The sequence below is a fragment of the Tripterygium wilfordii genome, chromosome 2, assembly GCF_013401445.1.
Source record: "Tripterygium wilfordii isolate XIE 37 chromosome 2, ASM1340144v1, whole genome shotgun sequence".
Lineage (NCBI taxonomy): Eukaryota > Viridiplantae > Streptophyta > Magnoliopsida > Celastrales > Celastraceae > Tripterygium > Tripterygium wilfordii.
In genome coordinates this window covers 10,728,800-10,844,978 of record NC_052233.1, presented here as the reverse complement: position 1 = coordinate 10,844,978, position 116,179 = coordinate 10,728,800, and the positions used below count along the sequence as shown (strand labels likewise).

The 116,179-nt window shown below is 38.4% G+C and overlaps 20 protein-coding genes, 2 long non-coding RNA genes, 1 other non-coding gene and 1 pseudogene across 38 annotated transcripts; 13 read left to right on the top strand and 11 right to left on the bottom strand.

Annotated features, from left to right (window-relative positions):
* Positions 1–2,847: 2,847 nt before the first annotated feature.
* LOC120016877 (transcription factor MYB62-like) lies at positions 2,848–4,438 on the top strand. Its single transcript, XM_038869845.1, has 3 exons — positions 2,848–3,230; positions 3,321–3,450; positions 3,552–4,438. Exons 1-3 carry the CDS (start codon positions 3,062–3,064, stop codon positions 4,207–4,209), a joined length of 957 nt encoding a protein of 318 aa, XP_038725773.1. The 5' UTR covers positions 2,848–3,061; the 3' UTR covers positions 4,210–4,438.
* Positions 4,439–10,397: 5,959 nt separating this feature from the next.
* Positions 10,398–14,429, bottom strand: LOC120005458 (alpha-1,3/1,6-mannosyltransferase ALG2-like). The gene is made up of 8 exons (XM_038855097.1): positions 14,045–14,429; positions 13,135–13,251; positions 12,262–12,455; positions 12,066–12,171; positions 11,805–11,952; positions 11,543–11,682; positions 11,111–11,277; positions 10,398–11,020 (listed from the first exon to the last, which is right to left on the bottom strand). Exons 1-8 carry the CDS (start codon positions 14,103–14,105, stop codon positions 10,727–10,729), a joined length of 1,227 nt encoding a protein of 408 aa, XP_038711025.1. The 5' UTR covers positions 14,106–14,429; the 3' UTR covers positions 10,398–10,726.
* A 1,296-nt stretch (positions 14,430–15,725) lies between these two features.
* On the bottom strand, positions 15,726–17,457 carry LOC119980273. Its single transcript, XM_038822912.1, has 3 exons — positions 16,372–17,457; positions 16,191–16,268; positions 15,726–16,066 (listed from the first exon to the last, which is right to left on the bottom strand). Exons 1-3 carry the CDS (start codon positions 17,092–17,094, stop codon positions 16,061–16,063), a joined length of 807 nt encoding a protein of 268 aa, XP_038678840.1. The 5' UTR covers positions 17,095–17,457; the 3' UTR covers positions 15,726–16,060.
* A 670-nt stretch (positions 17,458–18,127) lies between these two features.
* Positions 18,128–19,013, top strand: LOC119981503. Its single transcript, XM_038824656.1, has one exon. The coding sequence runs from the start codon at positions 18,192–18,194 to the stop codon at positions 18,675–18,677; it is 486 nt and encodes a 161-aa protein (XP_038680584.1). The 5' UTR covers positions 18,128–18,191; the 3' UTR covers positions 18,678–19,013.
* Positions 19,014–19,363: 350 nt separating this feature from the next.
* On the top strand, positions 19,364–27,668 carry LOC120007626 (cysteine--tRNA ligase 2, cytoplasmic-like). 6 transcript variants are annotated; one of them, XR_005470208.1, is made up of 12 exons: positions 19,364–19,583; positions 19,999–20,227; positions 21,313–21,376; positions 21,863–22,024; positions 22,751–22,921; positions 22,999–23,280; positions 23,380–23,505; positions 24,218–24,448; positions 24,548–24,664; positions 25,022–25,293; positions 25,699–25,785; positions 27,470–27,668. XR_005470208.1 is itself a non-coding variant. In XM_038858017.1 (11 exons), exons 2-10 carry the CDS (start codon positions 20,052–20,054, stop codon positions 25,262–25,264), a joined length of 1,572 nt encoding a protein of 523 aa, XP_038713945.1. In that variant the 5' UTR covers positions 19,364–19,583; positions 19,999–20,051; the 3' UTR covers positions 25,265–25,293; positions 27,470–27,668. The 6 variants fall into 6 exon arrangements, 4 of the variants coding, with proteins under 4 accessions (XP_038713945.1, XP_038713928.1, XP_038713921.1 ...); XR_005470207.1 differs by having other exon boundaries at positions 25,699–25,789; XM_038858017.1 differs by lacking the exon at positions 25,699–25,785.
* Positions 27,669–27,808: 140 nt separating this feature from the next.
* LOC120007650 lies at positions 27,809–31,067 on the bottom strand. Of its 5 annotated transcripts, none has more exons than XR_005470216.1 (8): positions 30,898–31,062; positions 29,987–30,071; positions 29,799–29,897; positions 29,406–29,512; positions 28,953–29,125; positions 28,801–28,856; positions 28,198–28,255; positions 27,809–28,090 (listed from the first exon to the last, which is right to left on the bottom strand). It is a non-coding gene; the product is annotated as an uncharacterized LOC120007650 (long non-coding RNA). The 5 variants fall into 5 exon arrangements; XR_005470215.1 differs by having other exon boundaries at positions 28,953–29,152; positions 30,898–31,061; XR_005470211.1 differs by having other exon boundaries at positions 28,953–29,512; positions 29,987–30,400; positions 30,898–31,067.
* A 1,053-nt stretch (positions 31,068–32,120) lies between these two features.
* On the bottom strand, positions 32,121–33,080 carry LOC120015659 (zinc finger protein GIS3). Its single transcript, XM_038868186.1, has one exon. It carries the CDS (start codon positions 32,989–32,991, stop codon positions 32,299–32,301), a length of 693 nt encoding a protein of 230 aa, XP_038724114.1. The 5' UTR covers positions 32,992–33,080; the 3' UTR covers positions 32,121–32,298.
* A 5,914-nt stretch (positions 33,081–38,994) lies between these two features.
* On the bottom strand, positions 38,995–45,130 carry LOC120012505 (chaperone protein dnaJ 15-like). 2 transcript variants are annotated; one of them, XM_038863938.1, is made up of 13 exons: positions 44,976–45,130; positions 44,473–44,745; positions 43,563–43,686; positions 43,204–43,286; positions 43,023–43,134; positions 42,842–42,946; positions 42,657–42,707; positions 42,332–42,373; positions 40,660–40,749; positions 40,446–40,554; positions 40,199–40,347; positions 40,062–40,115; positions 38,995–39,600 (listed from the first exon to the last, which is right to left on the bottom strand). In XM_038863938.1, exons 2-13 carry the CDS (start codon positions 44,598–44,600, stop codon positions 39,370–39,372), a joined length of 1,278 nt encoding a protein of 425 aa, XP_038719866.1. In that variant the 5' UTR covers positions 44,601–44,745; positions 44,976–45,130; the 3' UTR covers positions 38,995–39,369. The 2 variants fall into 2 exon arrangements, with proteins under 2 accessions (XP_038719866.1, XP_038719873.1); XM_038863945.1 differs by lacking the exon at positions 42,332–42,373 and having other exon boundaries at positions 44,976–45,129.
* A 26-nt stretch (positions 45,131–45,156) lies between these two features.
* On the top strand, positions 45,157–53,017 carry LOC120012485. Of its 5 annotated transcripts, XM_038863910.1 has the most exons (13): positions 45,226–45,546; positions 45,646–45,793; positions 46,286–46,440; positions 47,213–47,395; positions 48,462–48,537; positions 48,886–48,963; positions 49,475–49,560; positions 50,079–50,152; positions 51,065–51,110; positions 51,213–51,322; positions 51,730–51,904; positions 52,596–52,807; positions 52,886–53,017. In XM_038863910.1, the coding sequence occupies exons 1-12, from the start codon at positions 45,286–45,288 to the stop codon at positions 52,770–52,772; spliced, it is 1,569 nt and encodes a 522-aa protein (XP_038719838.1). In that variant the 5' UTR covers positions 45,226–45,285; the 3' UTR covers positions 52,773–52,807; positions 52,886–53,017. The 5 variants fall into 5 exon arrangements, with proteins under 5 accessions (XP_038719858.1, XP_038719838.1, XP_038719835.1 ...); XM_038863907.1 differs by having other exon boundaries at positions 52,596–53,011; XM_038863926.1 differs by lacking the exons at positions 52,596–52,807; positions 52,886–53,017 and adding an exon at positions 52,296–52,588 and having other exon boundaries at positions 45,233–45,546.
* A 399-nt stretch (positions 53,018–53,416) lies between these two features.
* LOC120012479 lies at positions 53,417–54,781 on the top strand. The gene has a single exon (XM_038863904.1). The coding sequence runs from the start codon at positions 53,454–53,456 to the stop codon at positions 54,006–54,008; it is 555 nt and encodes a 184-aa protein (XP_038719832.1). The 5' UTR covers positions 53,417–53,453; the 3' UTR covers positions 54,009–54,781.
* LOC120012474 lies at positions 54,088–54,781 on the top strand (annotated as a pseudogene).
* A 1,299-nt stretch (positions 54,782–56,080) lies between these two features.
* LOC119980909 (glycosyltransferase BC10-like) lies at positions 56,081–57,538 on the top strand. Its single transcript, XM_038823748.1, has 2 exons — positions 56,081–56,692; positions 56,784–57,538. Exons 1-2 carry the CDS (start codon positions 56,177–56,179, stop codon positions 57,456–57,458), a joined length of 1,191 nt encoding a protein of 396 aa, XP_038679676.1. The 5' UTR covers positions 56,081–56,176; the 3' UTR covers positions 57,459–57,538.
* Positions 57,539–58,475: 937 nt separating this feature from the next.
* Positions 58,476–59,782, top strand: LOC120011238 (glycosyltransferase BC10-like). Its single transcript, XM_038862309.1, has 2 exons — positions 58,476–58,976; positions 59,138–59,782. Exons 1-2 carry the CDS (start codon positions 58,476–58,478, stop codon positions 59,780–59,782), a joined length of 1,146 nt encoding a protein of 381 aa, XP_038718237.1.
* A 2,186-nt stretch (positions 59,783–61,968) lies between these two features.
* Positions 61,969–64,309, top strand: LOC120005799 (glycosyltransferase BC10-like). The gene is made up of 2 exons (XM_038855631.1): positions 61,969–62,787; positions 63,490–64,309. Exons 1-2 carry the CDS (start codon positions 62,272–62,274, stop codon positions 64,135–64,137), a joined length of 1,164 nt encoding a protein of 387 aa, XP_038711559.1. The 5' UTR covers positions 61,969–62,271; the 3' UTR covers positions 64,138–64,309.
* Positions 64,310–64,719: 410 nt separating this feature from the next.
* Positions 64,720–67,624, bottom strand: LOC120005792 (probable leucine-rich repeat receptor-like protein kinase At1g68400). Its single transcript, XM_038855618.1, has 2 exons — positions 66,206–67,624; positions 64,720–65,585 (listed from the first exon to the last, which is right to left on the bottom strand). The coding sequence occupies exons 1-2, from the start codon at positions 67,620–67,622 to the stop codon at positions 64,918–64,920; spliced, it is 2,085 nt and encodes a 694-aa protein (XP_038711546.1). The 5' UTR covers positions 67,623–67,624; the 3' UTR covers positions 64,720–64,917.
* Positions 67,625–69,407: 1,783 nt separating this feature from the next.
* On the top strand, positions 69,408–73,720 carry LOC120006189 (nicotinamide adenine dinucleotide transporter 1, chloroplastic-like). The gene is made up of 9 exons (XM_038856131.1): positions 69,408–69,853; positions 70,042–70,137; positions 70,531–70,637; positions 71,272–71,320; positions 71,440–71,552; positions 72,402–72,496; positions 72,687–72,775; positions 72,876–72,970; positions 73,078–73,720. The coding sequence occupies exons 1-9, from the start codon at positions 69,775–69,777 to the stop codon at positions 73,471–73,473; spliced, it is 1,119 nt and encodes a 372-aa protein (XP_038712059.1). The 5' UTR covers positions 69,408–69,774; the 3' UTR covers positions 73,474–73,720.
* A 1,146-nt stretch (positions 73,721–74,866) lies between these two features.
* On the bottom strand, positions 74,867–75,739 carry LOC119979987. Its single transcript, XM_038822624.1, has one exon. It carries the CDS (start codon positions 75,502–75,504, stop codon positions 75,019–75,021), a length of 486 nt encoding a protein of 161 aa, XP_038678552.1. The 5' UTR covers positions 75,505–75,739; the 3' UTR covers positions 74,867–75,018.
* Positions 75,740–79,312: 3,573 nt separating this feature from the next.
* LOC120011223 lies at positions 79,313–80,814 on the bottom strand. The gene is made up of 2 exons (XM_038862289.1): positions 79,662–80,814; positions 79,313–79,350 (listed from the first exon to the last, which is right to left on the bottom strand). Exons 1-2 carry the CDS (start codon positions 80,812–80,814, stop codon positions 79,313–79,315), a joined length of 1,191 nt encoding a protein of 396 aa, XP_038718217.1.
* Positions 80,815–81,170: 356 nt separating this feature from the next.
* Positions 81,171–83,892, top strand: LOC119982936. The gene is made up of 3 exons (XR_005464533.1): positions 81,171–81,747; positions 83,112–83,218; positions 83,393–83,892. It is a non-coding gene; the product is annotated as an uncharacterized LOC119982936 (long non-coding RNA).
* A 182-nt stretch (positions 83,893–84,074) lies between these two features.
* LOC120011213 lies at positions 84,075–97,100 on the bottom strand. The gene is made up of 4 exons (XM_038862280.1): positions 96,295–97,100; positions 86,916–88,236; positions 85,865–86,818; positions 84,075–85,616 (listed from the first exon to the last, which is right to left on the bottom strand). Exons 1-4 carry the CDS (start codon positions 97,098–97,100, stop codon positions 84,075–84,077), a joined length of 4,623 nt encoding a protein of 1,540 aa, XP_038718208.1.
* LOC119983909 lies at positions 93,909–94,015 on the top strand. Its single transcript, XR_005464787.1, has one exon. It is a non-coding gene; the product is annotated as a small nucleolar RNA R71 (small nucleolar RNA).
* Positions 97,101–97,900: 800 nt separating the features above from the next.
* On the bottom strand, positions 97,901–103,818 carry LOC120007300 (LEAF RUST 10 DISEASE-RESISTANCE LOCUS RECEPTOR-LIKE PROTEIN KINASE-like 1.1). Of its 2 annotated transcripts, XM_038857507.1 has the most exons (5): positions 102,958–103,128; positions 99,884–100,595; positions 99,663–99,695; positions 99,297–99,554; positions 97,901–99,180 (listed from the first exon to the last, which is right to left on the bottom strand). In XM_038857507.1, exons 1-5 carry the CDS (start codon positions 102,979–102,981, stop codon positions 98,207–98,209), a joined length of 2,001 nt encoding a protein of 666 aa, XP_038713435.1. In that variant the 5' UTR covers positions 102,982–103,128; the 3' UTR covers positions 97,901–98,206. The 2 variants fall into 2 exon arrangements, with proteins under 2 accessions (XP_038713435.1, XP_038713431.1); XM_038857503.1 differs by lacking the exon at positions 99,884–100,595 and having other exon boundaries at positions 102,958–103,818.
* Positions 103,819–107,516: 3,698 nt separating this feature from the next.
* LOC119980901 lies at positions 107,517–111,635 on the top strand. Its single transcript, XM_038823739.1, has 6 exons — positions 107,517–108,207; positions 108,400–108,611; positions 109,649–109,931; positions 110,214–110,299; positions 110,379–110,470; positions 110,873–111,635. Exons 1-6 carry the CDS (start codon positions 107,884–107,886, stop codon positions 111,103–111,105), a joined length of 1,230 nt encoding a protein of 409 aa, XP_038679667.1. The 5' UTR covers positions 107,517–107,883; the 3' UTR covers positions 111,106–111,635.
* Positions 111,636–111,830: 195 nt separating this feature from the next.
* LOC119980431 (putative glutamine amidotransferase GAT1_2.1) lies at positions 111,831–114,202 on the bottom strand. The gene is made up of 4 exons (XM_038823129.1): positions 113,890–114,202; positions 112,661–113,391; positions 112,369–112,572; positions 111,831–112,274 (listed from the first exon to the last, which is right to left on the bottom strand). Exons 1-4 carry the CDS (start codon positions 113,978–113,980, stop codon positions 112,026–112,028), a joined length of 1,275 nt encoding a protein of 424 aa, XP_038679057.1. The 5' UTR covers positions 113,981–114,202; the 3' UTR covers positions 111,831–112,025.
* Between the last annotated feature and the right edge of the window lie 1,977 nt (positions 114,203–116,179).

Below are 116,179 nucleotides of genomic sequence, written 5' to 3'. Positions count from 1 at the left end.
CCAGTCATGTCATGGATCAATTCACAAGTCAAAATGATGACTTACAAAATTTAACTTAGCTAGCTAGATTTCACACCCTCCGGTCAACATTAAGAGAGCTGTAGAGCTTTTGAAAAATGTATAAATTATCAACCACATTTACAATATGCATGCATGTGACAACAAATAGTGACTTGTCATGACTCTTGGCTTTAGAATTTAGATACCCAGGAGGAGAGTTTGTTATAATGCTGTAATGTGTGTACTTTAGATTTCTTGTTTTTCTTCCCACTTCAAACCCCCTCAAATTCATACATATTGCTTGCATGGCATCACTTTCTTAGGAACCGATGTTTTGGAATAAGACAGGCAATCGGATCGGAGATTATGTTTGAAAACAAAGAGAGATCGATCTTGATCCTATAGCGTTTACTTTAATCTCGTCATCTTTTTCGGCCCTAGTTTATTTCCATATCAGATATCCAAATGACAACTCGTATGGTGTCATTCTCGATTACTTAAAAAAAAATTATCCTATTCCCTCTTCTCACATGAATATATGGTGGGTTCCACTCAAAATCTGATGCAATGAAATGCACATATTGTGACAAGAGGAGATAGAAAACCGGATGATATCAAACGGGATTCTAGCCACGAACTACGGAGTAATAACTCAACTGGTTATATCTTTGGACTTAAGGTGGATGACGCCAAGGTCGAGAGTTCGAATCAGTTGCAAGTATTTTTCTCTAGGGTTTTCCTGGTTCGATGGACATGTCCACTTCCGACCTTAGCCACGCCCTGATACAACACATGCAACACAAACTTAAGGCAAGGAGTTCACCACGTACGCGTGCGCTCGCATACATTATGACAATCTTCTCATGTTCATCTCATCCTATTTAGTTACAATTATTGTAGGCAAGTATCTAGTGAATGAGAACTTTCAATTTATGCTCTTTTCTCAACTAAGATCACATGAAGTGCCTTAGCTTTTATATTCAAAAATGGTAGTAGAGGATAAAAGCACATGACCCACTAATATAACACCATTGGCCAAATATGGTATGCTTTGATGGGTTAGGTCTCTTCATGCAAAGTACAAAAGCCTATCCTCCTCTCCAATAATTGATTCTTATACTTTCTCCATTTCCAATCTATTCACACCTTCAAAACCACCCAGAAACCCCACCACCCTTCTTTTTTTTTCCTTCCCTTTTCCTGCTGCATTTAAAGCTTTCAAATCACTTTTTCTCTTCAGTCCTTTGTATGGTTCTGCTAGCTTGAAAACAATCTTTTTTACCATCAAAGTTTAATCCATGTATGATAGAATAATTGTTTAATCCACGTTTAAGGGCATGCTTGGGAGTTCTTAACTCATATTTTCATGGGTTTTTGGGGATTGGGTTATCATGGGTTGAAGAAGAAGAAAATAAACTTAACTGGCAATTTTTATGATAGATTAATTCGAAATTTTATGAATTTTCTTAGAACCCTAAAATCCTAATTGATGGAATATTATTCGAAAATCCTTCTTAACCCACTTCTGATCGAACCCATACCTTCAAAAACATCTATAAACCATATTTTAAAAAAATATTTTTTTAATAATCGAGAATAACATCATACAAACTTATCATTTGACATTCGATATGGGTTTAAATCATATTTAAAAACACCCAAAATACATGTACTAAAAGTTGACCCCAAGTGGTGTAGATTGCAAATGCATTGCTTGATAAATCAGTGTACTGTGTACATATGCTCTTTCGCAGATCCCACCATCACTATACAAGTCTTTGCGTACAAAAAAAAGACTTTAAAATGAAGAAAACAGGTGTTCACTTACCCATATTGTGTGCACTGATTATTTCACTTACCCAATAAAACAGTGGTATGCAAATGAACAGGAACACTTAGTCCAATTTATCTGCACTAAAGTTAGTTAATCAAACCTTTTTTTTTTCCTCTTTAGACAAATTTGTAAGTTAATGGATTCTTTGATTCTGTCCATGTAATATCTGACTCGAGTGGGTGGGGCCATAAACTTCTACAATGTCAAATTTAATGTTGATGGGTGAGTTATCGAGTGGTGATAAAACTTAATGCTCTAAATCTTGCATCACCCATTAGAAGAAGTGAAGTATATAATATAATCGGTCAAACTTCCTAATCAATACCAAACGCTTTTCCTAACCTCAAACTAATGTGGATTGATATAGACAAAATGTTACTAATACGGAGGAGCAGACTTTTTCGGTCCAAGTCACTATCTCAATAGCTTCAATATAGGTTAGGATAAACATAAACTAAATAGGAAAAATCGTTTTACAGGTTGGAGCATCTATAGAAGAATTGCAGCTGATGCATAACTTTTATATTCCATTCCAAAGGCCAGAACAAATCTATCACTTCACTTGCCACATAATTTCTTACATGCTTCAATGCCGCCCTACTTTCACACCCCATTTTTCCACGTTTTCGAATACCATAAACTATATTTTGTCCAGTCAATCACGTTTCTTTGAGAATAGGATCCAGAAATTAACAGGAATCCTGGTGTTCTGTCCATGAGAGACGCCACAAATTACTTCACAAAATACTGTGCATATAATAAGTGAACTATTTTGGGTTATTTTTAAATAAGAACAGGACCCACTCTGTAGTTATTCGGTGATCTTAATGAGTTTGCTTCTATTGACTGAAGATTGAAAAACAAATACTTTGAATGTTCCAAGTTTTAGTCTTTCATTGTTGTTATTTATCTACGCTGTTATGAAAATGACCCAAATTTAGTGGGGTCTTCCTCTGTATTTGCCTTCTTTTGTGGACTATAAATTCATCACCCATTGTAGGATAGATGACAAATAACATCTCAAAGAAGAATCCTAAGTTTCTATAAAAGCAAGCTTTTTTAAAGAGAAAATCCAATTGGGTGTTTGATTTCTTTCTTTCTAGTCATCTAGACGTGGTGGGTTTTGAAATTTGAAGATTGAACCCTGCTCTTGACTATAATCTATAAATCACTGTTTCTTCCCACTTTAATTTGCATTTGTCTTTTCTCTACTTCTAACAAGCCACAATGAGAGGTGGTACAAGGCCCAGCGGCACAAAGAGGGTAAGTAATTGTGGTGAAGAAGAAAGTCGAGAACTAAGAAGAGGGCCATGGACTCTTGAAGAAGACACAATGCTCTCTCACTATATTGCAAAACATGGGGAAGGTCGATGGAATATGTTAGCAAAATGTGCAGGTAAGAGACCAATTTAGTGGGATAAATTATAAGATTTCCAGTTTTTCAATTGTAAGTTTTTCATTAACCTTCTCTTTTAACTTTTGTCAGGACTGATGAGAACTGGAAAGAGTTGCAGATTGAGATGGTTGAATTACTTAAAACCCGATATCAAGCGCGGAAATCTAACTCCACAAGAACAGCTTTTGATCCTTGATCTCCATTCCAAATGGGGGAATAGGTGTGAAAAATCTTGAGCATATTTTACATCTACAAAAATTAATCACAATTGGGATCATAATAAGTGTTACTGTTATATATCTATCTATCTATCTATCTTAGGTGGTCAAAGATTGCCGAGCATTTGCCTGGAAGAACAGACAATGAAATCAAGAACTATTGGAGGACAAGAGTGCAAAAGCAGGCTCGCCAAATGAACATTGAGTCTAACAGCAAGAGGTTCTTTGATGCTGTCAGGTGCTTTTGGGTCCCAAGATTGCTTCAAAAGATGGAACAAACTTCAACTTCTTCTTCTTCTTCATCTTCTCTGACAACCCAAAACCAGATGGATATTTCTCCATCACCAAACTATCCAGCAGCCCCTATGGTCCAAAATCCAAATCTTATCAGCTCAGAAAATTCAATGCCTGCAGTGACTAGTCCAAATACCACTATTTCCGCAGATTCCATGGCAATAATCTCACAGCAGCCTCAAATTCCTGAAAACTCAAAAAACCCACTTTCACCAAGCAATAATTACAGTGTCCACAACAATATCAACCCAATTCTAGATGATAATTGTTACTATGTGGGTAACAGTAACTTTGACATGGAGGGCTTCAATGGGGAATATCCCATTTCATCTGATATGGGTAGTTTTTACAATTTACCGTCACAAAGCCAGGAAGGTAATTGGACAAGTTATGACATGACAGATACATTATGGACCAATTTGGATGACATATGGCAGCTCAGGGACTTAGAAGAGATGGGCATCTAGAGTACTGAACCAGAGTGGAGTGGAGTGGCCCTGTTATTATTATGCCAAGGGTCCACTGACTGATAATCTTTACACACACTGTGCTAATCCTCTGTTTTTGGCTTTTATGGTACTTTGAGTTTGATTTTATGAGCTCAGCGTTTATAGGAGAAGCAGTTATGTACTATACTTGTTAATTGTTATGGACTATGGATTATGGAGTTTAGTGGATATTGATGAAGATTATGTATTGCTTTTACCTGAAATCAGCCTCCAAAGAAATCAATCGACTTCACACATGAATCACAAGTAATGTTGCAGACAAAACTAGAATATATAAAATATGCGCAAATAAAAGAGAGAAACAAGACGTAAGATTTAACGAAGCGAGACATACTTTACTTACATTCTCAGACGAAGAATAACGAATAATTTCACTAATATGAAAAATATTTACAAAAGAGATGAACCCTTAAAACTCAAGAATTAACCCAAAATCCATTTTCTCTTGACTCTCACACTCTCAAACAGTCAAACCCCTCTCCTTATTCTAGACGGCACCCCACAGCGTTTTAAATATGACACACCAAGAAAATTAGGTTTAGTTTCTATTTAAACTAACCTAAAATCGTGTTAGACAAGATTCCGCTCGAACGGGCATTCGAAGAAGGCCTCTCTGATCTGATTGAAAATTCAACTTTCAGTCAAAAACTTTACAAATAACAACCCCCTCTTAACCTCAAAACTGATAAACCTAACCAATTCGTGTGTAAAATTCCAACCAACCGCAAGAGCAACTTCTTACGGCCAACCCATTTGGGGAAAGAAATCGGCAGTTATTCCCTAGTGGTAACTTAAAGGGAGGAAAATGTCAAAGGTGGGTGTAGTCGACTCAAGAAATGATGGAGTGAGATATGACTACACGTTGATCAAAAAGTGGGGTCATTTCGATTTAACACTAAGATAGAGGTACGATGTTCGTTGGTACATGGAAAGAAGAAGGTTGAGAATTGAGAGTAATCCACATCGCCCTAAAATAAGATCCCTATTTTATCTACAAATTTATGTTACACATGAAATCATTATTGATTATAAACATATATGTAAGACTCGCTTAACATTTAACACTCCACATTAATTGTGAGTGAAATGAGAGTCATATTTTGGGTGAATGAAACATTTAGTGTGTGAGAGAATAAAAACGTATGCTTGCGGGATTTCCATGGTTCAATTTCCAATGAACTTTATTACTGTTCGGTTTTGCGCTGGCCATGTTAGCAAATTGTGCACGCAGCTCGTTCGACTTAAAGTTAAGCCCTACTCAAACTTGAGTTTAGCTCAGTTTGACTATCCAAAATAAATAAGTCCGATGATATCGTTCTCGATTAGAAAAAAGAAAAAAAAAAAAAACACACCAATATCTGAATATGACAACCCCTCAATAATCCTACTACTCCTCATTTTAAGAAAATTAATGTCTCACTCCCGACAATGTCAAATAGTCAGAGACATTTGGTTATATGCGTGTGTGCATTAGTGAATGATAATTTGTCCGCCTTGAATACATTCTCATTGGAGGAGGATTCTAACATGCCATGTGCCTCATTGCTATCATTTGATTCATTAAGGTCACGTTCCTACTTGATGGCATCTGCACTTGTATCCTACAATACTTTCCATTGGCCATTCTAAGGGTTTTGCTTCGATAATTTACCAGATTCAGATGTTGTAATCAATGCTACCTTGATTAACGTATTATATATCTATCTACTAGCTAAGATACTTATCTACTAGGTATATAAGATGCGACTAAAATGTTATTCAAATGCCACTTTTATTAAGGACAATGCTTGAGACCCCCAAAATTTGACCCCTAAAAATTGCTCAAATCTATGTGACATTAAAATAATCATTTATTAAAAACACACATGTAAGGCTCATTTCACATCCAACACTTCATATTAAATGAGGGAGGATCACTTTTGGGGGTCTCAAGCATTGTCCTTTTATCAATGACAAGCAGGCGCAATAAAATACCCGCACCGCCGCACTGGTTGGGGTTTCTGAGCCATTGAAGCTTTCTAGAGTGAGCGGTTTAGGAAACCTTACGAGGAAGTGTGAACTCATCTATATATACAGATATACTTGTAAGCACGCCCTTTTTCCTTTTCAACAATTTATTTCTCATTTAAAGGTCTTAAACGACAATATACTCTAACATTGTCTTTCATATCTGAAATTGATTCAAAGAATGCGAGCATGTTATAATAAAGAAGAGTGAATTCTCCAAGTTGGCATAAGTTGATTCTCCTACTTGGCAACGAAGAAAGCATAACTTGTTCTTTCTTGTAAAGTGCTTCTAACTCAGCAAGCTGAGCCCCTTGCATCTTCAAGATGGCAACAGTTTGCTCATTCTTCTATTAAATTTTACTCATTCTTTCTATCAATATCCTAAATTATGTGAGAACTCATTATGTTAAATATAAAAAAATCTAGGACATTAACATGAGAAGAGTACATACTGAATGTAGAGACAAGTACAAATGTACAATATCAAACCTCTTTCATTTCTGATACTTGAGGGCTTTGCATTCTTGTATACAATTCGGGGAACTTGACTTTTATCAATATCCCGAATGCCAAATTGTTTTAAACACAAATCAGGACGATTGCATACAACTCTTAACAAATAGCAATTGTTACAAAAAGTGTGTCAATTTAACTTGTCCTCTCAAATGTTCCGGGTCAATCTCCTTCAGGCTTTTGTATGGTTCCCATACAATCTAAAATTAATACAAAAATTCAAATTAATCAATTAAAAAAAAAGAAGAGAAACACATTATTTTAAATTTAAATACTAAACAAACTTACACTATGGAGCGGGTTAATATGGAACGATTCAAATGGAAATCCATTGGTCTGAGAAATTGTTCTTCTTATGGAAATCATTTCAAAATGAAGCTTACCAGTAGTCCAAGAAGACATTTCTTGTATTGACATTTTAACAAACAGCTTGTATGCACCAAATTGAGGAACCATTTTCACAAACATTCCAAGTGCACTAGTAAGCAACTCAAATGGTACCCGTAAGTTTTTGAACTCTGACTGCTTTTCAACCTCTTTATTAGGAGTTGTTAATCTGTCCGTATGCAATTTTTCTAGCTTATGATCATCTACGAACTCATCAAGGTCAATCTCGTGGTTGTTAGAACTTACCGTTTGGGTTTCTTGTGAGGAATCATTGCCTTTTGATAAACGTGAGCGGCAGTGACCAATACAGTTCCGACAAATTTGATTTGCCTGAATCAACATTCGTCTCGGCTTCCGATACATTATCGACCATAAAGCGCTGGAATTCAACCTTTTGTGAGGGAGATCGTTCATCATCATCCACAAGTTTATGATCTCTCAGTCTAATCAAATCACAGCGACTTTCAAAACCAACTGCTAATGCCGGTATCGATCTTTGATTCAAAAGAAGTTGTGGAATTTGTGGAAAAATTATGAAGATTTTGGGAAAGCTTCTCAACTTTTTCTTCAAGAACGAAAACTCTCTTTTGAAGAATTGATTATTGATTATTCATGGCAGTAGGGCAATGAACAATTGTGTTGGTGAGATTTGCGCAGGAAGGGGGTTCAATGACAGGATCAAGGACCTCCGATACCAGTGTTAGAACCCCTTTCAAACCTAAACCTAACACAAGAAATAGAGATGGCAGAAGAAGGAATTGCCGAGTAAATGAACAACAAATTCTGTATATTTCATCAAGACTGAAGTCAAACAAGATACAAGGGTGTTTTTATACTAAATGTCTTAACCAACTTAACACCTAACAAGAGTACACGTGACAATGTTAATTGGGTTCATAACACTATCGGTGAAGAAGCATTAATATCTATAGGCATATCTCTTAATAGGAATTGCTTTCTAATGAGTCAAATCTCATTATACTATTGATATAGACCATAAATTCTATAATCTCTCCCATTTTACTATTTCGACGCACAATATCCAGTATACGGGTTTGGGGACTTGGATTATATCAATGTCCCGAATGCCAAATTGCTTTAAACACAAATCGGGATGATTGTATACGACTTTATCGTAATAAATAACAATTGTTAAAATTGTTTACTCAAAGTGCCAGTTTTGGGAGCGGGTCAATATGGAGCGGGTCAATTTAATGTAGGTGAGACTGAATTAAATTATTTAAAAGTTAAAAACTTATTTTATCTCTTCACGTATTATGTCTTCTTGTAAATGCCTAAGCATTTATTTTGTTCATGTAATTTTTTTTCTTTGCAATGCCACATGTCCTTCATGCTCTACCTCAACTTTGTTATCCTTCGCAAGTACAACAACCATTTCATGAGATTCTACTGTTGTCTTTTATTTACTATTCTATAATAATATCACTCAACTTTATTTTCACACACTGCTCAACTTCTTCTCTTTAGTTTTAAATTTTATTATTTTTTATTGTATTTAATTGGTCAGTTCTCTTTTCATTCTTAAATACATGTGATCCTTATAAACTTTCTATTTTGTCTCATATATGAGTTAATACTTTATTTGTCAAATAGTCGAGAAAGACATTTGTCACGTTAAATGCTTACACACGGGCAGCTTGAGTAATCCTACACGTGCACAATATTTTAATGGCGTACTTGATAAATTTTTTGGGTGTTATAATATAATGACTTGTTTCCGAGGGAGTCTGCGAAATTATCAAAACATCATCAAATACATAAATTCGATACAAAATTCTCCAAAATTTAATTATTGAAATTATAAATAAATTTAACTCCTCTAAAAACTAAGACGTATTAAATAAGTCTTTACGATTTAAATAATGTCCCAAACTTTTCATACGGGGCTAATTGAAATTGAAATAGGAATGTTTGGGGAAAGGCTAACCTAAGGTAAATAAAGAGGTAAATTTAGAATATTGGAGAATACCTAAAACCTAGTAACTTAGTAGTCGTCGGAAACCTGTCAATTTGTCACACCGACAGCTAATCTTATATCCTTTCTCTTCACGAATAGTAACTTAGCAGTCGTCGAAAACCTGCCGATTTGTCTCACCGGCAGATAATCTTAGATCCCCTCTCTTCACAAATAGTAACTAATACTAACTATGGCAATCTTTTGGATGAACAATTACGTGAATGAGGATTAAGGAGGACGTGAGTCATGGATCTTAATCAAAGGGGCGTCACTATCAATGGAACCGAGAGGGTGAGTCGTTTCTCTCTCTATAAAACTGTAACGAATGAGGCGTTGGGTCACCAATGGTGAGCTTGAAAATTGGACCCACCCTAGTACATGGTCGAGGTGATCGGAGGATGATTGGCCCCACCAGAGTCGGCGGCTCTCCCTAGTCGCTGGTGTGCACCCAACCCGAGTTGCACTCATCGCATGTAGCATGGTTTTGCCTTGTCATGTGAACCAGACATGATAACATGTCTGGGCTTGATTTGGGGTGAGGGACTGGGCCCGTGACGTCTATGTCCATAATAGAAATATTGGGCTTTAGTTTAAATGGATATATAATTGTTCAGGCCATGTTTAATGCCTGAGACCAATTACAAAAGTTAGCAGCTTTAATGGGTTTTATTTATAAAATTAGAAATGATTTGTGGTCCTTTCATGGTCTCTTTGTTATTGGAGAAAAGCACCTCGCTTTCTAGGTGAAGTGGTCTGCTGCATTTGATGTTAGCGGGTTGTCTTCTAGGAAAATTGAGAAGAAAAACCAGTCAATGCATGGTGAAACACAACGTTGAGATAACAAGGCAGAGAGAGAAAGAGAGACAATGCTGCCGCAAAGAACCACCACAACCAAGTTTTTGACATCTCCATTGATGTGCTTCCTCAAAATGACTCCAAATGCTTTGACAACGATGGCTGTCTCAAACGAACTGGTAATCTTCATCACAACCCCTGTTTTTCCTCTGTTTTTTATGCAACATTTAGTGAAGGAAAAGAAAACTCTGTTTACACTTCATATTTTCTTTACATATTAATCAGGGACCATATGACCCCAACAAACTATGACCATTGCAAATGCTCAAACAGCTGTGATTGGAACTGGAGTGCTCTCCGTAGCATGGACAATTGCTCAGTTGGGATGGATTGCTTGTGCATAATACATGGTTAATCGGCTCTCATTATCAAGGGAACCATTATGCTAACTGCACTGTATCAAACGATCGAGCAATCAACTGCACTCCATTTAGCAAATTCGATTTTTCATTTTTACATTTTGTTGTTCACAGAGAATAATTTGAAAATTTCAACAACTAGAAGGTTTAACTATAGTAAATAATAATAATAAAAAAAAGAGTAGAACCAGTGTCAAGTAGATTAACCTCCTTCTGGAGTTAGAACTACAACCTCTGGATTGAGCATAATTGTCCAAGTTAACCCTCTATTCTTTACTAGACGACCCTTTCCAGTGAACAACTGTCTCTTCCTATCATCTCTTGCAAGGCCACAAACCCAATTCGGTCATCAGTTTCACTGTTGTCTTCTCCAGTGTCAGTCCCGCTTACTCCTCACAACGTCAACAAGAAATCGATTCAAATGCTGGCCGAAAGTCTTTGTGGAAAATGTGTCTGCGACGTGCTGCCGGGCCAATCCACCCATACTTTTTGCCATTTCAGGATCCTGAAGGATTTTAGCCATAGCTAAACAGAACTCATGTGGAGTAGGGTCGCATAAAAATCCTGTGACACCATCTTTGACTGTTTCAACAGGGCCACCACTGTTGCATGCAATAACAGGTTTGTAAGCCGCCATAGCCTCCAGCGGAACAATACCAAAGTGCTCATCCTACATTAATTGAACAATGTGTGAAAAAAAAATCCTCTTCTAGAATTCAAAATCTGATCAATTCCATAAGAGTTCCGGATGCAACCAGACCTTTGGTGTATAGAGGACACATAAACACTGGGAGAGAAGTGCGTTTCTTTCAGCTGTTGAGCAGGATGTAATGAATTTAATGCGATCAGATACACCTTCACTTTCTGCTAAGCTCCTAAGTTCCTCCAAGTACTCAACATTTTCTCTTAACCGCTTATCATAACCTCCTGAAACAATCAATGAAAAAAATATTTTTTTATGGAATGCAAAAGCCAATAAGCTTTTACTACGAGAAACAGGAACCAAGAGTAATGTAGCATATAGTGAAAGGAGGATGAGGACGACCTCTAAAATGAGTATCAGTATACCATAGAAATCAGGTGCATTTCCTCTCATCGCACATATCAAATAAAAGTATCTTCTATGGAGAACCTCAAAGTTAGAGTAAGATGTCAAATATGGCAATTATGCAGAAAATTGGCGGGGACTTGCCTGCAATTGTCAAGGTAGCATCAGCCAAGTTATGCATTTGATGGACATCTTTCTCAAGTTTCTGAAGAATAGAAAATGCTGAAACTGCCAAATCTATGTTCTTTTTCCATTCAAAGCGATTGATTGAGAGAAAATTTAACCTGCAAGAAGTAGTTCAAAGTCAACTTTTAAAAAAAATCAATCAGAAAATAATTACACATGGCCTTGTTACTTGTGAGAGTGCGACTAGATCTACAAGATGCTATACAAACGTGTTCATTACTTGTAAGAATGAGGTTCATTAAACTGATCCACATTGACAGCAGGATAAAGAACAGCTGGTCTAATTCCCCGTGCATGAAGGTGTTTGAATGTATTCGCAAATGTAGATGCAGTAAATTTGCTATTAACAAGTATCATATCTGCCATTCCTGCAGTCCCAACATCATTTTTAAGAGAAACCAGTAAGTTTACATGGCACAAGAAATTTTAAGCCTCAAAATATACTGCAATGCACATCACAACCACAATATGAAAAGCAGACCAGTTGTTAGTTCTTCTATAAAGTCAATGGGCCTCCGGTACAACTTCCTGAGAACCGTCGTATGTTTTGCTAGAAGCAGATCCGGAAAATGACAGTAAAATACCACCTGGATCAGAATATATCAACCATGAAGAAGTCATGTTGCTGCAACGGTGCAACCTCCAATAAACAATTTCATTACTATATTTATTAATACCTTTGATGACTTTCTAAGTTTCAACAATGGGATGACAACAGAGACCTGATCCGCTAGTATAACATCAAATGATGGCCACATAAACAGCAAACAGATAGCAACAAAGATGCATCGTATATATGCACATACAGCATGAAGACGATAGAATATGTGTCGAGGCAGGAAAGCACCATAAACTGTCACGGGAAAGATACCTGAACGTATAGCAATTAACCATGAATAAGACAAAAAATTTCTTCAGAGAGCCAAATATAGTTCCCGTGAACAAGGTGAAAGCATTGTGAAAATACGAAGGATACAAAGAGAATTTAAATAAATTGAAAAGGAATAGCATATGAGTCGTGTTATAACATAGGTAAACCAACTCCTATATGAATGCATGAGATTGCATTCAAGTGTATTTCCAAGAAACATATTGTTGCTTCAGTAAGGCTATAACGACCACAACACAATAAGCCACAGTAAAGATAATAGGAAAAGCATCTCATTCTATTGTCCTTCATTCCAATACAAATAAAATTTTTGATACTTAAAAGCTTAGACAGTGAGCATAGCTAAGAAATCACTTATATTAAATGTGTGAGACTAGAACTGTCCATTGTGAGAAATTGCCTATTTTAGAATAGACCCTTTAAGTCTTACTATTCATCCTTCAAGTCTGGATCTTGGGCTGGTAATTGGAATATCATCTTTTTTCAAATGAATACCAAGTTTATTCTCTACTTGACTTCTAATTATTTATAAGGCCTATATACCAGCAGCATTTTAATTTGGACTAACAAGATAAGACAAACGTGAAAGCTGAAACTGATTATAAAATTATGACACAAATGATAAAACAACAACACAATTGAAAGGAAAATAACGACTGACCAGAAAGTGTTTCCTCAAAACATCGGCTTTTATCATGGTGAGATGTAAAAATATGAACATTGTGTCCATGAGATGCAAGTTCAACAGCGGCATCAACAATTAATCTCTCTGCCCCACCTACAGCACAAAAAAAGGGAGAGATAAAATAAGAGCACATAAAAGAATAGCATTAGGAGCTAGGTACAACAATATAGAATAGGCCACAAAGCCTTTGTGCAAACATTTTTTAAGATGGATGACATATCAATAGAAAAGCTGAAAACTTTCCTTGATTAATACAAAACACAAGTTACAGAACCATGAACATCATAACACCAGCAAAACATAATAGTACTACTAGTAATTACAAAGCCCGCAGATGCAAAACACAATAAGTTGAAATACAATTGTACTTGCACTTTCTGCAAATGTGCTCACAACTTTTTTTTATCTTTCTGCAAAAGCGTCAAAAAATAATCTGCTAATTTCTTGACACTCGAAGCAAAATATAAACAATGATAATAAGTTAATGTGATGCACTTCATATTGAGTTATCAATGACATGCATCCCTCATTGTGAAAATAATTCCGTCCATCAGATAACAAGTATGTCATACCACTGTTTCTGTGTTCAAACACAATCCACTAGGGCATAATTTTTTTAATTTTTTTCCCACTTGCGGAGTCAGAAAATCCAAATAAAATCCCTTCAACATAAAACACAATTGATGAAAGAGATGGACGATTCCTATATATCACAAACTAAAAGTATGAAAGAGATGGGCGATTCCTATATATCACAAACTAAAAGTATAAATACCTGGATATTCAATGTCTAAGATCAAACCCTTGAACAAAATTGATGAGAAAAGAATAAGCAAAAAAAAAAAATTCAACATCAATCGAAATGGTGTGACAATAACAAAATTACCTATTCCAAGATCGGGGTGTACGATCGCAATCTTAAGCTTTGCGCTTCCTCCTCCCTCCATTCAGTAGCAATTGATTCAAAGATCCTACCTTCGTAGAGTATATGACTGGACAAGCTAAGCTCGGGTCGGCTCTGCTCTGCTCGGGTTGCACACTTGCCGTTCGGATCCTACCCAAGCAAATCAGACCCGTTGTGTCGTTGAAGAAGTCGACTTCTTAGTCCTAATCTCAATTTGCAGGAGCAAGTTCAACATCCACTCCCAGTCCTACTCCTAACGTACGGTAAGACCATTTCCACGAAATCGACGGCGAGCCCATCAACACACAAAGCCACTTTATTGGACTCGTGCAAGGGCTGCGTAGTGATCCAAGAAGCGGCCTTGGGGAAGGGGAACAGAGAACTGAGGTAATCTGGGCCAGGCCCACAATATTGAATTTTTAGAGAGCCTTTACATGCCTGTTTAAAGGGGGGACAATCTTTGGGTACGTAGCATTGCTCAGTTCAGATTCTTCTTAAACGCGTATCATGGTCAAACCCAAAGGGGGCCGAAGCTTATATATGGGCACCCTTGAACCTCTAATAAGTCAAAATATTCCAGCGCCTTGGACTGGATGGATGAAAACGACCGAACCTTATCCACCTCCAACAATAAGGAAAACAAAAATTCCAAATAGAGGACTTCGAGGCTCAAGCATCTTGCAAGGGTGCCAAACCAGAGGGATTATGAAGGAAAAATGTGTAGATGTATTTGAAGTAAACAGTAAAAGCACAAAATTTTCCGCGACAGTGAGGACAAAAACAAAAGTTGGCAATAGCTTCCAAGATTTGGATTCAATTTCACAGCACTGATCAAACAAAAACATAAATTAGAGGGGAAAAAAGGAACCATAAGAAACAAGATATACTATGTTTCTGTTCACAACAGGGAAGCTAACTCGAGCTCAAGATACTTCATTAGCATTTGCGGAAAAACCTAAGAGGCCAATGCAGAAGACACTCCCTTTTAGGCTTTTGCCATTCAACCTAATCACCTTCGTCTAAGTGCAATAATTTCACGTTTCAGAGATAGCGCACACACAAGACACAAACACTCCCATCAGTATACACCCTACTACAGTATAATTCTGGCAGGTATATAGTTTCAAACATAAACTATTTAGTTAAACTGAACATGGATTCATCAACAATCAAGATAACGAATTATTCAGCTAAAACAAAATATCTATGGACAACTGCAAGAAGAATCGGTATCAAAACAAGCAGCCACAGCCACCTTTCAACGTAATGGCAGTAGCTGGAAGAAATAACTAAAAAAAGCAGCTGCCCAGGAAGTGATGCATGCTAAATAATTCAGCTAAGACAAAATATCTAAGGCTTAAGAATATAACGTTGCCATTCTAGAAGCTGATCATGGCAGGTGATTCGTGGTCAAGGATAAGCAGATGTGCCGTGCTTTGCTCATCCGTTCTCAAAGCAACCTCGACATGCAAATAAAGATTAGGTATTGCCTGATGCAGAGCTGTTATACTCCATAAGAAAAGGCAATATCGGAAAAGTATTAAACTCAAATAGAAATTTTAGTTCGAATTGAAAAGGAAAACACCTTCATGGCATGTACTCGACCAAGTGTACCTGAATTAATACTTGCTCTAGCTTAAACGGCATCAAACATCACAACAACTAAAAATCAAGAAATTGATTCATTTAAATTCAAGAGAGTTTATTAAAGGTTCTCTTACTATTGAGCTCATAGAACTCCATTTCTTTGCACAAATTATTCTCTAGTAAATATAAAGAACAATGAAACAATTATTAATTAACAAAATCTGTATTTCAAAGCAAGTGAACTTACAACACATAATGACAACAGGGAATTCAAAACTTGCATCAAATTCCCATTTCAAAAAGATTGTGCAGAACTTCAGTGTACAACTAATTAGTTCCACCAGAAGTCCCACATGAGTCGGCTAATCCTTGAAAATCTAATGTCCCTCGGAAAGGCACCCATCTCCATGACTACCTCTGTAAAGATATAAATAAGTATGGGGTTAGACTAATAGACTTCATGAATTAGACCAAAAAGGGGGGGGGGGGGGGATCAATGCACAAAAGAACCAGGAAACTAACTAGGAATTTTGTTACGTACCTTCCCGCTTTCTGGAAATTCCTCTACTTTGTACATATCAGCCGTTACTTCCTTCAACCACACACCCGGAAAGAGCGACTGCACCATGAATACAAGATATCAGAAACCCAAAAACTCTCTGTCTGCAACATAAAAAGGAAGAGACCAATGAATTTGGGGGAAAAAAAAGTATTGGACTTACGTCCAAATCTTTCTGTACGGTCTTCGGACGTTTCTTAGGCCTCCTTGCCGGCCGGTGGCCCACTAACGCCTTGAAATCATTTTCGATCTCCTTCCTCGTGAGCTGAATCGTCAACTTAGCCCTCTCCGTCTCCTTCTCTCCAGTGCCGCCAAGCCTCGGCGACTTGGCGCTTTCACTCCTCAAGGGCGATTCATAATTCTGCTTCATCTCGATTCTTAATCCGTTTCCAGCAGCAACGGGATTGATCGGAGACTTACAGGCGGACCTCTGGTCCACAAAAACCTGCGCCACCACTGCAGGAGCTTTCCTGGGCCCATTCACCTCCTTGGATGCACCGTTTTGACCCTCTTCCACAGAGTACTGTTCAAAATCGGTCAAGACGTTCACCAGATCAATCATGCCATTCTCCCCAGCGACCCCATTCGCATCCTCCTTGCCATCGCCGCCAATCGGCTGTGGAAAATTGAGACGACGGCCATTCGATTCGCGAGGATAATCGGCGGAGGAATTCGATGGTGGAGATCTTCGTTTACGGTCGCGGGAGGCAGCCGCGGCTGTTTGATTGTTTGATTCGTCGAATTTTTGGCACCGAAGATGCTTCTGGATGCCCCACTTCAAGCAAGGCATCGTGAAATTGTGAAGCGGCCTTGTTCTTTCGTAGCCCATGGCCATCGCCTCGGGCACTCGCTGACGCTGACCCTCCCTCGCTCCTAAGCACACCATTCCCACTCCGGGACTCGTAGCGAGAGCTCTGATCGAAAGCTCTCCCTGTAATTTCAGTCTGTTTGCAGAGAATTTCAAATTCGCCAGGATAATCTGTGATTTCTGATTTCTAATTTCCGTTGGTGTTTGTCAAATCACCGGGAAAAACAGAGTTTATATATGAGTGGGCACAAAAGGCAGGGGAAAGAGAAGGAAACGTGGGATTTAGGAACGAAGCACCGCTAAAATACACCGCAAGCGAAATGTGTTCGCCGCCAACTGGGTTTTCCCGGGTGATGCGTCGGTTTTTTGAGTATGGTTGGCTTAACTACCGTTAGATGTATCTTTTAATCGTTCTTTATGGCCGTAGATTCCTAAACCCCAGATTTACTTTTTCTTTCTTTTTTTAATAGCGTTAATTTATTTATTTGAAAACTTTTTTTTCTTAAGTATAACATTTGAAAACTTATAAATAAAGCTTCATAATTCAATATATCATACCATAAGAACCAAATTAAAAAAATAATCCTAACATTTTTTTTATCAAAAATTAACGTTAATTGTAGCCATACTCTAGATAAATTCAAATTATAAATGATTCAATGACTAATCGATCATCACGTTAAAAAAAAAAGGTTGAGAATATACGCCCATCATGTAATGATCGGGATTTTGAGAAATTCATTATTAAGGAAATAAAATTGATTGTGCTATATTCATAGCAATGAGATTTAGAGTTTTGAAATAATTCAAATTATTACCCAATAATATTGTTTTATTCTATAAAATGACATAATGGTGCAAATGAAATATTATAGCACCCCAAATTTGAATAATCCAATTATTTTTATGAATTAAATTAATACAAATCATTGATAAAAACACAAGACCAAAAGTACAGAGGAAACCCACTTGGATTCTAACGGCTACTTCTCCAATTCCTTAATAATTCCAAAGCACAACCGACCACACCCTTTTTACAGCTTGGCACACCACACCCACCCACCCAACAGGCCAACAACATGGATCAATCTAACTTTCTGTACACTTAAAAAGGCTACGATTAACAAAAACATATCACACTTTCTTCTCAAATCTCAACGCAAACCCAAAACACAATGCCCCAGAAAAGGCCACATATCTTTCACAAGGTCTTAAACAGAGTCTCCATTTTCATTTCCAGAGTGAGAAGAAGAAGACCCAGAATCCCAAAACTTGTGATTTCTCTCAATAAAGCAAGAAAGCTCAAGAGGTTTAAGCTTCTTAAGCATGAGCACAACTTTCTTGAAGACTATGAGTTTTCTGCTTCAAGCACTCCTCTTATTCGTTACAATGAAAGACAGCTCCGGAATGGAATTCGCCGCGGCGGCCGCAATCTGTATTCGATGTTGGTTCTCTGTAGGTGTTTGGGTGGCTTGAAGGATGAGGGGGAAGCGGTGGACTGGAGGCTGTCATTGGAGGCTCTGCCTGCAGCCATTGCTGATATATGTTCTGAGACGTTGGATTTATGGGAGGAAGATCAAGATTCGGTTGATAGGAGGGCTGAGAGGTTCATTGAGAGGTTCTATCAAGATATGCGATTGCAGAGGCAGGGATCGACTTAATTGATAATTTTAATGTTGGACATTTTTATTTTTTGAGAGTTTTGTTGGGATTTTTTTTTGGGTTTCTTGAAAGATTATTTATTTTGTTCCCAATCTCCAAATGATTTTATTTTTTTTAAAGATTGTGGAGATGTAATTTGACTTTTTTTGGCCAATTGCGATTTTTGGGTTCGAAAATGATAAAAATTATAATAATTTGTATCATAGTTATTACAGTTAATGAGTTAGACATATTTGATTCAAGTGAATTCACGAGTTCCACATGTTTTAGGTAATGCATATAAAATCCTGTGCGTATACATCAATAGCTGGGATACCTGGAATACTAATTGTTGGAATCCCGATTATATTGTTTTGGGTTTATAACATAAGAATAAAAATAAAAATAATATATAGTAATACTAATAAAATGAGATTTGTATATTCAATTTTGTGAAGAAATTAACAGGCCCTGTTAAGATGGACGAGGCCTAAATCTAACAGCCCAAATCAAAATTCAAAATCTTTAATACAGCTTTTGCCTATTTTGGGTTACCGACTCAATTAAACTTTATAAACTAAGCGGTCTAAGCTCATGTCTCAAAGGCTTTTCAAATCTGAGCCCATAACCCAAGCCCAAACCGTAGGATAAACAGTGGGTTTTCGGGTCTTAAAAAGGGTTAAACCCGACTCAAAATCGAAACGCACACCATTGCTTCTTCTCAACGCCAATTGTTGTCCTAATTGTCCTCCAAAACCCAATCCTAAAGCACGGGGTCGGCTCACATCCATTCTACCCTAGTCAAAGGATTTAGACTTGGACCTCGGTCGAGTAATTACCACGGTTGCAATACCCCGGCGTCGGTACGAGATCGGAAAAGTCCCCAACGATCATCGACGACTCCGGTCAGATTTACTACGTCTCAGGTAAGGCCTGAAGGGATTTCTCGTGTGATTTTGTTTGTGCTGCGCATTATTGTTTGTGTAATTTGAAGAGTTAGATTGGATTTTTTTTTTCCAGACATGTTTGTGAACATTGGATTATTGGGAACTAATTTGTCAGTTTTGGATTTTTTTTTTGGTTGCATTGTTCTTCTTTGTGAACTTCGTTTATTCCTTTTGTTTTCTTTGCAAATTATGTTCATTAATTATGTAATTGAACACGGAGAAGTTTGAATTTGATTGTGGTTTCTGACGTTTGTTGGAAATTAGAATCCAATTAATTTGCCACAAATAAGGGAGAAGTTAGATTCATGTCTAGCTAGTGAATCCCATGAAGAAATCAAATAACTTAATTCTCGTGTATATTATAAATTAACTGGATTATAATGGTTTGACTCAGGTTTCTGTTTGAGAGAGTGAGCAACGTGTATGTGTCTTTGTCTATATTGAGAAATGGCGACAATAGATGAATATGTTCTCAAGGTTTACAGCTCAATGACACAACAGAAGGAGGTGTTTGAGCCTAAAGTAGCGGGAAAGGTGGGCATGTATGTCTGTGGTGTCACTGCCTATGACCTCAGCCACCTTGGCCATGCTCGAGCAGCCGTGTCCTTTGACATTCTCTACAGGTCTGTATCTTTGTAGTTACTTGTGCAGTTGTGCCAATACCTTCTTGAACATACACTATCAGATGAATATAATGGTTTACCTATACACAGTTGGTGGATTGAAATTGTATGGTCCTCAGGCTTGTTTAAGTAATCTAGAATTGATTAGTAATTGGTGGTTCTTTTAGTACTTGTTGTCTAGTCTCGAAGGAAAGGAATTGCAGAACCTTTAATGATCAAGAATCTTCTCTCAATCAGTTTATGGATATTTGGCTTAGCTGTGATAAGTTTTTTAGGCCAGATATGTGTGCTGATTTTCATGAGAGTGCTAGCTCTTAGCTTTGTAATACTTTCTCTGTGGATTGCACCTTCTTGGTGCATCTCTTCAAAAGAATCTCTTTTGCATTAAAAAAAGGTTTCTATAATTGTTTCTTTGTCTAATATTTGTGAAAAGGAAAGGAGAAAATGTAAATGCTGATACTATGACCATGTTTTAGAGGTCAGAGGGAGAAGAGGGTGATTGCAAGAGGAAAAGTGGGATCTATGAGAGGAAAAAGAAGAGAAGAAAGGAAGTAGAAGGTTGGTACTCTCCGGTATTGGATAGAGGGAGAAATCATAACATGTATCTAGTTACTCTATGTTCTTTGTTGTTGAAACAAAAGGATGATATAATAATAATGGAGGGAAAACTTTGGCACATTTTTCTGATGTGAATTTTCTAAAATCAAGAGTTGGTTTGGAGGGAACTGGCCATACTTGAGAACTCTATAAATCCACTTTTCTTCCCTATATAATATACCATGACACTTTGATTCATAAGTTGGCAAAAATGGTAAGATGAGTGGGCAGAGCAGGCATCTACTATTGTTTGAAATTATAAAACATAACGGAGGCATGTAACCCTCCAATACCCTATTTTTTGGGCCCGAGAGAGATGATGCGTCATTAATCTTTCTGCATTGACAAACTTACTGCTTGAAACTCTAAACAACTTTTAAATGTGTTTAACTTATTGGTAGCATTGATTTGTATATTTCAGCTAGCTAAAGGATAAATTCTTGTTTTGTAGAATGTTGTCCTACTGATTATGATTCCAAGTTTTGCAGATATCTCCTACACTTGGGCTATGAAGTGACTTATGTTCGGAATTTCACAGATATTGATGACAAGGTTAGATTTTTTAATTGAAATGCTGAGAATATTTGTACATCATGGTTATCTTGTACAATTTTAAGTAGAAATGTAGAATCTTGCAATGCTATTTTTTTATCTTAGAATACTTTAACTGAGCATCGGTTCAACTAGGTTTTCATTAATGCCAAATTGGAGGCAATTCATAAATTTAAGAAAGTTGAGTTTGCTGTTTATATATTTAGAAAGGTTCTGAGCTTCTGTGCCATTATTTATGATCCCCATATTTATTTTATCTTCAATTTGGTTGATTCTGCTGTTATAGATGAATGTTTAATTACTTGACTTCTTATTTAACGACGGAATCATTATCCATGATGAGTTCCAGCTTATATGAGCTGAACTTAGTGTATTGGCCTTAGGTGATCTTGTGAGGTTTGATTGTTCACTCCTAAATTCTTTAAGCTTCCCCACCTTGGAAGCTAGCGCTCGTTGTAGAAAATACTGATTTCTTAATATCTGCAGATAATCAATCGAGCAAAAGAGCTTAAGGAAGATCCATTAGCATTAAGTGACCGATTTTGCGATGAATATCTTGTCGACATGGATGACCTTCATTGCCTCCATCCTACACATCAGCCACGTGTGACTGAACATATGGAACAAATTATAAAAATGACAGACCAGGTTTTCTTCTTATCATTATGTCATTTGATGGACCGGGTTATCTTCTTATCATTATGTCATTTTGTATGGGAACAAGGATTCTACATTTTCAAATATATAGAAATGCATTGCTCAATGTCAGGAGGATTCTTCTGTGACATTAAATATTCGAGTTCAATGTTTGCTACATGCGCTTCCATAATCACACGCCTACTGTATTTTTATTTAGTCATTTTATTGTTCCTGCATTAGTTGGAAGTACTTTATGGAATTTCAAGAAATTTCATATTGACACTTTTTTATTTTCTTTTCAAATATTTTCGCATTTAAAAAAGAAGAAAGACAGAAAAATATTGGCATTAACTTCCAACAAGACTTAAGTTTGCAGATAATTTGGCATTTCTCTGTAGAAAGCCATTAGTTTCATCTCCTTTCACTGTGTAGTGGTGATGCATTTTTAGTGCGGAAGAGGGTGTGTACACCAATGATCCATAATCATAAGTAATTAGTTGAGCTGAATTGCAAACCTGTGAGAAAATTGGTTTGAATCTTTCCTTGGTTTTGTAGCTTGCCAGCATGGTTCAAAACCAACCAAAACTGAAGAAAAGATGCTTGATGGGTTGTTCAAAAAATTTTAGATGGGATAATTAGAACGATGATGATAGAGAGATAGAGATATGAAATTGTTTGCTGATTTGTTGAATGAAAATGAATTTCTTGTATTTAAAGATTTCAATTTTTTGGCAGATTATCAAAAAAGATTTTGCTTACGTGGTTGATGGAGATGTATTCTTTGCTGTTGATAAATCTCCAAATTATGGCCAGTTATCTGGTCAGAGGCTTGAAAACAACAGAGCTGGAGAACGTGTCGCCGTTGACTCTAGGAAGCGCAATCCTGCTGACTTTGCATTGTGGAAGGTGTGGAAAACTTGTAAATTTCCTTATGTATTTTTAAAAAATATTGCATTGTACCTAATAGAATTCAAGTCTTACAGGCAGCAAAGCCTGGTGAGCCAAGTTGGCAAAGCCCTTGGGGTCCTGGAAGACCTGGTTGGCACATTGAATGCAGTGCAATGAGTGCTTATTATTTGACCCACACCTTTGACATTCATGGTGGCGGAATTGATTTGATTTTTCCGCATCATGAGAATGAGATAGCCCAGAGCGGTGCTGCTTGCCAGGAAAGCAATGTGAGTTACTGGATGCATAATGGTCATGTCACAAATAACAATGAGAAAATGTCAAAATCATTGGGTAACTTCTTTACAATTCGTCAGGTAAATTGATAGCCAACTTTTGTGTTTATTTTGCAAGAGATTTAGTATGGTGGCTGTCTCATGAGCATTGATTTTTTTTGGATAATTTTTTTTTTGTAGATTACTGAAATGTACCATCCCCTGGCTTTGAGATACTTCTTGATAAGTGTACACTATCGTTCTCCTCTCAATTACTCGGTTCTACAACTTGAAAGTGCATCTGAGGCTGTTTTCTACATTTATCAGGTTTTCAGCCTATCTTGATTTCTTATGACTGATATATAAAATTGTCTTGCGATTGCAATTCAAGTAGGATGCACCATTCTCAGATCCTCATTGTTTCAGAATTTGTCGTTGTGTTATTCAAATGTCCAACTCGGAGTCTTAGAATGTCTGCTTGCATGTTAGTTTTGATGTACAATCACTGTAAATGTGTGTAAGTTGAACTTTAATTGGTTTTGAAAGGATCTTGCAATTATGATATGAAGCAAGAGGGAAAAAAGAAACAGGGGAAATTCTGTTCAGATGGAGATTTGATTATTCAAAATGGCAAACCATGGTGTAGTAATAAATTCGCTTAATCGTAATGTAGGCATTACATGTCCAAACCATGGAAACAGTTTTTCCGAAATGCAGGATTAAACAATGTACTGCTGTCTTTCCTAGACCCCACCTTCACTGAAGGGGCCCTGTACCCCCAACCCCGGGAGGAAAAAGAAGTATATGCTGATTTAGCAATTCATTTTGAAGAAGCATGATACAGTGATCTACCATAGCTATTTGATGCTAATAATTGAATTGTTTGTCTTGTTTTTTCTGTCTCATATGTGATAACTTATTTAATTACTGTAGTTAATTCGCTTTTATCACTAAAATGTTGTTACAGATGCTGATAATGTCAATTTTGGAATTATATTTCAGTCTCTCAAGAATGAGCTGCCTTTTCTTTTATTCTTAGACTCTGCAAGATTGCGAAGATGGCTTATTACCGTTTAAAGAAGAGTTGAAGGAGAGTGCGGAACAGAAGGGAAAAACGGCCAAGGCTAATGATGATGCCCAAAAAAGCATTAATAAGCTACGGAAGGAGTTCCAGACTAAGATGTCAGATGATTTGAACACTTCCCCTATACTGACTGGTGCTTTTCAAGATGCCTTGAAGTGCGTAAACATCTGTTTAAATATGCTCAAGGTACATCTTTGGCCTCCGTTGCAACATATGTTTTTTGCGGTTACTCAACCTGCATAACTGAGTATATTAACATATGTAAGCTTTATAACTTTTTTTCAGAAGAAGCTACAGAAGCAACAAAAATCAGTGTATATTCAATCCCTTATTGAATTAGAGAAGGAAGTGAAGGAAGTTCTGAAAATTCTGGGAATGCTGTCACCTTGCACCTATGCTCAGGTGAGGTATCCATAACCTTTTTTGTGCTGTTCAAGAATGAATATGATAGAAACCCAAATGGGAAACTACCTAAATCTTCACTGAAGAAGAAAATGGATTAACAAAATTATCCTCGTAAGGCATAACCTAGCTTACTGTGATATATATGCGCTTATAGCCTTATATGATGGAAGAAAAACTAATAAAATAAACAAAAAAATAATACAATAGCAGTTCTTCTCGGGCCACTCATGAGGCTTACATGGCTAATCTGATGGATCCCAGTCTTGAGGCTGACAAGGCAACTCTAATGGAGTAGTTCGTATCAGAATGTTGTTATCTTCGCTAAAATTCACTGGCAAAATGGTGTTTTATCAGGTTTTGATGCAGTTTAAAGACAAGGCATTGAAGAGGGCAGGGTTAGCAGAAGAAGATGTATCTCGCGCAATAGAAGAGAGAGCTGTTGCTAGGAAAAATAAAGATTTTTCAAAGAGTGATCAAATTCGGGCTGATTTGACTGTTCAGGGTATTGCCCTCATGGACCTTGGAAACGAAACAGTTTGGAGACCATGTGTACCTGTTCAACAGGATCAGGAGGAACCACATGTAGCAGACAGCTGATGATAATTATCTGAACGTTTCACACAAAGGTAATGAGAAAATTTCTAAACCTGGATTGATGACTCCCCCAGAATTTCTTTTTCAAGATTGTCTTTTATAAATTATATTCCCTTTCTTAACCTAAGTTTCGCTTACGGGTTTGTCATGTTATCAATGTTGGTTTGTTCAATCCTTTCAGTGCCGGCCCGATTAATGGACTGTTCATGCAAATTTTAGTCAAAATTCTCATTTTGGAGTTTAGACCCATTGAAGAATCCTCTGTTTTCTGTTAATTTCGTGAAAGAAATCTAAATGTAATTTTGAACCAGTAATGTTTTAACATCAGTTCTATACCAGTTCTTTGAAGTCAGATTATGTTAGAACCATCTTAGATTATATAATCATATTCAGTGTGTAATATGTTGGTAGTTATGTGGATTTTCCAACTAAACCAGGGCTATGTTGCTGTGATTAACTGGAGAACACAGACAGCGAGTGCACAATGGTTTATCTTCCAGTTGGTTGTCTCCAACATAATGCAAGTAGGTACGAATGTATAAATACACACATATATACAGCAATAACTAGTAGTACAGGTGGTTCTATAAAATAATTTATATGCTCCTGTAAACATGCTCCATCATTCCAATACTAAACTATTTCAAGAAACTTGTTTGGATTATGTAAACCAAGAAATGAAAAAACTAATACGTAGAAAATCTAATTGGATCATGGTGACTAAGGACTCTGGACATCCCTGGAAGGTGACCCCCACTAATGAAAAAGTTTAAATAGAGAAATTAACAATAGACCTAATTGGCTAAAAGAGCAGGTGCATGTCCACATCATATATATATAACAAGAAGCCATGTGTCTTGGACCCATGTAAAGCTCCGATACTTGGATTGTCCCACTACCTGAATGCCCAATCCCAGCTACTACATATTATTGTGTTTTAGGGCAAAGTTGTGGGACTGAATTTGATTTTCTTTATAGACTTCCTCCGCCTCACCAACCACTAAGAGTTGTGCTTTTCTTATTGTTCCCCAGATGTCAAAAAGGTCTTAAAGGAGATAAAAAGAAAACTTGTTCCAAGGGCACAAGTTTCAGGTTCATGATCATTATGCTTGGCTATGTACACCTTTTCTTTATATGGATATCCCAATTCCCAACATTTTTGGCCCCAAAGAATGAACCCAAAAATGACCAATCCATCTATCTCTACTACTTGAGGACTCGTACTGTGTGTGTGACCATATATATCATCATTAATTAGAGGCACCTAAAAGCACCGACCAATTGGAGATGAAAGAACTTCTCTTTCTGGTTTTATAAGCTTCATTTTGCACTTAACCATTCAAGGGTGGCCAAGTTAGCTGGAGTTTAATCCTTCTAGCTGAGAGATCCAAGCTCAACGATCTCCATTTTAAACTCTAAACATTCTGTAATTTATTAGATACTTGACGAGAATGAGCCAATTCATTCAAGTATCCGAGATTTAAATGGGTCAAAGACCCATGATTACTCATCATAGAAGGTTTTTTTTTTTTTTCCATTTTGCATGCAACCTATGAAAGGCACTATTTTTAGTGGGTGCCTTCCACTTACCCTTTTGAAAACATATTTAATCTTCTCTAAACACTAAAATGATGCACTAATTATCTTGTTTGGATGGTTACACGTAAGTTAGCTAGCTTTATGATATTCACAAGTCTCTAGGAGTTGTAAAATCCACATTCTTATGAAGCTAGTCATTGTTATCTGATGAGGATTTAAAAAAGTAAGGACATTTGCTTGTTGAATTTGACCTTATTAGTGTGTCTAAACTCTAAATTGTATTTTTGGCAAGTAAAAGTTGGACAATTGTGAATCACTAAACCCTAAACTCTAATTTCCAATTTTTCACTATCAATGGATCAAATCCAACAACTTAAAAGAAAAAGGTTAGCAAATTTTAAAAAGTAAGTCGTATTCATAGGAGAATTTAGAGAATGTCGGGCATGCATATGTGTAGGTGAATTCCTAATATTTTAGTCCTGCATGAGTTTGCTACTTTGCTCCCACTTTACATATCATTTCATGGTCAAGATGTTGAGGCTCACAAGAAGTCCCAACAAACCATATTGGTATGGTGGGTAGGAGTTTTAGAGACTAGAATATAGTCCTTATAAGCTATATATATATCTACAAAATCATTAACAAAAGTAATGATCTCTCTTCTTTCAGGTTCCTTGAAGGAGTGACATTATGGAAGAAATAATACCATGAAGAGTGTATGGACATAGTAGAATATATTGTACTAGTGTGGGGCCCGGGCGTTGCCCCGGTTAGTTAAAAAGATATGTGTTGTGATTGTTCCTCGGTGTTAAGTGTAAGAAAGAAGAGAATAATAGGCAATGTATATCGAAGATAGATATTTTTGCGATGTTTTGTTTGTTACCTTTGTTTGTCTTTAGTAAAGAACATGCATGCTTTTCGCCTGCCAGCCTTTAAAAACAATTTTTTTGTTCAACAAATATAGATACGACCATAAATTTGAAACTTCGAAAATCTGCACAACGGTAATTCAAATGTGAAAGCATGTCCCCAGTTTATTTCTTGTCAACTTCTTCCCGTTGCATAATATTTAAAATTGCATCAGTAAACAAAATCTACATGGTAAATCAGTATAATTTCTCCAACCAAAAATAATGAAGCAGTTACTACAATTGGTTCTATATTAGTGTGTAAATAATAAATGGAGATCAGATAACCTACCATCGGATGAAGATTCAGAGAGGTATTTAGCAAGTCGATATCTCTGGATAGATAATTGATGCTCAGCAGAGTAATTCCAAAGTGGAAGCACTGGTTCGTGAAGGAGGCAGTCCATGAATTAGAAATTTAAAGTTCAAAGTATTGTAGTAATTGATAAAATATGGAACTGAATGAAGCAAAGAAACATGATGCAATACCAAGTAAGCTACCTGCCAGTGGACTCATAAGGGAAGCTGCATATCCATCCAAATTCACCTATGAAAAATAAGACAGACAATAGCATTGATCTTAGTTTAGATTGACAGTATGTAAAGTGCCATGAGGTTGAAGAACTTTGATTAATGAACTCAACTTCAGCAAAAATGTCACTCAAAGAAAACGAATCGATATGCTGAAATTATGAATAAGAATTGTTTCTTATCATTTTAAATCCAGAAAAATAAAAAATGGAATAAATGATATTTGAAGTAAAGCATGAACAATCATAAGAGTTAAAACTTAAAACAGTTAGCAAAAGCTAAGGATTAGAGAATGGGAAACCTAGCAACGGAAGAGTTGCAAATTCCTCCTGTTAAAAATTCATATAACAAAGGGGGAGGGAGAACATGCTCTCGAATAATAATTTAAAGCAATTGTTAATGAATGGATGTACATTATGTTTGTTTGTCATGGAGCTTCATTACAATGGAAACACAATGGAAACACATATCAATGTGACAGCTCCTTTCTCCATTCTTAATATTCACTGGCTGTATTTTTAGACAACTAAAGCTTTTGACACTAAAACACACCCAGCTTACCTGTTTTTAGCCTGGGCGCATGCCCGGCTCGACTGCCCCTGGTCTGAGGCATGCACCTAAAACCAATAATTAGTATAAACATTAACGATAAGTAATAGATAAAAACTTCAAACCAATACACCTAATAAAAGAGGAAAATATTTGAGACATACCTGTGTGGTTCTACTTAGAACAGACATAACAAAATTTCCCTACAAAACCAATTGAAAACCCCACCATCAAAGAGCAGTGTATATCTGAGAAAAAAAAAACTTGGAAAACAAATATACCATAGCATTTGGCTTTTGCTTGGCAGAGGTCCATGGTCAGTTCCCCTTTTTGCATCCTGTGATTGTGTGTGGAAATGGTAGTGCTGGATGAAGGATAATTGATTACCTTATTCTTACAATATTAGAATCATTAGCCAATCTATAAAAATTCATAATAAATGATACCAATTGAAAGCCCCACCATCAAAGCAAGTGTGAGAAATCCAACATTGGATACTAAGAGCATGTTTTATAAGTTCGATCTTATTAAGATGAAGACTCATTAGATGCTAACAAAAGTAATATTTTTGCTATAAGACAATCAGATACTGTAAGAAGTGAATACGGAATATGAACCTCATTGAGATGATGTCTTCCATCCATGGACAAAATTTGATGCAATCTTGTCCGAGTCCAATAGTCTACTTTCCTTTGCTTGCACCATTTTGAGGTCTACCAGTTTGCTGTTCTTACAAAAAACAAAAAAAAGAGTTTCTACATGAGCAAGCAGGACACCTATATAAGCCAAGGTTGTCGACTTATTTCAAATTCAGCATACATGACTATGAAAAATGAAGTAACCTAACTAAAGCATGTTACCCTCCAGAAGTCCAGAACTAATCTGTTAACGCTTATTAAATTATTAAAATATTGTCCATGGACTATATTGTCTTGGTACAGTGAAAATAAATTGTTATTGGTATACTATTGAAGGAGCTCAAGTTTAGTATACGAAACAAAAGTACTAACCAGTTTAATGCCATCATTCGGACCTTTTAAGTGAACCACTCTAATAAATGCATCATATAATTATGTATGGGTTGATGGTTGCAATCCAAGGTTTTGCATCTACACAGGAAAGTCCCCCTAGTCAGAATGTGTCAAATAGTAACCCAAAATTAGTGAAAATGAATCACACAATCAGTTGTGCGACTCACCTCTCCTGAGAGCAAATATGAGCGACAACGTAATTTCGAGCCTGAACAGCAAGCACCACAGGCAACCCAGTGCGCATAGAACAACCTGAGGTAATCGAGAGAAGGATTATAACACAATATATCATCAACCCCTTAACGAATGGTTTAAAGATACAGAAGATCAATAGGGTACCAACAATAAAAAAAACCAACATCCAAAGTGATTGATCAAGTAATATGCACAATACAGAAGGATTTTGATGCATACCAATGCGACCTCGACATGAATCCCCTGCATTGCCCTCAAAAAAATTACAAAAGTCCAGGAGCAAATAAGACAATTTAATATATGGTGACTTTTCATTCGATTGATGCTTCGCTCAGAAACAAACAAAGAAATAGGAAGAAAAACGCATCAAGGAAGCCGCGAGGTACCTGGATCACATAGGCAATAGGAGTCCTTATAACATGAGAAACCAATTAGAGAAGAAGGTAAGGATTACAACACATGGAGGCAGTGAAAAGGGAAAAACAACCTTCAACTTCACTAAAAAATCATCACATATTGAATAAATAAAAAATGGCAAACCTAATTATCCGTAATATTGTCTTCAGTAGTTACTCGCTTATACCGCGAACCCAAAAATTGAATTGCAAGACAGAACAGTCAAGTAAAAGGCAATAAATACAAACAACAGCAAATCACAGTCACCGAAAACCCAGAAATTCAATCGCAAGACAGAGTAGCAATGCAAAATCGACCAAGAGGTGAAAACAATGCACCCACACAATGGCTGAGAAACCCCAATGACCCGTGGGAAGAACAGGCTCGAACAACACAAAACCGTAAAAGAGAATGAAATTTGGGAGTGATGGGAGTTTAGAGAGATCATGAATCTACCCAAAAACCCATGCGATGTAGAGAAACTTACTTGTAAGAGGAAAGATGCGAGCCGACGGGTGCTTGCACCGATTGAGAGATTGTTTTGGTGCATATGAAGTGCAAACGTATTTGTACTGCACCTTGTACTGCATCGGGAGAGTGGGTACAAAAGAAAACGTCTACAGCTTGTACTGAAGTTTTCGTCGTTTTTCGTCTTTCGTCGTTAATCGGAAGGAAGAGGCTTGCAGAGATAAACTCAAACTAAATTTAGGTCAGAGATGCATGAATCATTTTGACGGCCACGATGAAACCAAATGGATAGGAATCCAACGGTCCGAATCGCATAAGAATATAAACTTCTTTCTAGGGTTGAAATTTGTCGTGCTCAATTTGTTTTTTTGGTTTGTGATAAAAGCATACGCGAGAGTAGAAAAAGAATGAGGAACTCGCCGGGAGAAGCCCCAAAAAACTGAAGAATAGAATAAAGTAATGATATACTTGTGTTGCCAGTAGTTTAAATTTCAATTTGTGATTTGAACAACCCAAGTCAGTTTCCAGACAATGCTACTGCCAACAAGGCTCCTCCAATCATGTCATGAAAGCAATATTGTCAACAAGGTTAAATGTTTTTTGAACTGCTTTGGTTTAAACATGATTCAGCTTATTTTGACAATAATTGAACTTCCATCTATAGACATAGACACAAACCACCTTGCAAAGCATAGGCTTCTAAGTATATTAACAACAGAAAAGTGAGAAAATGATAGGAATTCCAATCATCCCAGTAAATGATATGTCACTCTCTAGTTCAATCACCAGTTTTATGGATCCTTACATTTATATCAATCAAAAGATAAGATCGTTTACTGGGATGACTAGGATCCCATTTACTCGGATCCCTATATTTTTGTATTAACAAAAGATTCATAAATCAAGTGAGTTTGATGGTTTTTAGGAAACCCTTATTTGTATAGTCTAGATATAGATAATCAAACAAAAGAAATCGAGAAGAAGAACACTAATAAAGCTAATTTTGGAAAGAAAAAACACTAGGTGGGCAATTCCAACTTTTCTTAAGCTTATATGGGGTGTTCGAGTTGACTGAGAAAAATATAGCATAATCAAGCGAGTCCAGACTTTATTGGATATAGGCTAATGCGACAAGCACAAACATGAAACATGTCTAGTAATTGAGGCAACTACTAATATTTCATGATCATATGAATGAAGTGTGAGTTATTGGGATTGGGTACACGACGAATCCAAACGATATATAGTACGAAACAAAAATCAAATTCATTACGATATGAGTTATTGAGGTCTTTGATAACTTACTTCCAAAAAAATTAATAAATAAATCTGAAAATGTACAAGGATCCCAACTTGGTAAAAACCAAAGTCCTCAACCTAACAATTATCATTTATCCAGATACAATTACCAACACCAAACTCATGATCCAGCTGGAGCTAGACTAAGATGCAAGTCCAGGCCCAACGAATCATCAAAGTTCGGCCCACCACTATCCACTTTCGAGAATCCACTCAATGACGGCCCATCAACGACCCTCCCGAGCGATCTCTGCGATCCCATCGAACCCCCTGCACCGCCACCATACGTTCCTCCCCCTCCACCACCCCTCCCACTGGGCCCACTCTGAAACACACATCCATGCGACACGTGGAAAGGCGCACCCGCCGCGGCACGCGGCAAGTACATCCACGAAGACGGCCCTGCAGCCGCGGCTGAGACCACCACTGAACCACCAGGACCTGCCAAGAGGTGAGGAGGAGGCGCGAACGCGGAAATCATTGGATTCCTCGCGAAAGAAGCCGCTGCGGCGGCGTTTCGAGTGGCTTGCATTTGTGCACGCTTGAGCTGCTGACGCTCCTTTTTGTGGGCGTTTTGATGCCCACCAAGTGCTTGTGAATTTGCGAATTCACGACAGCAGTATTGGCACTCGTACTTCCGGTCCCCTGAAGAAGAAGAAGAAGGGAAAGCAGAGGATTCAGGGGAAGTAGAAATATTAGTTCTTTTGAGTGATGAAGCATATGGGGTTGTAGTTTCTTCATCTTCGGAGACGCTGAATCCGAAAAGTTTTAATCTTGTGGTGGTGGTGGTGGTGTTATTGTTTAGGTCTGCCATTGAAAACAGAGTAAAACAGAGAAGCAGAGAGGGGGTGGTTTAATTAGTGCGTTGAGGGTCAAGGGATTTATGCTGCATGTGGTGGCGTTATTTACTTATTTATACAGGATAAAAGTAGAAAATAAAAGTGTTAAAAAACTTCAAAAATGTACAGGATTAGAGAGAGAAATGGTTGCGGACATCTCAAGGAGAAGAAAAGGTGTACATATGTTGGGACACACGACCCAAGAACAACATCAACACCAACACTCTCTCGGGGTCCCAAATGGATTGCAAATTTCCAATCCTCTTGGCCCGTGGGGTCCCAAATGCCAAATGGATTGCATTCAAACAGTTCAAGAGTTGTATTGGAATAGCGATTGGTATACAGTATAACCGGTTGAATTGATCGAGCGGCACAATTGTAGACGATAGAGTTACTTTGATGGTTAAAACTTATGATTTCCTATTTATATAATACCTCGGTAAAATAGATCGGTTCAACTGATTTTGACCAGTACGATGCAATTTGGTGTTTTAGGTTGATTTGTACTGTGACGGATCCAATACACGATTTAACCGATGCGTACATATCGATATTTAAAATATTAGTTATAAGTTTAATTTTTTGAAACAATCTTTTTACATATTATCTACAAATAAGGTTTGCTGTCTATCTCCGCTCCTGTTGACAATGAGGGCATACACGGAAATTGCTTATATCTTTTTTTTTTATCTAGTGATGATTACATCTTCATGATCAATCAAAACTTCACATCATTTATTTGTTCTGATTTTTGTTGTTTTGTTGGTGACCTTTTCATTGGTACTACTCAACTTGAAGATTCCTCAATTCTGTCATAAAACTCTCGAGCTGAATATGTAAAACCCACAAGCCAACACTTCTGAATTCTTACAGACAGAGAGAGAGAGATTAGGTCAGAAAAATAAAATTTAGTGGTCGGATGATCTGGCCACAAGAGCTTTCACTGGCTCATGAAGAAATGTGACAGTGAATGCAACTAATCACAAGCTTAGCCACTACATATGTGACACCTCTAACCTAACCCCTTAATTATATAATTATTCTTAGTCTATTATAAACATGGTACCATTATTGTTTATTGGGATTGCATTAAAAAATGGTAACCAATAATAACGAAATCATATAAATTTGCTTTTTGGATATCTGACACGAGTTTAAATTCTGATGGTCAGACCTGCGTGCATGACAATTTCCTAGAGGAATAATGGGGTAAGTTGAGCCAAAGCACAACACGTGGCTACAAAAAATATTGCTGTTAGTGAGAATTGAACTTAGAACCTCCCGATTTTATATGGGTTGGACACAGAAAAATTCACGAATTACACAATCACCCAATGGTTGATTACATCAAATCAATGCTTCATTGGTCATATTTATATGATTAAATTAGGTGTTTAAAATTTAGTTTTGGTTAATTTAGTAGTGGAATGAGACAAACGTAAAGCCCTCATGTCTCTGTTTACTGGCTCAATCACAGGGACCGACACAGCAACCATGGCCCACCAACCCACGTTGAAAAGTCAAAACAGTTTCATAGTATCCAGGTCGATATCAAACACCGTCAGTCCCGCTTACAAGCTAATGATGGCCCACGTGTCACCATCGTGTGTGCCCTGCATATCCGGAACTAGATACTAATGTTTCACATGATAACGTTAGAGCTACTTTTTATGATGGCAGTTTTGGTGAATTAAGTCAACATGCGAGGCTTTGATAGTGAATTAATGAACTGAGTTAAAATTATACGGGTTAAGAGCTCCGACAGTAGAAGTCTCTACGTTTTAATCGCAGAGGTCTAATCCGTTTACTAGAGCGAGATTTACGTAATTTTTTAAATTTAATAAACAACCCGAACATCTGTGATGGTTCGATAATGGCTTTTATTGAAGGGACCCTCGTTCGGAATCCCGCGTCCTCAGGTGCTTACAACTATCCAGAATGGACCCCACCGAATACGTGTAGATGATGAATAATTGTTGGGGATGTCTGCGTGATTGACGTTGAAGTCTATATATGTATATAATTAGTATAATATGGTTTTCTTTATTTGTTATAAGATCTTCCCGAATCTTACTAACTACGAGAGATGGCTTTGTGATCTCCCCACTAGGCTTATAAACTAATTAATCATGCATTATTATTCAAAAAGCTCTTTTAAAAGTCTTAATCAAAACTCCAAAACATGACCCACCTGTCTCCTCTTTCTTATGTGTGTTCTTATTCAACGCCATCTCATCCACCTTAGTCGAAATCATATATATATATATATATATAGATAACAAAACATCTTATCGATCCCCACCATTTATAATCTTCAATAATCTTTGGCTTGAAAGCTAATTCTCTTTTTCAGACCGTTGGATTCGATACATAATCAATCATCATGACACTCGGCGGCAAATCATATATTACCAAATTTCAAGGATATCCTTATTTGAAAGTCAAACTAATTCATCATGCATACATGGTTTTTATTATTGTTATTATGTACACACACATATATATATCCATGTAAGAGACACATTCATGCATCATTTTAAGTTAAGAGACCCATTCATGCATCATTTTAAGTGGGATCCACATATTATATAATGAAGGACCCAACATGAGGTTATTATATATATATACATTGAGGGCTTGAAGTAATAATGGAGCACATAGATTTTGGACTTAAGAGATTAGGATTCCATATGTTAAGTTGGAAAAAAAGGTCATGACTAATTAGTACTAAACCAACCACCATATATCTGCTTTAATTATGTATAGGATCCAATGATTTTTGATGATATGTTGGGAAGGTTAGAAAAAAACCTAGTGTAGTTGGACCACTATGACACCAACTATTGGGGGTTTAATAATCGAAAATGATAAATATCTCAACAGTTAATATCCAGTTATCCCAACTGTTGAGTTGGATATACGTAATTTAAGTGAATTCGTGGGTTTCACATATCCCACATGCTGCACATGAAACCCTGTACGCACAACTCAGTAGCTGAGATAACTATAATACCATCTATGGGATGTATCACTCGCTTCGAGTGGACGGGGCCACAAGCCTCTGCAATACAAGCTTTGATGGAGCTGGATGAACTACCGAGCAACAAAGGGATTAAGTCTCTTGTTCCATATCGCCAAGAGGAAGATGTGAAGTGCAGTATATAATAGGCGCCCACTTCCAAACTAGTAGCAAACACTTTTCCTTAAAAAAATGCACTTGATCCCATTGGAACTAATTAAGCGTGCTGCTACAAGAGTAATGTTGAGACGAGTAATTTTCTCGGGAGACAAAGCTAAAATGTTACTAGTGCGGAGGGAGGTGATCCTAGAAGGGCCCTATCATTACTAGTCATTCAACAATTTGGTCTCACACCGAAAAAGAAAAAAATGTGCATGAAAGTGACAAGTTCAAATAAATGTGTCTAGTCATGCTCATCAAGGTAGTTCACAGACATGTATAGGTGGTCCGTGGTTGTTGGGACCAAGTGAAGCTCTTGCATCTGGTACTAATTGAGTTGTCTATCGTACATATAGGTTTCAGACCATATATATATATATATATATATATATATATCACTGAAGAGGTCAATGCTTCCCAGTTCAATAATTACTTAACTAGTCGATCGACATGCACGAACCAGGGCCACCAAAAAGCTGGTACATCTGGTGTTCTAGATTGTAGATCATCAGTAGTTTCTTGCTCAATGCATGGTAGGTAGGTAGCTAGCAACTTTACTTCTTTTGAACCCAAGCAAGCAAATTAGGGTTTTGATTTTCAATACTAAACATATGTTTACTAGAAGGGCACCTTTAGTTACGTACTTTCGTATTTATTTGGTAAATTTTCCAACACTAAGAATTTCACATTGGTCTGACATAATCCACTCAAATGACTTACAGATAAAGTTCAGAGCTATTCTCACATTGAAGACGCATTTTCATGGACTTAAGAATTAATGGCACAGACCTGTGATTTGGAGCAGATAATATCTTCAATGTGTTTGAGTTGATAATTTCAACATAAATACCCTTTACACGAGATAAATTCAACACATCATGAACATGTATGAAAATGTCCTGGTTAGGTTTAATTATTTCGAAGAATAATCTCACTAGTCACGAGATATTCTCCTATAATGAACGATAGATATATATATGATTAGTTTCTCATTGTAACTTTAGATATGCCCAAAAATTTTGTGTCATTGGCCCCACTTGAACTAACCTCATGAGAATTTATCTAGGATGGTGAAAGCATTGTCTAATCTTGTTTGATTTTCTTGACATTAATGAATACTTCTTTGTTGCAATGGCTTCCACCATCTAAGTATATTTTAATATTTCTGCCATAAAAAAAAGTATATTTTAATATACAAATAAAAACACTTTTAGAGTCCTTAATCATGCTTTCTTTAATTTGTTGTTGATTTAAGTGATGCCAATATTATCATCTAAGATCTCCCAAATCGCGATTATGGCCCACCAAATTGTGCTTATCAAGGAAGAAATTAACCACTAAAATGATTCAATTGAGACATGATATATGTTAATGTAACTCCATTAACTTTTATAATCACTCTATGTTTCCTTTTGCAAGAGCATCCTAAAAGGTTAAAAAGTTAATTTTTTTTAATAAGCCAATAACAACGCAACAGATGTGTTATTTGGACAATCGACTAAACCTAAACCCTAGTTGGGCTAGGCACGTGTAAACCTATCCAATATGTTAGTTGAATCGAGGCTCAGAACAAATCACTTGAAAATAATGACGTCCGCTTAGATCGATCTCCAGTGCTCAAGCGAGATTCTTTGTGCTCTAAATATGAAGAGAGAGTCAGTTAGATAATCGCAAAGTGGTCGTGAAAAAAAAAACCCGAAATATAACTTAAGTTTTGATCAATGAAGTGTTTGAAATCCTTGTTGTTGGATATGTTCAAAGCATATTATAACAATATTCCAAACAATGTGAATGTGACTTCATGTAACACTTACCTACTCCTCTTAAAATAAATAAAGGTGTGAGGTTTGGGTGGAGTTAGCTTTAAGTCATGTGAGACACATTAATTTAATTATATATATATGTCAATTATGCCCACTTAATTATTGATGCTAAGCATAGGTTACATTGATTTGAAATCTATATATGTGTAGATATAGAAGTCCCTTCAAATGAGCTTGGTCAATCAATGAGATGAAACCAAAAGTGGTTTTATTATTTGATAATAGAAGGGAACATAATAAAGTACTTTTAGACATACACAACCACACACATAACATCTAAACCAAAGACTTATAGTTGGAAGACATTTGCGCTTAACAAGACAAAATTTGTAAGGCAAAGAATTCTATTTGGTATCATTCCAATTAAGGCATATTCGCCACGTGGCATGCGGTTAGCCTATCCACATTGTCCATTTCACATGAAGATAAGACACAAATGCAAAAATATATACTTAAAATGTTTCCGCATAATAGAATTCATACATATACACACACGTATACTTATACTATATGTACATGGAGGATTTGGTCCTACAGAACGAGTAGAAGTATGTCCTAATCTTCATAACATACTGACATGCTTCTGTTAAGAAGGAACCTTAATAAAGAATTCTTCAACACTAGAGAACTGTGTTTGGCCTTAGGGAAAAAATCCAAGTAGATGAAAGTGGCTCAGTTGCAATTGTATCTTTTTTTTTTTAATTCCCAACAGGCCAAGAGACTCAAGACAACCCAGGTATCTTGATTATTATAAACCAAGGTTTGAATTTAGTCCATGAGTATGAATTAAGTCACTCCCAAAGTTCTATAATAGTTGCTTGAACTGAGCTGATTTTCCAAGAAGATAACCTAAGACTGGTGATTTCCTAGTCCATTAGTAAAACCCAGTATTCAAGTCACCCTTTAATGAGACTGGCATATTTATTAGTTGAAAATCTAGTCACAGTTCAGCTAAAAGTCTACAAGAAACGAGAATCTCTGCAAATATTGTAAAATTTTTTTTTTGAAAAAATCAAATGAAATGAATAACAGTTTATTACACTGCCACACCAGTATATGTTCAGCCAGTTCAGGTTTCCACAAGATCTAAGAAGATGATACACAATCAACGAAAAAATGGAAGAAACTATATGTACACGTACCTCCAAATTCTGTAATATCATACTGAACTGGATTCCCGCAACACATGCCGATTCTAAAGACCTTGAAAAGAACTCCCATCAAAGAGAGGTAAGATAAATAATACACATGGCAAGTTTTTGGGGGGTAATCAGTGGCTCTCAAGGAATTGGAATGATATGAAATATTTTCACAACTTCTATAAAGATACAAAAATTTATCTAAACACCTTGTCATGCAGGCTTTTTATCAGATCCTTTAAGGTTCAAGTTAAACCATTTCTTTTTTGCTGATTTTTCCTTCCCATCTGAGTCTCCATCTTCCCCGGGACTTTCAACATTTGAATCTTCACCAGGAATTTTACTACTGCTTCCGTTGCTTAAATTACTTCCACTTCCACCAATATTCCGCGACACACTGAATGAAGCATGGATACCTTCTCTCTCTTTCAGCAGTTCATCAACCTATAGCATAATGAAGTGATAAGGTGAGATAACCACTAAACATGAAACTATGACGCTAGACAAGGTTCAATCAGAACCTAATCGAACACATAGGCAATTACCATTATCACCGCTCTGAATAACGGGGTACCTTGGAGGAAACAAAACTAAATTTTTAAAAAAAATAAAGCTGCGCAATTGTGCAGGTGCAAGAACAATTAAATGGAAGGGGAATGATAATTACAACCCAACAAAAAGAGGATGAAGTGTCCTCTCACAAACAGGTCAGAAAATAAATTATAATATGTCATGATATTTTATGAATGGAATAATTCAAAATATAATATATTGCACACGCACAAGCGGAAGTGTGTGTATGAGTGCGCACATTCTTTGTCCAATCAGTATAGATCACAAACCAAGAATGAGAAATATGAATAACGCGAAATTCCACAAAGGAAAAATAAGCATAAAAAACATACAGATTGCTTTTCCTGGCTATATCTGTTGGTCACTTCTTGAAAGCGTGCCAAGGCCTACAGGTACCAGGAAGGAGTTAGGAGAGCAACGTATATTTCGATAACAGAACATGCCATGCAAAGAAAAATAGCAACATTACCTTTCTGTATTCTGTTTCAAACTGGCGCAACTCACTTCGCTTTCTTATAATTTGAGCCTCAATTTCCTGGAGCTTATGGGTGGATTCCTCATATGATTTTGCACAAAGGGCCTCTATTGTGTATGTAGCAGTCTTAAAAAAATTATCTCCTGATTAATAAGTTGCCAACATTAATATATCAAATGCATAAATAATTTCTATATAGAAAAACTAATTAAGATGAAAAAGGCAGACAAACAGTTCGAACCATAGACAGCAAATATATGAGTGCCAGCTTTTAGTCCTGCAACCTCACAAGGTTGAAGACCTTCCAGCCTTTTAAAGAAGCCAGTCTCGGGGTCTTTAACCATTGTCAACTGCATCACCATCAAAGCAGTAAAAACCACAAGAAAAAATATCTAAAGTAACCAAAAAGAGGAAAGAAGACAAAGCAAAACTGAGGAATGACAGAGTTTGCCCACCGCATTCAGAGTTGTATCCAATCTGTACACTTGAAAATGTAAAAAATACATCCCCGCAGATGTTACTTTTCCAGTCTTCTCACTTTCCTCCTATGCACAATGAAACCATATATTATTTTACTTCGCATGGGTCAATCGTATTGTGTTCATGAGCATCAAACAATGTAAATTTTGGAAAGTAAAAGACGTCTAATTCTTACAAGGGTCAAACAAGCTATTTTCAGTAGTGATTTTATTTCTTTCTACATACATATATCTTCAGCAATAACCCAACTTACCTTTCTAAATCAGATTTCAAAATTACCAATGTATTATTGGAAAAATTTGAGAGAACATGCAGTAACGTCTATGGAAACTAACAGGGCAAAGACAAAAGAAGAAAATATTCTAGAAGAAAACGTTTTCAAAAAGTCAAGTCAATATGAGTATCTTTATCCCTGCAAAATCATAACAAAGTGACAGAAAATAGACTCCCATAAGACACCAACTTAAATATATGGAACTTTGATTCCAGAACCATGGGATGACTTGACATTTGAAATATTGGCCAACACTGCCAACCTACCAAACATAATTCTTATATTAAGCTCCAAAATCTTCAAATCTTGTTTTGAATAATATGCAACTGAATCAAATGCTTTACTGCAAGCATGTACAGCTTGCCCCAGTTTTGGTTAGAATGAAAGGCGAAAGAGAGCAAAGCATTCCAGCTAAATTCTCTTATGGATTCTTGTAACTGACGCAAATGCTTAGGAAGTTTGGATAGGTTTGGTAATGCACTGATGATGCAATAATAAAAAACCCCCAATACCCATTTTGTTTTGTATGATACGTATTGGCAAAGGAAGATTCCGAGTCAACATACATATGTGTTGAATAGAATAAACAGAAACCAAAAACTTAATGATACAAATATGTTTGCCAATGCGATCCAAGAAAACCTATGATACACTTACTGCAAGTCTGATGGGCTTCTAAAATTCAAACAAACACACAATGAAATGTGCATACATTGGGCTGTCCCCTTAAACAACCATTAAATTAATACAGTTTACTGTCATCTTGGTGATGATGCCTTTGAAATATAACATGCAAATCCCCAATCCCCCATAACAAAACATTAATATGCACCTAGTTACATTCTTCGAGCTATTTAAATTTTTTTCACAATGTTGCCAAGCTGAGGCTTAGACTCAGCTCTGCTCAAGCTCCCTGAGGCTTTAAAGATGCATGCTTGAGCCTAGCTCATGAGAAAATACCCAAGCTCTAGCTCAGCTTGTTTAGATTGACCTCGAGCAAGAACTGAAGCTTGTAAGACAGCTAGAATTGAAGTTTGTCTCTTCAAAGCTAAAAATCAAGTCAAAGCTGGAAACGAACCTCTCAATGGGACACTTGAGTGGTACACCCTATTAATAACCCCACAATGATCCCATGTATCCTTTTTTTGCACATAATAAGCAAAAGGTACCAGTTAATCTATCACATGGTCTTTTTGCAAACCAAACTTACCCTTGACATTACTAACATCGAGCAAGTCAAACCAAAAAAAAAAAATTGTTAAAATGGAAATTCAGCTTTAGGCGGAATGAAGAAGGATGTCATAGCATATCCAACAAAAAAAATTGTAACCAGGAATAAAGCCAACTCAGTCCACCCCCCAATAGAAACTTACCGACAATAATAGCTTTGAAGTTTGAGGTTTGCACAGTTGGACCTTCACATTAACAGTTGCACATTATTGGTCATGCATTCAAGCGACAAGTCATTACTATTAACTGTCACAATAGGCCTGTTCAATTGATAATCATTTGCATTACCACATCACATGTCATGTTTTTCTAGTGATATTTCATGTCCTTAGTCATTTGATACCACAATGAGCCCCAGTAATCAATGGATGAGAACCGTCAAAGTAAATACTGTTTCAGCTTCCATACAACAATCTAGGGAAAAAAAGACAAAAAGGGGAAATTAAAAAGGAAAGCATCATAGGGTACCTGTAAGGCCAATCCATAACCACCATTAGCTTCATGCTCAAAATAAAGTAGCTGAAGATTGCCACAGAAACGCTTTATAGTTAGTTGGAGAAAGCAGTATCAAGAAAGGAAATCAATTGAAAGAGAGGATACAACAGCTGGTGGAACTGCCAATACATTTTTAACAAAATTTCTGGAACATGTACCTTAAATTTGCTTTGAGAAGTTGAAGTTACTCTCACAACAATCCCTGACTCAGCTTGTTGCTCATTTATTGTTACACCAAAGAAGTGGGCACACTGCTTTTCTACCTGCAGGAGAATATAATATGTAAAAAGAAAAGTATGTGAAAGTCTCCGCTGTGTTATGCAAAAACAAAGTATGCACCTTTCCGCTGACTGATGTTCCAATAGGAAGGGGTCTGACGGTGACAGTTCCATTCAGAGCCTCTTCAAGAACATTAGCAGAAATCGTAGTCTTGATAGGAACGCCCAGCTTGCTAGAAACGTATAAGGTGAGCCATGAATGAAAAAAAGAAGCTTCATCAAAACAAGGATCTAAATATCACCTGAATAAGGCTGCAAAAACTGTATTAACAGTTCCCAGATTGGACAAGTCAATTTCCATATCCATTCCAGCATTCTCAAGTGCCTGATTGAAGGCAGAATATGATGTAAAAAGGCTCAGTACACAACAATCATAGCAATAATGATAATAAGCACCTCATAAATAAATAAATAAATGGCACGAAGAAAACTAAATCAGAACAATAAATATAATTGTTCATTTGTGTTATGAACATAATACCTTTACAAAAAAAGACATGTGTGCGTGAGTGTTGCGTGAAAGGGATAGAGATAGAGAGAGAGTAGAGAGGTAATTCACAAAGCTAATGTAGTAATGTCACAAAGGCAGAGTGAAAAACACCTCAAACCCTTCATTGTCATATTGCCTTCTCTTCTCAGGGTCGGATAAAATACTATACGAAAATGCAACCTCCTTGAAAAGTTCCGAAGCTTCAGGGTTGCTAGCATTTTTGTCAGGATGATACCTGCCAAATGCCAATGAATAGGAGTTAAAACATGTTATATCCAGGATAGGAGCTAAAAAATATTTCCATAATGCTGCCATGCAGCCCTACTTTGTGGGCTTCTGGGGTTGGGTGTGGGAAATAATTAATGATGGCAACTGGCCAGCTATGTATACAGTATAAATGAAATCACCCTCAGAGTGGTACTATCAACACCATTTCTTTTGAATGGTAAAAAAATTTATTGAAAAAGGCACCAAGGGGGTGAACCCTTACAGGAGAAAGAAGGTGGCATGTACAAAGGGCGGGGACTTAGTCTATATGTAATAACTCTTATTCTTAATCTTCAAACATGGTCCAACAATGACAACAAAATGAACCCAAGAGCTTGTTGGTGATCATATTTGATTGATTATTAAATGAACTAGCACACCTTAAGAAATAGCAGCTAAGTGCGACGGAAAATCCTCTCCACAAAGAAACTGAATTAGCGAATGGAATGGAAAGGACTCAAGTTGCTCATGATTCATTTACCATTGTCTTCTCCAACTTAAAGTATGTTAAACCCCATCTGCCATACATTTGGAAAGCATATTTTGCCTCTTGAATTGGGCACCTACCTAATGGCACCAGTAACTTCATTGCACACTATAACAAGCTAGTTATTGAACCCTAGAGGTCTAGACATAAATCAGAAAAATAATCTTAAGAGCACATAAAGAATCAGCTCCTTAAACAACATAAACGATAAAACGAACGTTTCTTGAAAAATTGAAAGAACTTCAAAAAAATAATAATTGAACTTACTTGAAAGCAAGCTTTCTATAAGCCGTTTTAATCTCCTGATCTGTAGAATCCCTCGATACACTCAATACCTCATAGGGGTCCCGACGAATTGCTGGGGCGGATGGTCCTTCCAACTTCATCGAAGCCATCTCACCGTTTACCTATCTGCGTGATAATTTATGTGCAGGGTAGACAACAAATATTCTCTCAATACATGTAATCCCTCCTCCTCTGAATCTATGAAACTAAAATTATTCTCTCAAAGACCCCAATCATAGCAATCATACGATATATCTGCAAATCGACAACCAAAAAAATTCAAAAACAGAAAACCACAAGTAGATATCGATAAATCCACTAAACTACACGTAATGCAAAGCATCGTTGGATCTCTCTAATCTGCTTTATCGGGGAGAGCATAATGCGATAAAAATTGTAGCAACACTCGAAAGAAGTCAAAGTTCAGATAATTAGAATAGACGAATAACACAGGACAAAAGGAACGCTAGGGTTTTGAAATTTACAGAGAACGCGTAAGCTGGTCGAGATTTGTACGTATCTATGATGCAGCGAGGGAGGAAGAGGAGGCGACTCCTGACTCCTGAGGCTTTCGCTCGATTTACTTGTCTGCGTCTTCTTCGTTTTTCTTTCCCTCTTCGTAATTTCGACTCATTGATTTTCGTTTCAAATTCCCCTTTTTATTATTATTTTTTAATCTTTTAACACGTCAGAAAAAAGAAACCAGCAATACGTCACTGTATATATATATATATATATATATATATATCAGTCTCTTCAAAGCCTTCCGATAATAATATTTTTGAGAACTAAAAAATGGCCGCGCACAATCTCGCTGTGATTCTCAAGAACCCCCAAAACGACACAGAATTTCTCCTCACGGAGCAAACCCCTCCCGCCAAATTTGGAGAGGAAGAGTACGACTCATACGTGGATTCCGATCTCTGGGACTTGCCGTCGACGCAACTGAACTCTTTGGAAGCAGAATCTGAGTCCGGGATCGTCTTCGAAGCCGTGGAGTTGTGCCCACCGAAGATCAATTTGAAGAAGTTTGACTTTGAATTGGCTCTGAATCGGGTATTTATGAGTTTTAAATGCGTGTTGGCAAAGTGTATTGGTTTGTTTTGGTATTTCGAACTAACTGGTAGGGGATATGAGCATCAATGGTTTTGTTAGGTCTTGGGGCATGCAGGGCTCGGAGCTGGTGATGCGGGAGAGTGGAGGTTTTGGAAATATGTGGAGGAACCTGAGTTTGGACCTGGATTGCCACTTAATACAATATTTATAATGGGCAAATTGGTTTCTGCGGATCAAAATTTACCAGGTATATGTTATATAAATTGAATAGTGTTGTTATTACGTGTGGAATATGGATATTAGTCTATTGGGTTTAAGTAGAGGGATTTTGTGCCAGATTTTTCTGCTAACTTTGTAAATATTTTCATCTGTCTGTCACTGAACTTAAAAAACCTAGTTACCTTATTGGTGATGCTGTCATCATTCCTAGTTTTACTACTGAGATTTGGCATTTTTAAGTGCATTAAAGCGATAATTTAATAAATGTGGATCGGTGAACTTTGATGAGATGCTATGTTGTAGCGGTATCAGCAGAATATAGCCGATCTATTATAAAGAAAATTAGTATCATGTCATGTGCAATCTAAGACATTTTTTGACATTCCATAGTGCTAATTCACTGATAAAAAGTTCCCACTCTTTCAATATAAAATTCATGATCAGATCTAGCGTACTTGAATCTTAATGTTCTTGTTAGAGGGATGCAACTAACAGTGGACATGCACAATTATATATGCAGAACAATGTAAGTGGATGTCAATCTGGAGTTGTCAAACTTTGCTTCTGGATGTGAAACCAAATAACAGTCGCATTGGACTTCTGGTTGTTGTTGGTCTTATAAGTGATTCGATGCAATCCACAACATGGAAAGTCCCATCCACGTTGCAGTACCAGGTATTTTTTTTTTTGCTGCACATATCTGAGGCATAGAAAATATAATGCACTAAGCTGTGTTAAAAATATGCTTTTGAGCAAGAATTCCTATGTTATGATGGCGTTATTGTTTTTGACTCTTTCAAGTTGCCTGGTCAATATTGTCAACCTACTTTCATATTTTTTAAAGTGGGTTTCTTTACCTCAGTGACAGAGTATTAGACTGCCGATTAAACTGTCACAACCTTGGTAGGACAGTTTGATTTTTTTTAATCAGTGCTTCTCTTGTTTACAACCACTTCGCTATAAATCTCCCCTTCTTTGGCCCTTTAATATATGTGTTTGGTTCAGAACAATGAAAGAGTAGTTATTCTTTATTCCTTAACTTATTTTTCTTGGGGCTTCTTTTTGAAGGAAGAATTTCAAAAAATGAAATGTATTTGTTTGTCATATTATTTAACAGATCGACAATACAATCCCGAAAAGAGCCTTTTAATATTCAAATGATATGGAGTGCCTTTAGTATTTACATAAGATTGCCCAAAGGGGGAAAATAAAACTGATGGGTGTTTGAGAAGAAATGAATAACTTGAAACTGTTTGAACTTTTTCGATCAGAAGTAAAGGTTTCTCAAATTGTTTGATAATGTCTTATGGAGTTTATAGAAATCCTATATTGTATCGTGTCAAATGCTATGTCTTTGCTGTATTAGAAGAACTGATGTTTCTTTTTGTTCACTTGCATCATACTAATTTTTGTATCTTGCTGAACGATCATTTCTTCACATTTTTAGGAGTACCCTCCTGGTGTTGTACTTGTACCTTTGCACAGTAGGACAGCAAAGCCCTTTCATACGACAAACTTAATTATATTTGCACGTGAGAATGTTTCAGATGAATGTGAAGGCAGTGGTTTTGTTACTTGTGGGGATGCATTGATAGTCGATCCAGGATGCCATCCACAATCCTCTGGAGAGGTTTGCAATACCTTTCTGTCATATTGACTATAGCTTTAATGGGGCTTTAAAAGTAAATTTTGCCCCCCAAGCCTTCTTTTGTTGGACATTGAAACAAAGGTCACCTTTTTAAAGACCTTGCAGGGGAATGATTCGTTGAATTCTATGACTGTATTTTCGTCACCTGTATAGCAGTTTTGTTTAACAGAACAAATTTGTTCTCGTTTTCTGTTGTGAAAACAAAAAATCTATGATTATTATCAACTGTTGAGATCATTATTTGGATTTTTGAACTTTATACTAGATAGTTCCTTGACCTTAACAGTGTTCCATGTTGGAAAAGGACTGTAAATGCAGGAAGCAACCTGTATAGAATATGCAATATATCCGATGCCGTGACATGGAGAGAGTATGCAAACTTTGTATTATTTCTGTCTGCCATCCTTTTAGAATTTCGATCAGATGCAATACAAATATATCTCGTAGCTAGTAAAAATGATCAAATAATTTTCCACTTTTGTGCCTTCTGTCGAGTTGTTTGACATAATTTTGACCTTACATTATGAAAGGCATAAATTGTTCATGGCTCTTCTAAGTACTTTAGTGTCAAGTGATGGCAAAGATAAAAAGGTAAACAATTCATGTGCATAAGGCTCCCGCAGTGGGCAGGGTCAGGGACATGTAGGATGTAAGCTGACCTCATCGCCACAAAATATGTGAAGAGACTATTTTCGGGAATTGAACTTTTGACCTCTAGGTTGCATCCTGACAATTTTACCACTGTGTTACATGTTCACCTGTAAGTGATGGCATAGCCAAATAATCAAATAAACAAGAACTTGGTAAAATAAGATGAAACTCAGGGGGTAACTTTTACCAGTCAACCCATGGGCCATGACAAATTGGTTTCTACATGCAATATGGATGTGTATCCACTTGTAAAAGTATGTTCCTTTATATCCTTTTCTTTGTGTTCGTGATGTCTGTTGGATGCAGAGAGTGGTTTAATTATTATGTTGTTGTGGTTTTGGCTTTTGTATGGGCACTCATGATTCGTACTTGATTGTTTTGCTGTTTGCTTGGTCAGCTCAAAAAAATTATTTCCGCATTGCCGAGAAAGTTAGTTGTCTTTGTGACCCATCACCACGGTGACCATGTTGATGGTAAGCTACTATATATAGCAACTAAGAGATGTGAGTTTTTCTGCATGAATCATTTACCTTTGTTCAACTAGTATAGTACATAGGTGCTTGTCTGTTGCACTGATAGATTGTGCATTCTGAAACCTATTCAGCCTAGCTTGTTTAACCTTTGAAGATGCTGATGAAGATGATCTCGCACTCTCTGTCTCGCTCCCCCGCCCCCTCCCCCCCTCTCTCTGGCACACGCTATAGTTGTGATCTACTCCAATTTTTAGTTGCAAATTCTGACGTTATCTTCTATCCTTACTATTCTGACAACAGATAAAATATGCAGTTCAGTCTATTATGTCCTGTTTCATGGTGTTACAGGTCTTTCTATCATACAAAAATGCAATCCTGATGCAACGCTTCTAGCACATGAAAATACAATGCGGCGCATTGGAAAAGGTTATGATTGTTATCATTAGAGTTCACTTACTGAGTTTGATATATTTCTATAGTCGCTTGTTTTAATTTATTTATCGACAATGTTGATTTTCCTCAATTTCAATACTAAATGATGCGGGCAACTTGTTTGATAATTAAAAATTTAATCTTGCAAACTTTGCAAACCAGGACCCTTCCAAAACAATCTTCTGTGGGCTTTTACTTTGATTTCTTTTTTATCAATATAAATACATTTAAATGCTTTTGTCTTGTGAATTATGCAAACCATGATCCTTTCGAAACGATCTTCTACTTCCTTTTACTTTCATGTTCCATCAATATAAATACAGGCATGATCGTGCTCACATATAAACAACTGTCTATCAACATGCCCACAAGCACCCGCATATTACTGCAGTCCATCCCTCTGAATATTGCTTTGAACCATATGTTATTGGGAAGTCAATTAACACGCTAACATTTTATTATTTCTCTGATGAAGTTTTGAAGTTTTAAAGATTTTATATGACAGATGACTGGTCTCTAGGTTATACCTCAGTATCTGGATCAGAACAAATTTGCATCGGTGGTCAAACACTGCGGGTCATTTTTGCTCCGGTATTTCTCTTTCTTGTCTTGTGTGTTTTTTAGGCTATTACTATGGCAAGGGAAGTTGAGATTTTGTTTGCGAGTTTATTCTCCTTCATTGGTAAGCCTAGTCTGACTTGAAGCCTCTTATCCTGTCACCTTCAAGTTAGTTATTTCGAGTGAATTTGTCTGTTCTCATTCTTTGACAATTGTCTTAATTTTTTTTCTTGTAGATGTCATATGCTACTCTGTTCAAAATGTGATTTTTTTACAAATTCACTTTCTTTAATTGCAATCTATATGCTTGAAAATCTGATTGACAGTTATGTAGATATCTCTAATATGTCTAATATGTTTTGAATTAATATGTACTTTGTATACAAGAAGTCTCAAAATTATATATACACACGTTTGAATTATCTTTAGGTAGATAGTTCCCTTCCGCTGTTTTGTACAGCTATTTTTTGTGCTCAAAACTACTTTTACTGTTTTAGCTGAGAAATAACTATTAAATATTTTTAGCTCGGAACAAATATTTCTTTATTCAGGGACATACAGATGGCCATGTGGGGCTGCTTCATGTCAAGACTCATTCACTGATTGTTGGAGATCATTGTGTGGGGTAAGTAGTTATGGTGTTGTTTGAGAAGTTGTATCTAATACAAAGTTTGATAATCTTTTTTGATGTTGGAGTCCACATGGTAGCTTATGCATTCGTGGTTCATGTTGTCCATCTGCTTGTTACCCTTCAATGTTTTTTTGTGCAAATTTTCTGCAATTATTTAACTTCTTACTGATATGTACTGTGGGATGTTGATGTGGTGGAGCGCAAAAGAACTTGCTACCTCAAATGGGATTTCCATTTCAAATTTGCAATTTGATCTCATTTTGTATTGTTTTGGTATATGACTATCAACTTTGTTTAGGGAGGGAAACCTTAAGGTGTGGGCTGTGGTTTGTGTTGTTCACATGTGTTGTGTTGTCATTGTCAAGCTTTACCAGGATGATCTTGGTCTTCTTTTTGAGCTGATGATGTGGTCTCAAGTGTATTCGAGTTAGATACGATAAGGTCAGTTTGCAGCACATGGATGAACCGATGAACACCTGTGTACTTATTGGTTAATAATAGTTTGAAAGTGGGTTGGGCAGCTTATTGTGGCATTTTTTCAAATATCTATAAAAGAGGTAAGCAATTCTCGTGCACAAGGCATGGGCCGGGTCGGGACAGGCAAAATGTACACAAACCTTACCCCCACATAATATGTGGAGAGGCTTTTTTTTTTTTTTTCCTTTTCAAATGTCTATGATCTCTAAAATAATATCTTTATCTTCTCTCGTTGAAGAGGTGCATAAGGGAATGTATTGATTGTTGACGAATATTGTTTCCAAATCCAATGCCCTCCTTTTCCTTTCCTTTTGTTTGTACAAATCTTTTTCTCTACATCCCCCACACCCCCCCCGCCCCCCTTTTTCTCAGCTTTCCATTTCTTCTTTCTGAAACTGATGTGTTAATATGCCCGTGGGTTTGTTTCAGTCAAGGAAGTGCAGTCTTGGACAGTACTTCTGGTGGAAACATGAGTGTAAGTAAATGTTGGGCCATATGGCTGTGTACGACATCCTTGTCCTGTCAATTGGTACAGAATAAGGGACTATGTTGTTGGGAATTTCTCTTATTTATGCAGGACTACTTCCAATCAACTTACAGATTTATGGAGCTTTCCCCACACGTGTTGATTCCTATGCATGGAAGGGTCAACATGTGGCCGAAGCACATGCTTTGCGGATATCTTAAGTATGAAATCTGATTTACGCTAATGTTCTTATAACACTTGAGCATATCTATAGATTCACTTGTAGGAAGACTACATCAGAAAATTCTCCTATTAGCGGAATTTATAAGATTTTCATGTGGTTCTCTCCGTCATTTATGTGGGCCTTAGATCTTATAATTCTCGACGGTCATCTTCTTTGAGATGCGATTTTCATGGCTACTCTGAGCAAAACATTGACAGCTTTAGGCCAATATTGTGGAGAATCTAAATTTATGTCAAAGTAGGTGGATCATATATGCAATTTTTGTGACATTCATTGAGGGCATAAATGGTACTAACAATCATTTTCTCAGAAAATCTTCCGGTAGTGAAAAAAACATATTCTTAGGAGTTAACGTGTGAACTGATAATTTCTTCGTGTTCTCAGGAACCGCAGGAGTAGAGAGGCATCCATTTTGAAAGCCATAGAAAATGGAGCACAAACATTGTTTGAGATAGTTGCTGATGTGTATTCCAATGTAGATAGGAGTTTCTGGATCCCTGCTGCATCGAATGTGAGACTTCACATGGATCACTTGGCTCAGCAAGATAAATTACCAAAGGTAATCTTATTTATGGCTTGACGCAGGTGCATGCATGAAAATGTGGGGCTGGGTCAAAATAAAAGGTAAAACAAAGGAATAAACGACTGTAGGGATGAAAATTCTCATTTATAGTTATCAGATAATAACAATGGTAGTCTTGCATGATACCGCACTAGACTAGTCTGACATTGTGAGAGCGGATGCCAAGTCTCTTATTTTGTTTGTCACTTATCTGTCTTCAACATCTATCTCCCCTCTCTATCCAATAATTCTTTATTGGTGAAAATCTTTGTGATTGAACATTGAAGTAAAATATTACATAAGTTGCATTTGATACAAAAGGCTTCACCACCGTTTATTAGTCATCAAGCGTCCATGATGTGTCAAAATCCAATTTTTTATCTGAAAGCTTGCAGGGCTTCTCTTTGGAAACTTTCAGTCGCAGTTTGGTTTCTTTTGCTGAAAATGTTGGTAAATTTGAGCCCAAGTGAAAGAGAACTGCTCAGCCTCCCTGGTCATCAGCTGCCTAGGCCTTAAAATTGGTTCATACCTAAAAGTTGTACATAATTATTGTAACCCCCTAGAACCCTCGACATTGAACTGTAATCCCAAAAATTTATTTTCGTAGGGCGAGGATAAAAGTTTGCATGTAATAATGATTGCCAATTTCTGGTGGAGATGATTGACCTTGCTATTTTGCCTGGTGTAGGAATTTTCTATTTTGAGGTTCCAACGAAGTTCTGGACTGTATTTCCTGTCCAGATGGTTGTGTTCATATATTTGGAGTCGGTTGTCATCGAGGAACCAGAAATCGGGTACAGCTAAATTATTCATTGCGGGGGCAGTGGCTGGCTGCTTTGCTGTAACCTGTAGGGTACTCCGTTAAAACTTAAAACTCAGGCTTAAGTCTAGATAGGACAGGTAAGGTTTCGCATTTGGGACCTGAGGATAAAGTGAGTTTCAATATGTGTCGCTTAACCACTCTGTCTCAATGTACAGGGGAGCTTATGAGTTATGATGTTGCACCTGAAGAGTTGCAATGGCAGTAAAATGTGTTTTGGGCTCTCTAATAGTAGGGCCCACGGTGTTGTTAGCTCGAATCAACCCTCAAGTAAATTCAATACCTACAACTGTAACAATGGAATTTGACCTGTTCTGGTCCTTAACGATTGTAACAATGGAATTTGACCTGTTCTAGTTACCTTAACGATTGTAACAATGGTGCAGGGCAATGGGTATTGGTCACCCAACCTTTTTCCTAACGTCTCTGTCGGCTATCCATGATGTTCATATTCCCTTTGAGCTACTATTTCCTGTGTTTTAAGTGAGCAGGTGAACCAGAAGACTCATGCTTTCACTTGCATAGATAACACTTTTGACCCTCCTGGTCCTGGCACTTCCCATGTGAAGTGCCCTTTCTTTACCCTGCTCTGTACAAAACATGTTTGAGGCTACCCGTTTCGCATAGATAAACTCAGTATCATCCTCTTTGCTGCTTTTTTAACACGATTGTCTGGCCAGATAAATCAAGTGTTGTCTTTAAAGAATTTCTGGAAAGAAGAAGAAGATGAAGCAGTATAAGGTGACTGTGTTGGTCAAGAAAGATCTCTCTAGAAGCAAGAAAAGAGAAGTTAGAGGATGGAGTCTTCAGATCATAACCACAATAGTATTCTTCTTGTCAATCGCGTCCTTAGTGATCATTCTTGGACTCGATGACGATCACGTTAAGAAATTCTTGGTGTCTGAAGAACTTTGTTTCCCTGAACTGCCTGCATCATCTGTCTGTTCAAACAGAAGTATCAATCTGGAAGATTTGATAGCTCCCAAAGATATGCTGCATTGGACAAACGATGAGGAACGATTATTGCTAGCGTCAATGGTGCCAGGTATCTCTGAGTACCCTCGCAATCACACACCTAAGGTGGCTTTCATGTTCTTAAGCTGGGGAAGATTGCCATTGGCACCATTATGGGAGAGGTTCTTCAAGGGACATGAAGGTCTCTACTCAATCTACCTTCATACATCGCCAGAATTCTCCGAAGGGCCCCCAGAATCCTCTGTATTTCACAAGCGTAGGATTCCAAGCAAGGTTAGATGGATACATCTATGTAGTTCTCTCTAATAAACATAGCCTAGATTTCACAAGAAGTTGTAATGTTTGATTGAATTGGTTATTGCTGGAAGTTCAATGGGGAAAGGCAACGATGATCGACGCTGAAAGAAGGTTATTAGCCAACGCCTTGCTTGACTTCTCCAATGAAAGATTTGTTTCTCTCTGAAACATGCATTCCTCTGTTCAACTTCACTATAATCTACAACTACCTAATCAACTCTAACCTCAGCTTCGTTGACTCATTTGATGATCCAAGAAAGAGGGGTCGTGGCAGATACAACAAGCGAATGTCTCCAACCGTGTCATTATCCGATTGGCGTAAGGGCAACCAGTGGTTTGAAATCCACCGGAAGATCGCCATCGAAGTAGTATCAGATGTGAAATTTTACCCTGTATTCAAGGACAATTGCAAGGGTCCATGTCATTGCAAGGCTCCCTGTTATTGCAAGTCTACATGTTACATGGACGAGCATTACTTGCCAACTCTTGTGACCAAACTATACCCTGCAATGAACTCTAAAAGGAGTATCACTTGGGTGGACTGGTCTAGAGGAGGCTTCCATCCAACCAAGTTGGTGAGAAAATACGTTTCTGAAGAATTTCTGAACAAAATTAGGTATGGTTTTAATTGTACATAAGATGGTGAGTTGAGCAGTGTTTGCTTCCTTTTTGCAAGGAAATTTCATCGCAGTACACTCGAGCCTCTGCTAAGGTTAGCTGCAACACTGTCTGGCTTTGATACTTGAGCTTGCTGACATATATATAGAGATTTTTACTTTTTAGGCTGTATTTTCTTTTTTTTCAAATATATAAATATACTTAGCTTTAAAATTTAGACCTTGGGTTGTTTTGGTTTTTCTTGGAGTGGGTGATGTGGGGGTCAGATGACTCAGATCATGTTCTCTAGAGTTGTAAAGTGGGCCGGCTTAGCCCATCGCACAAGTGGGATGGGCCTACCCTTCGTTGGCCGGGTGAGTCATCATGGTAAGTAACGGCTTGACCAAACCTTAGAGCTTTCGTGTTGTTGAGGAGAGTAAACCATTTAAATTTTCCAGTACTACGGAAGTACTAAAAAAATTAAACGAAGGAAGATAGAAAACATGTAAAAACTAAAGTCAATGAAAGAAAAGAGAAATTTGTTTCTTAAAAACTATTGAAGATTCTGATTATTCCATCGGACTTTTAGTTAATTGTTTCAATCTCATTTTTCCAACAATTCTCATAACCGAAAGGGTTGAGAGTGTCTCTGATTTTTTAAGAACTGGAAATAATTTTTATTAGGTTAAAAGACCTGCCAGAAAGAGGTGCCCCAGGCAGCAGGATTGGTGATGCAGATTAATGGGTCAGTAAGAACTCTTGAACACCGTAATCGAGACCAATAACTAAAATTTGAACCGAAACCCGCCGCATAATTGATACAGATTCGTGTGTCAGACAAACAGTCGAACGCTTGATGTGCATCACCAATAAATGAGCAGCAAGACCGACGAACAAATGAAAGGTAACCCAAGAGTTACTACACTCCAATACCACGTCCAAACACCATAATCGAGACAGATGGCTCAAATTCAAACTGAAACCCACATACATCTTTAGTCTCCAGCAAACACAAGAATGTCCATGGATAACTAGTACACGTAACTGCACCAAGAAATTAGTTCACACCATAAGGTTACAAGGTGATTACAAACATGCGTGAAGAACCCCGAACTCTGATGTCTCTTAGTCTAAACTGAAGTAGGATTCACAAGATATCCAAACTATCTGATACTGCCTCCCTGCCTTTCTTTTAACAAATTCATAAAGAAACAATTGGGCCTTTTTTTTACTTGGGCTTATCACCTTTTGGGCTTCCTGAAACTTGGGCTTTGGTTCCAACATAAACATACGTTAAATTTCGATATCAGTTGTGTGGAATTTGGCCTGTTCTGGTTACCTTCACGATTTTAACAATGGTGCATGACAAATTGACAATGGGTATTAATCAGTCAACCTGTATCCAAACGTCTCTGCCGGCATCCATGATGCTCCTGTGTCCCTTTTGATCCAAGATGCCAAGACGCATTCGCTTGCATCCATCGCCCTTTTCATCCTCCTCTTTGCTGCTTTTTAACACGATTGTCTGGCCCAGATAAATCGAGTGTCGGGTTAAAATAATTTCTGGAAAGAAGAAGAAGATGGAGCAGCATAAGGGGACTGTTTTGGTCAAAGATATCTCTGTACGCAAGAAAAGAGAAGTTAGAGAATGGAATCTGAAGATCATAACCACAATAGTATTCTTCTTGTCAATGGCATCCTTGGTAATCGTTCTTCGACTCGATGACGATCACGTTAAGAAATTCTTGGTGTCTGAAGAACTTTATTTCCATGAGCTGCCAGCATCATCTGTCTGTTCAAACAGAAGTATCAATCTGGAAGATTTGATAGCTCCCAAGGTGCTGCATTGGAAGAGCGATGAGGAACTATTATGCCTAGCGTCAATGGTGCCTGGTATCTCTGAGTCCCCTTACAATTACACACCTAAGGTGGCTTTCATGTTCTTAAGCAAGGGAAGATTGCCATTGGCACCACTATGGGAGATGTTCTTCAAGGGACATGAAGGTCTCTACTCAATCTACCTTCATACATCGCCAGAATTCCCTGAAGAGCCTCCGGAATCCTCTGTATTTCACAAGCGTAGGATTCCAAGCAAGGTTAGATGGGTACATCTATGTAGTTCTCTCTAACAAACATAGCCTAGATTTCACAAGTTGTGGTAATGTTTGATTGAATTGGTTATTGCAGGCAGTTCAATGGGGAAAGGTAACGATGATCAACGCTGAAAGGAGGTTATTAGCCAACGCCTTGCTTGACTTCTCCAATGAAAGATTTGTTTTACTATCTGAGACATGCATTCCTCTGTTCAACTTCACTACAATCTACAACTATCTAATCAAATCTAACCTCAGCTTCGTCCGCGCATTTGACGATCCAAGACACATGGGTCGTGGCAGATACAGTAAGCGAATGTTTCCAACCGTGTCATTATCCGATTGGCGTAAGGGCAACCAGTGGTTTGAAATCCACCGAAAGATCGCCATTGAAGTAGTATCAGATGTGAGATTCTACCCTGTGTTCAAAGACCATTGCAAGGGTCCATGTCATTGCAAGGTTCATTGCAAGGCTCCATGTTACATGGATGAGCATTACTTGCCAACTCTTGTGACCAAACTATATCCTGCAATGAACTCTAATAGAAGTATTACTTGGGTGGATTGGTCTAGGGGAGGCTTACATCCAACCAAGTTCGTGAGAAAAGATGTTTCAGAAAAATTTCTGAACAGAATTAGGTATGGTTATAATTGTACATATAATGGTGGGTTGAGCAGTGTTTGCTACCTTTTTGCAAGGAAATTTCATCCCAGTACACTCGAGCCTCTCCTAAGGTTGGCTGCAACACTGTTTGGCTTTGATCCTTAAGAAGAGCTTGCTGACAAATATATAGAGATTTTTAGGCTGTATTTTCTTTTTTTATAAATATATAAATATACTTAGCTTTAAAATTTAGACCTTGGGTTGTTTTGGCTTTCTTGAAATAATTTTTATCAGGTTAAAAGACCTGCCAGAAAGAGGTGCCCAAGAAGCAGGAATGGGTAGTATTGGTGATGCAGATTAGTGAATTTAGTGGGTTAGAAAGAACACTTGTCAAGACTGATAAACAGATGAAAGATAGCCCAAAAGTTCCTACCCTCCAACACCAGGCTCAAACACACTAATCGAGACAAATAGCTCAAATTTAAACTCAAACCCGCATAATTGATGCAGATTAGTGAGTCAGACAAACAGTCGAACACTTGATGTTCGACTGTTTAATACCCAGAACAATGCTATAAATAAGTATAAACTTTGACTGGAATTTGGAACATATTTGTCCCAGTAGACAATTTCTAAGGAAATCAACATAATATGTTCTTCAAAAAGCGGCAGAATATTTTGAAACTTAGTTTGTCTGTCATTGATGATGGAAGTTAAATTTGGGTATCAGCTAAGTGGGAATTTGACCTGTTTCGTTTACTTTAACTGACGATTGTTACAATGGTGCATGTCAATGGGTATTGGATATCCAACCTTTTTTCCCTTACCGTCTCTCTGTCGCCCATCCATGCTGTTCATGTTCCCTTTGAGCTAATATTTCTTACTTTTCAAGTGAACAGGTGAACCAGAAGACGCATTCATGCATCATTTTCACCTGGTAAAGCCCTGTTCTGATAACAGTTTATCATAACTTGGTCCCCTTTTGCAGTAATTCAAGTATGGTTTGGGGTTCACACTTTTGATCCTCCTTGTCCTGGCACTTCCCATGTGAAGTGCCCTTTCTTTACCTTGCGCTGTACAAAACATCTTTGTTGCTTTTTTAACATGATTGTTTGGCCAGTTTAAATCGAGCGTTGAAAGAATTTCTGGAAGAAGAAGACGAAGATGTGTAAGGTGACTGTGATGGTGAAAGACCTCTCTATACGCATGAAAAGAGAAGTTAGAGAATGGAATCTTCAAATCATAACCACGATAGTTTTCTTCTTGTCAATGGCATCCTTAGTGATTGTTCTTGGACTCTTCATCAACAATCACGTTAAGAAGTTCTTGGCGTCTGAAGAACTTTATTTCCCTGAACCGCCTGCATCATCATCTGTTTGTTCAAACAGAAGTATCAATCTAGAAGATTTTATAGCTCCCAAGGATATGCTGCATTGGACGAGCGATAAGGAGCTATTCTGGCTAGCGTCAATGGTGCCGCGCATCTCTGAGTTCCCTTACAATCACACACGTAAGGTGGCTTTCATGTTCTTATGCAGGGGAAGATTGCCATTGGCACCACTATGGGAAATGTTCTTCAAGGGGCATGAAGGTCTTTACTCAATCTACCTTCATACATCGCCAGAATTCTCCGAAGAGCCCCCAGAATCCTCTGTATTTCACAAGCGTAGGATTCCAAGCAAGGTTAGATAGATACATCTATGAACTTCTCTCAAGCAAGGTTATAAACTAATTTATTTTTCACTTTCTTATAAGCTAGCTTATTTTGACAACAAATAAATTCTACAAAACGGAGACTAGATTGCACTTGTTATGGTAATGGTTGATTGAATGGGTTATTTCAGGCAGTTCAATGGGGAAAGGCATCGATGATCGACGCTGAAAGGAGGTTATTAGCCAACGCCTTGCTCGACTTCTCCAATGAAAGATTTGTTTTACTCTCTGAGACATGCATTCCTCTGTTCAACTTCACTACAATCTACAACTACCTAATCCAATCTAACCTCAGCTTCGTTGGCTCATTCGACGATCCAAGACACATAGGTCGTGGCAGATACAACAAGCGAATGTTTCCAACCGTGTCATTATCCGATTGGCGTAAGGGCAACCAGTGGTTTGAAATCCACCGGAAGATCGCCATCGAAGTAGTATCAGATGTGAAACTCTACCCTGTGTTCAACCACCATTGCAAGGCTCCATGTTACATGGATGAGCATTACTTGCCAACTCTTGTGACCAAAATATACCCTGCAATGAACTCTAATAGAAGTATTACTTGGGTGGATTGGTCTAGAGGAGGCTCACATCCAACCAAGTTTTTGAGAAAAGATGTTTCAGAAGAATTTATGAACAGAATTAGGTATGGTTTTAATTGTACATATAATGGTGGGTTGAGCAATGTTTGCTTTCTTTTTGCAAGGAAATTTCATCCCAACACACTCGAGCCTTTGCTAAGGTTAGCTGCAACACTTTTTGGCTTTGATCCTTGAGAAGAGCTTTCTGAAAGCATAAAGAGATTTTGAGGCTTTATTTCCTTCTTTTACAAATTTCTTAAAGCAAATATATGAATATACTTAGTTTTAAAATTTAGACCTTAGTAGGTTATCCCATGGCTTATTGGAGTAGGTGATGTGGGGTTAGATCCTGTTCTCTAGAGGTGTAAAGTGGGTCAACCCGGCATGACCCATAGGTGATCTGCAGGCCTTGCCCGTCATAGTTTGCGGGCCGGTTGACTTGTGAATCTCAAATCCCATGATCCAGCACGCTTAGGGCGTAAGGGCCGAGCATGACGAGCCCAGCCTTTTTTAATAAAAATTTGAAAGAAATATGTTATTTCAAGGGTTTGAAATTGTTACCTCAATGGATAAAATCAGTCCTAACTACTACGCCACAACTTCATTTATATTTATTATTCCCCTATTTAACTATTAAAAAAGCTTTGAAAAATTAAAGTCGAGCCAAGCTAGACAGGTCGGAAACCCCAACCCAAACCGTGAAGATGTGTCGAGCCGGGCATAGCACGACACATTGACCTTGATCAACAAATCAACAACCATCCAACCTGTTTGACACCTCTATTGTTCTCGAGATTAAACATGTAAAGGGGGAGTCCCAAGGTGGATCATCATGGTAAATATTGGATTGACCAAACTTTAGAGCCTTCGTATGTTATGGAGGAGAGTGAGACATTTAAATTTAAGAGAAGACAAAGAAAATTAATTGAGTACTACTGATAGATAATATGTGAAAAACTAAAGTCAATGAAACAAAAGACAAGTTTGAAGAATCTGATTATTGAATCGGACCGTTAGTTAGTTGTTTCAATCTCAATTTTCCAACAAGACAAGTAATGCTAGACAAGTAATGCTGACATTATCATGTAATATCAACTAATGTCATCTTCATTTCATATATATGTACCAATCAAAGCATCACATATATAATATAGATGCTTTATCCTCTCTTCCACAGTGGACTGGGTCTCATATTAGACTTTGACCCCCCCCCAAATCCTTTTTAACCCTTATGCAGTAGTTTTAAGGGTCAACTTTTACTTTAACAGAAGATTCTATTTTTTTTAATTTAAAAAAGAGTAAGTAATAAATATGTTTTAAGCATGTAATAATTATAATAATAAAATATTACTAATCATTGATTAGAAAGGGAAGGGGAAAAAAACAGAAAAAGAAAAAAGAATGCCATCAAAGTGGACTGAATTTTCAGCATGCGATGGAAAGCCTTTGCATTCCACCGGGTGCTATTTCCTTGAAGCTCCTTTCGGCAAAGACATCCTCCTGTTCATTTATTAATTACTTCATTTTTGTTTTAGAATTATGGATTTTTGCTTTATATAGATTTTCGATAATTAGATCGTCTCACTCTGTTCAAATATTTTGACAAATCATAGGGTGTAAATATATAGAGTCCGATGTTAAAATTCAAATTGAACTCGAGCTTGGTAAACACAAACTCGAACTGAGCCTAATCGAGCTCGAGTCAGAACTGCTCAATTAGTTCTCGGTTTGTGTGCAGACCTACTCCCAAGTCAACTCCCCTCAACCCCTCCCAACTCTCTCTTGAACCCATCTGCCGAGCAGAATATGAATCCCAAAACCAAAATCTAAAGTTTGAAAAAAAAACAAAACATATATATATCCTAAACACTAACACATAATCATCAACGCGGCCAGCCTTGATTGGTAACAAGCAATGCAAACGACATGTCATAGCATTGTAAATTTGTAATGAAACTAATTTCACAGATAAATTGTGTGATTAAGACTGTATTAAAGGTAATTAACTACACGAAATACTTTAATTTGTACAATGTGTTGTCGTCGTATGTGTCGTGGAATCTTCGTCCAAACATTGGAACTTCCTGTGAGATTCATTACACAACTTGTACACGGAAACAGGCAGCCACTTAGGAAAGGAAGGCGGCTTACATTGGGGCTTGACCAGCAGACATAGCTTTCAAAGCCTACATGAAATGTCTTTCATTCCAAATGTGTGAACAACAGATTTTTAAGTCATGATATAATTTGATAATCATAACGTGGCTGAAATCCAGGAGATTTACTAACTAACTCGGTAACTATGGAAATTTCAGTAATTATTAAACCCTAATTGAATCTTCCAATTGCTTCTCTACCCTATAAAACCAGGTGGTTGGTTCTAACCCTCAGAAAGACAGAGACTTTGTCTTTGGTCGACTTCTCTCTTGAACTCGTGGTTTCTTCATCTTTCAGCTTTTAGACTACTTTTTTTCTTAAGAAAAAACAAACATTTTTTGCAGTAAACTTGCATTTGCAAAAGGAAATTTTTAGTATTTTATTAATATTCATCACCGGTTTCTACTACATCTCTTGTATTGAAAGCAAAAAAGAAGTGTTATTCTTGATAAACCCAATCCAATCCAATCTCTTCTTCTTCTTCTTCTTCTTCTTGTTCTGGTTTTCTGTGTTTCTTTCTCTTAGAAATGAAGAGCCAAAATCAAAACTTTCCGACTCCATTCACCAAGCTGTTCAATACCCAGATTCAATTCCTCAATCTCCTCTCATCTTCAATCTTATTCGCATTTGGTATAAGTTTTGGGATTTTAATCGGTTTCTATCTCAAGGACATCTTGTTCAGTTTACGAATCACCCAATTCTCTCTCTCTACATCGTCATTAGCACCAACTACACCATCACCTACCAGTCGCATAGGATTGGAAGATTATCTAAAACCACCTAATATCACTCATGACATGGAAGATGAGGAATTGCTGTGGAGAGCTTCAATGGCTCCGAGGATTCGCGAATACCCGTTCGATCGGGTTCCTAAGGTTGCATTCATGTTCTTAACGAGGGGACCAGTTTTGATGTCTCCCTTGTGGGAAAAGTTCTTCAAGGGGCATGAAGGGATGTACTCAATTTACGTGCACTCAGATCCATCTTATAATGAATCAGAACCAGAAAGTCCAGTGTTCCATGGCAGGAGAATTCCCAGTAAGGTTAGTTTAATTTCTTGTACAGTATTTAGATATCTATTCCAATTATAGTCTTTCCTACTGTGTTCCTCTGTTTTCCGAGAGAAAATTCAGGCCATTTCAATCGGTATTTTTTCCATTAAATTTCCTAATATTTCATAAAATCAGAGGAAAAAGAATTATATGTTGATTAAGTTGTAACATGTATAGTTTTTTTCTTGGATCCTATATGATCTCATTTGATAAGTGTCTAATGGACACAACACCATCAATCATAAGATAATGATTAGCTTATACTTTCTTTGGTGGACCAATTTATGCATACCAATCAAAGCAAGCACATTAATGTTGATGGTTGTAGATGATAATACATCATCAATGAACCATGTAATATGGCCTAAAACATTTAAGGGGGTTGGCTGTTATGAGAATTTTGGAGCAGTTATGATAGGTATCCCAGTAATCCGTGCTGTTGAAATGTACGCATAAGATTTTATGTGTATCATGTGGAGTTTCACGAATTCATTTGAATTCTATGCATCCAACTCAGCAGCTGGGACAATTGAGATCCCAAGATCCCAACTGGGATCTTTATCATTTTTCAATTTTGTAGCCCTGAATTGAGTTTTGACCTTAATTCTTTGTTTATTTAGTTTACATGATATTATCACTTGTGTGGCCAAAAATATGGCATTAACACTATTGATCTTCTCCTAACAAATGCAGGAAGTTCAATGGGGAAATGTGAACATGATCGAAGCAGAGCGTCGCCTTCTTGCGAATGCTCTGCTAGACATCTCAAACCAACGTTTTGTTCTTCTTTCAGAAACATGTATTCCCCTCTTCAACTTCTCCACCACCTATTCATACCTAATTAACTCAACCCGAAACTTCGTGGGGTCCTACGATATGCCAGGACCTGTCGGTCGAGGCCGATACAACCAACATATGAGTCCAGAGATTACAATTGAGCAATGGAGAAAAGGTTCCCAATGGTTCGAGATGGACAGAGATTTAGCCATTGAAGTTGTCTCAGATAAGAAATACTTCCCCCTATTCAAAAAGCATTGCAAGAACAATTGTTATGCAGATGAACATTATTTACCAACATTTGTGAGTATTAAATTTGGGGAGAGGAACTCGAACAGGAGCTTGACTTGGGTTGATTGGTCACATGGTGGTCCTCACCCAGCTAAGTTTATTAGAACTCAAGTGACAAAAGAGTTTCTGGAGAGGATGAGAAGTGGGAGTAGATGTGAATATAATGGTAATCCCAACACCAACATTTGTTTCTTGTTTGCTAGGAAATTCTTGCCTCATGCATTAGACAGGCTGTTGAGATTTGCACCAAAAGTGATGCAATTCGGGGAATAGAGTTTGGGGGGTTGACATGTAAGTATTCTTCATTCTTCTGTAATAATTTTTGGGTACAAAAGAGAGCCCTTTATGATTTTCAGTGTTTTTTTTTTATTCTTTGTAGTCTCTTTTTTGGGCAAGACGTGTATTTTTCAAACAAAACCAAGAAAAATAAGCCAAACTCTTTCTTTTTCGCTACCTACCGGACAATTGATTGGGTCAAATGGAAGACCTCACAATCCCATGAACAAACTCTTATCCACATGAAAGACCCGCAACCTCATAAATCAATTGAGACTTAGGTCGATCCACATGGAAGACCCACAACTCCATGGATCATTTGAGACTAAGGTCGAACCACAATGTAGGAAGATAACGTAGTGAGACATTCGCACACATTGGATTAAATAAAGATCCATCTCGCAAATTGCGATGATGGAAACGTCCATGCATGCGAATTCAATTTATGATCTCCTACTTGCGCTAATAATTAGCATTATCAAGTTCACCATCTCAACCGATGATGATTTGCAGATGATCATTGGTAAAAATACGCCAAACTCACTTGATTGAAATTCTGAAAATTTCATTCTAGCAGAGTAAGCAAAAAAGCAAGAGTCTTTTATATATATTCTTCATCGAATCCAAAACTCTATTCATCCTTCCTTCAATTAACATAAGAAAATCCGGAATTGAAATGAATTATAAAAAGAGGGCAAAATCAAAATCTCATATTCTCTATATCAACATCAAGGCATCCATCACTACAGTGGTTTATAGAGAGAAATAAACTCACCATCACTGGCTAGCTCCGCAAGTGTCCTCCGACAAGCACGGCGATTCGGAGACAGACCCGAGCGTTTCGTGGCAAGGAGAAACCTCAACGCCTCTCATCTCCTCAATCATCTTGACGACGTGACTCATCCTAGGCCGTTGATCAGGCGAAACAATAGTACAAGACAATGCAATCTGCAACAACCCCACCATTTCCTCCTCTATATCTTTGTACCGCATCAGCTCCAAATCAAAAACCTCCGCCGTCCATTCTTCCCTCACAACAGACTGGACCCACCTAGGTAAATCTACAGCCCCACCGTACGCACACCCGGGCACACCAGCATCGACAGCAGACGGACACTTCCCCGTGAGCAGCTCTAAGAGAAGAACCCCGAAAGAGTAAACGTCAGATTTCTGGGTGGCTTTTCGACCGTCGGATGATTCCGGCGCACGGTAACCGTTGGATCTTGGGGCAGAGGCGGTTGGGGATGCAAATGCCGAGAGTCCAAAATCTGAAACACGTGCATTGCCCGTGACGTCCAGTAGGATGTTTGTGGACTTGACATTACCGTGGGCCAGCCTGAGAGACTTACACGAGTTGTGAATAAAGGCAAGCCCACGGGCCGCTCCTGCTGCTATTTTGAGCCTTGTCGTCCAGTCCAACGGGGTACGCCCGGGCCCACGGTTACCTGTCGAGAAAAAAAAAACATTAACCCCTCGACTTTCAAGAAATTACACGTTTGACACTGGGGGCAGTATCACTGGTCAGCATCAAGCAGGTTAGGCTTATGGGCTCGGGCCCAAACACAGAATTGACTATGGGGTCCACTAAGGGGAAAAGATAGGTCAGGGTTTACTTTTTGGTCGTATTACTGAAACAAATAGCAGAGAAGAAAAGCAGGGAGACGACAGACACTTTAATATTATGAAAAGAACAAAAAGCGTTAAATAGAGGCGCACATTATAAAGCTGGAAGTGTACAGAGCCACCTCCATTAACAGTAAACCCAATTTTCAAATCATAATAAAATAAAAGTAAAGCTGCAACGTTTTGTCTTTGTGCATAACTGTTACCTCGTCTTTAATTCACAGTAGAAATTAAAGAGTCACGTAATCCCTTATCGGATTAACCGAGTGAGATATCAAAATGCGTTTTTAAGGCGTAAATACTAAGTAGACTGTCAAGAAAACAAATTCGTGCATGCCCGCTCACTCTAATTTGTTTGCGTTTGAATTTCTACCACTACGAGAAATAATTAGGAAATGAAAGCAAGAAGAGAGAACAAGGAAATTAATGGAATTAGACGTACCATGAAGAAGCCAAAACAAGCTCCCGTTAGGCATGTAATCGTAGACCAGCAATTTCTCTTCCCTGGCAAAGTAGTAAGCCTTCAAGCTAACCAAATTATGATGCCTCAACCTTCCTAACACCTCTATATGCTGCTCAAACTCCTTCCTCCCGCCGACATTCGCATCCTTAAGCCGCTTCACTGCAACCACATTCCCATCATCGAGCACCGCTTTGTAAGCAGTCCCAAATCCTCCCTTCCCAAGCATTTCAGCAGAGGCACGAAGCAAGTCTTCCAGCTCAAATCGCTTCACCCCATCGAAGAATACTATCGTACCCCGCTCGTACCCAACCTGGTTCGGGTACGGGCTGGACGAGTAGACAATCTTCTCGCTCTCCAGGAGTTTTGAGCGCTTGCCGTCACTCATTTTGGCCACGTAATTGCGCCAGAAGTAGCAGTAGAGAAGGAGAGAGATCAGCGCAAGGACTAAAACATCGCCGAGGATGATTGCGATTAGAGCTACTGGACTTATTTTAGCTGCTCCATTGTGTCGTCGATTTGTGGGGCTTTGGGGTTCTGTACTTGAAGGCATTGCACTTGGTGATGATGGTACCGTTTTCGGGTTATTAGCCGGAATTACTGGTGAACCTACAGCCCCGTCGGATCCGGGTTTTGTTGGGTCACTTACAATGCCTTTACAACTCTGCATCGGAGATCCACACAGACCCGCGTTTTCCGCAAAAGACGATTCAGAGAATCCGGCCAGCGATTTTGGTATTTCGCCGGATATCCGGTTTCCGGTGACGTTGAAATCTTGCAAGTTAGGCATATTCAAACCGGTAATCGAACCAGAAAACAAGTTGTTCTCGAGACGAAGAGTGAGTAAATGAGTCAAACGGTTGACCGTCTCTGGAATCTTGCCTGTAAAGTTGTTGAACGACAGATCGAGACGGTACAACCTGAAAAGCGAAGTTACAGATGCAGGGAAATCACCGGTGAAGTTGTTGTGAGACAAGAAGAGAAGCTTGAGAGCAGTAAAGTTAGAGAGGTCGGGAATAGAGCCAGAGAATAGGTTCTGTTTCAAGCTAAGGACCCGTAGTTGAGTGAGAGCGGCCAAGGGCTCCAGAGGGCCATGGAGATCAAGGTTTTCGAGGACGAGATGTGAGACTCGGTTTTTGAGACAAGAGACGCCGGTCCAACTGGTGCAAGGGTCGGTGGTGGAGTTCCATGTTGTGAGCTTGTTGGCTGCGTCTGATGCGGCTTTGAACTGCATCAATGGTTCCAAATCTGGGTTCAGAGAAGCTCCGGTGAGTGAGAAGCAGAGTAACAGAGAAAAGGCAATGTGGGTGATAAAGAAAGTAGGTTTCGCCATTTTTGCGAGAGAGAGAGAGAGGCGTGGAGAGTGAAGTAAAGTCTGTGTTTTGGTGCGACGGTTCATTGGTAAAGCGGAGAGTGGAGGAGGAGGGTATGATTGTAAATAAGGGGATGGGAAAAGGTTTTTTCAGCAAGAGCACTTGCAATGGTATTAGTTTGTATGGACCAACAAATATGTATGTGGTTTTGTGTTTTGTTGATATGGTTGTATTGAGTTTTTTGTGTTACTGATGTGATTGTATTGGGAGATGTGTTTTGCTGATGTGGTTGTATTGGAAGATTGTGTTTTGGTTTAGTTTTATTGTGGACAATATGGAGGAAATGAGAATTTGTTGGACTCCATGTTGAGTGGGAAGGAAAAATGTATAGAAATTTGTGTTTTGTTGATGTGGCTATATTGGGAGATGTGTTTTGTTGATGTGACTGTTGAGAGATGTGTTTGGCTTGATTTTTTATGTAATAGAGGTGGGACCCAATATTGGTTTTTATTGACCCAACAAAATGGGATCATTGCAATTGCTCTAATGGTGGTAATGTTGAGTGAAATGACTAAAGTATCCTTAACATTTGGTGCTACTTAACGATTCTTGGTATTTAGATTAAAGATTAATCATTAATACTGCCCTTAATTCTTCTGATTAATGGAATTGAACTGAACGGTCTTGGGGAATGCTAGCAAACTGGATGTTGACACGTGTCATTCTATAATACGTGAATAATGTCACACACCATTTAGCAATTAATTCATGAAAGAGGCTGATTGTCTCCGTAATCATATGATTTCCCGTACTAATAATGGTTTTCTAACACGAATGGACCAATAGTGCCTGTTAGGGGTGGCCAAAAAAAATGGGTTCAAGATTAGTGTCGGATCGGATAACAATACGTGTTTATGAAATATTTACATATTCAGACCGATTGGATTAGATTTCAGACATACTTAATTGATCAAGCTCTGACTGATTTAAATCCGAACAATAACCTAATACATGTTAGGGTTCGGATAAGTAAATCAAACAAGATTTTTATGTTTGAACCTAGACCTAGTTTTAAACCTGACAAAAATGTTTGAGCCTGAATTTCAGATATATAACTTATGTCCAAATTTTATTTAATCCAGGTTAAAAAAATTCAATCATTCTAATCAAACAGAGTTTTACCACCCCTACGCGTAGTCATGCCTTGCATCTCTACAGTTTTTACTTTAACAAAACACTGGTGAAGAGTGAAGGGCGTCGCACTAGAAGCTACTATAATTTTTCTGCAATTTGAGAGTCTCTGTAGTAGAATTTACCCTGCAGTTTGAATTACTAACGTCCAGTATATTTAGCAACGTAAAGTCCACATAATTTTTGAATTTGATCAACAAACCGGATATTTGTGATGGCCATCGCCCATCGGAGATATTTTACTGCAGGGCCCTTGTTCGCACAAACACACCTATTTGTAAGAAAGAATACAAAATATTGGTCATTTAATAGTGGCACTTGACCCGGTTATCTGCCCCACGAATAATATAAGTCTGGGGCTTTATTTGTTTCTCGAAGTTATTTCCATGAAGCTTTTCTTTTCTTTTCTTTTCTTTTGCAGAAAACCGGCAACAGGCACTATGGTGCCACTTGGGTTGGGCTGCTATCACCTGACATTGTGTGGACTTGAAACATGAGCTCCAGGCCCAGCCCAAAACATGGCTCCGCCTGATAATTTGTAGTTTTTCGTGGGTGGATAGGCCCAATTATGAATTATCAATGGGCTCCTTGCAGGCCCATTAGAGTTAAGGCTCACAAAGCAGTTATTTATTTATAGACAGAATCAACTGATGTGACGTCATCATCAGCTTCCCCAACGCACAAAATAACAAGACCAGCCGAGACATGGAAGAACGCGAGGGATCTTTCCCTTCCCTTTACTCGTCTATTGCGGAGGCAGACCGACCCTCGTCGCTTTTTGATTTTTCAAATTCTGAACGCAAATTCATATATCTGACTCCAAATTCTAACTCGTCAAAGGAATTCTTCTTTCTTTTCAAAGCAATTTCTGTTTTTTAGTTTCTTACGCGTTGTATAAAGTCTCTCAAACCCTTCAAACACGACAACCCAGAAAACCCGCAAGCGTCGGTCAATGTAACTGGCAGAACTGTGTCTCAACACATATTTATAGATCTGCGATGGGATTTTCCTTTGGTGTTATAGAGGTTTTGGAATTGTAGACGAAGAATGAGTGAAGATAAGGAATCGTCCCCTGGTCGGAGTCCCAGGAAATTATTATGCCACGCCGGTTCCGGCGCCGTTGCAGGTTTATTCAACTGTTGTCGTTAAATTTGTGTTTGGGTTTCCTTTAGATTGTAGTATTCGGGGTTAATTCGCGATTCAACCATTTACGAAAATTCAAAAGTATTAATTTTGTGTCGCATTGCATGCTAGGGCAGTTTCTTGGTACTCTGCGTTAGTTTTGCTCATCACTTAATTTATGTAACTTTGCAGGCGCGATTGCGGCGACTTTTATGTGCCCCTTGGATGTTATAAAGACAAGGCTACAAGTCCATGGCCTACCTCAAGCTCCGGTTTCTAGTCGCGGAGGTATACCAGAATCTTTGTGGCCCCAAGCATGCGGAATTGAGTTAATTGTTTTCCATAGCATTAACTAGTGTGCCTATTGGAAATAAGTATTTCTGTAGAGCTCGTTCTTAACGAGTTTATATGAGAAAAGGACATATTGCAAAGTAATGGATGGAATTGAACCATTGCCAGATGGCTCCAAGGAATATCGAACCACGTTTATGATTAGTTGCTTAACTTTGCAGTTTAGAATGACTTACATTGGACTTTCTTTGAGACGACTCACAATGTCATGAATAGTAGAGTCTTCAATAACTTCAAATCCTCTGTTTTTCCTGTTTCAAACGTGAAAATTAAATGGTTAATCTTTTCTTTATGCTTTGATGAGCTAATTTCTACCTTGTCTACCTTCAGGTAGTATCATTGTCACAAGCTTACAGAACATAGTGAGGACTGAAGGTCTTAGGGGAATGTATCGCGGACTCTCTCCAACTTTATTAGCGCTCCTTCCGAACTGGGCAGTGAGTGTTATTTATAGTTTTCCTGTTATCACCTCGTCATTTTTTTGCTACGTGTTTATTCGTCTGAATGATGCCATTAGAGTGTTTATGATGCTATCAATGGTGCCAAAAAGTGTAGAGTTCCATAAACTCGCACTTAAATGCTATATACCGAGAGTATATGATGCATTCAAAAAAAATTCCTCTCTCTGTGTAAGTTTTTTGTGTTGATAGTTGCTACTTATTTTTACTATATCATCTTAAGCCATATTTTCTCGTCAATTCTCTGGAAGTCACAGTGGTCTAGCTCATTGAGTGTTTACTTCGACCTGTATTTTGACTAAAGGGAATTTTCATGCTCTAAACTGTGATGTAATAATGTTGAAAATTTTTATTATGGAAGCACACCATCCTCCCTCTCCCTCAGGAAAAGATAAGGAATAAGACAATATCTTTTCACAACTTAATTGAACTCATTTTTCCACGTTCAAGAACAAATTCCGAATTTTCTTTATAAAATTACTTTGATACCATTGCCTAGATTTATTTCTTGAGTTGATTAGTATAAACTGTCTTGTTTCTCTGTCCAAATCCACAATCCTATTTTTACTTTCTATAGCTCTATCAGTGACGAGGGTGCTGATTTCATTTTTAGGTGTATTTCGCAGTCTATGAGCAACTAAAAGGCCTACTTCATTCACATGGTTGGTTTTTTTTTTTCCATGGTTGCTAGCTGCTTTATGGGTTGTGCTCATCTCTATTGCATGAAGCAGTTGATCCTTTTTGGTGGATGGGGTTATAAACTTTTTATGTCCTATTGCAGGTGATGGCAATGGTCAACTCACAATTGGTGCTAATATGGTAGCTGCTGCGGGGGCTGGAGCTGCAACATCTATTGCAACAAATCCGTTGTGGGTTGTTAAGACCAGACTCCAAGTAAGCCTAATTTTCTTACATCCTTGATCTTTTTATGTGCATTAGCAACAGTCATCTGCGGTTTTATCATACATATTTTATCATACATCTCTTTTCTAATTGGGTGCCCAATCCTAATTTTGTTCTCCATTTTTGGGCTAAAGTTCGCAATTATAAGATTGATAGAAACTCTTCTTTTAACCTTCTTGAAAGTCCAAGGAAAGAAAGTGCCCTGTTTTGGAGAATTTGCTTCACATCAGTATTAGTTTTAACTGTATATCAGAAAGAATATAACCGAAATTATGAGTGTTAAAAAAGTTTAAGTCATATCGAAGTTTCTCTAGGCAAGTACAAGGTAGGTTGGGCGGGGGTTATTGATGTGTCCTTGATATGTATGTATTAGCTCCCTTCTTTTCCTATAAATATGACTGGCAAGTGTATCAATTCACTTTGTTAAGTTAGATTAAATCCAGGCTAACCAACTTGTCCTCCCTTCTCTATTTCTGATAAATTTTCTTCATGTAGCCCAAAGGTAGAATTGCAGGGTTGCAACATAGTGCTCACAGGTTCAATTCCTGGCAACAGTCTCTCCACATATTATGTGAGAGTATGATCTGCGTACATTTTGTCTATTCCCGACCTTGCCCACTGCGGGAGCCTTGTCTACGGGAGTTTTTTCTTCATCAATAATTTTAGGATGGGTTTGTCGTCCTGTTTTTACTTTTAATGTTTAAAAGGCCTGATTTTGTTGTGTTGTGATACATCGCAATCTTCCCAACTCTAATATTGCCTATAGTGATCTGATACTTGATATCTTATTTGCCCTTGACGCTCTAATCGGGACATCAATTTGTATTCTGTTGTTGCTAGACACAAGGGATGAGGCCAGGTGTGGTTCCATACAAAGGCATATTTTCTGCTTTGAGAAGAATCGCACACGAGGAAGGCATACGGGGACTCTATAGGTCTGTGTCGAGTAGTTCCTTGAAATGCAAATGTGGATCTAGTTCCTTGGGCGTTTCAATTTTAGCATCAAAAGAATCATTTTAACTGTGGATGCATTAACTAGATCTGTCCTCTTTCTGCTGCGACTCGCTGATTGATCTCATTTTTTTTTTCAGTTATGTCTCTAAATACTGTCTTTGTCTGAAACAGTGGCATTCTTCCTTCGTTGGCTGGTATAAGCCATGTTGCAATTCAGTTTCCCGCGTATGAGAAGATCAAGTCTTACATGGCCAAGATGGGTAACGTTTCTTACAATCTATTTTCTGGGTGCATGGTATGCAATATTCTGTTGTGACTCTAAGTCAATTGGTGCTAATCATGATAATTTAATTTTCTCAGATAATACCACTGTTGATAATCTGAGTCCTGGTGACGTTGCAATTGCTTCCTCAGTAGCCAAAGTACTTGCCTCCGTGTTGACATACCCGCACGAGGTATTTTAGTCCTCCCTTCCCCTCACCTTTGGTTTGCGTGAATTTGTCTGTGTTTCTGGTCGAAATCTCGTCCTACATCATCAAAATGTTAAATATCATATCCCTAGGTTGTGCGTTCAAGGCTTCAAGAGCAAGGTTATGTCAGACATCATGATGCTCAATATGCTGGGGTTGTTGACTGCATTAAAAAGGTGTTCCGTAAGGAAGGTTTTCCTGGCTTTTACCGCGGTTGTGCAACTAATCTGTTGAGAACAACTCCCTCTGCCGTTATTACATTTACTAGTTATGAGATGATACATAGGTTTCTGCAGCGCATTATACTACAATATCCTAAGCATTCAACTTCCCAGACTGAAGCTGATGGCGGCGTGAAGCATCAGCAGGAAAATGGAGGCACTAAGGGGAGTAACAACACTGTTTTGCAGCAATCACAAACTCAATCAAATAATATCACCCACCCAATATCTCTTGGAAACAAAGAACAGCTATCTCCGGGAAATTGATTGATTATTGTTCTTATTTCCTTCCATTAATTTTTTTGGCCCATCTCCCAATTGTGTGGGAAAATTTTCCATAAAAATAGGATTATGATTCTCCAATGTTATAGCAAATAAAATTGCATCATCTTCTTGAATATGATTCCCGTCGCCTTGCTGCCTACTGCAACCGGTGATGGTTCTTTGCATGTAAGAATTACTAGTCCATTTACAGGCTATGAAAGTCGGACATGATAGTATCGACGTTTGGTCCCATAGATTCTTTTGGTGTTTGATCTAGCTGTCCTACATAGGCATTGCTTAACAGCCAACAGGGGATGTTGTAGTGAACTAAGCTGAACCTATGGACGGTGTCGGGCAGATGAGGGAGTCTTGTAGTAGAAGTTGCTACAGTTTTTGTTAGAGACATTTAGTCTGTTTATGAAATTTAAAAAATTTTATGGACTCCACACTGATAAATAAACCGGCCATATGTGACTTCTATTGTAGGGCTCTTTGACTCTTGCCGGGGTCACAAAGAGTGATATATGCGAATGAGCACCATCCCTTTTCTGGAGAACCAGCGAACCTCTGTTACTAGTGGTCTGTACAATCGACCGATTGATTCAGGCCATAAAGAAAAGACGGGTGAATGCTTTGAATAGCTTTGTGAGAAAATAAAGCGTGATGCAAAGTGAAAGATGGGACAATATCCACCATTTCAATGCAAATCTTGGCGCAGGAATAATATCCACCCACTATATTCAAAATACATACCTTTTCCCTATAGGACAAGTCATGTCTCTGCTTTGCTCGAGGAGGTTTTGCCCTATATGCTTTTACTGATTGGCTTTCCTGGTCTTCCAACGCCAGCCAGGTCCAGGTCACTTTAATTGGTAACCAGATACCCTCCATTTGTGACGTTTGAAGATAAGAGTTGCTTCCCTTATCATCTACTTTTTCTGTTTCTTTACAAATTGAAACCAGAGAACCTTAAATCCCTTTACACAAAAAATCAAGAAGATATTGAACTCATAATTGAAACTATCAACACTCACATCAACAACAAATGAAATGTATGTGATTAATCCGTCCTCCATTTGAAATAAGGGGCTCTTCTGGTTTTGTCCATGTTAGAAACAAAATGAAATGTGATTAACCCGTCCTTTCTTTGAATTAAGGGGTGCTTCTGGTTCTGTTGGTGCGAGAAACAAAACTACATATTTCTATAGTCAATAATTTTATTTGAAGAACTATTGAACTTATAAAAATGGGTTTAAGAATACGTAAGAAAAACACTTCGAATTATTGATTCATCGTCAAAGATGGCTTTGAACCAATAATTCATTAACTGTTTCGGGTTTATCGGTTCAATATGGATACATCAAAGAATAGGAAACTTAGAAAGCGCACGATTAGATGCAAGAAATACCAAAAAAATATTTGAATTACTGGATTCATGGCATCCTCACAAGATGAAGAGGAGTTCCAATTTAGTATCAGATTATGGCATCCTCATAACAAAACAAGTGAAATGGAAGTTGTGATCACTGATCAGAGCAACCATACTTCTTACTCGGGAATCGCAACAAGCATGGGACGCCAAGCCCTCCTCAGTAGCATTCTGTGCCTAAACCCAACCCATACCGGTCTTGGGGAACCCGGTTCATCTCTCAAACCCCCAAAACTCCCACCGCTGATTTTTGCTGCAAATGCTCCTTCGCTGTTGAATCCGATCTTGCTTGTCGCTGTATTTTCGGCTTCGGATTCTAAAGACGGCGTTGACACAAACAAGTCCTTCAGTGTGCGTCCTGGCAACTCCTCCTTGTTGCTCTTCTTCTCAGCCAGATCTCCTACCACGATCCTTGTAGCCTGATTCGAGAATTCTTGCCGGCGAGGAGGTGAGCGGCAGCGGCTGGAACTCCGACTAAGTAGCATTCGCAAGGTTGTTTTCCGGCGACGGAGCTGGACCAAAGGGCTAGTCCTAGGGCTTCGGGTTGGACTCGGCGCCACGCCGCATTGCGTCGCCAGCAGCTTGAATTTCTGCAGCGTCGCCATTCTTCAGGTTCTTTTTCTCAAAATTCTTGAAGTCGGAGTTAAGTAAGTGTTCGCGAATAGGTATATTAGTTGCGTGCCGTTTCGTATAGCTGTATTGGAATTCTCTCTTTCTTTCTTCTCGGTCTTCTTTTCAAAGTACGTGCGTGATTTGAACGGAATTGGCAACAAGAATAGAAGAGAAAGAAAGTGAGAGACAAAAAGAGTGTTATGGAGAGCTCAATTTTCCAGGAAAATTCTTAAATCCATGGGTCATGAAAAACAGGCACTTTTTCGTGTTCCTGTCTCCGTGAAAAACACATAATATGAGTAAAATACCATATTAACCCCTCCTTGCTTAACAAAAAGAACCAATACAACACATGCAGTTAGGGTATTTCGGACATTGTCAAGACTTGCTGATACAGAACAACCCTTTGATCTCTTTTTGACGCTTGACTGAACTTTTCTGGCACTTCCCTCTCTCTGAAATTTCTAATTTTTGCCGTTCCATATACTCTAAGCCATTCAACAATGCAAAAAAAATAAATAAATAAATATTGTAGTACTTGCCGATGCTGGACTGATCCGAATTAGATGAAGGCATCAACCCTTCGAAACATTTTCTGTAGAATTATATGATTTAGAGACAAAAGGGTGTAAAGAAAACAGAGAAAGAGAATTGTGTATGGTGTTGAGAAAATTGTATATTCATTTACATCTATGTTAGTGATATATATAGGAGAAGAAAGCACTAAGTCAAGCCTAAACAATGGCAAACAACTAGAAACATTGCCTAATTTATGCATGCATTTAAGGTAATGGAATCAATAATATATTCTCTTTGATATCCTCCTTGATATCCTCCTTAACATGTTCCTTGATATCCTCCTTAATATCCTCCTTAACATCCTCCTTAATTTCCTCTTTAATACTCCCCCTCAAGTTGGAATAGATGTTGACTATGCCCAACTTGCTAAGTAAGATGGAAAATTGTGGGACACCTACAGCCTTCGTGAAAATGTCTGCCGGTTGCTTCGAGGTTGAGATGTGAAATGTCTTGAGTAAACCGGCCTGAATTTTTTCTCTTACAAGATGACAGTCAATCTCTATGTGTTTCGTTCGTTCGTGAAATACTGGATTTGACGCTATATGTAATGCTGCTTGATTGTCACAATACAACCTAGCTGGTTGTGGATGCTTGATTCCAAGATCACATAGAATGTACTTTAACCAAGTTATTTCACAACATGCCGAAGCCATGGAACGATACTCTGCTTCCGCGCTTGAGCGGGACACTGTGTTTTGTTTCTTAGTTTTCCAAGAGATCAGTGATTGTCCGAGGAACATGCAATATCCTGTGGTGGAACGACGTGTGTCTCGACATCTAGCCCAATCCGCATCGCAAAAAGCATTCAGCTGTATCGGACTAGTGGCAGAGAATAAAATACCTTCTCCGGGGGCTTGCTTGATGTACCGCAATACTCGGTAAGCTGCTTCCAGATGTGGAGTACGGGGCTTATCCATGTATTGGCTAAGAATATGGACAGCATACACTAAGTCTGGGCGAGTAAGTGTCAAGTATATCAACCTTCCAACAAGTCTTCGATAAGAAAAAGGATCACTGATGCACTCTCCATCAGTCTTGTTGAGGGATAAATTTTGTTCCATAGGAGTGTTGACTGACCTAGCAGCAAGGTAGCCTGCATCCTCCAGTATTTCAAGGGCATATTTACGTTGTGAAATAGCAATCCCTTTGCTAGAACGTGCAATCTCTATACCCAAGAAATATTTCAACTCACCGAGATCCTTCAACTTAAATTGTCTCATGAGACCATTTGTAACTTCCTCAATGTCTTGCAGACTATTCCCTGTGAGGATGACATCATCAACATAAACAAGAAGTGCAGTGAAGATGCTACCTCGGGTTCGGATGAAGAGTGAATAGTCCGACTTAGATTGATGAAAACCAGCAAGTTTGAGTGCTGTAGACAATTTTATGAACCATTGGCGAGAGGCTTGTTTGAGCCCGTACAGAGATTTGTGCAACTTGCATACACGAGTCTCCCCCTTTCGTCCGAAACCCTGAGGTAGGGACATATATACTTCTTCCTCAAGATCGCAATGGAGAAACGCGTTATTGACGTCAAGCTGACGAAGATGCCAATGTTGGGTGGCAGCCACGGCAAGAAGGAGACGGACGGTAACAAGCTTGGCAACTGGGGCAAAAGTCTCCCTGTAATCAAAACCTTCAATCTGACTGTAACCTTTGGCAACCAACCGTGCCTTGTAACGTTCAACCGTGCCATCAGGATTGAATTTGATTTTGTAAACCCATTTGCAGCCAATAGGTTTCTTGTGCGGTGGCAGTGGTTGGAGGGACCACGTACCATTTTCTTGGAGAGCCTGAAGCTCTTGGTCCATAGCATGGCGCCATTGGGGGTCCTTGACAGCTTGGGAAAAGGTGGTGGGTGTTTTGATGGCTGAGATGGATGTGGCAAAGGCCCTGTGGGAAGGAGACAAGTTATCATAGGATATAACATGAGATAAAGGGTGAGAAGTACCTGTATGTCCAGCCAATGATGGAGGCGATGACGGTGGATCCCGAGTGGGCAATGAAACCTCCACATGGTAGTGTTGAAGATAACTGGGAGCATGGGTTGTGCGGCGTAGCCGAGGTGCGGGTGTGGAGGTGGGATTAGGGTGTGGCGGAGACATAATGGGGTCAAGTGTGGTAGTGGTGTCACTATGGAATGATGTGTTTGGTGGAATGTTAGGTGTGTCGGAAGGAATGGGCATGGCACTCGATGCAGGTGTCGGTAATGGGTCAATAGAGACCATTGGAGTGGGAAACAACGTGGAATTGGGGGGAGGGGAAAGAGTGGCAGCGGAAGTAGTGTAGGGAAATAATTGTTCATGAAAAACAACGTCCCGAGAGATGAATATTTGACCAGTTTCGAGATTGTAAACGCGGTATCCCTTGGTACCATATGGGTATCCAAGGAATAGGCAACGGATAGAACGGGCATCAAATTTAGTAGGACGAGTATGGTGGGTGGAGGCAAAACACAAACAACCAAACACACGTAAATGTGTATAAGAAGGTGTTTTGTGAAAGAGAATTTCGTATGGAGTTTTACCTTTAAGAACAGGAGTGGGAGTACGATTGATGAGATAAGCAGCGGTAAGGATGGAATCTCCCCAAAAAAATTTAGGAAGGTTGGCTTGAAAAAGTAAGGAGCGGGCAACATTTAGAAGGTGACGGTGCTTGCGTTCGGCTACTCCATTCTGTTGTGGGGTGGAAACACAAGTGGTTTGATGCATAATCCCTTTTTCAGAGTAGAAATTATGCATGGAGAATTCAGGGCCATTGTCACTCCTAATGACTTTGACGCGAGTAGAAAACTGTGTTTCAACATAGTTTATGAAGGAAAGAAGAGATCTACGTGCATCGGATTTGCTATGTAATAGATAAATCCAAGTACAACGAGAAAAATCATCAACAATTATAAGAAAGTATTTTGCCCCATTGAGTGATTGGATATGGTATCCTCCCCAAATGTCAACATGAATTAATTCAAATGGAACTTTCGTAGTAATAGAACTCAATGGAAAAGAGTTACGAGTTTGTTTGGCAAGAGGACAAATGGCACAATCATCAACTGAACAAAAATGAATATTTTTGGTAGACAAAGATATGGCCCGTAGGCTTTTGTTAGATAAATGACCTAAACGTTGGTGCCATAAATGGGATGAGTTGGAAGGTGTAATTGTTGAGGCGGAATAACACCCAGATATCCTCGCAACGTCCAAGTAATAAAGCCCATTGCGCTCAGTTCCTATCCCAATCATCTCCCCCGATCGTTGGTCCTGAACAATGCAAGACACATCAGTAAAAATTGCAGAACATAGGGATGTTTTGGCTAATTTGGCTACTGAAATTAAGTTTAATCGGAATGATGGAACACATAAAACATTATAGAGCACAAGATTATCAGAAAACCATATGGTGCCTATATGTGTTATGGGAGCAATGGCATGATTGGGCAGGTATACATGACGATTACGAATTGGTGTCTTGGTGGTCATAAGAGTGGATGAGCAGACCATGTGATCTGTAGCACCTGTATCAAAAATCCATTCCTTATGTGGAATAAGAGAGTTTGCACAAACTGTGTTACCTGAAACGTTGCTCATTGTAGTTGCCGCATTCACTTGACTAGCCATGTTTCCTACTTTGTTTTGATCAATAAGAGCAAGGAGATCATGATATTGATCTGCCGTGAGGTTGTAGGAAGGTGGTGTGCTATCAGTATTGTCTGGTTGAAAACTTACATGATAAGCCTTTGAACGAGAATGAGAGTTTGTGTTCAAATGATTACTCTTATCACCGTGAGAGTTGGCCCTCTTAAGCTTGCGGCAAATGTCGATTGTGTGACCTTTGTGTCCGCAGTAGTCACATTTTAAGTGTGCCCGACAGTTTTCAGTGGAGTGACCAGTAAGGTGGCAACGATGGCAACGGATAGTGGAGAGGTGGGACAAAGGAGCTTTCCCTGTATGATTGAACCTTTCTCTAGCGGTGAAAGCTGCTGCCTCTGGTGCTTTACCCAGACCTTGTGAGGAGATGACTCGTTGTTTTTCGTCTTGATTGACAAGAGAGAACACTTTGTTAGCAGGAGGTAGTGGATCCATGAGAAGAATTTGACCACGTGCTGCTGCATAAACCTCATTGAGTCCCATAAGGAACTTGATGGTACGTTGTGTCTGTTGGTATTGATGTAGAGTCTTGGCAATATCCCCACTACAAGGTGGTAGAGGACAAAGTGCATCTCGTTTGTCCCAGAGACTTTTGAGCTTGGTGTAGTATTCACCAATGGTCATGTTGCCTTGCAAGCAATCATGGATTTCCTGCTCAATGTGAAAAAGGTACACACTGTTGGTGGTAGAGAGTAGTTCCTTTAGTTCATTCCAGACGGCAAGAGCACTATCATTGTACATGACGCTTTGTCCGATTGCAGGGGTTACTGTGTTGAGGATCCATCCTTTGACAAGAAGATCACAACGAGTCCATTGCTTTACCTCTGCCGTGGATCCTGTGACAGGTTTGGTCACGGTTCCATCGATGAAACCGTCTTTGTTCTTGGCAATAAGGGCCATGAGCATGGCATGACTCCAAAGAGGATAGTTCTCTTGATTCAGCGATTGGGTCACCAGGATAAGACCAGGTTGGTCCGAGTGGTGAAGATAGAGAGGATCACTTGGATCATCGTGCCAATGGTTTTGCATCTTGGTTATCTCAGATTTTTCTGGGTCATTGTTGTCGGTCTTTGCCATGAGTGTGGAGGCAAGGTGGAATAATGATTTGCAGTTGATGTTGTTTTACAGGAAGGGTGAAAACCTAAGCTTCGATACCATGTAAAGAAAACAGAGAAAGAGAATTGTGTATGGTGTTGAGAAAATTGTATATTCATTTACATCTATGTTAGTGATATATATAGGAGAAGAAAGCACTAAGTCAAGCCTAAACAATGGCAAACAACTAGAAACATTGCCTAATTTATGCATGCATTTAAGGTAATGGAATCAATAATATATTCTCCTTGATATCCTCCTTGATATCCTCCTTAACATCCTCCTTAATTTCCTCTTTAATAAAGGGTAGTTCTTTCACTAGTGTAGCCAGGATCTAATCAGAATTTTTTTGATATATCTATCTATCTATACTATATATCAAAATGGGTGAGGCAAGCTTGGTTTGCCGACGCCTGTCCAGTTGTATTGTCCGGGCGAGTTGCATTTCATTTCTGTACTCGCGTGTTTTAGGGAGGTGATGTTATATTCATGTGGGTTGTATCATTTATCCAGGATTTTTTGGTAATTATATTCCAAGGCCCACTTTTGGTGCTTCACCTCACGATCAATAGTGTTGACACGTCACCGCACACGTGTTCAAGATGCACTCTCGCTTCTGCTCTTTTCCCTCTACTATTCCTTTTCTCAATTACCATCTCTCTCTGCTTCATGGGTTCACAACATGAATCTTGCTCCAAGTTCCCAATCTTCGTGCGGAGGAGGAACGGGAGGCTTCTGCGATAGCCGCCGTGGGGAAATCCTTTCAGTTTCAAAGCGAAACAACCGGCTGAGGTTGATACCATGAGCAGCACGAGTGCACCTTTGATTTCAAGACTTTTGGCCGCAATTCCAAGGGCAAATCCTTTGGTTACGGCTCAAAAAGTTGAGAGATTCTGTTCAAATCTGAATTTCTGGGTAAATTTGGTATTTCTCAAGGATTTTGCTTTGTTGGTTACTTGGTTTCGGTTTCTAACTGATCAGTAGCAAGTGGGGCAAAAGGGGGTCTTTGGTGGTCTTTTTGTTTTGTATTCGATGAGTTGATGTTGATATATGAATTAGTTGTTTTGATTCTGTTTTTGTTTTCTCATTTGGACCATGCTACTTGTTGATCTAAAAATCAACAATCAATTTGTTATCGTCGATCGATGCCTATGACAATCCTGTAAGATCAAAGTAGAGGTCGACCGTCAAGCTTGGCACCGGTGTGGTGTCGGCCGGGGAAGCTCCGACGGTCAAGTCAGTTGATGGTGAAGAGAGTATGTAGTGAGAGAAGTGAAGCTTTTAGAGAGAGGGAAGAGATACCTCAGGTTGTAGAGATGCAAATGAGGAGAGACCCTCCTATATTTATAGTGCTCTGGTCACATGATCAGCACATGTCAATAGAATAAATGGGCCTTGGGCTTTGATTGGGCCCAAGGACTTAGATAAGATCTTTTAGTATTGTGGGCCTTGAGCCTTTGTAGAATAGATGGACCCTTTTGTGGGCTCATATGACTGGACTCTCGTGAGTCAATATGTTGACCGGGCATTAGTGGACCTCTTGGTTGACTGGACTTCAATGGACCCATTTGGCCGATCGGGCTTCAATGAGCCCTTTTCGTATATATTTTCATGTAGACAGTTTTTGGTCCAAACACTACTGCAGAATTGGCATGACTATCTCATGGTTTCCACTAAAACATGATTCCCGTTTGCGTAGGTGATGAGAAATTAATTTTATAGTTGTACATGGTTACAAACTTGGGAAAAGAAGTGATGGAAACAAGAAAAAAGAGACACGCAGGTAAGTGGAAATTTATAGAGAGGAAAAGAATACAAAGGAATAAAAAAGGGGATGGGAGAGGGGCTGAGAAAGAAAAAAGTGGGGGGAAGCTGGGGTGAGAGATTCAATTAAAAAAAAGGGAAGGTAACAAGCAAAAAGAAAGAAGTTAAGTAGAAAATTTTATAGGGACAAAAAACATAGAGGAACAAGAAGGGGAAGGGGGAGAGAGTGGGATGGAGAGATCAAATTATAGAAAAAAGAAGGAAGTAGATGAAAAGGAGGAGAGGAAACAAAATAGATAGACATAGAGGTTAAAGTAGAAATTGAAGGCAGAGGTATAAAACAAAGGAAGTACTCACGTGTTTGGGGAAGAGACATGCCTTCAGGAATGTTAAAGAAAAAATCTTCCAATATGGATGCTTTTTGTGGCTTTAGTTTGTCGGATGTTTTTTTATTAGTTGGAATCCGAAGATCTATATATTTAGGGGGTCTAAATCTGGTCTTTCTGTTTTTCCAGGTGCCTTTACAAGGCTTCAGTGCACTTCAAAGAATTTTGGGTTCGCACAAGTTTCAGATACACAAGGCATATAGCAGCCATGATCACTTGCCATATGCACATACTTGGTAATTTACATATTGTAGTCATACGTGAGTTTATATGAGTTGCACACTTGCATGTTTTATTATGCTTGATTGCTTGCTTTAATACCTGTCAAAAGTCGACCATCTCCTTCGATTTTAAATACTGCATATTGGCATACGAAAAAATTGCTGATTTTGATTAATTAATGCTTGCAGATTCAATCATTTGGATTTACCTGAGTATCCCTCCAAGGAATTTCTAGAGGAGAAACTTTTGGTTGCAATTCATGAAGGCAATGAAGGATTGGGATTTGGTTGAGTATTAGGAATGGGGATTATGTAGATAATGTCATATGTGAGACAAGTTGTAAGTAATGGGAAAAGAGCTCTGGTATAAGGTTTGATCCTGGGAAGCTGAGTTGATGCATGTTAACATACTTGGTGATTTAATGGTTAGTATATTGTTGTCCTGCTATTTGTCTTTTTTGGTATTGATCATGGATAATGGTGAGAGAGGAATATTGGATAGCATGCAGGGAAAAAGAAGAAACTGCCTCAAAAGTTGGTGAACAGTCATGGTAGAGGGGTCCAGGAAGTCAAGATTGTTTTTTGTCGCACCCATCTGATTTGTTTTCCTTTGAATTTTTGTGCATTTCAAATTATGCAGAAATTAAGATGAATTTTTATGTGAATGATATATAGAGAAATGGTTTGCCATCTTTTTTTTTTTTTTTGAAAAGGTCAAAAGATCTAATATATATTTCAGAACTCACCACGTGAGTAAAAGAAATGGAGACCATCAAAGGTACTCGGGCCATCATAATGATGGAATACAACCAAAATAAGAAAGTTGGACAAAACATATAATAATAAGACATAAATCAGCTTATAAGACGCCTTATACTAATTCTCCTCCTCCTTGCATATCTCTTTCCCAAGCTAGCTTCTCTGCATAAACAATATTCACAACCGAGCTAGGAACTTCCTCAATCCAGACCTGCATGTCTTGGACGAGGAGCGCATGTTTGGCCATGGAATGAGCAGCCAAATTTGCTGTACGTCGCACAAAGACAACCTTCCAACTCATGAAATAGCCTAGCAATCTCTTGATTTCCTCTATCACTTTACTCCATACAGCACGGGTTGGAACACTCCCATTAATTGCATTAACAATGACAGCAGAATCACCTTCAAATATCAACTCAGTAAAGCCCAACTCAGAAGACAATTTCACTGCTTGTAAACAAGCCAAAGCTTCAGCCAAGGTCGGGTCTAGTATAGTAGATCTCACCAATGCACAACTAGCCAAAACGTCTCCATATTCATCTCTAAATACAATACCCATACCTGTACGATTAGTTTGAGTATGTATAGCAGCATCCCAATTAGATTTAACGACATTCCTAGGAGGACCTCGCCAAAACTCTAGTATCCGTTGATTATTCTCCGAAATTCCGCCAGGTTGAGGGACTTCCAAGCTTTGTTTAGCTTTAATAAAATCATCAGCTGTATGAATGCCTCTCAAGGCTATCTGTGTAGGATGCATAAAATTCCCTTCATGTACAAACTTATTTCTCCTTAACCAGATCATCCGCATTGTGATTGCCAAAGTAGATACTTCTTGAATAGAAAGAACACACCTTATATCATTCCAAAACTGCCCAAAGGACCCATTGAAGTACGAATTCAGCTTTTGTAATTTTCGGAGACTAACACAAAATACATCTCGTGCCGAAGGGCATTCCCAAAGTGCATGGAGTGTTGTTTCATTATTCTGCTTACACAATGGACAAACCGGGTTATCAAGAATATGCCTATGATGTAACAAAGAATTAGTAGGCAATATTTCATGGACTGCACTCCAAAGAAAAACCCTCGTGGAAGGAGGGACATTCAAGGACCATATATGAGTCCAAACCGTAGTACAAGGATTAGCTATTGGCTCCGAACAAGAAGCAGATGGTCTTTCTCTTATTTCAATCGCACGGTAATATCCACTTCTCACTGTGTATGAACCATTGGATGTCCCATTCCAATATACTGAATCACTAACATAAGGAGACCCAATTGGTTGTTTCAATATCATGCTTGCTGTTTCCACCTCAAACAATTCCTCTAATAGTCTAACATTCCACCACCCAATTGACCAATCTATAAGAGTATCCACCATAGCTGTCCTGGGAATGCCTAACTCTTCTATATTAACATTATATATAACTGGTTCCGGCAACCAATTATTCCCCCAAATATGTACTGTTGCTCCATTCCCTATCCTCCACCTCAATCCATCTTCTATCAAATATCGTACATTCAAGAAGCTTGTCCACAAGTAAGAAGCATTTCTCTTCTTCTCCACCTTAAGGAAATCAGTGTTCGGAAAATATTTGGCTTTCAATACACGACTGGATAACGAGGTTGGGTTTATAATGATTCTCCAACACTGTTTCGCAAGTAATGCATCATTGAACGCCTCAATATTTCTAAAACCCATCCCTCCATTTTTCTTTGATTCACAGAGTTTAGACCAAGAAAGCCAAGCTTTATAAGTACTTTTAGAATTATCACCCCACCACACCTTACGTAGGATTTGATCCATCTCGGTACAAAGACTCTTAGGAAATTGAAATAATTGCATTGCATACGTGGGTATAGCTTGTAACACAGATTTAATAAAACTTCTTTACCTGCCTTGGATAAGTTTCTATGTGACCAACCCATGACCTTCTTCCTCATTTTATCTAAGATATAAAGAAATGCCGACTTCCGTGATCTTCCAACGATTGCCGGCAACCCCAAATATCTATCATAATTTTTTGCCTCCACAGCCCCAATCATAGAAATCATCCGTGCTTTCTGTAAAGGAGAAGCAAATCGGCTGAAAAAAATACTGGTCTTGCTGTAGTTGATCATTTGACCCGAGACTCTTCCATACTCAGTTAGAATACTGAAAATGCACTCCCAATCCTCGTCTTTGACACGGCAAAAAATAAGGCTATCATCGGCAAAAACCAGGTGAGAAACACGTAGCCTGCCTCTACCAAATGGGAATCCACGAAAAGTATGAGCAGCATGCGCAGCATTTAAATTACTACTCAAGGCTTCTGTGCATAAGACAAAAAGAAGAGGAGAGAGTGGATCACCCTGCCTAATACCTCTTGTTAGGATAATCAAGTCCGTAGTAGAACCATTGACAAGGACTCTGTATGTCACCGAACTGATACATTGCATAATCCACTTCTGCCATTCATCAGAAAAGCCTAAACGAACCATAATCTCTTGTACAAAATGCCAATCCACCCTGTCATAAGCTTTACTCATATCGAGTTTCACCGCCATGTAACTTGTTCTACTCCGGGCTAATAAACTCATGGAATGCAACGCCTCATAGGCCACAATGACGTTATCTGTAATTAGCCTGTCTCTGATAAAAGCAGACTGATTACCTCGCACACATTTATGTAATATAAGTCCCAATCTGTTAGCCAAGATTTTTGAGATAATTTTGTATGATACATTACATAAACTGATGGGGCGAAATTCAGTTACCTTGAGTGCTTCTTTTGTTTTGGGAATCAAAGCAATATGAGTAAGGTTGACATCAGACTCCATAACTCCAGAAGAAAAAAAATTCAAGCACAGCTTCTATCACACATTCACCCACTGTATCCCAATGGCTATGATAAAATCCAGCCGAAAAACCATCCGGGCCTGGAGCTTTTTGATTACTTATACTACGTACAGCATCCCACACATCCTCTCTAGTAACCATTCTACATAAATCTTCATTCATCTCCGTATCAACCACCTTTGTTACTGGATCCAGAAAAGAGTAATCCTGCACTTCATTACCTGCCGAGAACAAATTGGAAAAATATTCATGAAATGCTTCAACGACACCCACCTCTGTACTCCTCAAACCCCCATCCTCATCAACTATCTGATCAATTCGCTTCAAATTCTGTCTTATTTTCATACTAGTATGGAAAAAACTGGTATTTTGATCGCCAGCTTGTAACCAATGTTGCTTACTCTGATTTTTGAGCACCTCTTCTTCTTGCTCACGCAATTCATTTAACTGCTGTCTTACTACCGATATCTCCTCTTGTTTACCAGCATCCTCATTAGCAACTAGTGAATCCAATCTTCTCTTCAGGACTTTTTCTGTGTTGCTATATTTTTGTCTCTCCTTAACCATCCATTGCTGAATTTTTGGGCCACATTGTTGAAGGTTATTCTGCAGACTTTTCAAAGCCATATGACCACCCTCCCTACCAGGTCTACGTACCCATTGTTGTCTCACCAATTGCTTGCACATTTCCTTGGCTCCTAAGTTCGGCTCGTAACGGAATCGCTTAGTATGGGCACCTCTTCGTAATACTCGATCATCCCAACATACATATTGACAGCTGTGATCAGATGATATAGTATTAATGTACTCAACTTGGTAGCTACCCCACTTCACTAACCAATCCACAGAAGCCAAAGATCGATCCAATCGTTCCTTAATAAAAGACTCAGGGCACCCTCGCCTATTACTCCATGTATATTTATTCCCCCTGAACCCCAAGTCTAACAAGTTACAATCTGCTAATGCATTATTAAAATCATCCATCAATGAACCACATCTGACACTACCCCCAACTTTCTCTCCACCATTTGAAATGGCATTAAAATCTCCTACACATAACCAAGGAGATTGTATCGAACCAGAAAGAAAACGTAACAAATCCCATGAAAATTTCCTCTGTGACGCCTCAGGATGACCATAAAAGCAGGTTAAATTCCATGAAAAAACATCAGACCCTTCCTTAATTTCAACATGAATGTGCCAAGTAGAATAAGAAAGCACTGAAATATCCACCTCTTCCTTCCATAGTAACATCAAACCACCCCTAGAACCTATTGAATCCACTGCCAAACCATGTTTGAAGTGGAGTTTATTGCGAACAAAATCAATTTTAGAAGAATGTAGTTTTGTCTCTATTAAGAAACAAATGCGTGGGGACTTTATTCTAACCAAATGGCCAAGTTCACGGATTGTAGATCGGTTCCCAAGCCCTCTACAATTCCAGGCTAGAAGACTCATTGAAATAATACACTGCTTCTTATTCTCCCCTATCTCCACTTCCGCCAATCTTTTCCCATTGCCTTTACTTCTTCCCACATTATCTTCGACAATTGTTGGGTCTAAATTAACCTTACTAGCAAGTGTACTAGTCGGCGACTACAGCACAATGATAAGCAAGGGTCGAATCCACAGGGACAGTGTTATATCTAATCCAAATGTATATTTGTATGTACGTATGGACAATGCAAACAAAAGTAAAGTTCAACTCAAGATTGTTTGGTTTGGTAATTAAACTAAAACAAGCAAAGAGCAAAGTGTTTTTGGTATTTTCTTAGAATAAGGATGCAACTAATGCAAATGAGATGATTTAACGAATATGAGATGAACACCAAGGCTTCGGAATCCCCCTTGGGAAATGACTTGCAATGACACAAATTCACACACATATTTGCTAATTCGGGCATAACGAATCCGTACCTAAGTCGGTTTTAGCGCACTTAAGCCGAATCTCCCTAAAATCGATTACTAGCCATCTTATTGGTCTAGGTCGGATATTCCTAAATACATTCTAGCCATCCTATTGGTCTAAACATGCATAGGAATTCATGAAGTTCTATGGAGATTAGGATTCATACAAATTGTCACCTAATTAAAGGGAGACACATTCATAATCAAGTGTTTCAAGAAGCATAATCTACTTGACATATTATTGTCTAAGCAAATTCTCCAAACAATTTCATCCAAAAAACCTATGTGTTGGCCAAACACCACAAGCATGAAGAAATTGCAATCAAACATAGAAACACAAGATTTATACCCAAATCAACTCATATATATGTAAATCAAGTCATAAACAAAGTCATCAAACCCAAGGCTTCAACCTAGCCTTGGCACAAGAGATTTAGTTACACATAATGAGAGAAAAACACAAAAGGAGAGATGAGAAAATCATGAATAAACCCAATTAGTTGAGTAGATCCAAGTTGAGCTGAAGAATCTCTCCTCCTAGCTCCAAGAGTCGCCTCCCCCTCTGCTTTCGCTCCCCAGAAATTCTATTCTCGGTCTAAAAAACTCCCGCAGCTCGGACAAATTGCGACTTAAAAGACCCCATAAAATTGCTTTTTGCGCCTAGGCGCGTTGTTTTCACGCCTAGGCGCACCACGCCTAGGCACACGCCTAGGCGCAATCCTAGGCGTGCACAACTTCAAATTCAAGTCCAACTCTCTGAACTGGGCGTGCAGAAGTGATCCTGGGCGTGCACAATTTGTGCGCCTAGGCGCGCCACGCCTAGGCGCACGTCTAGGCGCGTTACCCCTAGGCACATGATTCAAATGACCATAACTTCTCCATATGACCTCCGATTTGCATGATTTTAGATTCTACGGAAAGCTTGAGATGTCTAGTTTCCAATGCCTTTTGTTGCGCTCGATTCCAATAACGTGACAGAAAGTTATGACTATTTGAACACACGAAGGTCGGTGGACATTTTCTTCAATTCAGCCCTTTTTTCGTCGCTTTTCATCCAAACCGCAATCAACCTATCAAAATACAAATCAACACATAAATACACTCATTATTTATCAAAAGAAAGCTTAAGAGGGGGATATTTCTACCAAAAACAATAGGTATTATCATACCTATCAAACACCCCACACTTAAACCTTACTTGTCCTCAAGTAAAACTAAACAAAGTACATCTACCAACTAACATCCTAACTCACTAACGCAGGAATCGCGATTGCATTTAGCATATGCAACAAGCCGTTAAACCCCTAGGTGTCCCTAGTGGAGGAGTTTTGTCTCCTGAGGGCTTACAAGAACGACACGCATAAACGTTTCAAGATAACTCAAATCAAACATATGGGAGGGAAATCACTAGAATCGAAACAATATACATCAATGCCATGCAATCAAAAAGATGTGGAGACCCCACACTTCATCCAAACATATACTCAATGAAGATTATCCGTCTACTCAATCACTTCGTCTACATTAAGTGCGTGCAAAGAAGAAATGTATAATTATTTGGCTTCCAAGCGTTCATAGGCGCCAAACATAGTCACATTTCAAGAATTCCAAGAACAATCAAGTAGTAATACCAAGGCACTTTTATTTATATACATACTTCTCTTCTTCTTCTTCTTCTCTTTTTTTTTTTTATTTTTTATTTTTTATTTTTTTTTATTTTCATCTTACTAGGACTGTGCAATGCTCACTCCTTTAAGCTTTCTAGTCAACCCATGTAACGAGTTCTCAACCAATGACTCCCAACCAGTTGGTTTAGGGCATTATGTGATAAAGCACGCCTCGGATCAATCACTCGAGTTGAAAAGGCTTCGAAGTTAAGCTAACCTAGTATGTTCATCATGATTGCCTCACCTTTTTACACGAAACTCGAGTTGGTTAGACAAGAGCCCCGGTTACTCAGCAACAACACATGAGCGGAACATGCTTTTGATCATCATCATTTTTTTTTTAACATGCATATAATTAACTAGTGCCAAGAATACCACTAACATGGTGTTCTAGATCATCTTAGAGAAAGTCCACATCCAACATCTATTCACCCAAGTCATACCCCACAAGCACACATTCTCGTGCAGGTGAATTACAATGATTATGCAATAGAGTAGACGTCAAGCATATCGAAGGATATGATGGGTTCCACAAACCAAGATCAGCTGCATTTCAGTATAACACTCAATTCAATAGCAAACTCCCATAAATATGCAAGATTCAAGCACTGAATTTTTTTTTCAAATATATATTTTTTTTTTCAAATTCAACTAGTACAAAAATCATGTAAAATTTCGCACAAGAAAATCCATACGCAGTCCACCACCCCACACTTTAAAGAATGCATTGTCCTCAATGCAAAACATAACAATGTAATAATGCATTAAAAAGAGGACAAGTTGAAAAAATACAACCTGGGGTTAGAGTCATGTATCGAGTGGACTGGGGTACTGGCCTAGCCACAATTCTTCAATGTCTTCATGAACCCTTTCTTGCCTATGAACCTTTTTTTTTTTTTTTTTTTTTTTTTAATACCCACACGCCTAGGCGTGCACAATACTCGCCTAGGCGTGGTCCGGCTGTAAACATAATGCCCAGAAATTTAAACTTTCCTGCAGCCAGATTTCTTGTAAACACACACGCCTAGGCGTGTATAAGGTGCGCCTAGGCGTGTATAAGGTGCGCCTAGGCGTGCACAATACGCGCCTAGGCGTGCACAATAAGCGCCTAGGCGTGGTCTGGCTGTAAACATAATGCCCAGAAATTTAAACTTTCCTGCAGCCAGATTCCAACACATTCAAACTAACATCCACACAAGATTTTGTCAATAAAAATGGAATAATGAAGAACAAAAGGATATACTTCATTGGGTTGCCTCCTAAGTAGCGCTAAGTTTAATGTCTTCAGCCAGACGTAGTTGTACCTACAAAATCAACCATGTATGCATCAACACTTAATAATTTAAGCAAACTCTCACCCCAAACTTTAAGAACATGCATGGTCATCAAGGCAAATAAATAAAGGGAGGGAGAAAGCTTAAACACAACACTTGTTTTAGATAAGGAGAGAGACAACCTGATTTGGAGAAATCACCACAAGCCTCAACACCTTCACAACAATTCTTGGGAAACAAATCAAGGAGGATGGTGCACAAGATACTTTCCATTCAGAATCCCCGAAACATTTGGCCCACAGAATTCAAGTTGGCGAGCCACAAATTTCCACCCTTTTTCTATCTTAGAATTCGTTATCGTGAAAGTACCATGGATAGACAATTTCAATGTCTCAAAAGGAGCACACGCTTTACCTCTCAACATTGTTTTGGACCGTGCCTTTTTCAACTTCCTTGCTCTTGTCCGCACGCCTTTCAAAGTTTGAGATAGCTTGCTAGTAACAAGGGAAGTAGCCACGAGCTCGTTGGATATTGGCGATGATGGGGTCTTTTTGCCTTCATTGCTATCACCATCCACATATTCAACAACCTCATCACTTGAAGCCGTTTTTGTCAATAAATTCACTCTCTCATGGCCTACCATATCAACATGAAGGCATTCTCTAATGACATCCGGACTCTTCATAGCCTTAAAAATTTTGAACTCAATGGTCTTGTCAAAGACTGTCATTGTGAGCATGCCCTTTTCCACATCTATAATGGTTTTTGTGGTAGCCATAAAACCGCGGCCTAGAATGAGTGGTACATCTCTTGTCTGATTAGGTTCACCCTCCATATCAAGCACCAGAAAATCCACGGGAATAACAAACTCACCCACCTTTACTAAAACATCTTCAACTAACCCAAAAGGATGCACTAAAGAACGATCCGCTAATTGGAGAGTGACTGATGTTGGTTTCAACTCACCGATCTTCAATGTAGTGTAAACAGAATAAGGCATGATATTCACACTTGCACCAAGATCCATCAAGGCCTTTTCAATTTCTTTCTCTCCAATAATACAAGGAATGGTAAAGCTACCCGGATCTTTTAATTTGGGTGGGAGCTTCTTTTGTAAAATAGCACTTGTCTCTTCGGAGAGAAATACTTCTTCATGATCACCAATCTTTCTTTTGTTAGTGCACAACTCCTTCAAAAATTTTGCATATGCGGGAATAGATTTAATTGCCTCAATGAGTGGAATATTAATCTCCACCTTCTTCAAAACTTCAAAAATATCCCGATTATACTTGCTTTTCTTAGCCGGTGCAAGACGAGATGGAAAAGGCACTTTTGGAACATACTCTTCTACTTCCGACTTTTCCTTCTCAACATGAGGTATTTTGGAAACACTTGGCTCCACCGCTATAGGTTCATCATGATTCTCACCTTCAAGCTTTTTATACTCAATCTTGTTATCCACGTTTTTCCCACTTCGCAAAACAGTAATAGCATTAGCATCTTCATATTGCTTAGGATTTACCTCAGGTTGACTCGGCAGCTTTCCTGGCTGTCTTTCACTCAAGGCATGAGCAAGTTGTCCTACTTGCATTTCAAGCTTTGCGATAGATTGAGTATTACTGGAAACAGTTTGTTGCAACTGAGTCATTGACTTGCTCATCTCTGCTTGTGAATGTTGCATTGAGACTTGTGATTGAGCAAGTTGGGAAATAAGGTCCTCCATAGTAGACTTCCTTGCATCTTGAGAAGGTGGTTCGTGTCGTGGAGCTTGCCAAGGTCTAGGCCCTTGATTGAAATTCTGGGGTGAAGCATAGGAGAAATTGGGGTGATTCTTCCATCCTGGGTTATATGTGTGAGAAAACGGATCATTCTGCTGCCTATGAAAAGGTTGAATAGCATTAACTTCAGCTTCAGGAAATGTCCCACTTCTAGAACATACATGAGTAGGATGATCGGTGCCTCCACAAATGCCGCAAGGATCCAAATTTCTGCTCAGCAAAGTCACTACCGCATCCAATTTCCTAGCCACAGATGCCATCTCTGTATTTGAACCACTAGCCTCATAAACCATGTGTCTAGGAGCATCAAGATCACGATTATCCCATTGTGAGGAATTTGCTACCACAGTCTCAATAATTTCATTGGCTTCAATCGGTTCCTTAGCCATAATATTTCCTCCAGCAGCTGCATCTAACCTATGTCGGCATTCATCAGCCAGATGTTGGTAAAAGTATGATATAATCTGCCATGGCAAGAATTGATGATGTGGGCAACCAATCAATAAAGTTTTATATCGCTCCCAAGCCTTAAAAAGTGGTTCTCCCTTGTTCTGCCTGAAATGGAAAATCTGATCCCTAAGCCTCTGTGTCCTTGACTGAGTATAGAACTTCTGAATAAACTTAGCAGAAAGTTGATCCCAAGAAGTGATAGAATTTGGTGGCAAAGTCTTGAACCAGATCTTAGCACTTTCCTTAAGAGAAAAAGGAAATAGCTTCAACCGTATGAACTCTTCAGATATGCCTTGAATTTTTTGAGTGCCACAAATCTCCAGAAAATTATCAATGTGATCACTAGCATCTTGATTTTCCGCTCCTGAGAATGATGGGAGCATGTTAATCACATGACATTTAAGCTCATAAGATAGATTTGGCGGAATGGTTGGTAATATGATGCAAGATTGTCTAGTAGAGAATTGTGGCATAGAGTAGTCCATGATGGTGACAGGAGCATTTGCATTGTTGGCATTATTGCCAACTTCCTCACGATTTTCAGCCATGCTCTCCTGTTCAGAATGTTCTCCCAAAATGTTGTCACTAGATGAACTAGAGCTGGATGTAGGAGAGATAGAACGAGTGGAAGATTTCTCCTCAAGAAAATCCTTCTCTCTCTTGTTCCTTCGTGTACGTTCCAAGTCTAGATCAACAGGAAGAATTTCTGTATCTTGAGAACGCCTTCCTTGCATGAACTACAAACAAGAAAGAATAGTATAAGGATCACTAATTGTCAAATAAGTAAAAACTAAACTAAGTATGTAAGTATCTATGTATATAAACAAGAATGGATCAACTATAAGCAACCGTCCCCGGCAACGGCGCCATAAACTTGTTGGGTCTAAATTAACCTTACTAGCAAGTGTACTAGTCGGCGACTACAGCACAATGATAAGCAAGGGTCGAATCCACAGGGACAGTGTTATATCTAATCCAAATGTATATTTGTATGTACGTATGGACAATGCAAACAAAAGTAAAGTTCAACTCAAGATTGTTTGGTTTGGTAATTAAACTAAAACAAGCAAAGAGCAAAGTGTTTTTGGTATTTTCTTAGAATAAGGATGCAACTAATGCAAATGAGATGATTTAACGAATATGAGATGAACACCAAGGCTTCGGAATCCCCCTTGGGAAATGACTTGCAATGACACAAATTCACACACATATTTGCTAATTCGGGCATAACGAATCCGTACCTAAGTCGGTTTTAGCGCACTTAAGCCGAATCTCCCTAAAATCGATTACTAGCCATCTTATTGGTCTAGGTCGGATATTCCTAAATACATTCTAGCCATCCTATTGGTCTAAACATGCATAGGAATTCATGAAGTTCTATGGAGATTAGGATTCATACAAATTGTCACCTAATTAAAGGGAGACACATTCATAATCAAGTGTTTCAAGAAGCATAATCTACTTGACATATTATTGTCTAAGCAAATTCTCCAAACAATTTCATCCAAAAAACCTAGGTGTTGGCCAAACACCACAAGCATGAAGAAATTGCAATCAAACATAGAAACACAAGATTTATACACAAATCAACTCATATATATGTAAATCAAGTCATAAACAAAGTCATCAAACCCAAGGCTTCAACCTAGCCTTGGCACAAGAGATTTAGTTACACATAATGAGAGAAAAACACAAAAGGAGAGATGAGAAAATCATGAATAAACCCAATTAGTTGAGTAGATCCAAGTTGAGCTGAAGAATCTCTCCTCCTAGCTCCAAGAGTCGCCTCCCCCTCTGCTTTCGCTCCCCAGAAATTCTATTCTCGGTCTAAAAAACTCCCGCAGCTCGGACAAATTGCGACTTAAAAGACCCCATAAAATTGCTTTTTGCGCCTAGGCGCGTTGTTTTCACGCCTAGACGCACCACGCCTAGGCACACGCCTAGGCGCACGCCTAGGCGCAATCCTAGGCGTGCACAACTTCAAATTCAAGTCCAACTCTCTGAACTGGGCGTGCAGAAGTGATCCTGGGCGTGCACAATTTGTGCGCCTAGGCGCGCCACGCCTAGGCGCACGTCTAGGCGCGTTACCCCTAGGCACATGATTCAAATGACCATAACTTCTCCATATGACCTCTGATTTGCATGATTTTAGATTCTACGGAAAGCTTGAGATGTCTAGTTTTCAATGCCTTTTGTTGCGCTCGATTCCAATAACGTGACAGAAAGTTATGACTATTTGAACACACGAAGGTCGGTGGACATTTTCTTCAATTCAGCCCTTTTTTCGTCGCTTTTCATCCAAACCGCAATCAACCTATCAAAATACAAATCAACACATAAATACACTCATTATTTATCAAAAGAAAGCTTAAGAGGGGGATATTTCTACCAAAAACAATAGGTATTATCATACCTATCAACAATCTCCATAGTTTGAGCAGTATTTTCTCCAATGGCCCGTGCTCTCCTCTTCCAACTAGTTTTCTGGCATTTTTTTTCTGTAGTATGGACATCTCGAGAAATCATAGCTTGCACCACTTTCTCATTCGCCTTTGTGGACTTGTCCATAACATCCATGGACTTATTACCATGGGCCCCCAATGGGCCCTCTTCATAATCTACAATTAAAAAGGGATCAACATTAGGGGTAATTAACCCTTGATTTGCTGTAACCGATTTATTTGCACATTCCTCAAAAATAGCCACCTTTTCAACTCCGTGATTTGCTGATGATAACTCCTCAAAAGCAGTTCCCACCTTATCTGGCTCCCGTGATTGACTCCCATCAGCACTTTGACTCTTTTGATTGCCTTCCTCCGGTTTCCACCGATCACCGGACGTAAAAGACCGCCGCCGATTCTCATTACTGTTCATACTTGGTTGCCTCCTTGTAAAACTTGGTGCCCGCATCCAATTCCCATACTCCCATTGATCTTCATCTTCATGTAGACGACTAGAAGACACCACCGGACATCCACCTTTTTCATGTGTTATACGCCCACACTTATAGCAGAACTTTGGAAGGAATTCATACAAAAAACCCACTGTCACAGAACGATCCGGCAGATCTAACTTTTTTCCCCTAGGAAGAGGATTATATAGAGGAATCAAAACCCTAATACGCAAATACGGTCCCCATCCTAGTCCATCCTTTTGAGTATCAATATCCATACAGACACCAATTGAATTGCCAATAAGCTTCCCAACTCTCTCCGTCATTGCCGCCAAAGGTAGATTATGTACTTGCACCCAAAACACCTTTGAAACAAAAGGGATCTCCCGCACCGGAACTATACTCTACATCTCCTGTAGGACCAATAAATGTCGATCGAATAACCAAGGCCTCCCCTCCATAATTTTTAACTTGTCCTTTGCATTATCAAAGACGATTGCAAACAGATTGCCCCCAAGATCCTTAAACTTAGGATGCTGACGTAATTTCCATATACTTTTCATAGTATTGGAAAGTACTTCTCCAGTAATACTTCGTTCATGAAAAAGTTTCCCTAATAGACTCAACTCTCCCTTTGTTGATGAGGATTCCAGATCTTCTCTTCCGAGATGCAACCCCTGCTCTTCCACTCCTGTAAGGTTTAACTTCTTCCACTTATCTGTAAGATCCTCCATAAGGAAAATCACAGATTATCCTTATTGCCACACAATAAGAACTCCCCTTACACTCTATCGAAGAAGAAAGAGAAAACTCTTTCGGTCGAGAGAGAAAGACTTTTCAATTCTAACTTTCTTGGTAAATTGTATACAGTGAAGGCACTGAAAGAGATGAGACGACGATTGACAAAGATAGTTTGGAATTTTAAGAATTCCCAGTTTGGAATTTTATGAAGGATCCGTGTGGGGATAAAGGAATTTGAGGGTGTTGGGTCTTGGTTTGTTCAGTATCCGTTTGTGTAAAATTACACTGAATCCCAGCTATAGAGAAGACCATTACTTATGGGGACAGAAGAGAGACTGATTATGGAAATCAGTTGTAAGTTTCAAAAAGAACTGATAAATGATTATATATATATATAAGATATTTGACTGACTATATATAGATGGTTTCAATTACAATAAAGTGTTTACAGTTATGAAGGAAAATCAAGTGTTTATGGTGATTAACCTCAATGCATGATATTATTCAGCTCATTGAGCTGCGCCATAGGCGCAGCGACAATGCTAGTATATATGATTGCTGCTCATTTTACTATTTACATCCACTCCAACCTGGAGAATATCTGAATAACCAATAAATGTGCTCCTTTATTTGGTCTACTATGAGATCTTACTACACATTCTAGCTATTCGGCAAAATGGAAGGAGGAACTCTATGAACTGGAATTAGGTGTTGTATTCACGCTAACCCACTTCTCTGTCACAGAGAGGGGTGAAGCTGGTAGCCGGATATTCTTCAAAAGTACCAGCTCATCACATTCAGAGGGTGAAGGCGGAGGCCGTTCACTCTCAAACACTTGATGATTATCATGCAGTCCCTCAGCATTCTCTGACTTGGACTCTCCATTTTGAATCATCTCTAGCTCCTTCAAAGCCTCCTTCATGGAGGGTCTCATTTCCTTCTCATGTTGCAAACATCGAAAAGCCAGCTTTGCTACATCAGTTATCATCTTTCTAACTTCGTCGTCTGATTCATAATCAAGAGATTTATCTATCAACTGATCAAATGCACATTTTTTAATCCTGTCGATAGCTAAGTTAGCCAGATTAATCTCTTCTCGATCCCTACTTAAATCAACAGCAGGCATTGATGATATGAGCTCAATGAGGACAACTCCGAAGCTATACACATCGCTCTTCTCAGTGAGCTGGTAGCATTGGTGATACTCTGGATCAACATAGCCTGGTGTTCCTTGTGGAGCGGTTGAGACATGAGTAACATCAGTTGGGAACAACCTGGAAAGCCCAAAGTCTGCAACTTTGACACAGAAATTGTTGTCAAGGAGAATATTTGTAGTCTTGACATCGCGGTGTATGATGTCTGAAGCATGGAGGTAAGCCAGGGCACTAGCGGTTTCTATGGCAATGCTTAAGCGAATGGCCCATGGGAGTGAACTGGGATCAGCTCGATCGCCATGGAGATGATCAGCAACGGTGCCCTTAGAAACATACTCGTACACAAGTAGAAGCTCACGGCTGCGTCGTGAAGTGCAACCATAAAGGGTGACCAGATTTTTGTGGCGCAATCCTCTATGGATTTCGACTTCGTTCATGAATATCTTAACCTTTCTATAATTGTGCTGGTATAGCCGCTTGACTGCGACTTCTCGCCCATCTCGAAGTTTGCCTGGTTGATAATGAGTATAAATAAATCCATCAAACAAGTATGCTAAGGATGTATATATGTCTATATGTATGCATAAACACATATAGAATCTTAAGAGTTAATGTTCATCTCCATACCATAGTACACAGTTCCAAAACCTCCATCACCAAGTTCTTTTTCAGAATCAAAATGGTTTGTAGCTTCTTCAAGTTCCCTGTAGGAGAAAATGGGGACCCCAAAGCATACAGTCCCTCCTTCGAGGTCTGATTTTGAGGAAAGATCAGAAGAAGCATTATTTGAGTGTGTGGAATTGCATTCTCTTTTGTAGTGTCGAAGTCGGAATACATAGGCTGAAATTATGGCCATCAGAATGGCTGGACCTCCAATGCCTAAACCTGTGAAAGTAAAATAGTCCACTGGTGAGACATTTAGAAATTGAGGAACCATAGAGTGACAGAATAATTTCTATTCATATAGAGAACAAGTTTTAGATATTGAATTACCAAGTCCTAGCTTCAACCTCAATTGTCTTTGTCCTGCAATGGAAGACACAGATAACTATGGAGTTAGTTTTAACATAACAATACAATAGCCGGAGAACAATCAACAACTGCCGAACAAGATCAAATATAGTTAAGTTGTGGCTTGGTTCATAGCGATGGAATGGTAGAAGTTTAGTCTGAGGAACTGTTAGTGCAATCATATTTATCAGTAATGCACTTACTTGAGTTACTTCTAATGTGAGCCATGTAACATTGAAATTCTCCTTTGCTGTTTGTCTGACATTCACCTCCTTGGTAATGACACTGATAGCAGTCAGGCGATACTAGTACTTGAAGATGGAGTGTGGCGGTTAAGACTGAAAATATGCTACTGAAATTTGAATTTTCTTTTTCTGGAAGCTGAATGGGTAAACACTGAGGAGGAGGAGGGTTGGGCAACTTGCGATTGTTGCCGTTGTAGTAGATAACGTAGCCAGGGCAGCCTGTATGGTTATAATCTGTATGGAGGGTGTGACTTACTCTAGAATGGCATTTTAAGAGGTTTATCTTGGAAATTACACTGAAAGATATAGAAGAAGAGTTGGGAGGAACCACGTTGTTCAAGCCCTCACATTGCAGGTCACGGTGGTTTAAGAATTTCTCAAGTCTTTCGTCCTTGATTGTTACATCACCAGCCTGAGAAATACTTTGTAATGGATAAAGCGGTCCCTTTCTCTCCAGTCTGATCTTTTGAGAATCTGCATCACAACCTTCTATTAAGAATAATCCACAGTACTCAGGCCGGTCCTTTGTAGTGAAGGGGAATTTTGGTTCTCCTAAGTTTCCACATTTGAAGGGAGGGCAATTTGGATGAGTCTTTCCAGTACCATCGTCAGCTGAAAGGAGCATGAGACGAGAGAGTGCGAGGAAGACGAACAAAAGAACACCAGCCATCTGAAGATTCTCAATTCAAAAACAAGAAAGCAACAGGAATACCAAACTACGCTTCTCTTGCTAAAGAGAGATCAAGAGAAAAGTGGAATGTTCTGACCACCTTCTTCTACCTTGGCAATATATATATAGATATATGTAGTTTTCTCATTTATCATAGATGTTCGGTGACTTGGAAAATTGAGTAGGAAGACTCATCAAAGCAGCTCGAGAAAAAGTCAAAAGAAAAAATGGTGAAATCCTTATGTTTTTCAACTGAGAAATATGAAATCTCTTGATTGTTCTGTCAAAGACTCCAGGAACTATTGACTAGCACTAACAAGACTTGACTTCTTGCTTTGACCCGTCAAATACTTTTCAATATTCAAACAACCCCATTGATATTTTGGTCGGTGTTTTTTTCCTGCTCCTGAACATGTAGACAAGTGCAAGAAGATAACCAACTCTTGGCTCTCTGATTCAAGGAATTACCAGTTTTTGCCAAGAAAGAAGGAGAAAGTCCAAAAGACTTTGAACAAAGTTTTTTGTCCAGGTCTTCACGGCAAAAATATAAAATCTAGTGTGAAGAGGGGAAGAGTTGGGCATCCCAGAGAAAAATTCATCACTTGGCGTGCCCACGGGGACATGATAAGGTAAAGAAATCCACAATTTAATAACTTTCTTTGTGTTCACTTCACTTTCTACCTCCTTCCCTCTCCAATGAAACAGAGGCCTCTGTTTTTCACTCTTCTGTTTATTCCCTCTCTGTCTGCTTATGGGCATAGTATCATCTGATAGATAACAACTTCAAAGCGAAAAAGATTGAAAGGTTTTTCTAAGGGACAGAAGGTAAAGCTACCGGAGCATATGTTCCGGTGTCATCTTTGTGAAGAAGGGAGGATAAAAGTTTCTGATGACAGTTATGGTTTCTGGTTAATTTTCTAGGAAAGGAACATCATCTGTAATTGCTGTGAACAATTTACCAAATGAAGTCAACATCACAATTCACAAGTCATGGGATAACTAATAATAACTGGTTCGTTACTACGTTGTTGTTTTCTGGTTCTTGATGTCTGCGTTTGTGATTCTCCTTTTTGTTTGCTGAGTGAAGGAATATGCTTTGCTGCATAAGCCATTCAGATCTTCTTTTAATAATTTGTTCTAAGGTTTTGGTAAACTAAGGGATGGGGGTGGTGTCAAATACATTATAATATGGTCTATGAACTTAAAACTGACATTTTTGTCAAATACAAATTAGTTGGCGATAGCCTAGATGGTTATCTCTTCGGAATTAAGGCTCAAAGAATCTCGGTCGAGAGTTTGATTCTAAGCTGACGTTACTATTTCTAAGTAGTTTGTGCTGGGTCTCGACCCAACTAACTTGTCATGAGGGTTTGCGCGTGCCTAGTGTGGTCCGAGTTTGGGCATAGTGAGCTATCCAAAGGGCACGACTGCTTAGTTATTCTCGGTTTAGGAAAAAATCTTTGTCTAGTACTGCTAACTAGGAATCTAATATCACCCACATTTTACCTTCCAAATTCCAGTGGCATCAAATGATCAGAAGCCTGAAATTCCTATTTCAGTTGTTACATGAACTGAAATAGTTTTGCCATCTCATTCCATTGAAACACTAAAAAGGGGTAAAGAAGGGCTCTTCTCCTGCCTAGAAAGTTGATTCCCACTGCAATCTCACATAAAATATTACCAATACTAGCAGGATAGTTAGTTAAACACTCTGGCATTGGTCATCATAATGTACTTGATTGCAAAGTAAGCTGATACTGATGATGAGGCTGTGCTTGGGTTGGGTATTCTCCATAAAGGCGGCCACCTATATCTGGTCATGACCTAAACTAACCAGTATTAAACAATGGACAGAACTAGTGGCTCGTAGGATCCTTCCTTCCTTGACTGGTCCAACTCTAGATGAAGTCTTAGTTCACAAAAGATAGGACCGACACTCATATAAGATATTTTTAGGCAAATTGCTGCCGCTACACCTAATTCTATGAAATGCTGAACAGCCCGTCCCGCACTATTAACACTTTATTACTAATTTGAGCTCAGAAAAAACGCTTATTACTAGTTTAAAAGTTTGACTTATTATATTTTGTATTTCACATCTTCTCGTGTACGATGAGGAATAAGAGACTTGACTCCATTGTCATTCTGTAGCTCGCCCAACAATATCAAGCTTGATACAGAGGTTTGTGGTCCTGCTCACTTGAGCGGCGTGCTACAATGAAATACACAAACAAGTGGACTGCTGGGGTAGGCTGTGTAAGACTCGCCAGGACACAGCATATGACACGCACAAACAAGGGGACTAAATTAACACAGCATGACACACGCAAACTAGTGGACTGCTGGGATAGGCAAGACTCACCAGGAATAGCACAACGCAGGGCATGAGGCCTGTCCGTGCAGAAGCATCTGAACTGATAAACTTGGTAATCAAATCCACACTTTCCCCCGCTCCGCTCGCAGACACTGCAGTTGCTGGCAGTCCACGACAACCCGAATCCCATCCTCAGTGTCTCAACCACTAGTCCATCACTTCTCATTCTATTCTTATCAACTGGTGCCTTGCTCACAATCCCATTTCTACACTGATCTAACGCGTAACCCAAATCCGGATTCTCCTCAACCAAAGCGAGAGTGGACAAATTTCCATTCTCATTACCTGGACAATCGAGCTTGTACTCTGTAAGGGTGCGATCGATCGACGATGAGTTACAATTGTAGAGCAAGAAAATGTTGGTCGAATTAATTGGCTGAAATGGGTTGGTTGCAGGGAGGGATAGGTTTTTAATTGGAGGGAGACAATTAGTGTCTGTATTATAACAGGCTGCAGTGTTTGAGACGCGAAGGGAGTGATTGTTATAGAAGATTTGGTGGATGAGGTAGTCATTTTCGGACAATCTGATTATTGGCTGGCCATTGTTGTTGCAAGAGAGCTCAAATCCAGGGAAGCCACAGAACTTTTCTTGCTCTCGTTGGATGTAAAATGGGAATTGTATTTGTTGGGTGTGATTGGAACAAGTTTTGGGAACAAAACAGGCTTCAAAGTGAGAGTCCACACCTAGAGCAGATTTTAGGAACAAATTTAGGAGAATCAAGAACCATAAAAGGTTTTGATTCATTTGCAAAAAGAGGGAGGAGGAGGAGGAGGAGGAGGATGGCAATGATAAAAGTGACAATATATGTAAGAAGGGTGAACAGGGGACTTTCAAAATGGATTGGATTTTGACTTTGGATGTTTCATGTTTGTCTTAAGGGGCCTATATATTTGTCTTTTGTTTTCTCTGGAAAATATTATGTTAACAAAAAAGATTATATTTGATTATAGAGTTTTTTTTGTGGTCACTGAGAATGACATCATAGAGACTAAGTTTGTCATTTGAACATCCGATATGAGTATAAACTTAATCCGTCAAGTATGCACACACGGGAGTTTCGATAGAATAAATTAGATCAAAACTCAACACGTAGAGACAAGAAATTATTGAGTTACATATAGTAGAACTATTATATGTCCATTTCTAGAGGAGACTCAAAATCAAATTACCCAAACAAATGAATGATATACTTGGAACTTACGCAGTTCATCTATTTTATTAATGAAGAAGACTAGATGTATACTAATGCATAATAAATCATTGATAATCTCGAAAAAAAATCATTGATAATGCACATGGAAAACTCTGATTTGTTAGTTAAGTCTTAATTAATACACAAATCATGCAAAGATTCGTAGCATCTTGACCAGTCAACAGGAATCATAATTGGCTAATTGAAACACACAAATTTAATAATAGCACTAATGAAAATGGAAACAAATCGCTTGCAATTCGACATGGTTGTAAGAGGGATGACGCTACAATTGCTTATAATTTTCCCTAAAATCTTGTTAATCATGATTTAAAATGTGTTATTGAGTATTTTGGTTGATCATAGTGTTATAATATATATAATAAATTTTGAAGAAAAAAAAACCTTAAGTCCACTTCTTCTTTTTTTATAACCGAGAACGACACGATACAAGTTTGCATTTTGTACATCCGATATGGGTTTAAATTTGGGCCAACAAGCTTGCGCGCACATAAGTTTTATCAAATGCGTGGCCACAATCATGTTGCTCCTAATAGGAATTGAACACTAAACTATGAATCCCATACCCTATTTTTTTTTAAAAATCGAGAATGACAGTATACAAGCTTGCCTTTCTACATTTGATATGTGCCTAAACTCGGACTGTCAAATCCGCATCCACAAAAGTTTCTCATCTAAAGATATGATAAGTTATGCAAAACACAGCGCGTGACGACAAGTGTATTACTCCCAATGAAAATAGAACTTAGAACCTACAAAGTCTATATGGTTTGGCCCCATAGATAGGGAAAAAAAAAAACACTCTAATACGCCAAAGAAAAAAAAAACATGATTTAACGTAGTTTGAATTTTTGGGGAGAAATTATATTTTATTTTAGCTAAAACAATTGTAACCCCTCCTAACTTGCAAAAACACCCTTATAATATAAAAACTTGTAAAGCAACCCCTTATGATTTGCTTAATTATTGTAGCATTAATATTTCGTTTATTTTTGGAATATCAATTCAGTGCGAAATTGACATAAATGGTGAAATAAATGTGGAAAGGATCAAGTGGTTAATAATTGAGACCCACAATCTCTTTTAGTCCTAGATCATGATTCTCACTTGTAGAAGATTGGGACCATATGTATACACTGCCATTGACGCCGTCTCTAGAAACCACAAATAGACTTTCAAGAGCTTTTATGATTTGTGTGACAGAAAATTAACGCCCTCTTCTTCCCGGCAAACTTTTTATATTCATTAATGAGGGAGGTTCTGGAGTCGGATCACTTGGATGATAGTATAGCGATAAATTTTTTTGGAGCCAAAGCATATGAAGTTATGAACTCTGAGAATCATGAGTTCGATTATCATTATGACGGATATTCTTATAGCCACGCGTTGAGTTTTGACTCAACTTACTCTGTCGTTGGATAAAAAATTTATGTATGCACGGATATGATGACCGAAGTTTCGATCCATATCAAACGTTCAAATGACAAACGTATAAGGTGGGGTTGATTGAAAAAAATAAAGGGAGAGTTCCAAAGTCCTCGCAACTTGTGTACCAATTGAGACTGATCCGTGCCTTGCTTGCTGTCTCTATCATAGGAGACTTGACTATAAATTGGCAAGAAAAAATCAATCATTTTAGAGGCCCAAGTCCAAATTTGAGGCTTAGCAGGCTCAGGCTCAAACCAAAACATGGGCCTGAGCCTGGGCCTGCCTTCCATACCTGGACAAGGCTTAAGGTCCAATCTCAATTCTGGGGCCGAGCAAGATCTGGGTGTGAAAATTGTCATTACTTGTTAACTGATCCAGAAACAGAAAACTATCTTTTTAGCACCCTCAAGGAATCATACCCTTAATTACTAATTAGACTCTTACCAGACCCCACACTGTTGAATCTAAAACTGATCCACTATATATGAATCCATCATAAAATCAACATAAATCTCACTATGTATATTTGTTTTCGACATTTATTCTTTTATTTAAGATCATAATTTAATTTTATGCATTCTTATTTGCTTCTTACTTTTTCGTATACAAATTATTTCGATTTTTCTTATTGTTACAATCTTATCTTATACATATCCATATATACAATCTTAAATGATTGTCCCATAACTTATATTCAATTAATTTTACTATTATCAAACGAAACATTCATATCTCTGTTACATACATATTTTTTGAATATGTTGTCACTTAATATTTTAACATCCCGAATCATACATTATCTCGAATCGTATCTATAACCTGTAGAATTTTTTCTTCAATACTAAATAAATATTTCAGTCCCATAAAATCTTTAATGTACATGTACTCTTCTACTTCATCCAATCGTTTTTAATCCTATGACTCCGTCATATTATTAAAAAAAATACATATATATATATGTACTCTTATATTTAATACAGTACGAAAAAGAAATAAAAAAGGGCTTGACTACCAGGTGCGGTTTGACAGGCAGCGACAAACGTGGAGGTGTCACCTTACCACATGTGGAACCTAGCCTTCGCTTTCCTTCACGCTCTTAACAGCGCGTGGATGTCAAATTCATACATGGAAATATGAAATGATGGGGACAGGTATTGATTTTTCTGTTCTCGAGACAATCGAAGGAGGATGGGATAAGAAAAAGACAGCCATCCCTTTCCTAAAATCCCACCATACACGTGTCAAGTCCTCCTTCCTATCCACTTGTCGCCACGTCTCCTCCTCCAGTTCTAATCCGAATTCATCCAATCCGGTGCCGTTTAGTCAATTCTTCATTACATGTAATCATAACGATTGAATTTTATTGAGTAACAATAAAATGTATTGAGATATATGTTTTACTGATATAATTAAAAATGAGAAATTTATTTATACAATAATATAAATTTATTGACTTGATTTTTAATGTAATTGAAATGAAAATCAATATTAATTTTAGTATAATTATAAGTATAGTAGAAGTGGAGCTCATAAAATAAGTCGACATGAGCATACCAAAGTTCATACCCCATATTGTTCCTAAGAAAATTGGTCCATCAAAATAGCTTTATTGTAAACCTATAATTCATCCATGCCTAACAAAAATATATCCATATGCCCAAACAAAATGATACCATTTAGATAACGCTATTTATGCCGCACTGGCGACAATTCATAGTATTTTCTATAAAGTCAGATGTACCCTCACAGTTTCCACAAGAAGTTTCGGACAAAATTGTCTTTCCACCAAAAATAATTTCCTAACCAGTCAAATACTGGCTTCAAGACTATCTAATTAGTATTTTTTTTTGGGTCAAATTCTGGATATGAGGGGAAAAAAATTAAAAATAGAAAACTATTAATTGGTTCCTTCCTTTTTACCCAAATTTATTGATTGACGGACGTTGTGTCCTTCCGCCGCTTCGTTTTCGAAACCCATCTCCTTCTCTTGAAATCGATCGTGCTTTTACCGTTTTGTCCTTCTTCGTCCCGTTAGATCTGTTCGGATTCTCTCTTCCATGCATTTCGTATTTCTTTAATTGTTCCTTCTTCAGATCTTTATTTGCAGGCTTGAACACAAATCTCTGCAAATATTCAAAACCTTTTGCTTGATACGACTTTATCGCCGTTTTTTACTTTCTTGAGGATTGTAAGAGGAAGCAGAAATTGTTGTTAGGTTTTGAGGGATTTAGGGCTTTGAAGCGGTTTTTGCTGAGATTTGGAGGTTGTGGATATGTTGGGGGCTGGACTGCAGTTTGCGCGTTGTCGCGGGGAGGATCGGTTTCGTAATACGGCCAAGGCGCGTAGGTCTCACCAGAGCCGGCAGAATTATCAACTACGGAGAGCACAGAGCGACGTCGCTGTTAGGCAATCGCCTTCGATGAAGGAAAAATCGGCTGCTGATTTGGTTAGAGAGCCTGAGAACCGGACTATGTCCGAGGAGTTATCGAAACCGGTGGCCTTGCCAGCATCGGAACCGATGGCGTCACCTTTGAGTAACTTGGAACGGTTCCTTGAGTCGATCACTCCGTCGGTGCCTGCTCAGTATCTGTCTAAGGTTTGTTGAATCTAATTAGAGTTTGTTTTTCGGCTGTTGACTCATTTATTCGTTTGAAACATGTATTTGATTGATACGAAGTTGAGGAGATTAGGAGAGGAAATATTGTTTTACTCCAATGTTGTTTGTGTTTCTTAGTTTAGTATCCTCTAATCAACTGAGTCTGAGTGGTGCAATAATGTCACTGCGCAGACTACGATGAGGGGTTGGAGGACTTGCGATGTGGAATTTCAGCCTTATTTTGTTCTTGGTGATTTATGGGAATCTTTTATAGAGTGGAGTGCTTATGGCGCAGGGGTGCCTCTAATTCTGAATGATAGTGATTGCGTTGTTCAGTACTATGTGCCTTACCTGTCCGGGATTCAAATATACCGGGACTCATCAAAGTCATTGCCAAAGACAAGGTAAAAGCATAATTTTCATTATCAACTTGTCAAGCCCCTACTCCTTATGCAGTGTTCTTGTGTTCGTTTACAATATTTAAACTCTGTGCCTGCTCGTTTAATGGTGATGTTATTTCTGCTTTTCGATAGTATTGTTGGAACAATGGCCTTCCCAGCTCATGGTGTTGTCTGTTGGTAATTTATAGCTATGTATTATGTTTCTGATGCAGTTAAACCTTGGGCATCTGATATATAATGTTGTATGAATTGTGTAAATTAATTTTCAAATCCTAGTTGATTAGCATCTATGGAGTTTGATGTGGATTATTGTCTTGAAAGCTCTTGAATGGCACAATGAAAATAGACGTATTGGTATCCACGCCATCTCTTAAATATGGACCTGACCATACCTTGGTGAGAGGAGCGTTGGTTTGGTGGTCTGAATCAACAAGAATGTGTTCTTCAATTGAAATAGTTTGTGATCGTATGGGCAATGAAAATATTTGTGTTTCCCAAAATTGAATTTGGAGAAAAAACTTTGTCCAAGTCTACTGCTGGTAAAAGTTTCTAGTGCAAAATCACTGATTTTTGGGAGCATATGATAGATTGCCTGCATTTTTAATCCACTTTTGATGGCTCCTAGCATTCAACACGTGGTTGAAAAGCAGAATGTTGCTGCTATTAAAGATAGGCAAAGCAGCACTGGGGCATGGTGAAAGCCAGTCACTGAAGCAGTTGCAGCACAAAACTTCGAAGCAGAAAATCATGAGGATTGCTTATTCACTGTGGGAATATTTCATTTATATTGGGATTTTCTAGTTGTCGTTTTCTGATTTCTTTGGCCTGGTTAGCTCCTTGCACTGGATGTGAACCTGCTTCGCTTCATGCTTGCATGAACATGTATGTCTCTTTTGTGCACAAGTGTGTGAGAGAGAGTGATGAAGATATTTTAAAGCTCATTTCAACCTACTATGTTTTCTCTATTTCATTGCATTTTAAGTTCTTTGTTGGGATAACCTAGTTTATATTTACTGAAATTGTTGGCCTCTTGTTTGTAGGCGGCCAGGTGAGGACAGTGATAGTGATTTCAGGGATTCAAGTAGTGATGGTAGTAGTGATTGTGAACCAGAAAGGGGATGCTCAAGGGAGCTACGGAATAATCATCATGTGACAAGCAACATTCCTCTCACTATGGATAGGTTGTCTTTGAGAGATCAGCACGCTGGTCTTCAAGATGGTTTTTCCAGTGACGAGGGTGAATCAGTGAACTCTCACAGTACCCTTCTTTTTGAGTACCTTGAGCAGGACCCACCTTACAGCCGAGAGCCTTTAGCCGACAAGGTTAGTATTCCTTACCCTTTATTCTTGAAAAAGAGAAGATATGTTTAGCTGGGTATCATCTGTACGATCCCTTTGAATATCCATGAGTAATTTGGTTGTGAATCTGAAGGAAAGCTAAAGTGTACAGTATTCTATGCTAATAATTATAGCTATGATCATGATTGGTTAGAAAGAATTCTAACATGTTCAAAAAGGTGAAAAGTATTCTGCACCTTACAAATCCCTACTTCTAGTTTTTTTCCCCCCGTTGTGGAACCTGTATTAATATTTCTGTTGCCACAGATATCGGATCTTTCCAGTCGGTTCCCTGAGCTGAAGACACTGAGAAGTTGTGACTTGCTTTCTTCTAGCTGGATTTCTGTGGCCTGGTATCATAATTTCAATGTTAATTTTACTTTTTAGGTTTTGTTTGCATGATTCTTACTGGTTCAATGGAATGCTTTACAGGTATCCTATTTACAGAATACCGACAGGACCAACTCTTAAAGATTTGGATGCTTGCTTTTTGACCTACCATTCTCTTTGTACTCCAGTGGGAGGTAATAAATGATTCCATCTATATTTTTTTCTCCTTCCTCGAACGATTAGTGGTGATCAAGATTCAAGCATCGTCATGATGCTGCACCTGTTTAGTTAGAAAACTTGTGTTCTTTTCTTACTTGTTCCAAAATGCACACCAAGGGCTTTTAGCTAGTTGCATCTTATGATCATTAAATACCTTTTGGAATGTCTTTTGGTTGCACCCTCATGCCACCCTATAAATCAGTTCCACTTTTTTTTTTGTTCCTAGAAAATAAAACAGATTACTATTTGTTGCTCTAGTACCATATCAAATCCTCTAGCAACTTGGGATATAAGCATTATTGAGCTATTTAATGTTTGATTTTTTATCCCTTATCATGAAATACAATCTATTAATGTTGAGTTATTTTTACCTTCAGGTGTACAAAGTGTACAGGAGTCTGTAAAGATGGATTGCAGTAAGATGGATGGTGTGCCTAATATCACCTTGCCTGTTTTTGGCCTTGCTTCATACAGATTCAAGGGGGCCTTGTGGACGCCTAATGGTGGGTGTGAGCGTCCACTGGCAAGCTCCCTCTTGCAGGCCGCTGACAGTTGGTTAAGACTGCGTCGGGTTGATCACCCTGATTTCCTCTTCTTCTCCCGCAGGTGATTTCAGTTATGTCCGGCTCTTGAACTCCAATTATTATCAGGTCACTTGTTGGTCCCTGCCTGGTCAACCTGTGAGTTAGAAACTCCCAAATTTTGTTGAGAGAGCCAGATATCATTTGAGCTGGGAGAGATTCTCTGCCTCTGTACTCTTGTAAGCTTTCATAGGAACTGCAATAAGTAATAGTGAATAGAGAATATATAAATATAGACGGGAAAACCTGCCAAGGTATTCTGCGAGGTTAAGAGATGGTCTGCGCACCTATCGTAGTGGGCGAGTTTTTTTTTTGTTTTTCTATATTTATTCCAAGTATGTGTAACACAAATCCAGGCACTTTTTTCCTGTCCTGATGATAGGTACTAAGATGTAATGTTTTGTTCAACTTTTTTTAGGGGATTTCGATTGGGAACTTGTACAGTATCTGTTAAGTTTGAGCTGCCCCAGATATGTATCTGAACGGTGACTTTCTTTGGCTGGCATTATCTGAATTGCAATATTAATTAATGGAGCTGATAAGTTGGTATATGGTGGTTTCTGATTTTTGATCTGCATAGAAGTGCTTTAGGTTTTCTTTTCTTCTCTTCTCTTCCAGTTTTCTCACTGACTGTTGGAACTTCAATGTTTGACCTGTGAGTGAAAACTCAAACCCTAAGCCATCTGTTCTTGTTCCATAAGGAAGGGGTATTTGATTGATTTGCTTACGAAGGCAAATGTAAGCAGATAGAAGCTAGAAGCATAAAGATATTAGACTGGCAAAATAAATTTGAATTTCACAGGGTCAATGCCCAAATACCAAGTAAATGCCCCAAGAACTTATTGAAAAGTCCCTACCCCCAAAAAGAATACCGCCATCTTTGAACAATTTGTCAATTTAGGATTATTTAGTTACAGAAAAACTTCAAAGGGGTGGAACCCCATTTTGATTAGATTCCTTCATTCACCAAGTCATGAAGCTTCTTCTCCATGGCTTCTGAACATATCTGGCCCATCATGTGGTAGAAGGACATCAAATCAGATAATTGTTCAATAGACATTTTGCCCATTATCGCCCTTGCAACTATGCTCTTCTCTTCATTTATTTTCAGCCTTTCTTTGTATGCAGATGCATTTCTCACTGTTGCACCCATTTGTTTCAGCCTCTTCTCTTGCTGTGAACTCAATGCAGTATTTGCCTGCAATAGGTTGTATAATTCAGCAGCATTAGAAAAACATATATCTCATCTGTTCAACCACGCCATTTGCATAAAATTTGCTTAAAAGGCTAACCTCTAGGAACTTTGCTCCAACTTCCAGTTCTGATTCTTGACCTGAAACCATTCCATTGCTGTACATGTCTCTTGCGATAGAGAAACTCCGGACAAGGATCTTCCTTTTCGTCTCCAATTCTGGATCAAGCTTCAGAGATTTTGGAACACAAGCTGAGGAGGGATTAAGCCTTTTTTCATAAGCAATAACTGCCTTAGCAAATTCCTGCACAAAAGCCATCCTAAGCACCAGCCACCAGTTTGATACAAATGAAGTAGAGAACAAAATGAGGAACATTTGCATTTGGGGTTACCTTGTATGCAGATGGGCATCCAGGGTAATCAAACTTTTCTGAATCTTGTTGCCGCATTCGTTCCGGGTGAAATTGAAGTCCCATGATGAACTTACCCTCTTCAGGATTATAAGCATCAGGATCATAAAACCCTTCAATCAAACCATCCGGAGCAAACGCCATCGGAACAAAACGATTAGCTAATTTCTTGACACCTTGATGGTGATAGCTATTGACCATGATTTCCATCTTCTCCTCCAATGATTCTTCAAACCATTTGTGCAATGGAGTGTTCTCCACTACCTTGATCACATGCCTATGCCCATCATAATTTTCATAGTCCATATGAACTACTCCTCCTTCTAATTCTTTGCATTTCTTTGAGATTTCTTTCTCCACATCTTGATAGAGTGTTCCTCCACAAGCAACATTGAGTACTTGAGATCCCCTGCATATACCCAAGTATGGTATGTTTCTTTCAAGGCATAATTTTGCAAGGCTTAATTCAATTGTGTCTTTCTCTTTATCAATGTCTGTATCACTAGCATGCAGGTTTCTTATCTCTTCCAGTTCCTCCTCTGATAAACCTGAAATCTCTGCCTCATAATGTGATGGATCAATGTCCTCACCTTCACAGAGAAGAACACCATGGATTGGTTCAAAGCTTTGCAACAGCATATGCAATCCCCTAACTCTTGGTACAATCACAGGAACTGCCCCATAGCTTACTATCAGATCTAGATGATATTCTCCTGTTCATTTGATGAAAATTACCATGGTAAGTGTACAATCACCATCGTAGAATACCAAGTATTCCAAAAGCGTAAACAGATGTGGGAATGCATCCATTTAACTGCATAACTATTTCTCAAACACTTCTTAACAATTAACTTCTATGCTCTCAGTTTCAAAAGTAAATGATCATAAACTAACGAATTCAATAAAAAAAAATTGTAGTAACGTGGCAGCCACCCAACTGTCCACCGAACAACTAACTCGTAAACCCCAGGTCATATGAAAGACCTCATAACCCCCATATACTAGGTTGAGGCCAAGTGCAGAAAGATAATATAGAGTGACATTCGTACAAGGCTGAGTAAGTGCCCATCTCTCAATTGCAATAATGGAAACAACATGAGATGACCTCCCACTTAAGAGTTAACACGATCAAGTTCACCATCACCATCTCAGCCAATGATTCAATAAACAATATCAATAAAACTAAAGGGGGAGAGAAAGATAGAACGAACCCACAAAATCCACGAACTTGTTCTTCCGAAGGGTCCTCCGGGAGACGATGAGGACTCTAGGCAGGATCGTTGAGAGATCTGATGAAGACATTGATATGCCCTCCAACGTTTATCGTTTGAAGATATATAAAGAAGAATTTGAAAGGTAAAGCCGTAATAAATGCTGGATTCTTAGTATGGAAACTGGAAAGGAATAATATCTGGTGATCAAATATGGAGGTTGCTACCTGTTCGTCTACTAGATGGTATGATCCTTTTTCTTTGCCTTATTTGGAGTACTTGGTTTTGAATTTTGATACAAAACTAGTTCAAGTTTTATATATTTAGTAGAAGTGACGGTCTATGACACACCTCCCAAACTATTTGATTCTAATTGTACACTTTATAATTTTAAAGGAATTGAAGAGCCCTTAACTCTAGCGTGGACATAGATATAGTCAAACGTTTGAGTAGGTGCTTATGTGGAGTGTCGATCATGTGTGGATATATACACATAATTGGGAGTTTTTTTGGTAGGTTTGGATACCTCATGGATATGTATGAGATATTAAACTTTGCCACCTACAGAATTTCCTTAATTAACTTCTCGTCAATTATGCCACACTGTCTTCGGTTGGCTAGCTCACCATTAGAATTTCCTAAATTACTAGGCTAAATACAAGTCAAATTTGGTCTTCTAGCTGATTTATTTTTTTTGCTCTTTTTGATAATATAATTTATACATATGTACTTGATATATTCATGAACTTATCAACTTAGAACACCAACCAAGAGAAGAAAAAAAAAGAACTTGTCAACTTTGAAGCTTATGCGTAGAGAATATGCTTTTGTTAGGAATTGTGTATCAAAATTAAGCGATTAATATATATGGATGGGCCGAAGACTTAATAGTTTAAATTTTTGGATTTATATGAGTTCCCAAAATGTATGTTAGCCAGTACACGTAATGATGTACATGAGTGCATATGGACACTTCTTCGATAAACTTCGTATTCTCCCCATAAAGTGATATCGGAGCCGAGGGTGATTGCAAGGGAAATGTGTACTAAAGCCCATGGTGGATTTGAGTTTAGCCAACATGCATATTCGTTTAGATTAACTCAAAAGGAGGGAAGTATATGCAACTCTTGGTGAAAGATGCAACTAGCTAGGTGATATGGTAAGGGCAATAACACATGTATATGGCTTAGGATCGTGTTATACCGATGCAAGTGAGCAGACGAATGGGGTTCATGTAGCTCTAGGAGAACGACGGGAGAATAGACACTCGGGGATAATTTTAGGTTTAGATGGGTTTTAAAAAGTGTATGTTAGCCACGTAATCTCATAGATGTGTGTGTATGCACACAGAGAGTTGAAAAGCGCTTTAAGGTTAGGATCCAAGAGAAACTGACAAATGGAAGATGCTTGCTCCTTCAGTTTGGTGCAACATAATGTCGTGGGTGGTGGGCGTTGTGAAACTATTGCAGCTGCACATGGACTTAGCTCTAATGGGTCACAAGTGCCCGATAAATACCAACGACTTACTTTAATCCCGCATAAGGACCTTTTGAGGATGTAGCGTACGGATTTAGGGGTTTACTACATCGGGATAGTTCTAAAAGGCTACCTTTAAGAGGTTCCCACGATATTTTAAGAAAAAATGGATAATTCAGTAGTAACATGTACTCTTATAGATTGATTGCTTTTACGTCCTCTTACTTAATTTGCAAGTATTTCTGTAAACCTAAAGTTTCCCTACTTATGGCGATGATGAAATGTAGTTGATTTGACAATGCCATCCCTTCCTGCCCTCTTGTTCTGGGATTGGGCCCTTCCACATATGCAGAGGATGTAACCAATCCATCCATGGCTCGCCAAGCCCAGTAAATATAAGGGTTTGGGCCGCAGCTTACATTCGGTCCGTAGACCGGGCCCGATTTAAGAAAATGGTCCAAAATGATGATGATGAGATCTGCACGAGGTTTCCAAGTCGAAGCAACACTTTTTTTTATGACTAGCTTGTCGGCAATTGCAGCCAATCCCAAGCTCCAATAAAGAAAGGATGGTTGCGGTGGATCGATAATCAACGTAAAATTTTGTTAAATTTATGAAAAATTGTATAATCGTATAAAGTTTCAACTTTCATAAAAGTAAAATTACACCTAACTCCGTGATAATATTTTAGGAAATTATAAACCAAAGTTAAGGAAAATATACAACAAGACTCGAGAATAATAAAAAAAAATTAACAAACAAATATCGAACAACACCAAGATGATAACACTATCCCGACATGAACTCAGACAGA

Coding starts and splice junctions, on each gene's coding strand:
- LOC120016877 (XM_038869845.1), top strand. CDS start 3,062: ATGAGAGGTGGTACAAGGCCCAGCGGCACAAAGAGGGTAAGTAATTGT. Junction 3,231..3,320: donor TATGTTAGCAAAATGTGCAG/GTAAGAGACCAA, acceptor AACTTTTGTCAG/GACTGATGAGAACTGGAAAG. Junction 3,451..3,551: donor CATTCCAAATGGGGGAATAG/GTGTGAAAAATC, acceptor TATCTATCTTAG/GTGGTCAAAGATTGCCGAGC.
- LOC120005458 (XM_038855097.1), bottom strand. CDS start 14,105: ATGGAGGGAGGAGGAAGCGCAAAGCTTAAGATTGCGATCGTACACCCC. Junction 13,252..14,044: donor ACACCCCGATCTTGGAATAG/GTAATTTTGTTA, acceptor TTTGTGCTGTAG/GTGGGGCAGAGAGATTAATT. Junction 11,021..11,110: donor GTGTCCTCTATACACCAAAG/GTCTGGTTGCAT, acceptor CAATTAATGTAG/GATGAGCACTTTGGTATTGT.
- LOC119980273 (XM_038822912.1), bottom strand. CDS start 17,094: ATGGTGTGCTTAGGAGCGAGGGAGGGTCAGCGTCAGCGAGTGCCCGAG. Junction 16,269..16,371: donor CCGTACAGAAAGATTTGGAC/GTAAGTCCAATA, acceptor TTCATGGTGCAG/TCGCTCTTTCCGGGTGTGTG.
- LOC119981503 (XM_038824656.1), top strand. CDS start 18,192: ATGCCCCAGAAAAGGCCACATATCTTTCACAAGGTCTTAAACAGAGTC.
- LOC120007626 (XM_038858017.1), top strand. CDS start 20,052: ATGGCGACAATAGATGAATATGTTCTCAAGGTTTACAGCTCAATGACA. Junction 22,922..22,998: donor CTGACTTTGCATTGTGGAAG/GTGTGGAAAACT, acceptor CAAGTCTTACAG/GCAGCAAAGCCTGGTGAGCC. Junction 23,281..23,379: donor ACTTCTTTACAATTCGTCAG/GTAAATTGATAG, acceptor TTTTTTTTGTAG/ATTACTGAAATGTACCATCC.
- LOC120015659 (XM_038868186.1), bottom strand. CDS start 32,991: ATGGCAGACCTAAACAATAACACCACCACCACCACCACAAGATTAAAA.
- LOC120012505 (XM_038863938.1), bottom strand. CDS start 44,600: ATGGCTTCGATGAAGTTGGAAGGACCATCCGCCCCAGCAATTCGTCGG. Junction 42,947..43,022: donor GAACATCAGTCAGCGGAAAG/GTGCATACTTTG, acceptor ATTCTCCTGCAG/GTAGAAAAGCAGTGTGCCCA. Junction 40,555..40,659: donor TGGATACAACTCTGAATGCG/GTGGGCAAACTC, acceptor ATGGTGATGCAG/TTGACAATGGTTAAAGACCC.
- LOC120012485 (XM_038863910.1), top strand. CDS start 45,286: ATGGCCGCGCACAATCTCGCTGTGATTCTCAAGAACCCCCAAAACGAC. Junction 45,794..46,285: donor TGCGGATCAAAATTTACCAG/GTATATGTTATA, acceptor TTATATATGCAG/AACAATGTAAGTGGATGTCA. Junction 51,323..51,729: donor ATGCTTTGCGGATATCTTAA/GTATGAAATCTG, acceptor TCGTGTTCTCAG/GAACCGCAGGAGTAGAGAGG.
- LOC120012479 (XM_038863904.1), top strand. CDS start 53,454: ATGAAGCAGTATAAGGTGACTGTGTTGGTCAAGAAAGATCTCTCTAGA.
- LOC119980909 (XM_038823748.1), top strand. CDS start 56,177: ATGGAGCAGCATAAGGGGACTGTTTTGGTCAAAGATATCTCTGTACGC. Junction 56,693..56,783: donor AGCGTAGGATTCCAAGCAAG/GTTAGATGGGTA, acceptor TGGTTATTGCAG/GCAGTTCAATGGGGAAAGGT.
- LOC120011238 (XM_038862309.1), top strand. CDS start 58,476: ATGGTGAAAGACCTCTCTATACGCATGAAAAGAGAAGTTAGAGAATGG. Junction 58,977..59,137: donor AGCGTAGGATTCCAAGCAAG/GTTAGATAGATA, acceptor GGGTTATTTCAG/GCAGTTCAATGGGGAAAGGC.
- LOC120005799 (XM_038855631.1), top strand. CDS start 62,272: ATGAAGAGCCAAAATCAAAACTTTCCGACTCCATTCACCAAGCTGTTC. Junction 62,788..63,489: donor GCAGGAGAATTCCCAGTAAG/GTTAGTTTAATT, acceptor TAACAAATGCAG/GAAGTTCAATGGGGAAATGT.
- LOC120005792 (XM_038855618.1), bottom strand. CDS start 67,622: ATGAACCGTCGCACCAAAACACAGACTTTACTTCACTCTCCACGCCTC. Junction 65,586..66,205: donor CTTGTTTTGGCTTCTTCATG/GTACGTCTAATT, acceptor TTTTCTCGACAG/GTAACCGTGGGCCCGGGCGT.
- LOC120006189 (XM_038856131.1), top strand. CDS start 69,775: ATGAGTGAAGATAAGGAATCGTCCCCTGGTCGGAGTCCCAGGAAATTA. Junction 71,321..71,439: donor AGGCCTACTTCATTCACATG/GTTGGTTTTTTT, acceptor GTCCTATTGCAG/GTGATGGCAATGGTCAACTC. Junction 71,553..72,401: donor TTGTTAAGACCAGACTCCAA/GTAAGCCTAATT, acceptor TGTTGTTGCTAG/ACACAAGGGATGAGGCCAGG.
- LOC119979987 (XM_038822624.1), bottom strand. CDS start 75,504: ATGGCGACGCTGCAGAAATTCAAGCTGCTGGCGACGCAATGCGGCGTG.
- LOC120011223 (XM_038862289.1), bottom strand. CDS start 80,814: ATGGCAAAGACCGACAACAATGACCCAGAAAAATCTGAGATAACCAAG. Junction 79,351..79,661: donor TACAATGAGCAACGTTTCAG/GTAACACAGTTT, acceptor TGCATTGTTCAG/GACCAACGATCGGGGGAGAT.
- LOC120011213 (XM_038862280.1), bottom strand. CDS start 97,100: ATGACGGAGAGAGTTGGGAAGCTTATTGGCAATTCAATTGGTGTCTGT. Junction 86,819..86,915: donor GAGAGGATGTGTGGGATGCT/GTACGTAGTATA, acceptor AATGTGTGATAG/AAGCTGTGCTTGAATTTTTT. Junction 85,617..85,864: donor CACATAGAAACTTATCCAAG/GCAGGTAAAGAA, acceptor CTTGCGAAACAG/TGTTGGAGAATCATTATAAA.
- LOC120007300 (XM_038857503.1), bottom strand. CDS start 103,714: ATGAATCAAAACCTTTTATGGTTCTTGATTCTCCTAAATTTGTTCCTA. Junction 99,555..99,662: donor GAGGTTGAAGCTAGGACTTG/GTAATTCAATAT, acceptor TTACTTTCACAG/GTTTAGGCATTGGAGGTCCA. Junction 99,181..99,296: donor TTTTGGAACTGTGTACTATG/GTATGGAGATGA, acceptor ATTATCAACCAG/GCAAACTTCGAGATGGGCGA.
- LOC119980901 (XM_038823739.1), top strand. CDS start 107,884: ATGTTGGGGGCTGGACTGCAGTTTGCGCGTTGTCGCGGGGAGGATCGG. Junction 109,932..110,213: donor GAGAGCCTTTAGCCGACAAG/GTTAGTATTCCT, acceptor CTGTTGCCACAG/ATATCGGATCTTTCCAGTCG. Junction 110,471..110,872: donor TCTTTGTACTCCAGTGGGAG/GTAATAAATGAT, acceptor TTTTACCTTCAG/GTGTACAAAGTGTACAGGAG.
- LOC119980431 (XM_038823129.1), bottom strand. CDS start 113,980: ATGTCTTCATCAGATCTCTCAACGATCCTGCCTAGAGTCCTCATCGTC. Junction 113,392..113,889: donor CAAGTTCGTGGATTTTGTGG/GTTCGTTCTATC, acceptor TCAAATGAACAG/GAGAATATCATCTAGATCTG. Junction 112,275..112,368: donor TTGGAGCAAAGTTCCTAGAG/GTTAGCCTTTTA, acceptor AACCTATTGCAG/GCAAATACTGCATTGAGTTC.